Source organism: Diceros bicornis, chromosome 26 (genome assembly GCF_020826845.1).
Source record: "Diceros bicornis minor isolate mBicDic1 chromosome 26, mDicBic1.mat.cur, whole genome shotgun sequence".
Taxonomy (NCBI): Eukaryota; Metazoa; Chordata; class Mammalia; order Perissodactyla; family Rhinocerotidae; genus Diceros; species Diceros bicornis.
The window spans coordinates 21,334,725-21,464,971 of NC_080765.1; the positions used below are offsets into that span (position 1 = coordinate 21,334,725).

At 47.8% G+C, this 130,247-nt stretch overlaps 7 protein-coding genes and 1 pseudogene across 12 annotated transcripts; 6 read left to right on the plus strand and 2 right to left on the minus strand.

Annotated features, from left to right (window-relative positions):
* Positions 1-12,402: 12,402 nt before the first annotated feature.
* On the plus strand, positions 12,403-14,790 carry LOC131421974 (zinc finger protein 689-like). The gene is made up of 4 exons (XM_058568847.1): positions 12,403-12,598; positions 12,800-12,916; positions 13,632-13,769; positions 13,865-14,790. The coding sequence occupies exons 1-4, from the start codon at positions 12,403-12,405 to the stop codon at positions 14,689-14,691; spliced, it is 1,278 nt and encodes a 425-aa protein (XP_058424830.1). The 3' UTR covers positions 14,692-14,790.
* Positions 14,791-22,230: 7,440 nt separating this feature from the next.
* On the plus strand, positions 22,231-27,602 carry ZNF689 (zinc finger protein 689). Its single transcript, XM_058569621.1, has 3 exons — positions 22,231-22,863; positions 23,077-23,190; positions 24,698-27,602. Exons 1-3 carry the CDS (start codon positions 22,659-22,661, stop codon positions 25,879-25,881), a joined length of 1,503 nt encoding a protein of 500 aa, XP_058425604.1. The 5' UTR covers positions 22,231-22,658; the 3' UTR covers positions 25,882-27,602.
* A 4,241-nt stretch (positions 27,603-31,843) lies between these two features.
* On the minus strand, positions 31,844-31,975 carry LOC131423003 (U1 spliceosomal RNA; annotated as a pseudogene).
* An 8,094-nt stretch (positions 31,976-40,069) lies between these two features.
* ZNF785 (zinc finger protein 785) lies at positions 40,070-43,343 on the plus strand. Its single transcript, XM_058569626.1, is given in 4 exon segments — positions 40,070-40,370; positions 40,511-40,639; positions 41,464-41,924; positions 41,926-43,343. Coding segments are annotated over 4 exon segments (1,248 nt in total). The 5' UTR covers positions 40,070-40,165; the 3' UTR covers positions 42,379-43,343.
* Positions 43,344-47,644: 4,301 nt separating this feature from the next.
* Positions 47,645-53,557, plus strand: LOC131422405 (zinc finger protein 688-like). Of its 4 annotated transcripts, XM_058569624.1 has the most exons (4): positions 47,645-47,940; positions 48,038-48,274; positions 49,266-49,379; positions 50,158-53,557. In XM_058569624.1, exons 2-4 carry the CDS (start codon positions 48,118-48,120, stop codon positions 50,676-50,678), a joined length of 792 nt encoding a protein of 263 aa, XP_058425607.1. In that variant the 5' UTR covers positions 47,645-47,940; positions 48,038-48,117; the 3' UTR covers positions 50,679-53,557. The 4 variants fall into 4 exon arrangements, with proteins under 4 accessions (XP_058425607.1, XP_058425606.1, XP_058425605.1 ...); XM_058569623.1 differs by having other exon boundaries at positions 47,645-48,274; XM_058569622.1 differs by lacking the exon at positions 47,645-47,940 and having other exon boundaries at positions 48,195-48,952.
* A 6,638-nt stretch (positions 53,558-60,195) lies between these two features.
* On the plus strand, positions 60,196-63,592 carry LOC131422409 (zinc finger protein 764-like). Its single transcript, XM_058569628.1, has 3 exons — positions 60,196-60,726; positions 60,880-60,993; positions 61,829-63,592. The coding sequence occupies exons 1-3, from the start codon at positions 60,531-60,533 to the stop codon at positions 62,740-62,742; spliced, it is 1,224 nt and encodes a 407-aa protein (XP_058425611.1). The 5' UTR covers positions 60,196-60,530; the 3' UTR covers positions 62,743-63,592.
* A 5,530-nt stretch (positions 63,593-69,122) lies between these two features.
* ZNF768 (zinc finger protein 768) lies at positions 69,123-71,593 on the plus strand. Its single transcript, XM_058569627.1, has 2 exons — positions 69,123-69,373; positions 69,664-71,593. Exons 1-2 carry the CDS (start codon positions 69,286-69,288, stop codon positions 71,280-71,282), a joined length of 1,707 nt encoding a protein of 568 aa, XP_058425610.1. The 5' UTR covers positions 69,123-69,285; the 3' UTR covers positions 71,283-71,593.
* Positions 71,594-74,709: 3,116 nt separating this feature from the next.
* ITGAL (integrin subunit alpha L) lies at positions 74,710-113,953 on the minus strand. 3 transcript variants are annotated; one of them, XM_058569631.1, is made up of 31 exons: positions 113,760-113,953; positions 112,552-112,654; positions 111,586-111,680; positions 111,406-111,473; positions 109,677-109,794; positions 109,422-109,552; positions 108,837-108,982; positions 105,233-105,365; positions 104,920-105,070; positions 102,122-102,195; positions 101,909-102,041; positions 98,624-98,775; positions 98,147-98,284; positions 97,482-97,679; positions 97,208-97,338; positions 95,640-95,800; positions 95,383-95,534; positions 93,665-93,754; positions 90,753-90,806; positions 90,584-90,657; positions 90,088-90,229; positions 88,288-88,398; positions 87,781-87,860; positions 87,581-87,667; positions 86,005-86,080; positions 81,127-81,240; positions 80,805-80,861; positions 80,608-80,715; positions 80,122-80,217; positions 79,267-79,377; positions 74,710-77,638 (listed from the first exon to the last, which is right to left on the minus strand). In XM_058569631.1, exons 1-31 carry the CDS (start codon positions 113,812-113,814, stop codon positions 77,465-77,467), a joined length of 3,513 nt encoding a protein of 1,170 aa, XP_058425614.1. In that variant the 5' UTR covers positions 113,815-113,953; the 3' UTR covers positions 74,710-77,464. The 3 variants fall into 3 exon arrangements, 2 of the variants coding, with proteins under 2 accessions (XP_058425614.1, XP_058425613.1); XM_058569630.1 differs by having other exon boundaries at positions 90,753-90,809; XR_009224079.1 differs by lacking the exon at positions 74,710-77,638 and having other exon boundaries at positions 79,288-79,377; positions 80,009-80,217; positions 90,753-90,809.
* Between the last annotated feature and the right edge of the window lie 16,294 nt (positions 113,954-130,247).

The window sequence follows — 130,247 nt, forward strand, 5'->3', positions numbered from 1 at the left end:
CAGATGTTTGCAAAACTCTCCCTCAAATACTCTACACTAAAGCCAAACTGATTTAATTATTACTGTGGTATATATCCTATGCTTTCTCATCTTCTCCTAGGACATCATTATGTCTCCATTTGTCCAGATTCTATCATCCTTGAAGGCCCAGCTCAAATGGCAGCCTCTCCCTGAAGCCTTTTTCAGTCTCTCCTTCTCCTCTTCTAGGGCATTTCTCATTGTCTCTTCTGCCCTGCAGTTATCTGTGTTCCCTTCTAAAATGCTGCTCACTTCGAAAGATTGGATGGAGGACAAATTAGATGACAGATGGGGAAATTTTGTAAAACGTAGAGTGTACCAAATTTTTGGTGAAGTTACAAAGAACTTTCACACATTTTAAAACAGCTTTATTGAGATAGAGCTCACACGCCACCTATTTGAAGAGCACAATTCAAAGGCTTTTTATATATGTATTAACATCACTACAATCTAATTTTAGAACATTATCATCACCCCAAGTGAAACTTCATATCCATTAGCAGTCACTTCCCATTCCCCCCCTCTCCCTGGCCTTTCTTCTACAGATTTGTTTATTCTAGACATTTCATACAAATCTTCACATGTGTTTGACTTCCGCAAGGACTTTTCTTTGTAGGAGTTTTTCACAACGATCTTTGGGGATCAAACACCCCTATTTTACAGAAAAAAACTGACAATTGTTGAGGATTTTTTTTAAATCTTTTTTAATTTTATTTATTTATTTATTTATTTTTTCCCCAAAGCCCCAGTAGATAGTCGTATGTCATAGTTGCACATCCTTCTAGTTGCTGTATGTGGGACGCGGCCTCAGCATGGCCAGAGAAGCGGTGCGTCTGTGCGCGCCCGGGATCCGAACCCGGGCCGCCAGTAGCAGAGCGCGGGCACTTAACCGCTCAGCCACGGGCTGGCCCTGTTGAGGATATTTAAGCGCCAAACTCGCACACGGATTTCGGATTCCACTGCGACACAGTCTGGCCGCGATCTTGAGCTCGATCTCCTCACTAGCGCAGCGGAGCCAAGCCGCGGCTGGGAGGGGCACCCCTGGACGCCGAGTTCTCCGGGGAGCGCCTCCGGGTTCTACGCCGCACTCTGGCTGCTGCACCGCAGATGGGCAGCCACAGGCCCAGTCTCGGAACCCTGCAAGCCCCTGAACGCGTCTTCCGGCTGTGGCTTTTCCTCTCCGCACTCAGGTCACCCACCCCACGAGGACCACTAACCGCTGGGCGGCAGGTTACTCCCACGCGAGCGCATTCAAACATCCCCTCCCTTCGTGGCCCAATCACCGCGCACCTCTTTAGGCGTTAGACTGGAAACGTCCTATCAACCCGCGCGACCGTAGGGACCGGCAAGGAGCTGCCGTGGGTGGCGGTGCGGGGTGCACTGGTACAGGCAGCGAAGAGCCTGGAGCCCGAACCGTGCCTTGTTCTTAGTAAGGCTAAGTTGACCTAGCCAGGAAAGGACATCATACTGCTTTGGGAGAAAAAGAGGTGAAGCTGGTGTCGCTAGGTTTTCTAAGGGACTTTCTCAGGATCCGGATCCAAAATGAGAGGTGCTCCAGGGGCTCCGAGTGAGGAGGATCTGGGCGGGAAGGAGAGGTTCCAGACCGCTGCCCGAGGCGGATGTGGGTCTAATATAGAGTCGGGAGGGTCCTAGCTATTATCTTTTTTTTTTTAAGCTATCATATTTTTAAAATGAAAAAAAAAAAAAAAACCCCAAAACACCAAACTAAGACAGTGGTATATAGTAAATGCATTTAGCAAGGTGATGCTTTTAACACAAAAATACATTGCAATATAATTGTGCTATTTGCAAAATAATTATGAGAAAAATAATACATAAGGCCAAGGTAAGTTAAGATCCATTAATGGTCTTGAGGTCCAGACTACTTGTTTGAGAATAAAATCAAAAGTTTAAATTTGAGTTTCCTGAATGTGAGGCCTGGGGCCAAAGACCCTCTGTACGCCCTCCCCCCAATTCCTCCCCCCACCCCCATGCTTCTGAGGCGCTAAATCTCTGGGTCACAGAGACAGCATATTCAGTACCTGGCAGTGGTTAAGTGCTTGGGGTCTGACGTCACAGACTTGGATTCTTTTTTTTTTTTTTTTTTTTGTGAGGAAGATCAGCCCTCAGCTAACATCCATGCCAATCCTCCTCTTTTTGCTGGGGAAGGCTGGCCCTGGGCTAACATCCCTGCCCATCTTTCTCTACTTTATATGGGACGCCGCCACAGCATGGCATGACAAACGGTGCTTTGGTGCGCGCCAGGGATCCGAACCCAGGCTGCTAGCAGCGGAGCACGCACACAACCATTACGCCACTGGGCTCGCCCCAGACAGACTTGGATTCTGATCCTGACTCCATCCCCTACATGCGGTGTGGACTTGGGCAAACCACTTAATTTCTTTGAGCCTCAGTTTCCTTAACGTTAAAATGATTCTAATAACACCTAGTTGAGGACCCACAAGAGTTGTATCACCCCACCCCACCCCTTCCTCTGGAACTCCTGAACCACCTCTGATTCATTTCTTCTTCCCCAGGATCTGAGAGCACCTTTGTTTCTTGGATGGGACAAAAAGTTGAGGTCTGTGGTGTTTGGAAGCTGGGTATCCCAAAGAGAAGGCAGGTCAAGATGAGGGGACCAGTGTATGCCTAAAGTCAGACTTCTTGGAAGGCCTCAAGGGCTCATCACTCACAAAGATCTCCCTTTAAAGAACTATCTGGTACAATTTCAGTACCTTTTCTAGGTCAGTTCCATCTTCTCAGATTCCAAGGGGCACCAGGCTGCTTCTAGGTTTGGGGAGTATAACAATAGGTTTCTAAAAATAACCCTTGACTATCCTTTCTCCACACATCCTTTCTCCAGTGAATGATATGGAGAGAGAGGGTCATAATGTGGGGGTGAGGAGGAGAAGTAAATTTTGTTCAGCACATACTGAACTCAAATCTTGAACCTCATTGTTTCTAAAGAGGACCTTTACTTACATTATCTCATTTAATCTTCACAACATTCCTAAGAGGAAGAAATGATTACCCCTGCTTAACAGGTAAGGAAATTAAGGTGGAGAAGTTGAGTCCCATGCTAATGAGGGGCAGAGGATCAGAGTGCTTTGTAAGTGGGAATTCACAAGGAAACATGAACTCTTGGAAAGGAGCCCAAAGATGACTTAAGTGTTGGAGCTCCGGCTACATATCCTTTGGTTGGAGTGGGAGAGTTATGCAAGGTCAGTCGAGGTTCATGATCACTTCCAGGTTAAGACTGGGGTTAATGTACCACTTATTAAAAAGAGGTTAGGGGCCGGCCCCGTGGCCTAGTGGTTAAGTTCTCATGCTCCACTTCGGTGGCCCAGGTTCGTGGGTTCAGACCCTGGACGTGGACCTATACCACTCATCAGCCATGCTGTCGTGGCAACCTACATACAAAAATAGAGGAGGATTGGCATAGCTGTTAGCTCAGGGCAATCTTTCTCAAGCAAAAAGAGGAAGATTAGCAACAGATGTTAGCTCAGGGTGAATCTTCCTCAGCAAAAAAACAAACAAAAAAAAAAAGAGGTTAGAATCTAGTGGGTTTTTTTAGGTTTCCAGCTACACTTTTCTGAATACTCATGTGTTACTAATCTTGGGCCTTTAGAAATATGAAATGTAAAGCATGTTGAAGTAGTTTCTCTACAGGTTGAGGATCTCAGGATTCTGGTTTTTTCCTGAACTGGTCCTAGGGAGTCCCTAGAGGGTTCCTGATATTGGAAAGGAGTTGGGGTCAGGGGTAAGGTCTGCCTTCACAGGTGGGGATCAATACCCCTGACTGAGGTGTTCTATCAATCCCCATGGACAAGATGGGCTTTTGGTGAGGGGTTAATGTTTCCAGGGTTCTATAGGACTATGAGCCAGCTGTGAGGACTTGGCACCTCTCCTAACCAACTATCCAGGGGAGCTCTGACTCAAGTCTTTGAATTTTCCCACTACCCTCATTCTCACCCCTCCAAGAACAGTGAAAAGCCTCATGGACCAAAACTGGTTACAGCCCAAGTTCTGAGATTCTCTCTCTTTTCTAGCAGAAGACAAGGGGAAGTAGATGCAGAAGGAAGGGAGCGAAAGCCAGGAAACCTCGGGAGATAGAGATACCGGTGGCAGAGCAGGTGCCTCACCCTGATGCTGAGGACCATGGCCGGGTACTCATAATGCCCTGACACCTTTGAACCTGAAATCTCCATCCAAGTCTGTGTCAATCCCCATTGCAAACCCTGGAATTAGATATGTTGTCTTGACTGTAGCTGGGCCTTCTGCAAACTCTCTACCTTGGATTTGCACCCAAGGTGCATGGCCTTGCCTCTTCCCTGAGTGTGGCTGTTGCTTCTCCAGGGCCTAGGGGCTGATTAGCCACAGAAGCAGTACTCAGAAATGTCTCACTACTCGTGCCTGAAGTGCAGGGCCCTTTTCAGCTTTCACAAGGACATCATCTGAATGAGTGAGTGAGAAGTGGCCTCATACCTTCAAGCCTGAAGTGTTTTTCCGGCTACTACCTCTGATTAAGCATCAGTAGAACCACCCTCTGGTGGCAGAAAAAAATCCAGATACATGTTAAGAAGTAGCCAAAAGATCTGGGGTCTCAGTTCTTAGATCCAGATGCACTGAGAGTGTTAAGCATTACCCAGAACTCTTCCAGAAGTCTAGGTTAAGCATTACCCAGAACTCTTCCAGAAGTCTAGGTTAGTCAGCCTGGGAGAGTGAGCAGGGCACCAGGGCTATTGGAGTGGGAGATATCTGAATAGCCAAGGAATGGGACTCTGAAGAAGAAAGGGTGAAGACCATAACCTCCAAGAATAAAAATTATATACTTATGGTATTTCTCACAGTTTCAAGATAGTAGAACATGCTAAGAAACATCCCTCTTGTTGGCCAAGTTCCATCTCCCTCAGATAATAACTCCCTTGAATTAACTGCCTACCATATGCCCTATACTATATACAATTAACTCATTTAAACCTCAATGACATGTCTGTCACATAGATAGTATGATCCCAATTTTACAGATGAAGAGACCTACACTGGCAAGGTGAAGTAACTTGCTTACATTACACAGTTCCCAAGAGGTGGACGCAAGGCTCAAGAGAGGTTCTCTTGACTCCTAGGCCTGAGGTCTTTCCGGAATGTAGAAATTGCATGAATGTGCTCAGCTCCTAGAATGGGCTTCTCTCAGGACTGGAACCCAGTTCATTTTGCGGCCAGGATGCCCTCTCCGAGGTCTTGTGGGTCCGCGGAACAGAAGGAGCCGAGGTAGAATCGCGCAGAGGACACTGACCAATGCTGGTCACCACACTGTAACCTCCTCGGGAAGCCTGATCTGCGCGTGCGAAACCAGCCTTCTATTAGGCGTTACCTAGCAACAGCGTCCTAGAGTCTGGCCCAAGAGGCCAATCAGCGCGGACCTAGTTATTTCAGCGATGGGAGCAGTCCAATCACTGGGTGCTGTCAGAAACCCAGTCCTCAAGCCAATCTCCGCAAGCTTCGAGGAGGGATTAGGAATCTTAAGAGCAAGAACTGAGTATTCGGAGCTATTATTTGTTAAGATCAACTGGAGGGAACGAATGACAAGCTTCCGACTGCATCTGAATAATAGTTGTGAAGGCACGTCGCCGCCATATTCTCTTAGGGAATATTCCGGTATCATTGTCCACTCTGAGTACCAGAATGACCCACGACGCCGTGATTCCTCTGTTCCGGCCGCAGCTTGGCCCCACACGAAGCCAGATCCGGGACGGCTCAGACGCCGGGCCCAGCGGGGAAGTGTCTCCTCAGCCCAGAAAAGACAACGGCCCTCGGTTGGAGCATCCAGGACCTGGGGACTGGAAGAGTCCAAAGTGCCGCCCCCAGCCCCGCTCCCCATCCAGAGCCCAGAGCCTGGACCCGAGCTGAGGAGGCTGGGAGCCGTGAAGCTTCGCGGCCGTGGCCGTATATTTCTTCCCGTGGGTGTGATGAAGTCTGAGGCGCAGAAGGCCCTGTACGGACGGGATGCCAGAAACTTACGGCCACCTGGGGGCGCTCGGTGAGGCCCTTTAGAGCCTCCTCTCTCTGCCCATTTTTGCTCACTCATTTATTCACAATGTACCTAAACCGATTCTTGGGCGAGATCTGTAGACTCGGAGACTACCCAGAGAGCACAAAATGCCTAGAGGGGATGGGGAATCCAGGGGGTAAAGTGGCGGGTATTGGGCTGAGGCTTGGGGAGGGACAGTCCTAGAATGCCCCCCGGAAGCCTTGTTTTTCGTTTGTTTGGTGGTTTTTAAATTAGTACCCTGACCATCTTTCCATTTCTATGACTACAACATAGTTTTTTTTTTTAAAACAGCTTTGTTGATATATTATTCACATACCATATAATTCACCCATTTAAAGTGTACAATGCAATGGTGTTTAGTATATTCAAAGTTGTGAAACTATCACCTCAATCAATTTAGCACCATTTTCGTCACCCCAGAAAGAAACGCTTGGTCATCGCTTCCCCATTCGCCCCTCCTCCAGCCCCTGGCAGCTACTAATTTACTTTCTGTCTCTACGGATTTGCCTATTCTGGACATTTCATATAAATGGAATCATAAGATATGTGGTCTTTTGTATCTGGCTTCTTTCACTTGGCATAATGTTTTTCAGTTTCATCCATGTCATAGCATGAATCATTATTTTAAAAATCTTTTAAATAGATTTTATTTTTTGAAGTAGTTTAGGGTTCACAGAAAAATTGTGCTGAAAGTAAAGAGAGCTCCCATATCCTTCTGCCCCCACACATACACAGCCTCCCTCATTATCAACATTCCCCTCCAGAGTGGTACATTTGTTACAATCTATGAACTTACACTGAAACATCATGATCACCCAAAGTCTACGGTGTACATTAGGGTTCAATTTTAGTGTTGTACATTCAATGAGTTTTGACAAATATATACCAACACGTATCCACCATTATAGTACCATACACAATAGTTTCACTACCCTAAAAATCCTCTGTACTCCACCTATTTTTCCCTTCCCCAAACCCTTGACAACCACGAATTTTTTTACTGTCTCCGTGGTTTTGCCTTTTCCAGAATGCCATGTGGTTGGAATCCTACAGTATATAGCCTTTTCAGATTGGCTTCTTTCACATAGCAATATGCATGTAAGATTTCTACAAGGTTTTGCATGACTTAATAACTCATTTCTTTTTAGCACTAATATTTTACTCTATGGATGTGCCACAGGTTATTTATCCATTCACCTACTGAAGAACATCTTGGTTGTTTCCAAAGTTTGCCAATTATGAATAAAGCTGCTATAAACATCTGTGTGCAGGGCCGGCCCGGTGGCATAGCGGTTGAGTGCACGCGCTCCACTACTGGTGGCCCGGGTTCGGATCCAGGGCGCGCCCTGACGCACCTCTTGTCCGGCCGTGCTGAGGCAGCGTCCCACACACAGCAACTAGAAGGCTGTGCAACTATGACATACAACTATCTACTGGGGCTTTGGGGAGAAAAAGGGAAAAAAAGGAGGAGAATTGGCAATAGATGTTAGCTCAGGGCCGGTCTTCCTCAGCAAAAAGAGGAGGATTGGCATGGATGTTAGCTCAGGACTGATCTTCCTCACAAAAAGAAAAAAGAGAAAACATCTGTGTGCAGATTTTTGTGTAGACATAAGTTATCAACTCATTTGGGTAAATATCAAGGAGCAAGATTGTTGGATTATATGGTAAGCATATGTTTGGTTTTGTAAGAAACTGACAACCTATCTTCCAAAATGGCTGTACTAATGTGTTTTTTTAAAATGGATTCCTTAGGAGTTTGTATATCATGTCCTCTACAAATAGCAATAATTTTACATCTTCCTTTCCAATCTGGATGCCTTTTATTTCATTTTCTTGCCTAACTGTCCTGGCTAGAATAGTAGAATGTAATAGAATAGAATAGAGATGATGAGAATATTAGTGGTGAGTGGAATTGAATAGAATAGAATAGACATGGCAAGAGTGGACCTCCTTGTCTTGTTCCTGATCTTATGGGGAAAGTATTCAGCCTTTCATCCAGTTGAGGATGTTCCCTTCTATTCTTAATTGTTGAGTATTTTTATCATGAAGGGGTGTTGGACTTCGTCAAGTGCTTTTTCCATGTCTGTTAAGATGATCATGTGGGTTTTGTCTTTATTCTATTGATATATTATGTATCACATTAATTGATTTGCAGATGTTAAACCAACTTTGCATTCCTGAGATAAATCCTGTCTGATCATGGTGTATAAAATCTTTTTTTTTTAATTGATGTTTTAATGGTTTCTAACATTGTGAAATTTTGGGTTGTACATTTTTGTTTGTCCATCACCATATATATGACTCCCTTCACCCCTTGTGCCCACCCCCCACCCCCCACCCCCACTGCCCCTGGTAACCACAGTCCAGTTTTCTCTGTCCATGTGTTGGTTTATATTCCACATATGAGTGAGATCATACAGTGTTTGTCTTTCTCTTTCTGGCTTATTTCACTTAACATAATATGCTCCAGGCCCATCCATGTTGTTGCAAATGGGACGATTTTGTCTTTTTTTATGGCTGAGTAGTATTCCATTGTATATATATACCACATTTTCTTAATCCAGTCGTCAGTTGAGGGACACTTAGGTTGCTTCCACTTCTTGGCTATGGTGAATAATGCTGCAATGAACACAGGGGTGCATAAGCCTCTTTGGATTGTTGATTTCAGGTTCGTTGGATAGATTCCCAGTAGTGGGATGGCTGGATCATAGGGCATCTCTATTTTTAATTCTTTGAGGAATCTCCATACCGTTTTCCATAGAGGCTGCACCAATTTGCATTCCCACCAGCTGTGTATGAGGGTTCCTGTTTCTCCACATCCTCTCCAACATTTGTTGTTTTTTGTCTTGGTGATTATAGCCATTCTAATGGGCATGAGGTGGTATCTTAGTGTTGTCTTGATTTGCATTTCCCTGATGATTAGTGATGTTGAACATCTTTTCATGTGCCTATTGGCCATCTGTATATCTTCCTTGGAGAAGTGTCTGTTCATTTCCTCTGCCCATTTTTTGATCGGGTTGTTTGTTTTTTGGTTGTTCAGTTGTGTGAGTTCTTTATATATTATGGAGATCAACCCCTTGTCAGATGTATGTTTTGCAAATATTCTCTCCCAGCTGGTTGGTTGTCTGTTCATCTTGATTCTGGTTTCATTTATCTTATAAAAGCTCTTTAATCTGATAAAGTCCCACTTGTTTATTTTTTCTTTAGTTTCCCTAGTCTGGGTAGGCATGTCATCCGAAAAGATTCCTTTAAAACCAATGTCAAATAGTGTGTTGCCTATATTTTCTTCTATGAGTTTTATAGTTTCAGGTCTCACCTTCAGGTCTTTGATCCATTTTGAGTTAATTTTTGTGAATGGCGATAGCAGATGGTCCACTTCCATTCTTTTGCATGTGGCTGTCCAGTTTTCCCAACACCATTTATTGAAGAGACTTTCCTTTCTCCATTGCACGTTCTTAGCACCTTTGTCGAAAATTAGCTGTCCGTATATGTGTGGTTTTATTTCTGGGCTTTCAATTCTGTTCCATTGATCTGTGTGTCTGTTTTTGTACCAGTACCATGCTGTATTGATTACTATTGCTTTGTAGTATGTTTTGAAGTCAGGGATTGTGATGCCTCCTGCTTTTTCTTTTTTCTTAGGATTTCTTTAGCTATTCGGGGTCTTTTGTTGCCCCATATAAATTTTAGTATTCTTTTTTCTATTTCTGTGAAGAATGTCATTGGGATTCTGATTGGGATTGCATTGAATCTGTAGATTGCTTTAGGTAATATAGACATTTTAACTATGTTTATTCTTCCAATCCATGTGCATGGGATATCTTTCCATTTCTTTATTAAAATCTTTTTTATATGTTGCTGGATTTGGTCTGCTATTTGTTAAGTATTTATTTTTATTTTTATAAGTGGTAAAATACACACAACATAAAATTTACCACCTTAACCATGTTTAAATTTACAGTTCAGTAGCGTTAAGTATTCTCACATTGTTGTGCAACCAATCTCCAGAATTTTTGGATCTTGCAAAACTGAAGCTCTATACTCATTAAACAACTCCCCATTTTACCCTCTCCTCAGCCCATAGAAATCATCCAACCACCATTCTACTTTCTGTTTCTATGAATTTGACTACATCATATAAGTGGAATCATACAGTATTTGTCTTTTTGTCAGCTTATTTCACTTAGTATGATGTCCTCAAGTTTCATTCAAGTTGTAGCAGGTGTCAGAATTTCCTTCCTTTTTAAGGCTGGATATTACTCCATTGTATGTATATACCACATTTTGTTTATCCATTCATCCCTTGATGGACACTTGGGTTGCTTCTACCTCTTGACTATTTTTTTTAATATTTTATTTTATTATTATTTTTTGTGTGTGAGGCAGATCAGCCCTGAGCTAACATCCATGCCAATCCTCCTCCTTTTGCTGAGGAAGACCAGCTCTGAGCCAACATCTATTGCCAATCCTCCTCCCCTTTTTTTCCCCCAAAGCCCCAGTAGACAGTTGTATGTCATAGCTGCACATCCCTCCAGTTGCTGTATGTGGGACGCGGCCTCAGCATGGCGGGAGAAGTGGCGTGTCGGTGCGCGCCCAGGATCCGAACCCAGGCTGCCAGTAGCGGAGCGCGCGCACTTAACTGCTAAGCCACGGGCCGGCTTCCACGTATTGACTATTTTGAATAATGCTGCTATCAACAAGTGTGTACAAATATCTGTTCAAGACCCTGATTTGAATTCTTTTTGGGTATATACCCAAAATAGAATTGCTGGATCATGAAGTAATTGTATTTTTAATTTTTTGAGAAACTGCCATACTATTTTCCATAGCTGCACTAGTTTACATTCCCACCAACAGTGCACAAGAATTCCAGTTACTACCCATCCTCCCCAGCACTTGTTCTTTTCTTATAGTAGCCTTCCTAACGGCCGTGAGAGCAAGTTTTTGACAGCCTCATCTAATCATCCTTGTTGTAAACAACTGCTTTCAATGTAATTTCTCTAGCTCTTTCTCTATGTTTCAGCTAGTTGGGGGCTACTATTGTCTTTCATCTTCTTCTTAACTGATTCACAATGCTTATCATCTTCTGTGCTCAACTCAGAGATGAGAGACTGTCTCATAATTCCCTGGAGTGTGTCAGTGGTACTACTGTGGCTTTCTCATAGTGGATCCCATATAAATCCTCACAGGTAAATATGTTGGAAATAAGGCTGTCACCTGAGGTGAAATATGCACGAGGCTTGCTGCCCTGCCCTCAGAGGCTTGTAGAAGACACTACTAAGCTAGGAGTGAAGTCTCCACTGTATTATGATATCTCTACTGCCTGGGGGCTTCTGGCTCCACTCAGGGCTTTTCCAGCCCCTTAGGCACCCAGACCTTGAACATTTGTGTGTCTCCCTCACTAGGTTGTAAGCACCACTGAGAGCAGGTACCCTTAGAGCCGCCTCTTTCCCGTCCCTAGCGTTATGTTTGGAGACGTCATGTTCCGTCACATCAGACATGGACAGCTGCAGGCGCCCGAGGACTAAACCTCGGGTCAAGCTCAGTGGAGACCTGAGAATCAGGAAGGCTGTCGAGAGGAATGTAACTTCCGTTGCCTAGAGACTGTTGAGCTCCCTGCTCTATACCCAGCTCCTGGACATGTGCTCAACCCAACTGGAGCTCAATAAATGTTTGAACGTCGTTCAAGTCTGGGTACAAAGAGGCACGGAGCCCCAGAGCAAGGCGGACAGGGCTCTGACGAGAGTGGGGCCGAGCGCCGGGCTGCGGAGGAGGGCAGTGCTGGGGGTTCTTGGGCAGCAGGGCTGCGCCGCTGTCCCTTGACACGTGCCGCCCAGCACAGCGCCTCGCACCGAGCAGGTGTGCGCGCTCCGGGCTCGCTGTGGCTCTAGGAAGGAGCCTGGCCGCACGCTACAGCCGGCTTCCTTCAAACTGGAATGATCCGCCGAGACCCAATCACAAGAGGTGCGCTTTGCTTTCTGCCGCGGGCCACCCAATCCCCGTGCACGGGAGGGAGAAGGGCGTGAAGCTCAGTGGCGCCGTTATGCTTGAGGGTGAAGAGTTGATGGCCCGGGCGCCGCCGAGCGGTGGGTGAGCGTCTCCGGCGCCTCCACAGCACTCGAAGGCACTTTCCTGTGCTCTAACCCAGATCCATGCAGGACCGGTAAGAATAACATCGGAGCGTTTTCATGACCCCAAGAGAGGCTGGTCCCGGCGCACTTGGAGCCTCCTCAGCGGCGCCTGAGTCCAAGGACCGGGCGGGTTCGGTCCCGCTGCGTCTACGATCCCGGGCCCGCCGGCGCCCCGAGGCGAACCAGGGGAAAAGCGCCGGACTCATGGCGCCGCCTCCGGACCCTCTCCCCGCCGGCAGGCAAGGGGAGGCCTTGCCGGGGCGAAGGAGGCCGGGCGCCGTGAGCTTCGCGGACGTGGCCGTGTACTTCTCCCCGGAGGAGTGGGGGTGTCTGCGGCCCGCGCAGAGGGCCCTGTACCGGGACGTGATGCGGGAGACCTACGGCCATGTGGCCGTGTTCGGTGAGGCCCGGCGGTCTCCTTCAACCCCTTTTTGAGGATGGGGACCCGTAGGCTTCGGCCGGGACGCGCCTAAGAGTGTCTATTGTTGGGGAGGGTCTTCTCTCTTAGGGTTCAGGAGGCTGTATCCCACCCCTGCAGAGGAAGCACCTTCTCTAGGCTCCATCCTCTCACCCCGTCCGCTCTTGGCCTCTTCTCCCCTAGGATTCGCAGGCCCCAAACCCGCCCTCATCTCCTGGCTGGAGAGAAAGAAGGAGGCGTGGAGCCCGGAGGCCGAGAATCCCGAGGAGAGGGCGAGGAGGCGCCCAGGATCAGCGATAGGTGAGGACAGTGGAGCTGAGCTGGAAGTCAGCCTCTCTTAGGAGTGATCCGGGCCGGCCCTTTCTCCCAGCAGCCCTTCCCCACACACATCCTTGCCCACAGGCCCCTGTTGGTAAGAGTCCTCTGAACCTTCTCTTCCAAAGTAACTCCTTTATCAGACTTGGTGGCTTCCTTGGGTCAAGGATAGCTAGGCAGGAGGGAAGAGAAGTTGGGGATAGGATTTGTTAAGCCTTCCTTTTATGTGTGCCCAGAGGGTCTGCATGCCTCAGAAACGGGCCAGAAGTTCACTTAGTGAAGTTGAGTCTGTTGGCCCTGTTGAGTCACCACCTGTTGAGACAGGTGGTGACTGCTGTTTTTATATACACTGACCTGCTGTTGGTTCCAGTGCCTTGGGAAATCTCTGTCCCTACTGAAATGCCCACATTTAAGGGCTTTAACATGCCAGGTGATTGCTTATTTCTGACAAGCTGTACTATCCGTCACCTTCTGACAAAACTACAGTTTTCCAAGCCCTAGATGGGGAAAAAAACATTGCATCTGCGCATAGAATGGGGAACAGCTGCCTTCGATGCGACTGTGGGTTCTGAAACAAGGGACTACACCAGAAAAGCAGAGACTGCCACTCCCTTCACATACCTCTACCGTTCTGAGAGAAAGCATAGGTATGGTGATGCAAGCACCTGAGTCTTCAGTTTCAATTTTCTTGTCTCTTTAGAAAGCAAGAAAAAGAATGAACTGAACAACAAAATAGGGGCCAAGGAGCTGGAGAATGCCCCTGTGAGGAACGGGCCATCAGTGAAGGCCAGGCTGGTCCCTTGCTTCAGGGACTGTGGCCACCCACGCATTGCCTCAGGTGCCCACATACACAGGACCAGTGCACTCAGACTCCCAAGAGGCCCTACCCATGCCTGGACTGTAGCCATTCCTTCAGCTACCCCTCCCTCCTAGCTAGCCACCAGCGACTCCACTCTGGGGAGCGGCCCTTTCCCTGTGACCAGTGTGGACGTTGCTTCTGTCAAAGAGGCAATCTGGTCATCCATATGCGTACACACACAGGGGAGAAGCCCTTCTCTTGCCCAGACTGTGGAAGGCTCTTTGCCTACGCCTCGATGCTAGTCAGACATTGGCGAATCCACTCTGGAGATCGTCCATATGTCTGTGGGCCTTCTGGGGTTCAGTTCTCCCAGAGGGCTCACCTAGTCCAGCACCAGCTGCTCCATAGAGAGGACAAGCCCTATTCATGTCCAGATTGTGGCCGCTGCTTCCGCCAGACTGGGGCACTGGCCATCCACAGACACAGACATGATGGGGAGAAGCCATACCTGTGTACTGAGTGTGGGCACTACTTTACACACCCTTCCCTCTTGGCGATCCACCAGCGCACCCACACTAGGAAGAAGCCCCATATCTGTTCTGACTGTGGTCGGGGCTTTGCCTACCCCTCCCTCCTGACAAACCACCAGCGGGTCCACTCTGGTGAGTGCCCCTACCCTTGTGCCCACTGCAGTGCCCGCTTTGCTCAGCAAAATAACCTGCTCCAGCATCTACTCATTCACACAGGCGAAAAGCCCTATGAGTGCCCTGATTGTGGCTGCTGCTTCCGGCAAAGTGGCTCCCTGGCCATCCACAGGCGCACACATACAGGGGAGAAGCCCTACTCCTGCCCTGAGTGTGGGCACCGATTTACCTCTTCCTGTGTCCTCAACAGCCACAGGCGCATCCATTCTGCTGAGAGGCCCTTCCCTTGTCCCCAGTGTGGGAAAACCTTTAAGTGAAAGAGCGCCCTGGAAGCCCATCAATGGATCCATTGTACAGGCAGGACAAGTCGGAGGGATGACAGACCTCTGTCACAACCCCCGGCACAGGTTTCTGTGCCTGAGGCCCAAAAACCCTCAGTACACTTCCAGCATTTTCCAGATATGTTCCAGTAGTGTGAGTGTCTGAGTTAAGCAGTGTGAAGGAACTAATGTTTTAAGATTCTCCCTCATCGGTATGGGAAGGAGGTGCAGAGAGGGCAAGGGACAGGAGAGGGGAGAAAAAGGGACTCAATCGAAAAGGAGATGGCGGGGGCTGAGCCACATCTGGAGTCTATCAGAGACCTGGGAGCAGAGAATAGAGCTGAGAGGGAGGACACCCAGACTGAAGAATCTGCCAGAGAAACCATGAGACTGCTCCAGTCCTCTGCTGACCTTTCGGCTCCTGGTTTCCCCCTAACTCTAGATCTCAGGGGAACAAATCTCTGATCCAGTCACCCAGCTTGGACCAGGGGCCATAATGTAAGAGGTTTTGTAAGAGGATTATAGGTTTTGAACCAGTTTGTCTCATGTTCAATCTTGGCTCCTCCCTTGTACCATCAACATCTCTCTGACTATAAAATAAGTACAAAAATACTACCCCCAAGGTGGTTGTGAGGATTAAATAATATATACTTAGCCAAAACTGTCTAGTACAATACTTTTCAGTGTATATCCTCCAAGCTTTGCACACAGTTTTTTGAATATTGAGGACAGCCTTACCTAATCATCCCTGTGAAAACAACTGCTTTTAATGTCATTTTTCTAGCTCTTTTCCATGTTTGAGTTAGAAGCTATTATTGCCTTTTTAAATTTTCATAACTGATTCACAATGCTTATCTTTTTCGGTGCTCAACTCAGAGGTGAGAGACTGTCTCATAATTCCCTGGACTCTGTCAGTGCTACCACTGTGGCTTAGGCAGCCAGACCTTGTACATTTGTGTCTCTCCCTCACTAGGTTGTAAGCACCACTGAGAGCAGGTACCCTTAGAGCCGCCTCTTTCCGGTCCCTAGCGTTATGTTTGGAGACGCCATGATCCGTCACATCAGACATGGACAGCTGCAGGCGCCCGAGGACTAAACCTCGGGTCAAGCCCAGTGGAGACCTGAGAATCAGGAAGGCTGTCGAGAGGAATGTAACTTCCGTTGCCTAGAGACTGTTGAGCTCCCTGCTCTATACCCAGCTCCTGGACCTGTGCTCAACCCAGCTGGAGCTCAATAAATGTTCGAACGTCGTTCAAGTCTGGGTACAAAAAGGCAGAGAGCCCCAGAGCAAGGCGGACAGGGCTCTGACGAGAGTGGGGCCGAGCGCCGGGCTGCGGAGGAGGGCAGTGCTAGGGGCTCTTGGGCAGCAGGGCTGCGCCGCTGTCCCTTGACACGTGCCGCCCAGCACAGCGCCTCGCACCGAGCAGGTGTGCGCGCTCTGGGCTCGCTGTGGCTCTAGGAAGGAGCCTGGCCGCACGCTACAGCCGGCTTCCTTCAAACTGGAATGATCCGCCGAGACCCAATCAAAAGAGGTGCGCTTTGCTGTCTGCTGCGGGTCACCCAATCACCGTGCACGGGAGAGAGAAGGGCGTGAAGCTCAGTGGCGCCATTATGCTTGAGGGTGAAGAGTTGATGGACCTGGTGTTGCGCAGAGGACCCTGTACAGGAACATGATGCGACTCACCCATGGACACCTGGGCGCGATCAAAGACGTCCGGCCCACCCCTTCTCGCCCTTTTTGGGACGTGGGAACCATTCAGCTTCAGTTTGGAGGCGCCTGAGTGTGTCTATTGTTGGGGAGGGTCTTCTCTTGGAGGGTTCAGGAGGCTGTACCCCACCCCTGCAAAAGAAGCACCTTCTCTAGGCTCCATCCTCTCAACCGTCTGCTCTTGGCCTCTTCTCCCCTAGGATTTGCAGGCCCCAAACTCGCCCTCATCTCCTGGACGGAGAGAAAGATGGAGGCATGGAGCCCGGAGTTCGAAGATCCGGAGGAGAGGGCAAGGAGGTGCCGAGGATCTGGGATAGGTGAGGAGAGTGGAGCTGGGCTGAAAGAAAGCCTCTCTTGGGAGTGATCCGTGGCCTCACCCTTCTTTTTAAAGACCCCAGTTGTGGGGTGGGCCCAGTGGCGTAGTGGTTAACTCAGTGCGCTTGGCTTCACCAGCCTGGGTTTGCAGGTTTGGATCCCCGGTGTGGACCTACACCACTCATCAAGCCATGCTGTGGTGGCAACCCACATACAAAATAGAGGAAGACAGGCACAGATGTTAGCTTAAGGCCAATCTTCCTCACTAAAAAAAGACAAAAAAAAGAAAGACCCCAGTTGGTAAGAATCCTCTGAACCTTCTCTTCCAAAGTTCTCTTTCCCAGACCTGCAATCTTCCTTGAGTTCAAGGGTAGCTGTTCCTGCTGGTCCCAATTGCGGGTATTGGGTGAGGCAGCTGTGTTGGGGATTGAGGTCTTTCACTCTCTTTCTGCTGAGTACCTAGAGCATTGCTGTCCAATAGAGCTTTCTTCAATTAGGGGAATGTTCTATATCTGTGCTCTCCAACATAGAAGCCACTGGCCACATGCAATGTGGCTAGTGCGCCTGAGGAAGTGAATTTTTAATTTTAATTAACTTAAGCCTAGAGGATCTGCATGCTATACTTCTGATTGGCCTTGGAGAGGGGCCAGAAGTTCACTTAGTCAGGTTTGTTGGCTTCCCTTTGTCTCTCAGGGCATATCCTGCCATTTGAAGCTGATTAGAGCCCTCTGTATAAAGAATTTAATGACTTGCCACCTTCTAATTAGGATGGAAACAGGTGTTTTTGTGTACTCAAAAGGCACCGAGGTCTCCATTTTTTGCGAAATGTTTCCACCGAAATGCTCACATTTAAGGTCTTACCAGGGAGAGGTGTCAGCTTACCTCTGAAAAGAATTTGGCCCTTCCTTATGAGAATACTGTACAGTTTTGGAGGCCCTGAGTGAGGAAGAAGGGATGGTACTTTTTCTCAAAATGGGAAACTTGTGCCTGAGGCAGGTGGGGCATCTCTGGATGAGGGATTCACACTTGCACCTTTATACCTTGGATGATCAGGCCCCCAGTCTCAGATGCTGCTCCATCTCCATATATAACTGCCTGATTCCCAGAGAAAGATAGCTGCGGTGATCCAAAGCACCCTACAATCCTTGGTTCCAATTCTCTTGTCTCTGCAGAAAGCGAGAGTAAAGAACAGAACAGAAGGAAGAAATGGAGGTCCAGGAACTTAAAGCAGCCTGTGTGAGAGAGACGCTACCAAGAAAGGTGTGGCAAGACCCCCCTGGAGTAACTGAGGGTCCCAACTACAGAGGGTGTGGCCAGATATTGCCTCAAGGCTCCTCAGCCACAGGACAACAGTGCTCTCAGGCTCCAAAGAGGCCCTACCCATGTCTGGGCTGTTGTCTTCCTCCTGGCCCGCCACCAGCAGGTCTACTCTGCTCAGCAGCCCTTCCCTGTGACAGTATGGGCGCTGCTCTCTCAGTGTAAGGACCTGCTCCAGCATCAGCTCATCCATACAGGCGAGACACCCTTCCCCTGCGCCCAGTGTGGCTGCTGCTTTTGAAGAAGTAGTGCACTGGCCACTCAAGTAAGGGAGAAGCCCTCTGCACGTCTGGACTGTGGGCAGTGCTTTGCCTTCCCCTCACTGTTGGTCAGACACAGGCAGATCCACTCTGGTGACTGTTGCCATGTTTGTGGGTCATGTGGTGTCCACTTTTCCCAGAGGGCTCACCTGACCTAGCACCAGCTGCTCCACACAGGGCACACCTGTTCCGACTGCAGCCACCACTTCCACCCGAGGAGGCCCTGTATATCCACAAATGCAGACATACGTGCACAGCCTGTGGGTGCCACTTTGCACACTCCTCCCTCTTGGCCAACCGCTGGCTCATGCACTTGCATAAGCACTACTACCATTGCCTACAACGTGGCACTCGCTTTGCTCACCAGGAAAACTTGCTCCAGCATCAGCTCATCCACTCAGGAAACAAGCCTTACTGGTGCTGTGACTGTGGACGGTGCTTCTGCCAGAGGTTCCCTTGGCCATTCACAGATGCACACACACACAGGCGAGAAATCTTACCCCTGCCCAGAGTGTGCCATCTGCTTCTCCTCCTCCACCCTCCTGCTCAGCCACTGGCACATCCACTCTGATGGGATGCCCTTTCCCTGCATTGAGTGGGAAAAGCTTCAAGAGAAAGTATGCCCTGAAAGCCCACCAGTGGATCCATCAGGCAAACAGGGAGAGGCAGAGGTGTGGGAGACTGGGCAGTGCCTGTGCCAGGCTCCTGTCCTTGGGGATCAGGACCTCCCAGCTCACATCCACTATCTCTCAGATGAATTCCAGGAGTGTGGGTGACCTGGGTCTGATGCTGTGAAGTTGCTTATGATGGAAGATATCCCTTCTCATTAAGTGTTGGCCATGCAGAGCGAGCAAAAGCAGGAAAGACGGGAAGAAAGGGGGAGATGTACAAAGTGACAAGGTCTATAGGTGCAAGTTCCCCTTCAGGGAGCAGGATATAGAGGTAATCAGAAATGTGACCAGTGAGTTACCTCACTCAGAAAGGGACAGGTTGGAAGTGGACTAGGTGACTCTGTTAAGAAAAGGTAAGACTCCTTCATTACTCATTACCCTCTCCCAGGACTAACACTGCTTGCCCAGGTCTGGGTTTGGGTTTTTTTTTTTTTTTTTTTTTTGCTGAGGAAGATTGGCCCTGGGCTAACATCTGGGCCCATCTTCCTCTACTTTTTTTATATGTGGGATGCCTGCCACAGCATGGCTTGATAAGCAGTGCACAGGTCCGTGCCCAGGATCTGAACCTGCGAAACCGGGGCCACTGAAGTGGAGCGTGCAAACTTAATCATTATGCCACCAGGCCAGCCCCCCAAGTCTGGGTTTATGGTGCGATGACATCTTAGGCAAAGGTTATGTTCCAGTCAATCTATAAGGTGAACTCTGTGTGCTATAATCGAAGGCTGCACTTTCAGGCACTTCCTCACACTGAGCGTGAAACAAGAACAAATCTCAAGGCCTTTCACACAGTTGGGAGGTGCTAGTGCAATGCAGAGGACATTCCAGGTTCAAATCTCATCCCTGCCTTTACTAACAGGTTTTGGACAAGCTGCTCAACCTTATGATAACTGATATAAGGATAATCATCCTCATAAGGACTCTGGAAGGTGAGTTTCAACTGATCATCTATATCAACGTGCCCACAAGGTGGCACCTGGTACTTAGTTGGCCCTCAATATCATTTCCCTTTACCCCGAACAGGGTGCCTTTGGTCTTTATGTGACCTCTTGGTGTTTAGACCCCTTGAGTCTTCTCCACCCTTCTCTGCAGTGGGCAGTCTTCCTTCAGGAGGAGCCCCACTTGTCCCTGTGCCCAATATGGATCCAGGGATTTATACAGAAAGGAGCAAGGGGCTCTGCTCTCACAATAAGTTTTGAGTGCTTCTTTCTCCAAAGGGTTTCCCTATGGTTAAGAGCATCTGACTCTGCCTGATTCCTAGGTCCTGCCTTAGTGGCTCCCACCAAGATGATGGCAAGCCTGGCTAAACAGGGCCTTTACAGGCTATGGCCAAAGGGCTAGGTTGAGATTGCACCTTCAGTCCAGCCTGCCTTCCCACTTCCTGGATGTGGGAAGAGGGCTCAGCACCTTCTCACCTCAATATTTAATCATCTTCTTTCCGGTTCAATGTCAGCATCTTCTCCTTGTTCAGTTGATAGTACATCATTACCATTTAGGCAAAATGTCCACAGAGGAAGTCTGATTCCTTCCCAGACTCCTCTATTTAGTCACTTTCTTCCTCCCTAATGAAATGGTTTGCTATCCATTTACCTTTTTATTCCCTTAGCAGCCTAAGTTTACATTCTTATTTCTGCAAACTGAATTATGTGTAGGAAGAAAGAGTAGGCACAAAGCTATCAGTTCGTCTTGCAAACTACCAGAGTAATCTTCCTAAAACATTCTTGGAAGGTTGTTCAGTTCTCTAGACTTATTTAGAGCTCCCCAATGTACAGGATGAAGCCCTCCAATATCTGGTGCCAACCTACCCTTTCAGTCCTTCAGTTTTACCATAAGTGTATCTTGTACTACATCAGAAAGTATCATCATTCCCTTCACAGTCAGAACGTCCAGAATTCTTGGCTTTGTGCCAGAAACCTTTGCAGCCATAGAATTCAGCTGTTTATTCACCAAATGTATATTGAGCACCACTGCTCTCCCTAAATCCTACCACTTCACAGACCAAACTCATTTCCCACCTGATGCATTGATCCAGACAGTCATTAGGAGGAGGGACTGTCTTATTCATTTTGGCAATCTTGAAATTCCACCCGCTCCCCCAGGAGTTTGTTCAATAAACAGTCACTATCCTTAAGACTGAGTAGAACTCAATGAATGTTTACTGCAGTTTTTTTCTACCTTCTCTGTTCAAAAATCATCTTCCTCAGAATGTCTCATTGCCTATGTGATCTTGTGGCTTCCTGTCATATTGTTTTTCTTTATTCCCTACAGGCTTTGGGGTAGTGTTTTGCCCATGTAGGTGCTTTAAAATATTGATTAATGGGTTGGAGAGATGGATGTGTATGTTACCAGCTGAAGAAAGAGATGTAGCAAATGGTATATTCTCCTGCCCCCAGATCCCCTGGGAGATAACACTGAACTGGTGAAACTGCACCACAACACTTACACAGAAGTGGGGACCCATGGAGTGGGTGCTGACTGCTTCCATCAGCAATTTTCCTATGCCTTTCACATACATGCTTGTATGATTGTTATTATTAGTTGTTATGCCTCACTAGTCTGTAAATTCCATCCAGAGCATGGCCCATGACTTATCTCTGTAACCCTGCTTCTCCGTAACTGCCCAGCACTATGATTTGTACATTGAACAAATGTCATGTAAAAATGAAGTATGGAGGGAGATGCAGAAGATTGAACCTGAGACGACACCAGGAGCTCAGGTGAATTCTTGAGTTAGCAAGTAAATCAAGATGGTGCGAAGGAAGGGAGCTGAGTTCAGTGGTATGAATCAAGGCCCTGTCAGCCCCGGGTTTAAATCTTTGTTGCTTCTCCTTACTAGCAGTATCCCTCTGAGATTTGCCTCATCGATACAACCGGGATGGTAACCATCACCTCATACAATGATAGCAAAGAATAAATAAGATGAAATGCGTCACATGTTGGGCATGGCGGCTGCGCACCGGGAACGCTAACGTTAATTCCCTTCCCATAAGTTACCCACTATCCAAAGCGAAGGCTCCTCTGAGAAAGCCACGGAAAGGAACCAGGGTAATCTCAGCCCCGGGTTGGCCAGAGTGGCTCCGTCGCTCAAATCCTTCCCTCCCTCAGCCAGGCAGCGCCTGCCAGAGAACAGGGGCCCGTTACTAACCCCAGGCCAGGCCGCCGCTTCCCGCCTCAGAACTCACGGCAGTCACCCGACACCGAGGGGCCAGCTTCCTGCCCTTACGCTTCCGTTGGCTTCGTTCAAACAGGCCGCTTTCAACAGCACCCAATCGGAACGCTCGATCTTCGGCCGCCGCCCAATGAGCGCGTGTAATGGGGGGGCGGAAAGGGCGTGAAGCCCAATAGCAGCGCCATCACACTTGAGGGCAAAGAGGTTAGGAAGCCGGCATGGCGCTCCGGTCAATAAAATCGATAGCTGGAAGCTGCCTGTGTTCCAGGCACAGGCGGTGCAGCAGCAGCGCCGCCATTTTCCCCGAAGGCATCTTCCGGTGCCTTTCACCCAAGTTCGGACAGGAGTTTCCTGAATAACAGCGAAAGGTTTCCGTTAGCCCCGCAGGCGGCCGACTCCGCTTCCCTCCGGACCTCCCCAGGCACGCTCAGTCCCGGTCCGGCGGGGCTCCCAAATCCCGGGGTCCGCCAGTGCCCGGGGACCGAGGCCGGGACGAGGAGGGCCGTGGCGCTGGCTTGTCGGGCCCAATGGCTCCGCCTTCGGCCCTGCTCTCCGCGCGGGGACCAGGAGAAGCCGGACCCGGCAAGAGAAGGGGAAGGAGGCCGAGGGCGGTGAAGTTCGCGGACGTGGCTGTGTACTTCTCCCCGGAGGAGTGGGGGTGTCTGCGGCCCGCGCAGAGGGCTCTGTACCGGGACGTGATGCGGGAGACCTACGGCCACCTGGGCGCGCTCGGTGAGACCCGGCCCAATCCGCTTCTGCGGGGCCCTAAGGGATGAAGAAGCTTGGGGGCGGGGGAAGGGCCGAGAGTCTAGAGTGCTCAGGGTCCAGGCCTGCGGCCAGGTTGTGTCAGGGGAGGAGGACGGGGGCTTGGCAGGAGATGCCACGGGTTAGATATTACCCAGCGTCATCTATGAGCAGAGCCTCTGACTGGTTCTCCTTCCCCAGGGTGCGCCGGTCCCAAACCAGCCCTCATCTCCTGGCTGGAACGAAATACCGAGGATTGGGAACCAGCTGCTCTGGATCCGCAGGAGTGCCCAAGAGGGGTAACAGTCCAAAGAAGTGAGTGAAAAATGCCCATGGAGGGCCTGCAGCCTCTAATGACTCAGTCCAGAGTTTTGGAGGCCAGGGGGACCCATGCTGTAGTGCTCCATTTACTGTGTTCATTTTCCCAACTTCAGGGTCTTGTCTCTGATGGTGGCGGTCGGTCCACCACGCAAAGAATCACATGTCAGTTTGCAAACTAACTACCTGCAGTTCTCTATTGTGTGAATCCATCAGTGAGCTTTGAAAAGAAGCTACTCTCCTGCCTCCTTCCCAGGATTTCTGCCCCCATCCTCCTTTGAATTGCGCTCTGACTGAGATTCTATACTTCTCTGAGTCTTCTGTCTTTTGGTTAAAGGGATCTAATGGGGAACTGCTCCTTGGGGTGCAGGGGCCTCTTTCTGCCTTTCTGGCAGGATGACCCTGATAATTGCAGGAATCTGTGCACTCTTCTCGGGATCAAGCAAGGCTCTGATTAACTCACAGAGGCAAATGGAACTGGCTGGGCTGGAGTTTCTGTGCCAGATTCTCTCACACCAGGGCTGTCTTTCTAAGATTCAGATCTGACCATGATATTTCTTTGCTTAAAATCTTTCAGTTTTTGCCAAGGCAGGTCGTCAAATGGCTGTCAGTTATATTTAAGTGACTTGGAGAACTTGGTAAAAATACAGATTCCTGGACCCCATCCCAGAATTATTGATTTACTCTTATGGATGTTTAGGAACTTGTATTTTTTCAAAGAGTCCCAGTTGATTCGGATGTATGTTTAAGTTTGAGAACCATTGGATAAAATACAGTTCAAAGTCCTTATAGCAGTAGTTCTGAGTGTGGTCCTCAGACCAGCAGCAGCAGCATCACTCAGAACATGTTAGAAATGCAAATTCTTGGGGCCAGCCCAGTGGTGTAGTGGTTGAGTTCGGAGCACTCTGCTTCGCGGCATGGGTTCGTTGGTTTGGATCACAGGCGTGGACCTACGCCACTCGTCAGCCATGCTGTGGCAGCGACCCACATACAAAATAGAGGAAGATTGGCACATATGTTAGCTCAGGGCGAATCTTCCTCAACAACAACAAAACAAATGCAAATTCTTGGGCCCCAACCTAGACCTGCTGAATCTAAAATGGGGAGTAGGGCCCAGCAATCTATTTCATTAAGCCCTCCAAATGATTGTGATCACAACAAAATTTGAGAACCATTGGCTTAGAGGGCCTTATGATCTAGTCACTGCCAGCTCATACCTCATTTGTTTCCACTTCTGCCTTACATTTATCTCTTCAAAAACTTAATTTTTAAAGTCAGCTTAATCGCCTCTGACCTTTCCCTTCCCTGACATCTCCAAGCTGGGTTAGGGGTTCTTGTTAATACCCTCCATATTTCCCTAGCTGTATGTCACACTTGGCCGTCTGTGGCACTAACACCCCTTGAAGACGGCCTGAGTCTGTTTGTCTAGTAACCTGTAATACTGTAATAGGCAAGAGTAGGAACCCCGTATTTGTTAAATTAATTTCTCCCTGTGTCCCTATAGAAACCAGAACCAGAAAGAAGAATGGAGAGAAGGAAGTGTTTCCACCTAAGGAGGCACCCAGAAAGGGGAAGCGAGGGCGGCGGCCCAGCAAACCCCGGCTGATCCCCAGGCAGACATCTGGGGGCCCCATCTGCCCTGACTGCGGTTGTACCTTCCCTGATCACCCAGCCCTGGAGAGCCACAAGTGTGCCCAGAATCTGAAAAAGCCTTACCCTTGCCCAGACTGTGGGCGTCGCTTTTCCTACCCATCCCTGCTGGTCAGTCACCGGCGGGCACACTCTGGTGAGTGTCCCTATGTTTGTGACCAGTGCGGCAAACGTTTTTCCCAGCGCAAGAACCTCTCCCAGCACCAGGTTATCCACACAGGTGAGAAGCCCTACCATTGTCCTGACTGTGGCCGCTGCTTCCGTAGGAGCCGGTCCTTGGCCAATCATCGGACCACGCATACAGGCGAAAAACCCCACCAGTGCCCTAGCTGTGGGCGTCGCTTTGCCTACCCCTCCCTGCTAGCCATCCACCAGCGCACACACACAGGAGAGAAGCCCTACACCTGCCTAGAATGCAACCGCCGCTTCCGCCAGCGCACCGCCCTAGTCATCCATCAGCGCATCCACACTGGCGAGAAGCCCTACCCGTGTCCAGACTGTGAGCGGCGTTTCTCCTCATCCTCTCGCCTGGTCAGTCACCGGCGAGTACACTCGGGGGAGCGTCCCTATGCCTGCGAGCACTGTGAGGCCCGCTTCTCCCAGCGCAGTACACTGCTCCAGCACCAGCTCTTGCACACAGGCGAGAAGCCCTACCCCTGCCCAGACTGTGGACGTGCCTTCCGGCGGAGCGGCTCCCTAGCCATACATCGCAGCACGCACACCGAGGAGAAGCTGCACGCGTGTGATGACTGTGGCCGCCGCTTTGCCTACCCCTCGCTACTGGCCAGTCACCGGCGCGTTCACTCAGGCGAGCGGCCCTATGCCTGCGACCTGTGTTCGAAGCGCTTTGCCCAGTGGAGCCACCTGGCTCAGCATCAGCTCCTGCACACTGGGGAGAAGCCATTCCCCTGCCTCGAGTGTGGCCGTTGCTTCCGCCAGAGGTGGTCTCTGGCCGTCCACAAGTGTAGCCCCAGGGTCCAAAACTGTAGCACTAGATCTGCTGTAGGAGGGACTAGCCAGAAGGGCGATGCCCTGTAGAATGGGAAGGACTGTATAAGTGCATTTCATTTCATGGAGGGGCCCAGAGAAGGCAAGAAGAAGCCCCAGGCCATACAGGGCAGAGTCAGAACTAAAAGCCAGGTCTCGTGCTACACAGACCTGAACTTGAGTATATTCCACCACGCTGGCTGCCTTACTTACTATGTGTGTCTAGAACAGACAGTCCCATTAGGAGAGGCAACATCATTTGGTTAAAGTTTTCCAAGCTACCCTATCCTAAAAGAATTTCTGTGACTATCAGGGCTAAAAGATCCCCCCAGCTATTTTAGGGGCTGCTTTTCTAGTTTGTGCATATAGGGATTACCCATCCCCTTGCATGCAGTCAGAAAAATCCCATTTATAGGGGGGCAGGATCTTCCTCTACTCTGCTTTCCTCCATACTAGGTTTAAACAAACCTGGTTTAGCCCCATTTTACAACACTCCTGCCACGTGGTCTTCTACCATTGCTTTAAAACCTCCTTTGACAGGGAGCTCACTACCTCACAAGGCAGATTATTTCATTGTGGGATAGCTCTGATCTTTGGAAGGCTGTTAGGAACCACATTCTCCTTCCCTGTAAGCCTGGCCCAGAATATGTTTAATACTTATCTATGAGGCAGCTCTTCAGATAACTTAATCACAGCTACTTTGCCCCCACATTTTCAGGTTCAACAGCATTAATTTGGTCAATCATTACTTAAAGACAGGGTTTCAATTCCCACACATGATCTCTCCAAATAGGTGCTGGTTTTTCAATGTCCCTTTTAAGGGGTCATACAAAAATAAGCCGGCACCACAGTGTACACTATACACCTTCTTGGTCTGTACTGTTTTAACAGTTCTAGATTGGATTTGGGGGCAGCAGCACTGTACCAGGGGTTTATTGGGTTGCAAACACCTAAATACCTAAGTTTTTTTTTTAAAGCACATGCTGTGAAGCTAAGTCTTCTGCACCCTATGTTTGGGAAGTTGGTTCAAGTTGGGTGTGGGACATAAGCACAGTGAGCTTTGGGAGAAGACTGGTCTTAAGGAAAAGCAGGGGAGCTAGCTGCAAGAAGTAAGAATGGGACCAGCTTGCTGTACTTCACTTGGTGGATTTGGGTAAGTTCCAGGCAGCCAGTGGCTGGAAAATCCTGGAGAACTGGGTCTCACTCCTCCCTGATTCTCATCAGAATAAGAAGACATCAGCACAGAGCCTTCCGTGAGTCCTCAGTCAACAGTTTTTCATAAAACAAGTTGAGGCCATTCAAGGAGAGTAGAAAGTTAGGTAATTAAACACAAAGCAGGAAGAGTGTGCAGTCATCAAGTTGTGTTCATGTCTGCCTCCCTCACATAAGCTCCAGAGGGCAGTGGCAGCAATGTGTCTTAATCTTTGATACGCCTCCATGGCACCCACCCAAGTAGGTGCTAGTAAAACTTCACCGAATTAAATGAACACGGCCTACCACTTTGCCTTGGGTAGCTGCACCAAATTTGAATTTCCAGACATGACTTCTCATATTCCAGAGCTGGAGTGGATCATCCTCCTACCTGTCACTTCTTCCTTCAGCTCTCCTGATCGCAGCTCCAGGGTGGGAGAGTGACTGGAGAACACAGTGTTTGTCATGACCTCTGTTCTGGTATTTCAAGTTGTATTCTGTCTGTTTCTCCTTGGATGATGAGCTACCCCAAGGCAGGGGTCATACCAGATTGGGTCTCATTAAAATGTCTGATGAATGAATTATGTTCCTTGTGGAATTACTGTTTATAAAATGTAAATCTAGTTCCTTGACTGAGTAGAAATTTTTACAGTTCTGATGGAGACCTGCCCTACTCTAGCAGAGACCTCTTAGATGTCTGCCTAACCCTGTTGTAGAACTGGCTCTTTGCCCTACTTTTATCACCAAGCTGACCCAACTATTTCCTTACCTAGGAATTTTATAACTTTCTTAGGGCCTGAATTATAACTCAAAACTTGGGAGCCACTGGTGGCGAAGTTCCAGTATGTGGTCTATGGAGGGCAGAGATGAGAAACAGCTTCCTAGGTTCCCTAAGGCACTTCAGTCCCTGGGTCCATTGGATGACTAGCTGTGATCCTGTCCCTATATTCAATGGGCGATCCCAGTATCCTTCCAGTAAATTCCCCCTTCTGTTTTAGGTAGTTTAAATTGAGTTTCTGTTAATCGCAACCAAAAGAACTAATACATAGCCCCAGTATGGGTTAATCTCCATCTGCCTTCAGGCCTATATATGAGCTATGAAGAAAAAAAATGGCAATGCTGCTGAGAGTGGCCAGCCATGATACCTTTCCTGATCTCCGACCTCAGCTGAACCTTCAACATTACTTATGTCTTCCATATACCCCAAACCAGTAAATACCTTCTGCACTAAGAAAACACGAGGTGTCAAATAGGAACTCCAACATTCCACTCCAGATTTACCAGTGTGACCACTCATACTTACGTGCTTCCATCACACCTCAGGGGAAATCCCCCATATTGCAGTGCTCACCAATATAACTGTGCCTGGATTTCATCTACTTTTGCCCCCTCAGGGACTTTGCTTTATCTATTATTCTTTCTCTCCTCTTAAGTTTTGTAGTTTCAGTCTCTTTCTTGTCCACAACACAACACACCTCAGCTAAAATCTGTCTTTAAAAACAAAAAGGAACTTTTTCTCTGGCCTCTGTCCCTATCTCCTATTTTCAGCTAAATTTCTTGAAGCAGTAGCCTACATTCACTGTATCCACTCTGTTTATTCTCTGGCCTACTGCAACAGTACTATAGCCACTTTGTTGAGCATTTATGATGTGCCACGTACTGTGTTAAGCACTTTATATACATTCCAATCTAAGTTTTACAAGAACCCCATAAAGTAGGTGTTAGGAGATGCTCCTGCATGGCTCTCTCACATTGCTACATATCTTGCTAAGTATGCCAAAAATGCAAGGCCCCGCCCTCAACAAATTCTCAGATTTGAGCCACTTCCAGACTTAGAGCCCCACTGAACGAGGGGAGGCTGGGTCCCCTTGACGAAGGACCAGGTTACGTTGGCAAAACCATATGCAGTAGATCCTCCAAGCCTTTTCCAAATGTACCTGCAGCCATTTGCTGGGCACTGGAGAACCGGACGTTGGATCTAAACTGATTCTAATTCTTGGAAATAAAAAACATCACTGTAGTTCACCAGGCACAGTGGACTCGTGAAGATCAGTGTGTGCAGAAAAGGGTTAACTCAGCAGGCCTAAGTTGCTCAAACTGTGCACATCCCAAAGAAGGCTCATCTTCAGGACTGGCACTTGGCTCACTCTTGGGAAGTAAATTCTGAGCCCTTAGAATATTTTGTCTGATTAGAGTGTTTTTGTGTGCTGGAGGCCTTGAGCCACACTGTACCAATCTGACCAGATAAGTTTATGATTTATAGTGAATGCCTGTTTTTGCTCTGGGGGACTGAGGTCTGAGTAGCTGAGGTCAGTCATGTGGGCCCTCCATGTCTATGTGACTGACCCACAATAAAAACCCTGGACACCAAGGCTCAAGTGAGCTTTGGCTGGCAACAATCTGCACATCGTTACAAATCACTGCTGGGAGAATTAAACGCATCCCTGTGCAACTCCACTGAGAGAGCACCTGGAAGTTTGCACCTGGTTTCTCCTGGGCTTCCCCCCATGCACCTTTTCCCTTTCCTGATTGTAACCTGTATCCTTTTGCTGTAATAAACCATAACCTTGAGTATACCAAAAAAAGCAGGGCCTTGGCCACTCTTTATCCAAGCCATTTCTCAGGGTTGTGTTTGCAGCAAGCAAGCTTGAGGGAGAGGTAATGTCTCTATCTGGGACAAAGAGCAGCTTGCTTACCACTTACTATAAAACAGCAGGTTCCCCAAGTTCATTGTTCTTCCCCTATAATGCAACTCACTGTGTGCCTAGCATCCATTTGGGCTCCTCCATGTTGCCTCTGTGGGTCTTAGCAGGCAAAAGGAACCAATGCATACATGATGCTCAGGCTGCTTGTTGTGCCGTGAATAAGGTCTTTTGTCTCTGATACAGGAGTCTCTTGTCTTCTGCCAGCATTCATGAAACAGTAACAGACTAACTTGTTAATTTGCAAGTAGGGTAACCTCAAATTGCACACCTGACAGTAGGTATTATTTCCCTTTAATAGAGGAGGAAACTGAGGCTCAGTGATATTAAATAACTTGCCCAGGATCACACATCTGGTAAATCTAAGGGCCAGGATTCCAAGCCAGGTCTGACTCCAAAGCCAGCTGCTATACAATGTATTACTCCACTGAAACTGTCCTTTAAGATGACTGATGACTTAGTTAACAAATCACTACTTTAGTTTTATCATATTTACCTTAGTTTTCCTACTTAAATTCTCTTATAACTTAACTTTCATGCCCCATATTCTTCTAGTCTTCCTGGTGCCTCTTGCGGTTCCTTCAGGTGTGTACATGTGGGAATTCCTTCCCAGCATTTCTTGGGAAATGTATATGTTTTCCCAAATCCCAAGAACCATCAGTCAAGAAACTGGGAAAATGCAAAAAAGTATTATAATTCTCCTGTGGATTAAAGCTTAACAATCAACATAGAGAAGTTATTGGTTTGCAGGATATCATCAAAAGCAAGAGCAGGAAATGCTGACATGCAAGGTTGAAAGTTAATGTCAACATATCTGGAAAGGGACAGGAGCACCTAGAAGAAAAGATGTCACAACATAATCAAGTAGTCTTGCTTGTAGCTGTTGCCATGCTATAGGTTTGTGTTCCTGGTCCTGTCTGCTGCCAACCATTAGTCATTTTGCAAATAAAATAAATATTATACTCACAGGATACAAATCCTATGAGTGGTGTTCAAGAAATAACTTTGGAAGACAAATAAGTTGGTTTTTAAAATTACTATGGAGGTTTCAAACCTGATTTTTTTTGTGATAAAATATAAAATTTACCATTTTAACCATTTTTAAGTATATAATTCAGTGGCATTAAGTACATTCACGATGCTGCATAGCCATCACTACCAGTTCCAGAACTTTTTCATCATCCCAGATAGAAACTCTGTACCCAGGGCTGGCCCCACGGCTTAGCGGTTGAGTGCGTGCACTCCGCCACTGGCGGCCCAGGTTCGGATCCCGGGCGCGCACCGATGCACCGCTTCCCCGGCCATGCTGAGGCTGCGTCCCACATACAGCAACTAGAAAGACGTGCAACTATGACATACAACTTTCTACTGGGGCTTTGGGGAACGAAAAAAAAGGAGGAGGATTGGCAATAGATGTTAGTTCAGAGCCGGTCTTCCTCAGCAAAAAGAGGAGGGTTAGCACGGATGTCAGCTCAGGGCTGATCTCCCTCACCAAAAAAAAAAAAAAAAAAAAAAAGAAACTCTGTACCCATTAAACAATAAACAAATACATTAATATAGTATTTGCCATTTTGATAGTTATTACCAAATTGCTTTCCAAGGAGGTTGTATGAATTTACACTCCCATCAGCAATGTATGAGAATGCCTCTACATACAACTTTAATAACACAGGGTATCATTCATTCCTTCGTTCAACAAATATCTGGGATAACTACCACATGCGATGTAATGTTCTAGAAGATGGAGATGCAGCAGTGAACAATACAAAGTCCTTGCCCTCATAGAGACTAGAGGCTAAGGGAAAAGGCAGACAATATCAGGAAGTCAGTGCAGGATGAGGGGATGAAAGTGATCAGGGGGACTATTTTGGACAGGAGTGTCAGCAAACTTTGATCCTTGCTCATCTGATAGGTGAAAAGTACTATCACGTTATTTTATTTTAATTTTTAAATTTTTTTAGCAGGGCCCATCTACACACTTGCGTCACAAAATAGGAGAGCCAGGAAGAGGAGGGTGCAGACCCGATTTCCCAAGCAAGGGAGCTCTGGGCCTGGGTCTCTGCAGGCAGGAGTACAGTTAGGTACCATGGAAGCGATGTCTGTAGTGAACCGAAGGATATCAGGCGAGAGCGTGAACGCAGTCCCCCGCTAACAGAAATTCTGCAGTCAAGTTTCCCAGATGTGAAATGAAGAGCCTCGCCCTGGGAAAACCACCTTTGTGATCACAGTTTTCTCCCCTGCCAGGTAATTAATTTTAATTTGCATTCCTCTATTATGAGTGATTTTTCAAGTGTTTTAAGAGATCCCTAGGGCCGTCCTGTGGCTTAGCGGTTAAGTGCGCACGGTCCGGGTTCGGTTCCCGGGCGTGCACCGACGCACCGCTTCTCCGGCCATGCTGAGGTGCGTCCCACCTACAGCAACTAGAAGGATGTGCAACCATGACATACAACTATCTACTGGGGCTTTGGGGGGGAAAAAAAAAAAAGGAGAAGGATTGGCAATAGATGTTAGCTCAGAGCCGGTCTTCCTCAGCAAAAAGAGGAGGATTAGCATGGATGTTAGCTCAGGGCTGATCTTCCTCACAAAAAAAAAAAAAAAAGAGAGAGAGATCCCTATATTTGAAAGTCATACATTCTTTTAGAAGTTACTCTTAAATCTTTAACACATATATTTGACTTGTCTAATATTTCCCATTATATAATATTCCCTCTCTACTTTTTTTTTTTTTTTGCTGAGGAAGATTCATCCTGAGCTAACATCTGTGGCCAATCTTCCTCTATTTTGTATGTGGGTTGCTGCCACAGCATGGCTAATAAGTAGTGTAGGTCTGCACCCAGGATCCAAATCCACAAAACCAGGCTGCCCAAGAGGAGTGTGCCAAACTTAACCACTATGCCACCGGGCTGGCCCTCCATTTTTTATCTGAAATGAAAAATACTTTGAATTTTGGGCCTTGATTCTAACTGTTATAATTTATAAGGCATTTTATTTTAATATTATTAAAAATTGTTAGTTAGGCTATAATTGATTTTGGGGTACTGTGACTCAAAATATAATTTCCCATTTCAGTGTTCAGGTTGCACCTTGCTTACTCTATCATGTTTTGTACTTTGCAATATTCCTTTGGTCCTTAAAAACGAAAAAAAAGCATATTATGTAGGAAAACGATGTGAATAGCAAAATCTATATTAACTTATTTTTCTTTTTTCTAGCCAATACTAGATCCCTTTATTGTGTTTACCACCCACCCCCACCCCCACAAACACACACACACATCCTTTCACCCATTCCATACCACAAAGCAAAAAGATTCGTGGATGATACAGTGATACAGACATGATGAGTAGTGCTTCTGAGGAACTTGCCATATTTCTTACAACAGACATTGCTGGACTCTCTATTTGCCACCGCACATCTGCTTGAGTGGGCAGCTTGTGTACTTGTTCTTACAGGAAACAGCCATTTTTGGAACTTTACTTTTCTTGTTCTTTGGAAGCAATGATGGCTTCAGTTGGCAGCAGTGGAGCAAAAGAATCACTGAACTATCGGAAAATGGACATTTTGTCATTTGGTGGCTATGCCAACAGGAGATTGGGCAATAATGCTGAGTGGTATATCAAGCCTCTTCAGAGTGATCCTAGGTACTCCCCTTTCACTTTTATTGTAAGCATAGTATTTTCACAGGGATTTGCTAAAGGATTAAAAAGGTTTTTGTCTTTTGGCGGAAAAGAAATCCAACGTTGATCAAAATCTCCACACTCCAGAACAATATAAGAACCTTACAACATTTTCACTTAAGTCATTATACTCCCATTTAGGTCACAGCAGAGATGCTTCCCTGCAAGTGAAGTGTAGGACTAATTAAATAAGAGAAATTTATTAAATAAGAGAAAATAAAATGTCCTTCTAAAAAAAACCCTTACATTTATGATCAATTGATTTTTAACAAAGGTGCCAAGACAATTCAAAAAGAGAAATAGTCTTTTCAACAAATGGTGCTGGGACAACTGGATATCCACATACAAAAGAATGAAGTTGGATTCCTACCTTCAACCATATACAAAAATTAACTCAAAATGAACCACAGACCTAAATGTAAGAGCTAAAATTATAAAACTCTTAGAAGAAAACACAGACTAAATCTGTGTGATCTTGGATTAGGCAATGGTTTCTTAGCTAGGACACCAAAAGCACAAATGACAAAAGACAAAAATAGATAAATTAAAATTTTTTGCTTCAAAAGGCATCTTGAAGAGAGTGAAAAACAATCTACAGAATGGGAGAAAATATTTGTAAATCATATATCTGAAAAGGGATTTGTATCCAGAATATAATTAAAAACTCTTGTATGATACCAAAGCCAGACAAAGACCCTACAAGAAAAGAAAATTACAGACCAATATCCCTTAGGAATACTGATACAAAAATCCTCAACATAATACTAGCAAACCAAAGCAACATATTAAAAGAGTTACAGGAGCCAGCCCTGTGGCGCAAGCGGTTAAGTGTGCGTGCTCCACTGCGGCGGCCCGGGGTTCGCCGGTTCGGATCCCGGGCGTGCACGGACGCACCGCTGGGCAGGCCATGCTGTGGCGGCATCCCATATAAAGTGGAGGAAGATGGGCATGGATATTAGCCCAGGGCCAGTCTTCCTCAGCGGAAAAAGAGGAGGATTGGCAGATGATAGCACAGGGCTGATCTCCTCACAAAAAAAAAAAAAGGGTTACATACTATGATCAAGTGGGATTTATTCCTAGAATGCAAGAATGCTTCAACAGATGAAAATCAATCAATGTAATTATGCCACATTAATAGAATGAAGGAAAAAAGTATGATCATCTCAACTGATGTAGAAAAAAAATCTGACAAAATTCAATATCCGTTCATGATAAAAAACACTCAATAAATTAGAAATAGAAGGAAACTTCCTCAACATGATAAAGGCCATATATGAAAAACCCATAGTTAGTATCATACTCAATGGTGAAAGACTAAAAGCTATGGGCAGGCCCCGTGGCTTAGTGGTTAAGGGCGTGCGCTCCGCTGCTGGTGGCCCGGGTTCGGATCCTGGGTGCGCACCGACGCACCGCTTCTCCGGCCATGCTGAGGCCGCGTCCCACATACAGCAACTAGAAGGATGTGCAACTATGACATACAACTATCTACTGGGGCTTTGGGGGATAAATAAATAAATAAATAAAATTATTAAAAAAAAAAAAGCCTAAAAGCTTACCCCTCAGAATCAGGAAAAAGACAAAGATGCCCACTTTGCCACTTCTATTCAATATTATATTGAAGTTCCAGCCAGAACAATCAGGCAAGAAGAAGAAATAAAAGGCATCCAAGTTGGAAAGGGAGAAGTAAAATTATCTCTATTCACAGATGACATAATCTTATATCTAAAAACCCTAAAGATTCCACACAGAAAACTATTAGAGCTAATAAATGAATTCAGTGAAGTTGCAAGATACAAAATCAACACACAAAAATCAGGTGCATTTCTATATACTAGCAATGAACAATCCAGAAAGGTAATTAAGAAAACAATTCCATTTACAATAGCATTAAAAAGAATAAAATACTTAGGAATAAATTTAACTACGGAGGCGAAAGACTTGTACATTGAAAACTACAGAATAATGCTCAAAGAAATTTAAAAAGACCTAAGTGAATGGAAAGACATCTTGTGTTCATGGATTGGAAGACTTAATATTAGTACTAACCAAAGAAATCTACAGATTCAGTGTCATCAAATCAAAATCCCAATGGTGATGAGGTTTTGAAACTAGAGAGGGGTGGTAGTTGCACAACATTGTGAATGAACTAAATTCCACTTAACAGTACACTTTAAGATGGTTAATCATGCTTTGTCTAGGCAATATCCAGCTTGCTTCTTTTTCTCTTTTCCCCTGAACTTTTTACTTTGAAAGTTTTCCAACATACAGTTTGGAAGAATTTTACAGTGAACACTCATATCCTTACCACCTAACTCTACCATTAACATTTTACTATACTTGCTTTATTACATAACTATCTGTCTCTCTACTGTCCATTTTATATTTTGATGCATTTCAAAGAAATTGTCAATATCAGTACACTTCACCCCTAAACATTTCAGCATGCACATCATTAACTAAAGATCAATATTTGTTTTACATATTTTTTGAGTTAAACTTACATAAAATGTACACACTTTAAGTGTATATTTGCTGAGTGCTGACAAATGCATACATCTGTGTAACCCAAACCCCATCAAGATATAGAACAGTACCATCATCCTAGAAAGTTCCCTCATGACATATCCTAGTTAATCCCATCCTCACCCCACCAGAGACAACTACTGTTCTAATTTTGTCCCCACCGTAGATTCATTTTCCCTGTCATACAGTGTGTATTCTTTTATCTAAGGCTTCTTTCATTCAGCATAATGTCTTTGAGAACTGCTTCTCTTTTAGATCTTCAATTCTAGAATTCAGAGCCAGGAGAGTGTTCCCACACCCAGTATAGTACTTGACAAAACTCAGAAACAGTTACTCAAAGTTCCCTGTATTAGTTTCCCATTGCTACTGTAAGAAATTACCCAAACTAGGTGGTTTAAAACAACACAAATTTGCTTTTACAGTTCTGTAAGTCAGAAGTCTGAAAATAGTTCTTAGAGGACTAAAATCAAGGTGCTGGCAGGGTTGCGTTCTCCAGAGTCTCTAGGGGAGAATCAGTTCCTTGCCTTTTCCAGCCTTAGAGGCTGCCTGTGTTCCCTGGTTTGTGGTCCCTTTCCAGCAATGCATCACTGCCACCTGTTTTTGTTGTCACACCTTCTCTGACTTTGATCCTCCTGCCTCCCTTTTATAAGGCCCATTGTGAATACATGAGACCCACTGATAATCCAGGATAGTCTTCCCATCTCAAAATCCTTAGCTTAATCACATCTGCCAAGTCCTGTTTGCCAGTGTAACACATTCAGGTTTCAGGGATTAGGACATGGACATCATTGGAGTCCATTATTCTGTCTACCATGTCATCTGAATAAATAAAAGACCTTAATACCATGCTTCTCAAAACTGTGTAGCTTGAAGATAAAAAATCAATATAGTATATCTTCTGGATATATAAATTCTTCTTGTGGGTTTGGGAGAAAATTTTAATAATTTAAATTGATAAATGGCTTAAAACACTAGCCTTTCCTTTGAATCAACAATTCTGGTTCTAGCATTTCATTCTACAGACATGCTCATATCACGTGCCCAAAGAAGTAGTTCTATATATATATTTTTTTTTGTGAGGAAGATCAGCCCTGAGCTAACATCCATGCCAATCCTCCTCTTTTTGCTGAGGAAGACTGGCCCTGGGCTAACATCTGTGCCCATCTTCCTCCACTTTACATGGGATGCCGCCATAGCATGGCCTGACAAGCGGCGCGTTCGTGCGCGCCCAAGTCCGAACCTGGGCCGCCAGCAGCGGAGCACGCGCACTTAACCACTAGGCCACAGGGCCGGCCCCCCAAAGAAATATTTCTAAGGATATGATTACAGCAGTTTACTGTAGTAAGACTGGGAACAAACTAATTGCCCATCAACAGAGAATAGGCTAAATAAATTGTTTCATCCATACAACGGAACACTATGCTGCCATTAAAAAAAGATTTATATGTGCTGAAATTGAGCAATCTACAAGATATATTGAGGAAAAAAAGCAAGGTGAACAGCACGTTTAGTATGCTACTTGTGAAAAGAAATAAAACAAAAGATATATGCTTTTATATATCTAAACTATCTCAGGAAGCACACAGGAAACTGGTAACAGAGGTTGCCTCTAGGGAGGGAAGGGGACTAGAGGAGGGAGACTTTTTTTAATTGAAGCATAATACCATTCAGGTAAGTTCGCATATCATATGTGTACAGCTCAGTTAATTTTCACAAACTGAACACGTTTGAGTAACCAGCACCTAGATCAAGAAACAGAATATTATCAACACCCTAGAAGCAATTAGGGTAACCCACTATCCTGATTCTTAATAGCCTGGACTAGTTTTGCCTGTTTTTATACTTATATAAATGGAATCACATATACTATTTTGTATAGTCTACATCATTTTGCTTGACATTTGTCTACAAGATTCATCCATATTATACATGTGTGTAGATCATTCATTCTCATTTCTGAATAGTCTTCTATTTAATGAGTATCCCACAATTATTTATTCATTCTACTGTTGTGGATAGTTTCCAGTTTTTGGTTATTGCAACTAGTGTGGCTGTGAACACTTGAGTACATATCTTTCAGTAAACGTATGTACGCATTTCTGTAGGGTATACATCTAGGAGTGAAACTGCTGGGTCATAAGGTATGTATATATTTAGCTTTAGTAGCTACCGCCAGTTTTCCAAAGTGGTTGTACTAACACTCTCCCAGTAGTATAAGAGTCCAACACTTGTGAAACTTACTTTTGACTATATATTATTTTGAATTAGGCAATATTATGAAATGGAATGCAAATTCACATGAGTCTTAAAGCTATACTATGTTTCACTGTGGGGATGGACAGCTTTTTTTTACATCTCTAGAACTTTCCTTCTCCACTCTTACGAATACTTGGTTGGAAAAGTTTGAAATCTTTCATCTTAAGAGATGATCTGATTCATTTCCCAGTTTTTGTGTGTGTGTGTGAGGAAGATCAGCCCTGAGCTACCATCCGATGCCAATACTCCTCTTTTTTTTTTTTTTTTTTTTGCTGAGGGAGATTGGCCCTGGGCTAACATCCGTGCCCATCTTCTGTGGGAAGCCGCCACAGCATGGCTTGACAAGCAGTGCATCAGTGAGCACCCGGGAGCGGATCCTGGGCCACCGCAGAAGCAGAGTGCAGGCACTTAACCACTGTGCCACCAGGCCGGCCCCTCAGGTCCCAGTTGTATTACCCATTTATGAGCTTTAATTTTGTCGACTGAAATAAAGAATCTTGATAAAGTTAGAAGAAGGAGTTTATTCGATAGTCAAGAGTGAGGAACGAGAGCCCGTGAATCAGTCCAACAGAGTATTCTGAAGGAAGTGCTCCGAGGTCTAAAGATCTGAGTGCAGTTCATATATTTTTTCAAGGCAGTGTACATGCAGAAAGGGGCTTGCACATCAAACAATCATATACATCAAAGGGGTATCTGTTTTTCCATGACAGGGTACATCTGGTTTTTCTCTAGATAATACATTAAAGATAAAATAAACAAGAACTTCTTGGTTCTAAATCCTGGAATGTTGATGTTATCTATATGTGAAGGGAGGCAAGTACCAGGGTCGCTAATCATTCCCTCAACCTCAAAAATGCAGCTAGGGGATGTGAGAGCCAGGTACCCTTGATCTCTTCTTGTTGCAGATCTTTTCCAGCTGGGGTCTTCGGTGCTGAGGTGAAGGGTTGTAAACTCATTCTAACACAGGCTTAAGATGACTTGTAAAGTCATTCTGACACATTCTTACCATGACCTGCAAGGCTGCTTCACGGTAGAGCACAGATTTTGCACTGACTCTAAGCCTATGCAGCTTGCTTGCTAGTTTCACCCGTCAGACCAGGGAGGGGGGTCCCCATTATTGTTCAGAATTTGAACACAGGTTTTCTGATTGAAACAGGGTACTGAAGGTAATATAATTAAAATAACACTACAAACTCATATTTATTAAGTACTTACTTTGTGCAGAGAGCTACACCGAGCACTTAGCTGAACCTGGGAGCCAGAAGATGACTTTGAATCCCAGCTCTGCCACCCAAGGACAGTCACCTGGCCTTTCTGTCCCTCAGCTTCTACGTGATCTCGGGGCATGGGCCAAATCAAATACCAGGTGGGAACCGCTTCTCGCAGCCGACCCGGGCTGGCCCTGCCCTGAGTACCCAGAGCACAGTTCTGGGACAGGCCGCCCCCAACCACTTCGCCTCCGCCCCAGTCTTCGCCCTTCGGCTTTTACTCACCTCCACGCCCTGGACATCCGGACCTGCCTGTAAGAGGTCTCATGTAAGTAGCAGTAAGTAAGGGAGTAGCTTCAAGCAGTCAGAACCTCTGTCTTAGGTTGCTGTCCCGGAAAAGCCAAATCAAGGAAGACCCTGGCGCCCCTCAGCGCGGACCACCTCCAGACCTGTTGCTGCTTCCCCTCAAACCTTTCAAACAGGCCGCTCCGTCAAGACCAATCACAGCCTTCCTTCTTCCCTGTCCGCCTGGCGCTGCCCAATCAACGCACGTCATCTATCGGTGCGTGACGCTACGGGGTCCAACCGCCCTTCTGCTTCCCCTTTGGTAAGTAAGGGCAGAGAGGAAAAGCAAGGGATGTTGAGGCCGGGGAGGCGCCATCTTGGTTAAGGGCAGGACTATGGTCCTTTAAGGACTTTCTCTGAGGAAAGGCAGGAGAGCTATAGCGTTTCCATATTTCCCGGAAGCCTCTCTTTGCGAAGCACTGGGGGCTTGCCCATGGCGCCCCCGCTGGCACCGCTCCCGGCGGATGTACCCGGGGCGGCCGGGCCGGGGCGGACGAGGGAAAGCGGCCCAGGGGCCGTAAGCTTCGCGGACGTGTCTGTGTACTTCTCCCCGGAGGAGTGGGGGTGTCTGCGACCCACGCAGAGGGCCCTGTACCCGGACGTGATGCGGGAGACCTACGGCCCCCTGGGCGCGCTCGGTGAGGCCCAGCGGTCCGGCCAGGACCCCCAGTAATCTGGGAAGGGGGATTATGTCCCCAGACGAGTGGGCTGGAAGTGTGGGGCATTGAGGAAGTAGCCTCACCGGTTCTCAGCCGAGCCCAATGTTCGCCCTTCGCAGGATTTTCAGGCCCCAAACCGGCTTTTATATCTTGAGTGGAAGGAGAGGTGGAGGCGTGGGTCCCGGAGGCCCAGGATCCAGAGGGTGAGAGCCCAGCAGCTGTCAGCAGAGACGAGGGAAAGGTCGCAGGTACTTCACTTCAAACCCCAGTAGGTGATCTTTGAGAACCCCTTCCCCCTCCCCCACTCGGATCCTCAGCACACACTGCCCCCTCCAAAGGCCCATCAGGTCTCACTGCACCTCATCTCCAGTAAAGTTCCTATCTCACGGCAAAATGGCTCAATAGAACAGCTAAACTGGGAGTATAGCACCACTTAATCATACTGGAAAACTCCAGTTTAGTGCAAAATATAGCTTGAGCTTCCAAGGCAGCTAAGGGAAACAGGAAACACTTGTAATTTGGTTTTTGCTGTGTGATACAATGAAGACAAATGTTCCTTTTGGATATTAATTATGTGGATCACAGTATAATGAATAATGCCATTCGTCAGAGATTTCAAAATAAAGAAAACATGTTTTTCCTGTAGCCATGATGTCATAATGTTTGTTCCCAGAAGGTCTTCCCATGGAACCTAGAGTGCAGTCCAAGTATAGACTTTTTGGTGCTGGCCTTGAATGGCACCATGGGAGGTCATTTAATGTTTGCAAAGGGATCATAAACAGGTTCAGGTTGGTAAGATTCATGAAGGCTGGGACCATGACTGCCCTCAATGCCTGGCACAGAGAAGGAGTTCAATAATATTGACGCCTCCACTTATCTCCAGTTTTCAGGGCTTTCCTCTGTTAACCCCCAGACAATAGAATTTGCTTTTACTCCAGGCTAGCTTTCAGAGCTTGATGAGGCCCCAATCTTTGAGCCTCACTCCCAGGGGGCTATATGCTCAGCCATTCATGCTCCCTCCCAGGGCAGGCCATGGTCTAAGTTTCAAGTTTTATCTTTTCCCCTGTCTCAGGATCCAGCGATGGGAGTGAGGAGAAAGAAGGGCTGAAGAAGAGTCCACAGCAAAAAGAGATGGAACGTGAGGGAGTATCCCTCAAGGAATGGTTGCCATCTAGCATGCCATGTGACCCCAGTCACAAAGCTGCCTGCCCAGAGCTCTACTGGAACTGGAGGCAAAGCCCCATCAAGCCTTGGCTCAAGGACACTCCCACCCGCAGACCACCCTACTCTTGCCCAGACTGTGGCCACATCTTCAGCTACCCCTCCCTCCCGGCCAACCATAAGCGGGTCCACTCCGGGGAGCGGCCCTTTCCCTGCAACCAGTGTCAGGCCCGTTTCTCCCAGCGCAAGTACCTGCTCCAGCATCAGTTCATCCACACAGGTGAAAAGCCCTACACTTGCCCTGATTGTGGGCGACGCTTCCGCCAGAGGGCTTCCCTGGCCATCCACAGGGGGACTCACACTGGGGAGAAGCCCTAACCCATGCCCAGATTGCAAGAGTCGCTTCACTTACCCCTACCTGCTAGCCATCCACCAGCGCAAGCACACAGGGGAGAAGCCCTACAGCTGTCCCAGCTGCAGCCTCCGTTTTGCCTACGCCTCCCTGCTGGCTATCCACAGGCGCGCACACACAGGCAAGAAGCCCTATCCCTGCCCTGACTGCGGCCTTCGCTTTACCTACTCTTCTCTCCTCCTCAGTCACCGGCGCATCCATTCTGACAGCCGGCCCTTCCCCTGCCCGGAGTGTGGGAAAGGCTTCAAGCGCAAGTATGCCTTGGAAGCCCATCAGTGGATCCATCGCTCTGGCCAGAGACTGAGGTGGCAGCAGCCTGCAGTAGGGCTTTCAGATCCAATCCCTGTTTTGGCAGGCCACGATCCCCCAGTTCATTTCCGGTACTTTCCAGATATATTTCAAGAGTGTGGGTGATAGAGCTCACATGAGATGATTAGAGTTTTCTCTGGAAAGGAAGAGGCAAAGTTTATGCGTTTGGGGGATAAGGAAAAGAAGTGGGCATTTAAGGAAAACAAAGCTCTGCGTTAGGAAATGAGCAGAGGTGACAGGGCACAGAGAAGGTGTGTTGGAAGAAGGACGCAGGAATCTGAAAGGCCGCCTGAGGGCTGAACCCATTTTCTGAGGCTCCCACTTCCAAGTCTCACTGGGGGTTACTTCACTGCAAACCATTCACTTAACTGGCTTTTTGTTCTGGATTGTTCTCTCCCTTAGAGCATTCTGTTCTCTGGGCTGTATCTCTCCTTTACCTCAGAGATGGGGTCCCCTAGATGCAAAAGCCTATTAAAGGAGCCTGTATCCACTCTGGGGATCCCCTGGAATAGAGGGCATACCTTGGACCTGTCCCCACTGGGGGAAGCTCATCCAAGGATTCTGTCTTTTAGCCAGTGTAGGTGAAACATCTGGCAAGGAGACACATGCGGTGTCAAGCCACTGTGGGCACTGTTTAGTCTTGAAGACCTAGAGGTGGCCAGAGAAAGGACAATGGCTTCAGGTGGGGAACTGTCCTGCCCCACGCTCACTCTGCGTGTACGGCACACAAGTATCAAACTTCATAAGCTTAAAGTTATTTTTCAAACTTTTATGAATTAGTGATTGCAATGTTTTTTCTCCAGATATTTACATGTTCCCTGGATTTTACATCTTTTGAATAAAGATATATTCTTGGGCCACAGCAGCTGGAAATACAGTGCTGGGGACTTGTTTATTTTTAAAGAAAGAGTAAATTACTGTGATGAGAGTTGAAATCAAGGCATAGTATCTCCAGTCTAATTTTTACTGTAGGGCCGGCCCCGTGGCTTAGCGGTTAAGTGCACGCGCTCTGCTGCTGGCGGCCTGGGGTCGGATTCCGGGCGCGCACCCACACACCGCTTGTCCGGCCATGCTGAGGCTGCGTCCCACGTACAGCAACTAGAAGGATGTGAAACTATGATGTACAACTGTCTACTGGGGCTTTGGGGGAAAATAAATAAATAAAAATTATAATTCTTACTGTAATGCTTATATGTGTCAACAGTGAAAAGAGATCTTTCTGACCTGTTTAGATCTTCTAGCCCTACTTTGGAACAGGAAACTGTTGAAGAAATAAGCAAGGAGGTAGGTGGGACTAAGCATGTCTGCATGCCAGGAGTGGTGCTGGGTGACTCAAATATCTCTTTGAACACAAGACTGCTTCTCCGAACCCCTGGGTTCCAAAGATGATTATTAATCGGAACTGGGTGTTATTTTTGCTTTACCACATAGTCTCTCCTGAATTGGTAGACCTGGGTTCCAGGTTCAGCTCAGTCCCCACTAACTGTGTGGCCTTAAGCACACTATTCAGCATTTCTGAGCCTTAGTTGTCTAACTTGTAAGATGGGGCTAATGTCAACTTCAGAGTCGACTGAGATAAAATGTGAAGGCACCTAGCATGTCTTTATAATTTAAGGAACAAATAGCAGAGCTTCCCTCCAACATTTTATTATAAAATTTTTCAGTCATTCAAGAGTTGAAAGAATTTTATGGTAAACACTCATATGCCCATCACTTAGATTCTACAATTAACCTAGATTCTGTAATTTTGCTATATTTGTTTTATCACATGTCAATCCATCTATCTGTCCCTCTATCCAGCATTTATCCACCTTATTTTCTTTAATGTATTTCATAGTAAGTTGCAGACATCACTAGACTTCACCCCTAAACACTTCAACATAGGCTGAGCTTTATGCAAGAAACTTGAGCTCTTCTTCAAGTTCAGATGCTCTCCCTTAAAGTTTCTCTCTCCCTTAAAGACTCTGTTGTTGACAAGTAAAATTTATGAATTGTAATTATCTCCTGTATGTTTTATAACTTCTCATAATTATCTACATTCTTGAACAAACATTTACAATTTGGTGGGCAATAAAAAAAATTGAAAGCAAGAGCATCTTTGTATTTTTATAATGATTGGCAGGAAAAACAACTTGACATCAGCCACTTATGATGGAATAGTTTTAGTCTTGAAAGTTTGTTTCAATCTGATTAAAGTCTTCTCCATCCAGAGTGCGAAGAGAAGCGATTTACAACATAGTACCTGAATAAACAAAAGTATTTTTTGGTCCAGGTGAAATGCTTTGTAGTTTCTCTTTAGGTAAAGTTGATTCCCTGTTTAAAAAGAGACTTGTTTATGAGGATATATTTTTCCTTACTCCATTTCTACATTATTCACCACAATGAATGCAGTGAGGCACCTCTAGAACTCAAAGTTAATGTTATAAAATAAGCATATACTTATTCAGGCGAAATCAGTAGGTCACATTAAAAGCCAGAAAGTATTCCAGGTGAAAAACAGCAAGGATAGGGCCAGAAAATATAGACTAAAAAAGCACTAGCTTGATCAGCAATGAGAACATTTCTGAACAAAAAGAAGAGACTCAGTGTGTGCTAGGGCAGGCAGGAGAGCCAAGCAAGGAGTGGTTCCAAGACAGACGGTGGGCTGCTGCCAACAGAGACCTGGTAGGTCTTGCTTGTTATCTCCAGTGACCAAGCTTATTTGGCAAACAGTGTCTGCCATTCTGCCTAATTGCAGGAATATTCCAAAGGTGGGGATGAAGACATCTAGTACTTACAGTCCAATGCCACAAGCCATCAATATGACCCATCTCGACTAAAAAATAGGAAGACACTGAATCTAGGACACAACCCAGGAGAGCAGGAAGGGAAAACCCTGGGTGAGAGCTGAGGCCCCATCCAATTCGGAGAGAGAGGACTGAGGGCTCAAGGAGGGAGGTTTCCCAGGAAAAAAATGGGGATTTGAGATTTGATGCCATCCTTGGTACTCTGGAACAACTTAAAGTAAAAGCAGAAAGGGCAGATAACGCAAGGAGAAAAGAAAGACAATTAGAAAATTCAAGAAAAGCAAACAGTGACAATGGCATTCAATATATAAATGTATCAAGTCAACATATACACCTTAAATTTACACAACATTATATGTCAAATATATTTCCCTCTTCTTTTTTTTGCCTCTTCCCCAAAGCCCCAGTACATAGCTGTATGTTCTAGTTGTAGGTCCTTCTAGTTCTTTCATGTAAGCCGCTGCCATAGCATGGCTACTGACAGACAAGTGGTGTGGTTGCATGCCCAGAAACCAAACCTGGGCTGCCAACACGGAGCACACCGAACTTTAACCACTGGGCCATCAGGGCTGGCTCCAAATATATTTCAATTAAAAAAAGCAAATGGTTGACAAGAAAGGAAACGTAATTATATCATGTGTAGGAAATATTATTTACAATAATTTATTGCATTAAGTATGTGGGGAAAAAAGGTAAGGGAAATGGGGCTAGAAACTAAGCAAGTATCATAGCAGGATGCACATGTATAATGTCTAAAATGAGTATATCAAGAAACAGCAATAAAAGCATATGTTTTTAATGAAAGCTCCAGAAGAAATAGCTAAGAATTAAAAGTGTATTTACTCAGTTTGGGAAGATGAAAACGTTCTGGAGATGGATGGTGGTGACTGGTGCACAACAATGTGAATGTAAATTAATACCCCTGAAGTGTACACTTAAAAATGCTTAACCTGGTAACTTCTATGTTACATATATTTTACCACAATTTTTAAAACAAGGAATGACCTTCTGATATATGCTACAACATGGATGAAACTTGAAAACATTAAGTGAAATAAGCCAGACACAAAAGGACAAATATTGTATTATTCCACTTTTATGAGGCATCTAGAATAGGCAAATTCATAAACACATAAAGTAGATCAAAAGTTAACAGGGGCTGGAGGAGAAGGGAATGGGGAGTGACTGCTTAATGGGTTCCATGTTTCCGTTTGCAGTGATGAAAAAGGTTTTGGAAATAGATAGGTTTTGGAAATAGGTTGCACAACATTGTGAATGTAATTAATGCCACTGAATTGTACACTTAAAAATGGTTAAAATGGCAAATTTTATATCATATATAGTTTACCACAATTTTAAAAAGTTAGCAATATACCAAAACCATTGAATTGTACACTTTATTTATTTATTTTTTGTGTGTGTGAGGAAGATCAGCCCTGAGCTAACATCCATGCTAATCCTCCTCTTTTTGCTGAGGAAGACTGACTCTGAGCTAACATCTATTGCCAATCCTCCTCCTTTTTTTTTCCCCCAAAGCCCCAGTAGATAGTTGTACGTCATAGTTGCACATCCTTCTAGTTGCTGTATGTGGGACGCAACCTCAGCATGACCGGAGAAGCAGTGCGTCGGTGCGCGCCCGGGATCCGAACCCGGGCCGCCAGTAGCGGAGCACGCGCACTTAACCGCTAAGCCACAGGGCCAGCTGGAATTGTACACTTTAAATGGGTGAATTGTATAGTAAGTGAATTATATGTTAAAGCTCTTAAACAAAAAAAACTTGTACACGAAGGTGCATAGCAGCACTAGACAAAAGGTGGAAACAACCCATATGTCCATCAACTGCTGAATGGATAAATAAAATGAGGTATATCCATACAATTGAATATTATTCAGCCATCAAAAGGAATGAGGTACTGATAAAAGCTACAACATGGATGAACCTTGAAATCACATTATGCTAATAACAGAAGCCAGACACGAAAGGCCACATATTGTATGATTCCATTGATATGAAATACCCAGAAAAAGCAAATCCATAAAGACAGAAAGCAGATTAGTGATTGCCATGGGCTGGGGGGAAGGGAGAATGGGAAGTGGCTGCTCAGTGGGTAGGAGGTGATGAAAGTAATGACACCCTTTAGGGGTGATGAAAGTAATAATGTTGGTTGCACATTGTAAATATACTAAATGCCACTGAATTATACAGTTTAAAATGGTAATTTATGTGTATTTTACCACAATATAACATTGCCTATTGGCTGCAAAGGGTGCACAAGGAGACATTCAGGGGTGACATTAATGTCTTATATCTTGTTTCGGGTGATGATTAACACCGTTTTATGCATTTGTTAAAACGACAAATTTTACACTGAAGATCTGTGCATTTTACTGTATGTACAACATAATTCAAATGAATAAAGAGTTCAAAGTAGTCTCTAGGGAACAGGAGGAAAGGGTACAGCAGACTGCCTTTTTCATTAGAAACTTTTTCTATGACTTTTTTTCTTGGTGAGGAAGGTCAGCCCTGAGCTAACATCCATGCCAATCCTCCTCTTTTTTTGCTGAGGAAGACTGGCCTTGGGCTAACAGCCGTGCCCATCTTCCTCCACTTTACATGGGACGCCGCCACAGCATGGCGTGACAAGCGGTGCATACGGGCGCGATCCCAGGCCGCCAGCAGCAGAGGGCCCGCACTTAACCCCTACACCCCGGGGCGGCCCTGTATTACTTTTTAAAGCCCATGTACATTAATGAATTTGGAAAAAAATTAAAATGTAATTTAAAATTTCCCCAACCAATTCCAGCCTTACCAAACTCGTTCCTTCACCTGCAGCTCCGGTCCAGAGACTGAGCCAGCCGAGCCACAGGCGCAAGGAGTCAGGTGGGCTCTCCAGCAGTGGTTCGGGCTGGAAACGTGTACCTGGTTCCTACCTCGACAGTCCCCAGGATTTGGCCAGGGTGTGTGCGTCTTCCCGCAGGGGCTGAGGACCGGATTCCAGATCCTGTTGTCGGGAGGCGAGAAAGGAGACCATCGGGGAGAGAATCCCAGGCTCCAGAGATGCCGAGGTCCTCGATCGGCTCCAGAGCCAGCCGACCGAGGAGTCAGGGCTCGGACGCTTTCCAACGCCCCGCTTCCTGCTCTCGCGGCCAACCATCGGCAGCTGCGCAGGGCTGGCTGAGAGGTGCTAGAAGCTGCGGGCCGGTCCATCTTGAAGGCAAGAAAGCTTCTCTCGATCTCCCCTCCGGTCCCTCTCCTCCCTCCCCCAACAAAAATATCCCCCACATGCGGCAGCCATTGTATTTAAGGGCAAGTGGACCATGAGGCCAGAGAGGCCAGACAGGCGCCATGTTTGATATGATCAAGGGATGGCGCCCTTAAGAGTAGCCAGTGACCACTGAAGCCAGGATGTCGCCATATTTTCTGAAGGCACCTTCCGGGTCCCTTAACCCGGATGTCTATGTCCAAGCTGCCATGAGGCGAATAAACACCGAGGGGGTTTATTTGTCCCCATCAGAATCCCCGAATTCCTAACAGCTGGTCTCCGCTACTTCGGTTCCTCGGCTGCGTTCGGACGCCAAGGCTGGGCGGGGCCCCGGCCTCGGGAGCCCTTCCTGTGGACGACGAAAGCTGAGGCCGGGAGCGGGGAGGCGGTGGCACCGGGGACAAGGCGGCCGCTGCTCGGGGCCGGGAAGCCCCATGGCGCCGCCCCCAGCCCCACTTCTGGCGCTGAGGCCGGGGGAGACCCGGACTGGTTGTAAGAAGCCCGTGGCCGTGAGCTTCGCGGACGTGGCTGTGTACTTCTCCTCGGACGAGTGGGGGTGTCTGCGGCCCGCGCAGAGGGCCCTGTACCGGGACGTGATGCGGGAGACCTACGGCCACCTGGGCGCGCTCGGTGAGGCCCCGGGTCAGCACCCCCCTCCTCCTTCACTGGGGTTCACAGGGGTTATGATAGAGAAGGACCGAGAGGATTGTGAGCCCTAGTCCCGCACTAGTCCACCAACAGCACCAGCCATCCCCCATTCCCAGAGCTTCAGGTACCCCCTCGGGAGAACTTCCATCCCGCATCCACTTCCTCCAGGCAGGAGCATTGCAGACCCTGTCCAGGTTCAGCATAAGTTCTGAGGAGGTGCCCTCACCCTGGCAGGGGCTGCCGTCTTCCCAGGGCAGCCTCTGAGGCCAGCACTGTAATCCCTGTTCTCTCCCAGGATTCCCAGGCCCCAAACCAGCCCTCATCTCTTGGATGGAACAGGAGAGTGAGGCTTGGAGCCCCGCCGCCCAGGATCCTGAGGAGAGGGAAAGCCTGGGAGAAGCTCTGAGAGGTGAGGGATAGTCCCAAGTCTCCCCCAACCTGGCGCTCCAGGGCTTCGTGTCTAGCAATGATTTCTTTCAGATCCGCATGTCCAGCATCCCTAAAGGAATCCAACCGATGTTGGACTAGAGGAGGAAAGAAGGCAGACCTGCTACCAAGTTTTCAGAACTTAGGACAGTAGTTATATTGAGACCAAAGTAGGAGAATTAGGAGCCCAAGTCTAAGACTCAGGTTTCCAGGTCCCTCTCATAGAAAACACCACTCATTCTCCCTTTTCTGAGGAAATAAAACCCTCTAAGAATGGAAGTGGCTTCAGGTCTGCCTTTCACATTCCTCAAGCAATGCAGAGAGAATATGCCCAGTAATTGACAACTTGTCTCTTTTCCCCTTGCCATCCCTCAGCAGAGTGATTTTGAGCAAAAACATTTCCTCATCTGTAAAAGTCTTACAGAAAAAAAAATCAAGAAACCTACAAAAAAATCAAGAAACCACAATAATAATACCTACTGCTTATTGAGCATTTACTAAGTGCTTGACATGCTTCTACTCATTTAATCCTCCCAGCAACCCTGTGAAGTAAAGAAACCATCGATTCCCATTTGACACATGAGGAATCAAGGCCCAGATAAGTCATTCTTAAGAGATTTGACCCTTGTTTATCTTCCTTCGAAAGCTGTGTGTTAATCAGGGCATTACTTTTCTGGCACTTCCCTAAGTAACAGCACCCTATAACCTGAGACAGTCTAAGCAAATGTGTTGTAAAATGTAACTTAATTCCTGTTTCCCAGGAGAGGCCCCAAACAAGAAGGAAGAGGAACCCAAGGAAGGGCCAGGAGCCAAGGGACCCAGAAAGACTTCTGGGAAGGAGTGGCCTAAAGAGCTGATTCAGCACAACCCTGACCCAACCATCAGCAAGGCCTTGGCAAGAGCACAACCACCCATGAAAGCTGCCTGGGACCAGAGCACAGGTGTGCAGCCCCCGGTCCCAGTGCCCAGCGTGGATGCTCCCACCAGCCAGCGGCGCCACGTGTGTGCAGACTGTGGCCGCCGCTTCACCTACCCCTCGCTGCTGGTCAGCCACCGGCACATGCACTCTGGTGAGCGGCCCTTCCCCTGCCCTGAGTGTGGCATGCGTTTCAAGAGGAAATTCGCAGTGGAAGCACACCAGTGGATCCACCGCTCCTGCTCTGGAGGGCGGCGGGGCAGGAGGCCTGGGATCCGGGCTGTGCCTCGGGCCCCAGTCCGGGGTGACCGGGACCCGCCTGTGCTGTTCCGGCACTACCCAGACATCTTTGAGGAATGCAGGTGAGCAGCTCCTGCAGGCTGGGGTTGAGCCTGACCTCGGCGCTAAGGACTGACTGGGTCAGGGATCTGGGAACCAAAATTCATCCTTTGGGCTTCCCTCAAGGATCCCTCAAGTATCCAAACTTGTAAAAAGAAAAGTGCCTGTAAAGATTCAAATAGATTAAACTTGACACCCCTCTCCCCAGTCTTTCTAGAAAAATGAAGAGAGTAAGATGCTGGACTTCTCTCAAGTGTTATCTCAGTAGCAGGTGCAACCAACATCTTTCCATTGTGTCAAAAAAAAAAAAATCCCCTTGTTGCTTATCTACATCAGAGGTAACTGCAGAGGGGGACTAAGACTTGGAGAGGGGGCCCCAGATGGAGGAGGGCATGGACAAGCCCCAGCTAACTGACGCCAGCAGGAAGCCCAGGAAGTGAAGTGGGTGGAAAGAGTGGAAAGCACCTGGCACAGATCTAGTCTCTGCAGCTTGCCCCAAGGCACAGCTGGTATGTCACACACCCGCCCTGAGCTCAGCTCCCTCATCTGTAAAATAAGGATCAATTATATCTACCTCAAAGGGTTACGGTGAAGACTGAAATTTTAACATCATATGTATGACATAGTAAATGTGCAATAAAGATTTGTTGAGTGAATTACTGTCAACATTTTATGCTTCAGAAAGTGTAAAGAAGCCTGCTAAGGAGGCAGGGCATGGATATCAGTAGCCGTGTTTTGCAGATGAGTAAACTGAGGCTCAGAGAGATTAAGTGATTTTCCCAAAGTTTCACTGCTATAAGGCAACAATGCTGGAAACTGACACAGAGCCCAGATATTTCTACCACATCCTCTGAACAGTCATATCTGGGCAGAACGTGGGTCAGAGGCTCACAGGTGACATGAGGTGAGAACAGAGTTCTGGGCAGGGAGCTAGCCGGACAGCAAACAAGGGCCACTGCAGGAAAAGGTTTTTTGGTCCTTAGTTCTCAGCCAGAGAGTGGCCTCCCCCTTGGGGCTAGGGGTGGCTTCTCAGGATGCAGGACCCAGCCCTGCCTGTCTAGGGGACACTCAGCAGGAAACTGAGAGCTCCACCAAGGCCAGTGAACTTTCACTTAGAAAGTGCAGTCAACATGCAATGATCATTTATTGAATGCCTTCTGTTGGAGAGACTGCAGGTGATAAGGGAATTCTGGGATGAGGAAGGTTGACCCCATTCATTCATTCACCAAACACCAAGTCCTCTGTGGGTTTTCGTGCTAGGCTCCAGGGACATGCTGATTCAGGTGCCACATTCCATGTGGGAAGAGAGTGACTGGGGCTTTAATGGAGGAAGTCCAGAGGCACCACCTAACCCATCCTGGTTTGTGATATGCCGGGAAGTGCAGCTTGGAGAAGGAGATGGTTGTGTTCCCCATAGCATTACATAGGAATTGGTGTGTGGTGAGATGTTCAGGCAGAAGGAGCAGCAAGGGAGCCTTGTTTCATAGAAAGGATAAGAGATGGACACAGTGTGGAGTAGAGGTTCTGAGCATGGGCATTGGAGTCAGACTGGGTTCAGATCCTGACTGACTTGCTTTATCGTAGTGCAATCTGGGGCAAGTCACTTCTTGCCCCAAGTCACCTCTCTGTGCCTTAGTTTCTTCATCTATAAACCCCAGATAATAATAGCACCTGTCTCATAAGATTGATGTAAGGATTAAATAAGATAATACAGAACGGGGCCTTGCACATTAGCATTTAATAAGCATTGGTTATTGTTATTCTAATACAATACAAAATAGTAGTTGAACAGGACCAACAGGAGACCTGGGCAGGTCTTCTGAATCAAGGAAGGTTTCCTGGAGGAGGTGGTTCAAACTGGCCTTGAAAGATGAGAAAGACTTCAATCAGGATGGGCATGTAGAGGGAATGGTCAGCAGTTCCCCTTGACTGAAACGTAAAGAACTAAGTAAAGAATAATGGAAGGTGGAGGCAGTCTTGGGAGGGCCACAGATCCCAATAGATGAGCTTGTAGGCAATGAGGAGCCATAGAAAGTTCTTGAGCAGGAGCAGGGCTGTTTGACAGGTGCTGTCAGAAGATGTCTGTAAAGCAGTGTGAGGCGTGACCTGTGGGAGAAGACTGGACACCAGACATCTGTTGAGCATCTGCTTCCAGATGGGAGTGATCAGGAGCTAGACTAAGCTAAAAAGCAAGACTTTTTCTCCAAGTTGCTCTTGTTTGCTGACCTTAGAATTGGGAAGAAAGATATTCATAAGAGGCTTCTGCCATAGAATCTGCATGGCTCAGTGACTGACAATATAAGCTGCGAACAAGTAAGTCCCAGAGGTTTCAAGTATGGAGAGCTGGAGCAAGGGGGCCTGAGTGCTGGGCAAGGGGCACTCAGTAGTGGGAGGGTGTGAAGGCCAAGGGGTGACCAGTACTGGAGAGGGGAGAGTCAAAGAGAAGGTGGAGCTGGAGAGAGGAGGTGCCACCAGGGAGCGGGGAGCAGAACCAGGCCCAGTACCTCAAGCACCGAGCTGCCCAGGTCAGCATAGAGTGAGTGCTGTCTGCTCGCTCTCTCTCATTTTTTCATTTAACAAACATCTACTAAGCATTGACTGTGTACCAGGTACTATTCTACGTGCCAGGTTATAGCAGGGAAAACAGACATAAGAGTCGTCTTGGAGCTTACATTCGAGTAGGGTGGGGACAAGCCATAAGCCAGTACATAAATAAGATGAAGTGGTGTAATTGCAAATAATAAGCACTACTAAGGAACTAAAACAGACAACGTGCTGAAAGTACCTGTTGCGAATGGATTCTTAGACCAGGCCTTGGTGAGGAGGAGACATTTGGGCTGAGATCTAAATGATGAGGAGCCAAACGGGTCAGGTTGCAGGACGTAGGAGTGGGAGAGGGCAGGGTTTCAGAGGCTGGGGGCAGGGAGGTAAGGGCTGGGAGGGGGAGGTGGTTTCCAGAGGGAACAGCAAGTGCCATGCTCTGAGGTAGGCATGAATTTGGGTAAGGTGCAGAAAGGACACTGGTGGCTGGACTGAGGAACTGAGTGGAGAAGATTTACAGATGAGCTTGGAGCGGGGGAAGGGGGTAGGTCCTAGAGCTCTTGTTTGCCCCCTTGTGATGATGTGAAGTTTGGATTTGATTCTAAATACACTGGGAAGCCACTTGGTTGTTTTGTTTTTGTTTTGTGGTAAAATATACATAAAATTTACCATTTTAAATATTTTTAAGTGTACAGTTTAGTGGCATTAAATACATTCACATTATTGTGCAACCATCACCACCATTCCTCTCCAGAACTTTTTTGTCTTCTCCAACTGAAACTCTGTACCCATTAAAATAGCATCCTGTTCCCCCTTCCCTCAGCCCCTGGCAACAACCATTCTACTTTCTGTCTCTATGAATTTGACTACTCAAATAAACCACTGGGGGGTTTTAAGCAAAGTGTCAAGGTGATCTGATTTGCATTTTAAAAACCCACCCTGGCTGCTCTGAGAATGGACTGCAGTGGGGCAAGTAGAGTGGAGATGGAAAGTAGAAGGACTGGAGGTGAACCTTGGAAAGTGAACGGACAGAGCCTGTCCATGGGCTGGATGTGGAGCCGAGAGCATCAGAGGAGCCTGGAACGATGATAAGGTTTTTGGCTGAGGGAGGAGGAGGATGGAGGAGCCAGTTCATGGGGTGGCCCTGGGGGTGACGACAGGGTGGACTGCAGCATGTTAGGGCTGGAAGGGAGCTCTTGGAGCTGTCTGGTTCAATGTGTTAAGCAGGGTTTGGAAGCAGAGGGTGGAATAGGTGTCACTGTTGAGGGGACTCTGCAAGGGGCGTGGGGAAGAATGCTTGTTCTTTCCACTGAGCATCTCATGGAAATATTGTTCCATAGACTATGCTCTGAGAAAGGCTGCCGCCCAGAAAGGGCAAGGGCCTTACATGAGATCACACAGTTGAGTTAGTGGCAGAGGTAAGCCTGGAACCCAAACCTCTCGAGTTTTCAGTTGATGCTCTTGCTCTTTTCCCTCCACCAGGCTGCAGTGCCAGATGGATGGCAAAGGCAAAAGGCTAGGAGCCCAGAGACCAGCTAAGAGACCCCAGGGCTAAATCAACAAGGGCCTGAGCGAGAGGAGCAGACCAGTGAGAGCTGCCACAGGATACCTTTTGTGAAGCCTGTCACTCTTCCTCCAGGGCAATTTCGAATACCACCCAAACACCCGAATGACATATTTTTTTCCCCGAGGACATGACTCTTAAACATAACCTTCTTATTTACTTTTCAATACTTATCATAGCCTGTCATTTTAATTTTATCTCTTTATATTTATATGACAGTATGGAATTGTATATGACCAGAAGCAGCTCTTCTGACCTCCTAGGTCCCTGCTCTGGCACTACCCCACATGACAACTGCATCTTCGTAACCTGGCCTAAAATCCCACCTCTTTCTGGTTGCTGAGATTGTGCCTTCAACGATTTGAGGCATTAGTGTGTTACAGTTCTGGAGTCAGACTGCCTGGGTTTGAATCCTGGCTTCAACACTTACTAGCTGTGTGGCCTGGGGCAAGGTCATCCCTCTGTGCCTCTGCTTCCACACTATCTGAAGTGTTGTGAAGATTAAATGAGTTAACAAGCCAAAGCACTTGGTACAGAGTCTGGCATATAGTAAGTGATCAATCAAGGTAAGCTAGTATTATTAATGTCTTAATTATATCACAGAACCAAAGGCAGCTCTTGCAATAGTCGGCCTCTGTTCTGTTTTTTTTTTTTCTGGTGAGGAAGATCAGCCCTGAGCTAACATCCATGCTAATCCTCCTCTTTTTGCTGAGGAAGACCGGTTCTGAGCTAACATCTATTGCCAATCCTCCTCCTTTTTTTCCCTTTTTCTCCCCAAAGCCCCACTAGATAGTTGTATGTCATAGTTGCACATCCTTCTAGTTGCTGTATGTGGGACGCGGCCTCAGCATGGCTGGACAAGCGGTGCGTCAGCGTGCGCCCAGGATCCAAACCCCGGCCTCCAGTAGCCTTTGGAGCGCACGCACTTAACCGCTAAGCCACGGGCCCTGCCCCTGTTCTGTTAGGAGAGCTTGGAATTGGGAAATACATTAAGTGGTGCATTAAAATGAGTCCTGTCTTATCTAATTTTTATACAATCATAATAAATTGAGAATCCAGTTCGTTTTCACAGGTCAGCGGGAGTCAGTAAATTTGAAGTCTTCGTGTTGCTTTTCTGGAAATGGCCTGGAGGAGGCAGCGCGCGACGGTGGGAAAGGCTCGCATTTAGGACTTGAAGACCAGAAGAGTCACTAATGGGCTGTATGACCTTGGGTAACAACTGGGCTCGTTTCCTCTTCTGTAAAATGACTGAACTCTAAGGCATTAAGAGGCATTCGGCCCAGTGTCCTCAGTAGAAGAGCTAGTAAATGTGTGGAAAAACCACTGATAGGTAAATAGACAGACAATCTCTGGAGGGATATTCAAGAAACTGTTAATAGAGGAATAGGGTGAAAGGAGACTTAACTGAACATTATTCTGTACCTGGTAAATGAAAAAAATTTTTGAGAAATGAACTAGTTTGCCACAAAAAAAATATTTAAGCCCAGGTCACTGGGTGGGCCTTCTAGAGGGGATGTGAAGGCTCTTTCCCCTCCCCTGGACCCCTCGCCGCCGCCCGCGCTCACGCACCCTAGCCTCACCTTTCACCCGCCAGACTGAGCTCGGACGCCGAAGCGGCTGTGGCCATCTTAACTGTGGGCAAGAGGCGTCGCCAAGGCAGTTTGCGGAACAGCAAGAGAAGACAACTCGAGGGGTGACTAAACCAGGTCATCAACACAGAGCGACATTCAGGCTGTTAAATGCGTTTCTTTAAAATGGAAGGAAGCTAGAGTGCCACCATCTTTTCTGAGGGCCACATTTATTTTTTCAGGCCTGGGACCGCCGAGTTCGCGCAACCAGCTGTTTCCCGTGTCCTAGAGCGGCCCCACTCGAAGTTACTTCCGGTCCTCCAGGCCCCGAGGGACCCAACTCTCTGGAGGCCGAATCCCCAGCATCTCTCCTACGAGCGGGCGTGGCGGGGAGTGACTCTGCCGCTAGCCTTTCTCCCTGCTCCTTGCGCAGATGTGCCCGCGAAGGTTGGGCCGGACGGAGGAGAGAAAAAGCTGAGGGTCGTGAGGTTCACGGATGTGGCTGTGTACTTCTCCGCGGAGGAGCGGGGGTGTCTGGGGCCCGCGCAGAGGGTCCTGTAGCGGGATGTGATTCGAGAGACCTATGGCCACCTGGGGGCGCGCTCGGTGAAGTCCAGCCGTCCTGTGTCTCTGAAAATGGAAAGGGGCAGGTGGGATTGACAGGACCGGGTGCGTGACTCGCCCCCACTCCGGCCCCAGGATGACTCGGTTTACCCTGATCCCCTCCAGATCAGCCCAACTGAAATTCATAACTCAGCTTCCCCGGCCAGACTCCTCTAGTGGCTCCCCAGGACTTCCTACCAAAAGTTCAAGTCCGAGACCACAACAGAAAGGCCCATGGCACATGAACCTCGTCCTCCAATTCAAAGGAGATCTCTTCCTACAGGCGAGCGATCCCATTTAGCTCTAGCTAAATAGAATCTTTGTTTTTTGGACAGGCCTCTAGCTTAATGAGCCTTTGCTCCTCCTTTTCTGCTCTGTATACACTACAGTTCCAATCTAACATGCTTCAGTGCCCTTCTCAAATGCCACCTCCGAGAAATTCCTCCTGGAGCTCTTCTGCCCCATGCTGGAAGTCTTCTCAGAACTGCTGCTCTGTGTCTCTCTCTATAGCCCTGAGCACAATCTAACCAAAGGTCTCCATACCTGTGCCAGCAGAGCTCATATCTGGTATCTCTCTCCCTTAATGTAAATTTAATGCTTAGTGTAAGGAACCTTATCTCTGTTCACCAATGTTTCCAGCACCTAGAACATCTAGAACAATGCCTGGCACACAAGAGGTGCCCAATACGTTTTCATTAAATGAAGGCATAGGTAATCTTAAGAAACGTTTCTTGAGTGATTACGGTTCTTCTCCAGGATTCCCAGACCCCAAACCAGCCCTCATCTCCTGGGTGGAGCAGGCGACCCAGGTCTGGGGTACAGATGCTCAGGATCCCCAGGAGAGAGGAAGCAGGAGAGAAAGACAGAAAAGTGAGAAATGGGGGCAATGTCCCAGTTGCAGCTAGAAGGGAAAATGTTTTATTGAGCAAAAAACACCATCTACATGTTCCTTACTGCTGGTATTACTAATTTTTGCTGACCTGAATTTATGACACCCACTGGAGACTGGAATCTTGACCTTCTCTTTCTTACTTAAATGACTCTGAGACATTCAGTGGTCCCATGATCAGGTCACACTGTATAAATCACCCAAATTCTAGGTCAGTGGCAGTGTGTGAATTAAAGTTTAGGATGGAGGCAGTTCACCTTTCTGTCTGCAGGTCTCTGGACCCTATAACAGCTGCTCCTCTGGTTGAGGGTATCTCCTCTGGTTGGTCCTGAGGTGGGTGGGAATGTCCCTGACTTGCGAACCCCTCAATCGGCCAAGATAGTCTGGCAGGGGAGGCTTCCAGGGGGTAGGCACCTATCTGAATGCTTCTGCCATTGTGAAGGTTCACTCTGTCACCTCAACATGAGTAGACCTTGGAGAGGTAACAGGGCAAAAGGTAAGTTTTGAATCTGCCATGTTTCCCAACAGCCACTGAGAAAAATGATATATTTGGAAGGGAGCAGCAGAAGGAGTCTACGAGGGAGTTGTCATGAGCCCCTGGGCTCAGAGACTCTGACCTGGTCTCTGAGCCTGTGGCCAAGGCTCCCTGTAGCCAGGCCTTTCCCAAACCCCCAATCTATGTCTGGCCTCAACACATGGCACTCACACAGCACCCTCATCCCTGCCGAGTGCAGACACGCTTTACCATTACCTTTAACTTAGCTCAGTGGGCTCTGGAGAGGGACCCTTTGCCTGCTGCTACAGCAGCACCTGCCTCCACCACAGCAAGTACCTCTCATGCTACCTGCTGACTCACACAGACAAGCCATCCTACTCCTGTCCCCACTGTGGGAGGTGCTTCAGCCAGAGGCCCACCAGGGGGCCATGTGCCTCAGGGGCCAACCCAGGGGTGTGAACTCTGCCCCAGGTTATTCCCCAGGAGGGTCCAGACCCCTTGTGAATTTCCAGCACTACCCAGAGCTCCCACACCTGTGCATGACAGGCACCACCATGAGGGCTGGGCATTGACAAGTGCCAAAATGCCATCACTTGTTTTTTTTTTGTGAGGAAGATCAGCCCTGAGCTAACATCTGTGGCCAATCCTCCTCCTTTTGCTGAGGAAGACTGGCCCTGAGCTAACATCCGTGCCCATCTTCCTCTACTTTTTATATGGGATGCCGCCACAACATGGCTTGACAAGTGGTGTGTCTGTGCGCATCTGGGATCCGAACCCGGGGCCGCCGCCACGGAGCGCGCGCACTTAACCACTATGCCGGCCAAAATGCCATCACTTTTAATGGAAATTTTGTTCTCTCTTGAGTCCTTCAGGGGTCTGTGAGACTGGGAGAGCTAGCGCTGGCGTCCAGTCCCTGGGCAACTCTGCATCCTTACTCTTTCCTGACGTTTTGTCTTCTCCTTCCCTGCTTCTGCTGTGATCAACTCTTTACTTGCCCAGCTTCCCTGGCTGTGGGGAGAAGCATCTACCAGATACAAGTTGTCAGGCAGAAGCCTCAGGAAAGCCTTTGGAAGGAGGCAAACAGAAACGCTCCAGACTAGACTCAGACTAGTGCATTTCCATGAAGTGTGTGAAATGCTGTGACTGATTTAGCTGGCTAAAGGAAAAATGTCAAGTCTTCTTAGGGCAGGGTATTTATGAAGGCTTGTAGGGGCACAGAGTAGGGAATCCATAAATGTGTGAGAAAGGGGAGGATGGGAGGTAGAAACGATGGGGAGAGTTGGTGCCATTTGCTGAGATAAAGCCCCCGGAGGGGCAGGTTGGGGGAAGAAAGGGATGAGTTCAGTTTGAGCCCTGCAGGGAGGGAGGTGCCTGTGCGACATCCACGCAGGGGCAAGGCTGCAGGTGTCTGTGTGATCAGGAGCTCCCGAGCCAGGCTTGAGCTGCGGGATACATAGATGTTTGGGAGGCATCCTGCAGGGCATGTGGGGCGAGGGTAAGCTTGCAGAAAGAGGGTCCTTCTGACCTTTCTCAGACCTTACCCTACTCTCTCCCAGCTGCCCCCCGATATCCTGAAATAAATTCCCAGAATTTCGGTCTTGAACAAGCTTCCAATAGAGAAGTTTCTCTTTTACCCACTACTTTTTATTCTCAACATTGGGAAAGGCTGCTGTCACCCACTGATGGGCCGAAACCCAATTATAAACGGTCCGACGACGAAAAATAACGTCCGAATTCACACAGGCAGAGCGGGCCGGGTCGGGGCTGGCACTGCGGTGGCCGGGGCTGACCTCCCGCCGCGCTCGGTCCTTCCTGCAGACCTGGGCGGGGCTGAGGCTGCGCGTCCGGGCCAGCGGGTGCGGGGAGCGGCGCGGGAAGTGCGGCCGCTCCCGCCGGGCAGTCGGGCCGCTGGCCTGCAGGGGTGGGGGGCGCCGGGCGCCTCTCCCGCGCGGCCATTTTGGCTGCGGGTTCGAAGACAAAGCAACCTGGAGACACCGGGCGGCGTCATCCGGGCACGGTTGCGCAGGAGCAAAGTGCCTGAGGCCGCGCTGTCGCCATTTCTGAGGAAGGCCCGTTCAGTTCTGGTTCTGGGTACCTTCAGCCGCCACCTCTCCGTTTGTAGCCACCCTCGTGGGCCCGCGAGGGGCCGGTGCCCGCTCTCCCGGCGTCCTCGGGCACGGAGGGCGGCGCTGGCCTGTCGCCGGGGCTGGCACTGCCCATGGCGCCGCCTCTGGCCCCGCTGCCCGCGCGGGAGCCAACCGGGGCCGAGCGCGAGGGGAGAAAGCCCGTGGCCGTGAGCTTCGCGGACGTGGCCGTGTACTTCTCCCCGGAGGAATGGGGGTGTCTGCGGCCCGCGCAGAGGGCGCTGTACCGGGACGTGATGCGGGAGACCTACGGCCACCTGGGCGCGCTCGGTGAGAGCCCTACCTGCTCGCCGGGGCCCACCTCCCCGGCCACCCAGCCCAGCCACTGGTTCTGCACGTGGAATGGGAGGCCCTAGGTCCGGGAAGTCGGGAACGCGTGAGGCGACCCCCCGGCAGCGTAGGGTTTGCGTTCTTCTCCCCCAGGCTTCCGAGGCACCAAGCCAGCCCTCATCTCCTGGGTGGAGGAAGAGGCCGAACTGTGGGGTCCGGATGCCCGGGATCCCGAGGTGGAAGAGTGTCTGATAGAAGCAGACACAGGTGAAGTATTGGGTACTCTGTCTCGTGGGGACTTCCTCTGGGCCTGACCCATCCTGCTACCCTCTGCCAACTCTTTACCTGCTTCTCAGTTTCTTCCCTGAATTGCTTTCTCAGCCAACGCTATTTTGCCTGGTCCCTGCGTAGCTTCTGGATTCAGCCTAGAAAGGGGCTTGTGAGTATGACCCAGGCCCTGCTGGAGTGTAGAACCCTGGCATACCTGCCTTTCCACTCCCTGCCCCTGTGAATCTGAGCCCCTCACGTCTAGGTGGTCTTTAAGCTGTCTTGAGCTCCACATCACCCCTCCTGCTGTTTTCCTACACTCCAGCTACTCTGCCACCTCCTGTGTTTTAGTTTACTTTCTCTTTGTTATTTTTTTGTAGCAGCCTCTTTTCTCTTGGCTTCCATTGTTTTCTTTCTCCAGTTCATCGTGTCATCCTGTTGCACAGTGCCCTGCTCCTCTGAACTTGTCAATGCCAGCCACGTTAGTGCCTCTCTTTGTGCCGTTCCTGTTGCCTGGAGCATCTCGAAGCCTCCACTCATCCTCCATGATCCAGCTAAAATGTCATCTTCCTCTCCATTTCCCCAACCCTGAAATAGAATGTGCTGTTGTTCTCTTCCTTCCTTTTCTCTGGCTCTGAAGCTTTTCTTTCTGTCCTTTGCAGCTGAGGAAAAGGTGTCACTCCTAGCTTCCCTGCCTGTACCAAGCTGAGTCCCAGAGGCAGCTATGGGTCCAGAAGGTGGCTGTATCTAAGAGGTTTCTCTGTCACCATATGGGGTGTGGGATTCATGGACCAGGATAAGGCAGGGTCTGAGCTCTCCCCTTATCTCCCAGCAGATCCCAGAAACAAGGAAGAGAAAGGACAAAGAGAAGGGACTGAGGCACTGGAGAAGATCCTTTCTGTGGACGCTTGGCCTCCTGGGCTGAAGGGTCTCAAACCCCCTTCTGCTGAGTTCCCCAGTGGTTTAGAGCAGCCATCCAGGGCGCCTCGCCGGGGTCGCCCCCCACTCTGTGCCCATCCCCCTGTCCCAAGGGCAGACCAGCGTCATGGCTGCTACATGTGTGGGAAGAGTTTTGCCTGGCGCTCCACCCTAGTGGAGCATCTGTATACCCACACAGGGGAGAAGCCCTTCTGTTGCCCTGACTGTGGCAAGGGCTTCAGCCAGGCCTCTTCTCTGAGCAAGCACCGGGCCATCCACCGTGGGGAGCGGCCCCATTGCTGCCCAGACTGTGGCCGGGCCTTCACTCAGCGCTCTGCCCTCACCACCCACCTCCGAGTACACACAGGCGAGAAGCCCTACCGCTGTGCTGACTGCGGCCGCTGCTTCAGCCAGAGCTCTGCCCTCTACCAGCACCAGCGGGTCCACAGTGGCGAGACCCCCTTCCCCTGCCTGGATTGTGGCCGTGCCTTTGCCCATGCCTCAGACCTTCGGCGCCATGTGCGTACCCATACAGGCGAGAAGCCTTACCCATGCCCAGACTGTGGACGCTGCTTCCGACAGAGCTCCGAAATGGCAGCCCACCGGCGTACCCACAGTGGCGAACGCCCCTACCCCTGTCCTCAGTGTGGCAGGTGCTTCGGCCAGAAGTCAGCCATGGCCAAGCACCAGTGGGTCCATAGGCCTGGTGCCAGGGGGCGCAGGGGCCGGGCGGCCAGTGGGTTGCCTGTGCCCCTGGCCCCTGGCCGAGGGGACCTGGACCCACCTGTGGGCTTCCAGCACTACCCAGAGATATTCCAGGAGTGTGGGTGATGGCCTTAAAGATGACAAGGCAAAGGGTGAAGATCTAGACATTGCCTGAGGCCCAAGCTGGGCTCAGGGGCCTGCACCTCTATGGCGGCTCCAGGGAGGTCACAGAATTTCTGGCAAGAGCTGGACCTGAGAGATGAGGACCATGTTATCTTAGGCCTTCACCAGCTTGATCTGTTGACACCTTGCTTCCTACTATCCCAGAACCTAGAAGCCCCGTTTACTGAGTTAGGGCTGAGGTAAGAACCCCCGTTAGACCTCCACTGTGGGGAAGAAGAGGCTGTTTCTCAGCTTGGATGTGTTAAGAGGATTATGGTAGAGGAGAACATTGTTTTACCCATTGTCTGTACTGCAGAAGTTAAAAACTGATGGCCATGCACTGAATCTGGCCTGCAGCAGCCTTAATTTTTTCAGCCCAGTTAGCGTTAAAAAATGTTACAAATTATTGGTTAAGATTTAAAAGTTGGGATATTTGACACAAAAATCCAGGTTCCTGGTCTCTTGAAAAATTCAAAGATTTGGCAGCTCAACTTGAGCTCACACAAAACTACAGTTGGCGGTAGCTGAGGAGCAGCTGCCCCCTGTGGAGCCCGTGCTTTCTTGCGCAGCATGCCCACCAGTCGGCTCCTGACCGGTGTCAGCTGGCACTCTTCATGGCTTGTCCATGTGTCTGGCAAAGCAGGCCCTCTCCATCTGGCATTTTCCACTCATTTGCATGACCTATTGTGCTCCTCTAGTCAGTTGAGTTTGCATACTGGTCTACAACATTCAAGTTTTCCTGAATCAGGGATTCAGGTAGACAGCATATATGTGAAAGGGTGGCAGGAGAGAAGTAAAAGCAGGTTTTATTTTAGATATTTGCTTGTATTGCATTTTATGGTTTACGAAGTACTGTCTTGTCCGTCCACTCATTTCATCCTCATAACTGCCTGAGGAAGGAAGCATCTTGCTTGGGGAGGACAACCCAGTCAGGAAGAGGCAGTCAAGACTGAAATCTTTTAGCCCAAACCAACTGGTATTTCTGCCATAGCACAGCACTACTCTCAGCTGACTGGCTGTTCCTGTTTTTGAAGGGGAAGGCCCTGAGAGCACCCTCCACTCCTCTTCAGGCCTCCCTGGAAAGAGCCCTATGGCTCCAGCCTTACCCACCCTAGACCCAGCCAGGAGGGCCTCGTCACATTTTTGAACTGGAAGAGATCTTAGCTTTTCCATCCTTTTGTAGTTGGGGAACTGTAGACTGGGGAAGGCCAAGCAACCTGTCCAAGGTCACACACACGGTGAGATTCCAGGGTTCTTGGTTTACTGCTGTCTTGACCACACCACTTCTGAGTTCCTTGCCAGTGTCTCAGCCAGGGTTCTGGAGGCATGTGCCCACTCCCTATGATGGCACCAAGGTACTGACCTGGACTAGGGACAGAGCAGCGCAGTGTGAGTGAAGCCCAGGTACAAGATGAGTGACAAAGCAACCACCTAGCAGACCAAGGCAAGGGAGAAACCAGCCTGAAATGAGAGTTCCAGGGCAAACAAAAGCAAAGCTTGCATCTTCACTCTCTTTAGGTACCTAGCATCATGAACAAATGGGGACCAGGCCAGGAACAGGTGGGGTTAGCAGCCAGAGGGAACTGCACTTACCTATATTCCCAAGCTCTGCACAGAATCTCTCCCCTATCACCTTGTGACTCCATTATCCATCTACCACTAATTCTTTTGTGGTCAGAGCCCAGCCTTGTCTAGGTGATGGAAGTACCAGCCATGGGCAGACCCTTTCCTGCCTCTGGTCAAGATGACCCTTCACCTCAAGGAGTAGTAGCAGGGCCTTATGTCCTCTGCTGGCCTGTGCCCACTTGCCTTCTTCACCCAACTCAGCCCCGTGTCTGGCCTACCTTAGAAAGAAACCAGATTTGTCAACCTGGAGAAACTTCTAAAAGAAGAGACACTGTTCAGGTAATGAACTGACTTGATTCCAACCTAATCTTCAAATCTGGCCCTAAACTTGACTGGGAGGATTGGCTCATGTGCCACCTTGTCACAAGGACATGGGATGAGAAGAGGTACCTTGGCAGTCAGAGCTACCTTTGTACAAGTTTTTAATTCCCTAGAGAAGTCAGTGCACAGCCCTTACCCTCCCCTAACCCTCAGGGCTGCCTGGGGAAAGCCCAGCTTGCAACACCGGTTCTCAGCACAGCCTCAAAGCCAGATCTGGACCCTGCCCTCAGCTTGCCAATGAAAGGTGCCGTAATTACTGCTTTCTCTGAGCGCTTTGAAGTTTGCAAGGCTTGCTTAGGGCCCCAAAACCAGACCCAACTCCTGCTTCCTGCCCTCGTGACCCAACTTTCCACCATTTAATCAATTTTTTTTTCCTTTTTTCTCCTCAAAGCCCCAGTACCTAGTTGTCTATCCTAGTTGTATGTCCTTCTAGTTCTTGTATGTGGGACACCACCTCAGCCTGGCTTGGTGAGTGGTGCATAGGTTCACGCCCAGGATCCAGATGGGTGAACCCTGGGTCGCCCAAGCAGAGCGCGCGAACTTAACCACTACGCCACTGGGCCGGCCCCCATTTAATCAATTTTTGAGTGTCATGAAATGCTTAAGTCTCAGCCTCACTCCATTCTTAGCTCCTCATTTCTTTCTTTTTTTTTTTTTAATTTTTTTTATTTATTTTTTTCCCCCAAAGCCCCAGTAGATAGTTGTATGTCATAGTTGCACATTCTTCTAGTTGCTGTATGTGGGACGCGGCCTCAGCATGGCCAGAGAAGCAGTGCGTTGGTGCGCGCCCGGGATCCGAACCCGGGCCGCCAGCATCGGAGCACACGCACTCAACCGCTAAGCCACGGGGCCGGCCCTAGCTCCTCATTTCTCGGTACTGATACTTCCACCAAAGGTAGGGCTCCCTTTTGTCTCTGCTACTACAGGTCTTTGAGGCTCAGACCTTGAAACGGTTTAAGCCAGGAAGAGTTCCTAGGGCTTCCTTGGTGCGTCAGGAGAAATGCTTGTCTGCACCAGACAGAATGAGCCCCATCCACGTGGTCAGAGTGCGAGGTCAAGGCCATTACCACACGGCCCATCCCTAGCTTATCCAAGCCATATAAAATAAGGGTAAGTATTGATTTGAACATCAAAGATCCCTAAATTTTTTTGGAATGTTTGTTGATGTGTATCTTTCTAGGACCAGGATGTGCAAAGATGTTTATGATCCAAAGAAGCTAAAACTTGCTCTAGGCCAGTATTTTTCAAAGGCTTTTCTGCCACAGAATCACATGCAGTATCTCTTTAAAATGTAGTTAGCTCCCTGGGCACTGTCTCTGGCCTGTTGAATTAGAATCTCCAGGGATGGAATCTTATGCCTGCTAAAGTTGGAGAGAACCACTGCTCTGAACAAAACATTACTTTCTAGCTGCTCTTAGCTTTGCAAGAGCAGGGGTGGGTCTCAGGGCCTGTTCCAAATGTGTCAGACCAGGGCATGGCCTAGCCATACGCAGAGTCCCATTTCCTTTGTTCTTCCCAAAGGGGCCTGTACCATGGCTGATCTCTTCCTGGATACCTCAAATCTTCTTGAATATACTGGGGCATCTCTTGTAGCATCTGATAGAAGGCCTCTTAGAGGGCTTGTCCTTTGCAGGCAGGGAGGGAGCAGTTCACACAGGAGCCCCGGTCACACTGAGAACCTTTATGAAGGCTATCTCAAGTGTGGGCCTGCAGTGTGGGCCAAGTTAGCTGGACCATAAGCCTTGGCTGCGTGCTGAACAAGTCTGTCCCAGTGCTGCTGCACACCAGGGGATGATGCTGTGGACAAAGTGGCCGCCCAACTCAGGACACACACAGGGCTCCTCCTCTCCAGGACACAGTGGTCCAATGAGGTCAGTGGACTCCTGCCTTGGAGTAGTTGGTGCTGGGTCAAGTTGGAACCCTCATCAGAGGCTTCCCTGTGCTTAGAGCCTCTCACTGCGGGCAGGTGGCAGGCGGAGGCTGGCTGCCTTTTGAAGGCCCATTGCATATACAGGACTGGTGCTGGAGGACGCTGTCTGGAAGCCGGCCATTCTTACTCTAAGCACTAGTGAGGCTGAATTTCCATGCAGAAATGCTGGTGCCAAAGCAGTTTGAAGCCCTGGCCCAACTTCTGCTACACCTGAGGCTTTTGGCCTATGCTATGCTGAGTGCAGGCAGTGGACTATGTCAGAGCTGTGGCTGGAGGCCTCGCCACACACTTTGCAGGAGATGGCTGCTCTCCTGTGTGAATTTTCTGTTGGGTAAGCAGGTCAGAGGTCAGAGAAAAGTCTCATGAAGGAGACTACTGTCTCTCCCTTGTGTGAGTGCTGGGGATGACCAGGGGGTGCCCCAGGTCCAGCTCTACCCATAATCAGTGCACTTGTAGGGTGTTCTGTCTGTGTGGGCCCTCTAGTGCTGGACTATGTGAGCCATTCTTAGCAAAGGTTTTAGGACAGACAGACATTGGGATGGGAGAGAGGCATGCAGCTGGAAGCTGTTCCTCTGGAGGGCGGAAAGGTCCCCTACTTAATTCGTAGGAAGATATCTGTCTGTGATTCTATTTGTAAGCTCCATTGAGATTGCTTATCTCCAGGTTTTTACCACTTGGAATTCTCCAAATTCCTGTTCTCATCTCTTTTCTGGAGAATGGAAGATAGCATCTTTCCTCCTAACCAGTTTCTTCCCTTCATTTGTCTGGGAAGGCAACAAAACACAATCCATGGCTCTTGCATCATGCACACAGGAGACTCTGGCTCATGAATTGTCAAGAACTCTGCCAAACTAGTTTTAGCAGCAAGGTTAGAAAAGGGACAAGAATTGGATCCTATTAACTTGTCTCTCCAGGGCCACTTTCTCCTTGATTCAAAGCTGCACCTAGGGCAGTGTTTTTCAGGTTCCCTTCCTCTACAAGCATCTATCCAAGTCAGAAAGGACTGGAGACTTCTTAGCTACCTTAAAGGCCACATGATTCGCTGCCTGTCCACTTCCCTGCCTGAACTCTATCACTTTCACCTGGAAGGAATTCCCATAGCATCCCTGCCTCCCTGTGAGAAAATCCAGGTATCAGGGACTAAGGCTACTAGGGATTGAGTTAAACTCAGGCTTTGGGTTTAGGGGAAGGAGGAGGGGAGAGGCAGGGTAATAATAGAAAAGAAAGCAGCCTCCTCTCGGCAGGAGGGTCCCCAGACTGGCCCCTTCAGCACCTGGAACCTGTAGGAAGAAAAGTGCTGGGAAAGGGAGTGTGGAGGGGAACGGGAGAGGAAGGGTGTCTGTCCTCAGATGCCCTGCCTTCATTCTTCAGAAAGATAAAACACAGTGAAGAGTAAATGGGGGCGGGAAAAGTTCTGAAAGCACAGGCCCCGCAGGAGGGGAGACGCCAGGTACTACCCTCCCACTCCTGCCGCAGGCACTTCTTGCTGGAGGAGGAGGCGGAACCGGCCTGAGCACCCTCCAACCAATCAGAAAGGTGCCTCGCGTTCCCTGGCGACAGTTAACGCCCAGCAGTTGGTGTTGTGGGAGGAGGTGGGACGGTGAGAGCACGAGCTCCACCGGCCAATCGCTGAGCTCCTTGGGTGGTAGGGGCGGTGCCTCTAGAAACCTGAGGCGCGGCTGTTTCCTTGGCAACGATCCTAGCCCTCTTGGAGGGGGGGAAGGGTGGAGATTAAAAGGAGCAGAGAGAGGAGGGGGCCAGGAGGAGTGCGGTGGGTGCGCCGGTGTTGGGGAGTGGAGTTCTAGGACGAGGGGGTCCCAGATTCAGGAGCTTCGATGAGCCCAAGGTGGGGGTCTGCCCAGGTCCCTGAGGCGCGGCCGGAGCTGACCCCGAGGCTGGGGAGGGGAGGGGAGCTAGACACCGCCCCCGCTGGCGGCGGGAAGTGTCGCTCCTTCTCCCTGACCTTGGTCTCGCTTGTCGCCTCGCCCTTGGCCACAGGCACTGAGGGACGTAAGGCCCTGGAGATGGACAGATAGGCCCCTAGACGGACGGAAACCTAGGACATAGGCACACAAACTGCCCCAGCCTCTCCCGCTGGCTCCAGGGCGCCCCATAACCCCCCACCTCAACTCCGGGGCCATCCAGCCCAGGGTTAATGCCAACGAGTTTCCACCTCCAGCCGCTCCTAGAGAGGCCGCGGCGCTAGCCAGCGGGGGAAACTGGCCGCGGACGGACACTTCCTGTGCGAGGGGAGGGGGTCGAACAGCCGCAGCCCAGCCGGGGGGCTGGGGGACCGGACGGCGGGGTCTCCGGCGGGGACCGGTATCCGGGGGCGGCAGGGCCAGTCGTAAAGCCCCTCATCTCCGAGGCCACGACGCGTGGGGGCCTGTGAGGCCCCAGGACAAACCGAGATCTTGTGGGTGGGGGCGGGGCCGCGGGTAGGGGAGGGGCCCAGCGGGCCGGAGAGGCCCAGGGTCAAGACGTCCGGCCTCGGGGGCCGGGGCTGGACAGCCAGGTTCCCTGGGCGGCACTGAGCGGGCGGGCGGCGAGGGCCCGGGTCTCAGGGCTCTCAGGCCGGGTCGCAGGATCGTCCGCCATCGCCGCCGCCGCCGCACTGGGAGCCGGCGGGGATGGAACGGGAGGCGTCGCCGTGGGGCCTCGAGCCCCGGGATGTGCAAAGTCCTGACGAAATGGGGAGCCCCGAAGGGTCCCTCAAAGGTGAGGGAGGGAGCGCCCTCCGAGGATCGCGCCTGGGAGCGGGAGAGGGGTTTGTGGTCTGTGGGAGGGGAAGAGAGCCGGGGGCTTGGACACCTGGGACTTCGAGGAGGCGGGGGCGGGGGTTTGCTGAAGGGGAGGTGGCAATTTCAGCCTGGCAATTTCAGCACCTGCCCAAGGGCCAGCGACCCTGCTTGAGGAGGAGGGAGAGGTTTGTGGCAACTAATGGTGGGACCCAGGGACCTTCCAGACCCTACACAATCTGGGTTTTCTGTAACTCTTTGATCCTGCAGGCAACATGAGTGAGAATGAGGAAGAGGAAATTTCTCAGCAAGAAGGCACTGGGGCCTATGAGGTCGAAGAGATACCTTTTGGGCTTGAACCCCAGAGCCCTGGGTTTGAGCCACAAAGCCCAGAGTTTGAATCCCAAAGCCCCAGGTTTGAGCCTGAAAGCCCAGGTTTTGAGTCCCGAAGCCCTGGGTTTGTGCCCCCAAGCCCTGAATTTGCACCCAGAAGCCCTGAATCAGATTCTCAGAGCCCTGAGTTTGGACCCCAGAGCCCTAGGTATGAGCCCCAAAGCCCTGGATTTGAACCCCAGAGTCCTGGATATGAACCCCAGAGCCCTGGATATGAACCCAAGAGCCCTGGGTGTGAACCCCGGAGCTCTGGGTATGAATCTCAAAGCTCTAGGTATGAATCCCAGAGCCCGGGGTATGAACGCCAGAACCCTGGATTTGAACCCCAGAATCCTGAGTTCAAAACCCAAAGCCCTGAATTTGAAGCTCAAAGTTCCAAATTCCAGGAAGGTGCAGAGATGATTCTGAATCCGGAGGAAAAGAATCCCTTGAGCATCCCCTTGGGAGTCCACCCCTTGGACTCTTTCACCCAGGGGTTTGGGGAGCAGCCCACAGGGGGCCTGCCCCTAGGGCCACCTTTTGAGATGCCCACAGGGGCCCTGCTGGCTACCCCCCAGTTTGAGATGCTCCAAAATCCCCTGGGCCTGACAGGGACCCTTCGGGGTCCAGGCCGACGGGGTGGCCGGGCCAGGGGTGGGCAGGGCCCTCGACCTAATATCTGCGGCATCTGCGGGAAGAGCTTTGGGCGGGGCTCCACCCTGATCCAGCACCAGCGCATCCATACGGGTGAGAAGCCCTATAAATGTGAGGTCTGTAGCAAGGCCTTCTCCCAGAGCTCTGACCTCATCAAACACCAGCGCACCCACACCGGCGAGCGGCCCTACAAGTGTCCCCGTTGTGGCAAGGCCTTCGCTGACAGCTCTTACCTGCTTCGCCACCAGCGCACCCACTCTGGTCAGAAGCCCTACAAGTGCCCACACTGTGGCAAGGCCTTCGGTGACAGCTCCTACCTCCTGCGGCACCAGCGCACCCACAGCCACGAGCGGCCCTACAGCTGCCCCGAGTGCGGCAAGTGCTACAGCCAAAACTCATCCCTGCGTAGTCACCAGAGGGTGCACACCGGGCAGAGGCCCTTCAGCTGTGGCATTTGTGGCAAGAGCTTCTCCCAGCGCTCGGCACTTATCCCCCATGCCCGCAGCCATGCCCGTGAGAAGCCTTTCAAGTGCCCTGAGTGCGGCAAGCGCTTTGGCCAGAGCTCTGTGCTGGCCATCCATGCCCGCACGCACCTGCCGGGCCGCACCTACAGCTGCCCCGACTGCGGCAAGACCTTCAACCGCTCCTCGACGCTGATTCAGCACCAGCGCTCCCACACCGGCGAGCGGCCCTACAGGTGCGCCGTGTGCGGCAAGGGCTTCTGCCGCTCTTCAACGCTGCTGCAGCATCACCGCGTCCACAGCGGGGAGCGGCCCTACAAGTGCGATGACTGTGGAAAGGCCTTCTCACAGAGCTCCGACCTCATCCGCCACCAGCGGACCCACGCAGCCGGCCGGCGCTGACCTGGGGCCCTCTCAGGGCTGGGGAGCTGGTGGGCAGAAGAGAAGGGGCTGGGGAGCTGGAGAAATCTTTACAGAGAGTAATGAAAAAAGCTGGAGGAGAAAGGAGTTGAGGATTCTAGGAGGAGAGGGGGCCAGGGTGGAGGAAGTTACATGCCCTAGAGACTTAGGGGAAATGGGCTATGAAGAGGGGTTGGAGGGAGGCCAAACAGGCAGCAGGAGGCTCTGGGAGAGATCCAGAAAGAGGTCAGCAGAGAGCAGGCCTCAGCAGCAGCATGCCCCTTGGTGGCTGCCTGGCTTGGCAAAGTGCTAGGTGGGGGTGGGAGGAGGGAGGGGGAGGGTTACTTAATTAGAGTGGGGTAGCTTAGATTGGTAGCTACTGAGACCCTCGTTGAGTCAGGAAGGGGTGAGGGTAGATGGGATGGGGAGTGGGGCCCTGGGGTGGGGCCTGGGCCTCTGAGAGCAAACCCCAGCCTGCCTTGTCTTCCTCAGGCTTGGAACCCCTGAATTTGAGTTCAATAAAAACCTTCATGTGGTAAAAGAGACTTGTCCTTAAAATGTGTGCATGGATAGTGCCCTGGGCAGTGGGAGGCACTAGGTCATAACTACAAACTGCCAGTGAAGCCATAAGGCCTTGTCTGGGAAGTGCTTTTATATTCAGTGTTAACTGGAATCTTATGACCTGAGGCTCAGGAGACATGACTTGCTGACATCTGCCCAAGTTCAGGTCCCATGCTTTGAATGCTGCACGAACACACAGGGAGCCCAGTGTGGGAGGTGTGAGAAAGCCCTTAACTTCGTGGAGATCCCTCTTCCTAAACACCGAGAGTCTGTCCTTGGGCTGGAAAACGGACGCTATTCCCATACTCAGGCATAGAGCCTGCTTTCCGTCTCTCCCTGGCTCCCAGCACCCAGCAGCACCATCCCTCTTCCCCTCCCCAGCTGGAACCTCTAGCCACCACTTTGTGCAGACCCTGACTGACCAGAACCACAGGGATTATCTGCAGTTCCAACCATAGGGGGTACCTATAGGACCCTGTATGAGGATTGGACGACTCCAGCCTTTAAGACTCTCCCACCAGGCTGGGCCTGATTTGCCACAACTCTGCCTCCTTTTTAGGACTCCTGTACCTATTAATGTAACCACCCTGCTACCACTCCACCTTTATCCTACTTTCCTTTCCCATCTGAGCCTCAGCCCTCCTAACACTTGGCTCCTCAGGAAAGGATGGGGAGTTGGTGCCATCAGTGAGTCGGGGGGATTCTGGGGTGTGACCTGTTGTGCTTAGCTGAGGAGGACAGGCCATGTCTCGGAGAATCACCCATCTGCTGAGCACGTCTTGAGATGAACACCTACTAAGGGCCTGAAAGTGTCCTGTGAAGGTTGCTTCATTCTATTTCACAGATAAGGAAAATGGAGCTCACAGAGCTAAGTGACCTGCTCAAAGTCACTCCGTGGCTAAGAGGCAAATGAGACATTCAGACCACGTCTGCCAGCCTCCACCTGCCCCCAGCAGCTTGGCCACACAGGCAGGTGGGGAGTCATCACTCTATAAGGTCTCTTGGGCCTCAGAATCCTGACATCACCCCCAGCCCCATGCCCATCCTCAGGGCCTTGTAGCTTGTGACATCACCCCCAGCCCCATGCCCATCCTCAGGGCCTTGTAGCTTGTCAAGAGCAATTAGCTTTTCTAAGCACATTTCACTCCAGCCTCTCATGATGGGCAAGCTCTGGAAGGGCCTTAGAGATCATGTAGTTCAATACGGTTTGATTGCAGTGGTTTTCAAAGTTTTAATTATTTTTGGAGTAAAACATTATTTTTCAAGAGAAATCTCACAGTGTTTTAAAGACCTTTGTAAACTTTATGCTCATTTTTATACAGACACCCTACCACATATAATTTCAAATATTAAAGTACTCCAACTCCCACATTAATATAGTTCATATATGTAACTATATACGTTGAATAGAACTGCATTTGACCACCTGACGTGAGATTACACTTGTAGACATTTACTTCAATATTTATTTCAATTATACAATTTAATTTATATATATATATATTTGTGTGTGTGTGTGTGTGTGTGTGTGAGGAAGATCAGCCCTGAGCCACATCCATGCTAATCCTCCTCTTTTTTTTTTCTCCCCAAAGCCCCAGCAGATAGCTGCATGCCACAACTGCACATCCCTCCAGTTGCTGTATGTGGGACGTGGCCTCAGCATGGCCGGAGAAGTGGTGCGTCGGCGCGCGCCTGGGACCCGAACCCGGGCCGCCAGTAGCGGAGCGCGTGCACTTAACCGCTAAGCCACGGGGCCAGCCCTAAGTTTTATATTTTGAAGTTGATTTCTTTTTCAGCTCCCAAATGTATTCGCAGGCCCTTGGAAGCTGGGAGGGCCTGGGCACAGTGCCTGTGGTGCTTCATTGATAAAGTAGCCTGTATGCACAGACCTTAGTATATAATTTAGTATATAATCAGCCCCACCACCCCTCTCTTCCATGGCAGTTCCTGAGGTACCTTCAGATCCTAGGTGGAACAGACCAGACCCAGAAAGAGCACATGTCTTCCCCAGCATCGTGGTGGAAGAGCTAGGACTCCAATACCAGGTCTTTTAACTTGGAGTCCAGCATGCTGCTTTTAGCACACCATCCTGCGCAACTAAACCACCATCTCTATCCACCACCATTATCAAGCACATAAGTACTGGGAACAGTGCTCAACAGTTTACAAGTGTTATCTCATTTAATGCTCATAACAGCTCTGAGGGATATACAGTTATTATTCCCACTTTACAGATGAAGAAGCAAGTCCCAGAGAGGGTAACTGCCCCACGTCACACAGCTAGGAAGCAGCAGAGCCTGGACTGAAACCTAGGACCGACTGGGTTTTGACTATTTTCCTAACAATACTAAGATGTTATTTAGTCTTTCACTCTTTTTCTCCCACAAGTACAGTGTTTTTTAGAGGCTGCATGACATGTGATGACATATGTCATCAGTCTGACGGCTCACCTGGAATGTGGGCTTGGGTGTTCTTGTTTTAAAATTTTCCCCATTTTGGGGCCAGCCCAGTGGCATAGCAGTTCAGTTCGCATGCTCCCCTTTGGCGGCCCGGGTTTGTGGGTTTGGATCCCAGGTGTGGACCAACACATCGCTTGTCAGGCCACGCTGTGGCGGCGTCCCATATAAAGCAGAGGAAGATGGGCACAGATGTTAGCCGAGGGTCAGTCTTTCTCAGCAAAAAGAGGAGGATTGGCAACGGATGTTAGCTCAGGGCTGATCTTCCTCACACACACACAAAATAAATAAAATAAAAATTTCCCCATTTTAATATCTAATTGGATAAACACCAATAATATAACCCATATAAACAAAAGCTCTTTGGGGACCCTCAATTTTTAAGAGTGTAAAGGGATCTAGAGACCAAAACATTTGAGGGCCACGGAATCAAACCTTTATTGAACACTTCCTCTGTGCCAGCCCCAGTGAGGGGTCAGTGTTGGTAACACGTGAGTGAGGCTTGAGTCCTGCCTTCCAGAACCTCCTACTCTTGAGATAGGAGCCCACACAATCAGCACCACAGTTATGTGCCCCGATGAGGTATAAACAAGGTGGTGATGGAACGGTCATTTTGTCTAGGAACGGACAAGATGAGGAAAGCTTTGAAAAGATTTTAATGGATAGAAAAGAGGTGGACCTGCTGGCAAGGGGAAAAGCATGTACAAAGGGAGAGAGACAGAGAAAGTGTATGTATGTGAGGACAGGTGCTGTTAAGTGAGTTGGGATATAAATTCCTGGGCATGATGATGGCAGGTCTGTTCCTGAAATGAACCTCCCAGATTTTCTGTGCTTTCTTGCTTCCTGCTTTGATGAAAATATTCACTTTTTCTTTTCTTTTTTAGTGTCACAGAATATCACCTCCTCAGAGAGACTTCCCTGACCACCTATCTAAAAGGGCCCTCTCCATCACCCTGTAACCTGTTATCCCTCTTTAGTATCTTCATGGCCGTTATCACTACCTCGAACCACATTTCTCCTCTTTTACTCTGTTTTCTCATGGGAGTGAAACTTTCTGAGGGCAAGGACTTATTTGTCTGTTCATCACCCTGCCCTCCGAGCCCAGAACAGGGCCTGACACAAAGCACTCAAGAAATGAATAGAACTTGACTTATGTTTCACGCGACCCACAGATAATTTCATGTACTTTTAATAGTTCTGTGATATTCCTTAGAGTTAAAACATTTTTTCCCCTCTCTGGGAAATGAGGCCTCTCTTCTTCTTTCCTGATGTCTCACTTATCCAGAAGGGGCTTGATGAGGCTGGAGAGGCCGGCAGGCTTTGAAAGACTGTTCTGGGCCTTGTATGCCAGGCTTGGGAATGTTCACTTACTCCCTTATGGGCAGAAGGGAGCCATCAAAGGTCACTGCTTGGGGGACCAAATGTTGTTTCTCACCACCTAGCGCCGGACCGGGAGCTGGCTTAGACTTACACAATATTCCCCTGGGGTCCTACTGACCACAAGAGGGCAGCACTGACTAGCCCCCTCTGTCCCTTCTATGGGGAGGGGGGGCTGAGAGTGAGGCCCCTCCAATCATTGCTTTAAAAAAGGGGGTCAGGGAGCGTCTATTCTCACATCTTAATGAATTGTCGATGCCTCCCTAACCTTTTCTCACTTTCTGTGTCTCTCTCCCAGCTTCTCTTTTGAATTAACTCACAATGTCAGGTGCAGGTCAGTCTCTAAGGGTCATCATGGCAAAAAAAAAAAAAAAAAAAAGAAAAGAAAAAGAAAGAAAGAAAAGAAAAGAAAAAGAAGAGCTGACTGTTTTGGTCCCACTTAGTGAAAGGGTTGAGAAGGAAACACTGATTTAATTGAGCCAGGCTGGAATGTTACACCAAGCATAAAAACATCACAAAATTGGACAAAATTTCACACTTATTGGATAAATATATGTAGGCACTGTGCTTGGTACTGGGGAGCCGGGTGAACAGATTATGGTCCCCACCCTTGAGCTCACAGTCTCACAGTGGGGGCCACAGTGGGGTGTGATGGAGTCCTGGTGGGGCTGTGGCAGGAGGGGCCAGGCATCTGAGGAAGACTGAGCCTTGAAGGATGGGGATGCCACGGCCCATCCAAACTTTTTTCTCTATCTTCCCGCAGGCTCCCTCCCTAATTCAATGAAATTGTTCAAGCACCTACTATGTGTCTGGCTCTGTGGTATCACTAGGATCCCAAGGTGAAGAAGACAGGTATGGTCCCTACCCTCATGGAGTTCACTGTTTAATTTGAGAGACAGATATTAAGTAAATCATTTGACGATTAACAAATATGATCCGTGCGATGAGGGCCAAGTGCAGGCTAGTGTAAGCGTGTATAATACAGGAGCCCAACTGAGTCAGGGTCGGGGGCTGCCCTGAGGAAGTGATGCATGAGCTGAGATCTGAAGGCTGAGTGAGAGTAAGCCAGGAAAAGGAGGCAGGAGGAATGTTCCAGGCAGAGAGAGCAGTCCGGGTGAAGGCAGTGAGACAGGAAGGAGCCTGGCAAGCGAGAAAGGCTGATGTAACTGAAGCTTAGAAAGGGAGGTGGAATGTCTCTAGAGGAGGCTGGGAAGGCAACAGGGGCCCAATCTTGCATCGACATATTAAGGATATTTTGCAGATTTGGGAAGGCACGTTAAGGAATTTGGTCTTTAGCCAAAGGGTAAGGGGTATGCAGCAGCAGTGTAGTGACACAGACTTGTTCTCTGGCAGCAGAATGGGAAGCTGACTGGACTCCTGGCAGGAGTGAGTGCAGGGCAAGGTTCTGGAAGTCTGAAGCCTCTGTGGACATCTAAGGGCAGGTGGGTGTGAGGGCTGGGAGTGTCACTAGGTCCTGAGATTATGGTTTCTCCAAATTTGGATCAGACGTTCTCTTCCAGCGGAAGAAACTAAGAGGGGCTGATGGAAGCCAGGACCATCTGACATTACAAGCCCTCACCTCTGTAGCCTTCCTGGCCCATCCGTCAGTGGATCCTCACCACGAGCCTGCAAAAGGAGGCGGGCAGGAATGAGCTCCATATCCAAGATAGGAAAACAGGCCTAGGGAGGGGCAGTGACTTGCCCGAAGACACACAGTGAAATGCAGGTAGAGGCAGACTGGCACCAGGCATCCCAAGTCCAGTCCTGGACCCTCTGCATCAGGCCTGGGCCTCAGTCTTTGCCACCTCCATCCTGGGCCTCCTCGTCACGGAGGGGATCCAGGCAGCCAGGATCCACAGCCTCTTCCCCAGACGCTGGCTGCTCAGAGTTTTCTGCAGGGATTCCATTTGAGGCATCTACGTCAGCCTCCATCTTCTCCTTCAGGTTCCGTTTGAAGAAGCCAACCTATAGGAAGATAAAAATTGAGTGAGCAAAAAGTCCACGGAGCACGTTGGACCAGTTGGCCCCGGCAAAACGTGAAAGCACCCTTTATGTTAATAAGTCGTATTGTGCACAGACTCATGGTGTCTGCTCCGGGGACGGGGTGAGGGTTCTTGGCAACATGTTAAAAAGCTGTACATTTCATAGTTCATTCTTTAGGCTCATCACAATGTCATGTACCAATATCTTAGGTGGGTGATGTGACAACATCTAGTAATAACAGTAAGAGCCCGCACTTATCTGGTGCCTAGTCTGTGCCATGCACTCTCTGTTGAAAGCTCAAAACATATATATATTCTTTGGCTCAGCAATTCCAGCTCTAGGAATCAATTCTAAGGACTATTTGGACAAGTGTGCAAAGATGTGGGTAACAAGAGCCTTTTTGTTCACATTGTTTGAAAGAGATGTACGTAAATGACAAACAATCTAAACGCTCATCAATAGGGAACTTGTTGAGTAAGAGGTGGGGCATCCATGGGCTGGCCCAGTGGCGTAGTGGTTAAGTTCGCCAGTTCCGCTTTGGTGGCCCAGGGTTTGCGAGTTCGATCCTGGGCACAGACCTACGCGCCGCTCATCAAGCCATGCTGTCCCATATACAAAAATAGAGGAAGATGGGCACAGATGTTAGCTCAGGGCTAATCTTCCTCAGCAAAAAGAGGAAGATTGGCAATGGATGTTAGCTCAGGGGCAATCTTCCTCACCAAAAAAAAAAAAAAAAAAAAAAAGAGGTGGGGCATCCAGACAGCAGAAAAACACCCGGGTTACAAAGCAAGAGGTAGATCTGATTGTGCTTAGATGGAAAGACATCAAGATATCCAGGGAAATATCCAGGGAAAATACAAGTGGTATCTATGGTATTACTCCATTGACTTTTTCTACATATATACACATACACTGACTGTTCTCTCTTTCTCTCTCTCATGCTCGCACATACACACATATTTTAACAATAAAATTAGAACCTGAAAGAACAGAAACAAAATGGCTGATAATGACAACCCTCTAGGGGTGCAATAGGAAGAAACTTTGATTTTGTATATTCTCCTTTCTGGAATATTTGAGTTTTTCCCATGGAACATCTACCCTCCAGCACTCTTCCTCTGGCTAACTTCTACTCATCCTTCAAATCCTAACTCAAAAACCACCTCTCTTGGGAGGCCTTCCCAGACTCCCCAGCCTGTTAGGCTCCTGTGTTATAGGCTCCAGAGCACACAGGCCCCCTAGTGGAGCCCTCGTCATGTGTGTTCCTGTCTGTCTACCCCATTGGACTGTGTGTTCCACGAAGGCAGGGACCATGTTTGTGGTACGCGCCTCTGTAGCCCAGTGCCTGGCCCTCCCCACGTGGGAGAGTCCTTTTTCCTGGGTACCTAGTCCTGGCTCTGCCATTGCTTGGTGGAAGGATGGGGGAGAAGTCTCACTTGCTCTTTGGGCCTCAGCAGCCTCATCTGTAGAAGGAGGGAGTAAGCCGAGGCCCCACCTAGCTTTAACACTCCTTGGTATTGATCTTGGTATTCTCCTCCCTGACTCCTGCCCATTCCCCTTTCTGCAGCCTGGATATCTCAGCAATGCCCTTTATTCCCAAAAGCTCCCACCTTGTAGAGCACCCAGAAAATCAGCAACAGCAGCAACAGTCCCCCGATGCTGCTCAGCAGGTAGAGATAGAGCATTTCCTTCTCATATACAACATCAACCTTCATGATGACCTGGGGGAAGAGCAGAGGAGGGAAGCGCAGGGAAGAAGCCTTTCCCATCCCTAACATTTACTTATGAATTTGACCTCCATCTCTAGGTCTTAGCATTTCCAGTTTGGACTGTATCATGACACTGGGCTTGGGCCCAGACCCTCTCTCTCCAGTATACCTTCCACTGCAGCCAACCAGAGCCAACTGGCAAACAAGCACCATGGCCTACCTTAAACCCTTAAATGGCTTCCCCTCAGCAGAAGGATAAAATGCCAGAATCTCAGCTCAGCAGGCAAAGCCTTCTAGAACCTGGCTTCTGCTTACCTTAAAAAGGTAAAAAGCTAAAAGCTGCCACTTCCCTTCTCCTGCTCTAGGCTTCCTGCTCTTAAACCTGCCCTGCCCACTCTCTCAACTCTGAGCCCTGTTCTCACTGCTCTCTCTACTTAGAGCGCCTTCCCTCACGCTCTGCCAGTGGGACGGGTACCCCTTTGCTGAGCTGCCATCAAATTGATCTTTACCTGACACATCTCAGACAGCTGACCTTGTGGTCTGCTTGCCCACCAGTGGTGGCGGGGAGCTCACGGCTTCCAGGAAGCCTCTGCCCAGGCTGATGGCTCTGGCTATGGGGCGGTTCTTACTGTGCTATGCTCACCCTTCTGCGGGGCTCTCCCACTTCCAGCTCTAGCTCTTCCAGCTCCCCCTTGGGGTTCCTCATATCCTCTGCTGATCTCTGTTCCTGGGTCTACTGAGGAGGTAGAGAGATACCTGGGCCAGAGAGGCATTGCTGCCATAGAGGTGGAAATGCTTGCTGCTGTTGAAGGAGATGGAGAGAGAGCTGCAGAGGCTGAACATGGAGGAGGCCTGTGGGAGGGTGGGGGAAAGCATCAGGGCCAGCAAGAACAAGGACCAAGAACCCACTCACTTCTGCCCCCACCTCAACTCAACGGGGAGCAGTGGAGAATGGGTTCTAGTGGGCTTCTACTCAGTTCTCTACTGTAGCATCTAATGTGCCACTCCACATTGTTGGAAGGAAATTTTTCATATAAAGAACATAGAAGAACTGTCTGTAGGCCCATGAAAACAGCCATGCAAATTTCAAACAAATCATGGTTCTCTTTCATCTGCAACTGTGGGGATACTTCATCGAGATAGAACCAAAAAAATGCAGGAGGACTACATGGTGAGGAAGCCTACCCCCCACCCCTCGAGGCCCCCCACAACCACTTCATGTCTGCTGTCAGCAGGCGCTACCTCGATCTCCCCCACCAGCTCCACAGTCCCGATCACTTGGACGAGGATCTCTTGCTTGAAGACAACTGGGCAGTGGAACTCGGCTCCAGGCAAACAAGGCTGAGGGGACTAGAGAAAGCAGGGGGTCAGAGAGGCCTATCTTCCCACCTGCACTCTGCCCAGCCCCCACTCCAATTTCTTAGCTCACATGCCCATACCTCAGCCACACTGGGTGGCCTCTCCAGATCCTTACGATGGCAGTTGACAGGAGGCTCCTAGGAATGAAGAGGTGGGGTCTTTGGTTAGTCCAGAACTGAGAGAGGACACCGGCCCCTTAAGCCTAGAACCTGATATTCCTCCCTACTCCCCAGATAAGACCTTGGCATCCCCCCAGTTCTTCCCAGCTGGCCCTTGGCAGATTCAGACATCACTGAGTCCAACAGAATTCATCCATCCTCATTCCCTTCCCACACACCAGTACCCTTTATGAGCTCACCCCCACAGACCCAGGTGTCCTTTCCTCCTCCAGGCAGCACTCACCATCTGCACACTCCAGTTGTACCTGATGGGCCCCTCACTGTGAACTCGTGGTACCCCAATCACGGCCTCCAGGGTGGGCAGGTTGCGGTCATGGACAGAATGCTGAATCCTCACCTAGTACGGAGGACAAGGGGCTGCAGAGCCCGGAATGCCAGCCACCCCAACTGCATCCCAGATACAAACTTCACTGGCTGAGGCCCGAGAGCCCACTCTTTGTTAGGCAGTGGGCAATGATCAACCACACCTGGCCCCTGTCCTCAAAGCCTTACAGTGTGGGTTATGTGCATTTCTCTGCTTTCTCCACATGGCAAACCCTCACACATCCTGCAAGGTACTGCTCAGATATCACCTCTGAAGGTCTGGCTGACTCCCCAAGGATAGAGCAGCTTCCCCATCATGTGTTCCCACAGCACGCAACCTCCCCAGCAGGATGGCAAAGAATCTGCTGTGTGTCTGTATCTCCACTAGACTGCGAGAGCTTTATGAGCACGGGAGCGATGGTTTACTTCATCTGCAACTCCCCACTGCTTGACACGGAACCTAGCACACAACAGGCCTCAAGGAAAGTAGTTTTTTGAATGAGTGAAAGAATGAATGACATTTAACAAGGATAGATGCAAAAATTATATGCACAATGCAGGTTGGGAAAGACCCAATCTTGGCAAGTGCATTGAATTAATTTAAGAAACATTTCCTAAGTACCTTTTTATACAAAAGAGCTTTCTGTGCTAGGGCTGGAAGACCCAGGAATGTATAAGAAAGTGACACAGGAGTAGCACCAGTGAAAGTCTCAGGGAGGTCAAGCAGGGAGATAAATATCCAATTTGAGGGGTTCTCTTGTTCAACGAATACTTGTGGACACTTTTAAAATATCAGTTAAATTAAACTGAAAAGGCCTCATGTCAGAGGCAGCATTCAATTTGACTGTGAAAGACAGACAGGAGTTTAACAGATGAAGATGGGGGAAGGCATCCAGAAAGAGAAAATGAGGGAGTTAGGACAGCAGGTGAGTGTGATGTGGCCGGAGGGTAGGGTTCCTAGAAGGAGAGATAGGAGATACCTGTGGAAAAGAGACTTGGGATGAGACTGTGGAGCCTGAAGGCCCGAGGGCAAGAAGTCAGGGGACCACTGACTAGGCAATGGGGAGTTGTGGGGCAGCTGAGGAGCTGGCTCCAGGGGGGTTCATCTACTGCAGGCATTGAATGGGAAGAAGTTGGGGAAGGCAGGTCAAGGCCCACGCTGGGGGCCTGGGCCAATAGTCCAGTTGCAAGAAGATGCGGAACTGAGTCTGAGCAGTAGCGGGGACAAAAGAAAGAAGAGGGTGCAGACAGCAGAATGTGAGGAGGCAGTGGGACCAGGCACAGAGGAAGGAGAAATTCACCCAGACTGGGAAGTTTTGCTTGAGGAAAAGGTACTTTTAAAGAAGGATTCTAAGCAAGTCAGAGGAATGCTGGCTTAGGGGAAGATGATAAATTTGGTTTAGAACATGTTGAGACCAAAGCTTCAAGAGGAGCAAGTGTACTCCTATTTATATGTCCAAGAGAAATAAAACATACGTCCCCACAAAAACTGGTACAGGAACGTTCAAGCAGAATTATCCATAATAGCCAAAAAGTGGAAACAACCCAAATGTCCACTGATTGATGAATGGATAAATCAAATGTGGCCTATCTTACAATGGAATATTATTTGGCAATAAAAATGAATGAAATACTGGTACATGCTACAACATGGATGAACCTTGAAAATACTGTGAAAGAAGCTAAGTCAAAGAAGCCAGTCACAAAAGACCACATATTGTATGATTCCTATGTAAAGGCCAGAACAGGCAAATCTCTAGAGAGAGACAAAAGTAGTAGTTGCCAGGAGCTGGGGAAGGGAGGAAGTGGGGAGTGACGGCAAATGGGTACAAGGTTTCTTTTTGGAGTAACCAAAATGTTCTAAAATTAGATTCTGGTGATGGTTGCACAACTTTGTGAATATCCTAAAAACCATTGAAATTGTACACTTTAAGCGGGTAAATTGTATGGTGTGAGGTATATCTCAATACAGCTGTTAAAGGACAAAAAGAAGATGCTAGGAAGACATGCCAATGGAGATGAGCGACAAGCTGCAGGGGCAGGTGCATTGGAGGAGCAGGAGGGACACAGTCTGGAGTTGTCAGCTGGAAGGGCTGCACTGACACTGTGGGAAGTGAGACACACCTAGTGGAAACTAACAGGATCAGAGCAAGCAGCGGCGCAAGCCCCGAACCGTGAACCTGCTGTGAGGGGATGGTATTGGTGACAAAGCAGAAGACAGAGGGTTAGAACACGTAGCTAATAACTATCACCACCTACTGAACACTTCCTGGGCTGGGTCTCATCTGATCCTCACTGAACGCATGATCTCATTCAGCTCTTTCAATATTCCGATGTGGAGGGCAGGACTATCATCCCCATTTTACAGACGAGAGAACTGAGGCTCAGGGAGACAAGCTAATTTGTCTGAAGCTATCAAGTAGCAGAGCTGGCATTTTAACCTAGGCTGTGACTCCAGAGACTGGAATCACTATGCTCTATTGCCTTCCTTGAATCATAGTGATGATAATAATGCTAAAAACAGCCAAAATTGACTGATGGCCTATGTGTCAAGTGCTACGCTAAGGACTTAACATGCATTTTCGCATTTGCTCCTCATAACAATCCCATAAGGTAGGTGCTACTGTCATCCCCATTTTACAGATTGAAAAACTGGGGCTCAGAGAGGTTAAGTAACCTGCCTAAGGCCACACGGCTTTAAATGGCAGGGCTTCAAAAAGCCTAAGCTCCTAACCAGCCAGGGGAGCAGACCATGAGGAAGGAGATCCTGTGGCCCAGCTGTCCAGCTCTCACTGGGTTTCCACGCCTGTCTAGCTTACAATAAATCTCAATGATTAGAGCTGATTTCCCTGTGGGAAAAAGGGCCTGACTAACAGGGCAGCTTTAGGAAAGAGGGAATGGATGACCAATGTCTCATGCCCTGTTGGGTTTAGTTAAAATGGAAACCATTAGGGCCTTTAGCAGGAGTGGCTGCTTGGAGGAGTGGAGTGGGGAGCCAAACGCACAGCTCGTGAAGCCGGAGGGTGGTGAGATGGATGGAGGCACACAGCCCTGACGACTATCCTGAGAGGGGAGGGGAGGAGGGGGAGGGAGCTCAAGGGCTTAGAGCTGGTTCCAGGCTGAGGGAGGCAAGGATGTAAGGAGGCTTCCAAAGGAGCTGGGGAATCTCAGGGCCACAGTACAACATCCACCTCATCCCTACAACAACCTCCACTTCCCAAGACACCACGCCCGGCACTCCACAGGGAGTAAGTAAGCCATTTAAACCTCATGACCCGGGCCGGCCCCGTGGCTCAGTGGTTAAGAGCACGCGCTCTGCTACCGGTGGTCCGGGTTCGGATCCCGGGTGCGCACCGACGCACCGCTTCTCCGGCCATGCTGAGGCCGCGTCCCACATACAGCAACTAGAAGGATGTACAACTATGACATACAACTATCTACTGGGGCTTTGGGGAAAAAAAGGAGGAGGATTGGCAATAGATGTTAGCTCAGAGCCGGTCTTCCTCAGCAAAAAGAGGAGGATTAGCATAGATGTTGGCTCAGGGCTGATCTTCCTCACAAAAAAAATAAATAAAAACCAAACCTCATGACCCCCTGTGAAGTTCTTATTCCAAACCCTCATGTCACTGAGGCATGGACAGGTAAGTCCCTGGCCCAAGGACACACCAGCACAAGTGGCAGAGTTGCAGTTTGGATCCATGCCTGCATGACTCCTTCCTACTGTTCTGTTGTAAAAGGCCTGGCCTGGCCAACCTCCCTGGGAACCTGGAGCCATTCCAGTGAACAGCACTAGAAGCCAACTCAACTGGCCATTCACAACACTCTATTTCAATGCAAACGGGCATCTGACCTTCCCAAAGGCCCCTCTCCATCATCACAGCATCAAGGGGAGGTGGCTCCAGCCTCTGTTCTGAAGCGGCCCTTCAGAACTAAGCTTGGGGTCCCTTTACTGCCGGGCTCCTTTCCCAGTCCGCCTCGACTCCAGTGCAGCCTTGGGTGACACAGTTCCTCTTTGGGGCCTCAGTTTCCTCCACAGTACAATGACAATACTCTTGACTTGGTCAATGCCTACTCCGCTCTCAGAGGTTGCCTCCCAAAAAGGCTTAGACTCCTCAAGCTTCAGACTCAGGGGGCAGCCTCCCTCTTCTGAGCTCCTGTAATGAAGATTGCCATTACAGCACGGAGCATACAGCATGAAAAATGACAGATTCATTTAGAGGTTTAAACACACGGATTTTGGTATTCAAATAAGTGTTTGAATTTGACCTTTCCTCCCATTAGCTGGGTAACCTGGGCAAGTTACTCGACCTGTCTGTGCCACAGATTTCTCATCTGTAAAATGGGAGCGACAATGCCTATTACAGGGCTCTCATGGGCTGATGTGAGAATTACAGGGGCTGAGCATACAAAGCCCCAGGCACAGGACCTGGGTTTGCTGAGTGGTCAGGAACCCTGTTCTATTTACTGCTGCCCCAGCACCTAGCAAAGTACCTAAACTAGAACGGTGGCTCATTAAATGTTGGAATGAAAAACGAGGTTCTCTCAGAGCCTTCTGGCTCTCAAGTTCTATGAGTCTATAAATAATTTATCCAGTGGTGGAAAGGAGCTGGTGCGTATGTGCTGCTGGAAGCATTTCCGTGGAGGCTATAAGGCTATACGGAAAGAATCATGAACTAGGTGGAGGGCTGGACTCATTGAGGATGGGACTGTGTCTGGTTCGTCTCCGCATCCTCAGTCCCCGGGATGGGGCTGAATGAATGTGTGACCTATAAGGACCTTTTCACATTGGGGTTCATACCTGGTAGATGTGCTTGACGTGCTGGATCTTGGGACCCTTGGTGGTGAAACTGATATAGAGTGTGGAGTCTTCTTGGCTGTGGAGAGAGAGAAGAGCAGAGGTGGAAGGTGGAGAAGACAGCAACCCACTCTCCGGGGGGGCAGGGAGTCTGGGCCAGGGGCAGCCTCTGAGTTGCCAGCCACTGTGCTAGGGACTGCACAGCCAGGATCTCATTTCATCCTTACAACGCCTTGCTGTTTCCCTTTGGAAACTAAGGCTCGTGGAAGGCATCAGCCTCTTGCCCAAGTCCCACAGGGGAGTGGAAGGCCAGGACTGGAACCAGGCAGTATGCCTTTGGAGCCGAGCCCTCCCACTACACACCACCCCACTAGTTTCCACTGTACTCTGGGCCCCACTGCTCATCTCTTAGATGACTGCACAGCCTCTGGCTCCCTCTTCCACCCCATCCTTCCACTGACCTTCCTCACGTTACTACTCAGGAACTCAGCCGCTCACCTACTCAGAATCCAGCAATGGCTCCTTGCTGCCCACAAGAGTCAGGTCCAAAGGCCCCCATGTCTGGACCTGCCCACTTCCCAGTCTGCCTGCGTGCTGCTCCCCCACACATACCCGCCCTCTCCTGAGCTTGCCCACTCCCTGCTCCCCGGATCTGCGCCACTGTTTGCTGCCTCCATGTCTTTGCCTATGCTATTCTCTCTGATGAGAATGTCCTCCCTCCTTCCCGGCCCTTACCCGAACCTCCTCATCCTCCAGACCCTAATTCAAGCCTCAACTTCTCCATGACCCCTTCCATCTCTCCTCTGACCTGCACCATCTTTCCTGGCTGTAATTTCATATCACACTTCAGACAGTATCATTCTGTTTGGCACTTGTGTTCAAAAGCACTAGAGATGGGCTCCGACACTGTCCCCGTCTTTCTCTCACTGAGCCAACTTGAAAAAGCCACTCCACTTTTCTGGCTTAATCTCCTTTTCTGTAAATGAGAAGATCCAACTAGTGATCCCTGTGGGTCCTTCTTGCCACACCATTCTGAGACTCACTGACACTGTGTGCATGAGTTTGGGCTCTCATAGAGACCATAAGCTCTCTGTGGGCAAAGGCCATTGTGCAAACTTTTCTCCTACCTCTTCTAGCACCGCTAGCCCCCAGGAGGGAGGAATTCTAGCACAGTTAAAAACAGTAAAGAGCTTGGCTGGCGTTTTGGAATCAGACTTGAGTTCAGATCCCGGCGTCAGTACTTCCTAGCAGTACGACTTTGGGCAAGTTATCTCCCTTCTCTGAGCCTCAGTTTGTTCATTAGTAAAATGGACAGAGGCACAGCCTCCTCCTGAGGTGTCGAAAGCTCCAGGGAAAGCCATCAGCTGTACAGTGCAGCTGGCAGAGTCTGACATAAGGTCAGCCATCAATGTACTTTTTCTTCTATCAGTAAATGCTGCTGGAATCAGTTCTAATTACCCCTGGGGGGGCTCTAGGAAAGGGAGAGGGCTTTGAGGGAGAGCCTTGGGAGGCAAGGTTGGGCCCCTGGGTGGGGAGGCTGAAATAGGAGGAGAGGGTTGGATGGCTGCTCAGGACTTACTCCTCAGTCAAGATGTTGATGGGGTACAGGACTGGGACGCTGGTGGTTGCCGAGTTGTCCATCAGGAGGCCTGAGTCCTCATTTTCACTGCATTTGGGCAAGGTAGAGGGCAGTGTTAGGAGAAAGGTTTGGCCAGGACTGCGTGGCAGGTTGAGGCCGGGGCAGGGATGCTGGCAGGGGTCTTGCTGGGGTCTGCTCACCAGCTCACATCGGCGTGCAGCTCGACAAAGTCCCCCCAGGAGCTGTTCAGCAGCGTATGAAACATCACCTGGATAACAACCTGGCAGGAAAGGAGAGGAGAATGAAGAAGGAAAGGGCCTGGGCCTCAGGGGGCAGCCTGAGCACCTCACAGCCCCCACGCCCAATAGCCATTATAACCGGGACCACTTATTGAGCGCTTACTACATCTCAAACACCGGGCTAGGGGTTTTCTCCCCATGGCACAGATGAGGATACTGAGGTTCCAAATGGTTAAGTCATGGGTATAAGCTCCCCAAATAAATAACTCAACCCCAGGTTTGTCTGATTCCAAAGTCCAGGCTCAGACATGACACGAAATAGCTCTGCATACATTCCCTTTGGGATAGGGGGCGGGGTAGGTGCTTCTTGGCCAGTCTCTTGCACCCTTCCCCAGAGCCAGGAGCTCCCCCTACTCCTAAGTTCACAGTCCTTGGGCTGCTTGGTTCCCAGGGGGTCAAAACACTCACCAAACTGCCTGTTCTAAAGATGGGAGAGCTCACATTGCAAGAGAGGGTCCTGGTCAGAAGGTTGGGTTCCTCGGGCAGCTCCTCGCAGCTCACAGGTATCTGGCTGTGAGGCTGGGAGTGAGGAGAAAGAACGAGCTTTTTAGTGGGCAAGGTTCCCCAGAGGCCACCAACCCTCAGGGCCTACCTCCTGCATGGCTATGTCCCTGCCAGGGCCCATTCTCGGAGAGGGGGGGGCCAAAGAACCAGGGGTGCAGAGAGAGGGTTAGTGCAAAGATGTTCGTCATAACGTTATTTACAATAGTGAAAAACTGGAAATAATCAAACAGTTCAAAGGGCTAGAAATGGTTCAGTAAATTGCGGTACAATCACAGGAGAGAACGTGGAGAGATCGTTAAAATGCTGCTACATTTTCACAGTCAGCAACCACTTTGAAAATGAGCTTGATCCTGGGCTGAGCAGTATGAAACCATTCATCTTCATCACAGTCTGTGAGGGTCTGATTTCAGCCTCAGATTGGGAAGGGAGTTAGAGAAGGAAAAAGAGGCTCAGGGAAGTTAAGTGAGTTTCCCAAGGGCTCACAGCTGGGTAACAGCAGGGATCTGGTGGGAACTTGAACACACGTCTGTTTCACTGCAGATCTCAAGTTCTTAATCACTCTACTAGACGCCCCTTAAGGAAGCCTTTAATGTTTCTATATAAGATTAAGTCAAGTGCCCGTCAACAGAAGAATGGATAAACACAATATGGTAGATCCATACAATGGAATACTATTCAGCCTTAAAAAGGAAAGAAATTCATATATGCTGTCACATGGATGAACCTCAAAAACCTGTGCTAAGGGAATAAGACAGACACAAAAGGACAAATATTGTGTGACTCCGCTTATATGAAAAATCAAAAATAGGCAAATTCATAGTGATGGAAAGTAGATTAGCGGTTACGAAGGGCAGAGGGTGGGGAATGGGAGTTATTGCTTAATGGGTAGAGAGCTTCTGTTTGAGATGATGAAAAAGTACTGCAAATAGATAGTCGTGATGGTTGTACAATATTGTGAATGTACTTAATGCCACTGAATTGTATGCTTAAAAATGATAAACTGGTAAATTTTATATTATGTATATTTTACCACAATAAAAAATTTTAAAAAAAAACATGGAGGAAAAACAACCATATGGAGAGCAAAATGCCACTTGGTTAAAACAAATATAGAATAAATAAACATACAATGTAATTTATACATATGCATATAGATAAACAGAAGGATAAACACCAAAATATTAAAAGTTGTAACTGCTGAGTTGCAGTAGTAGAGCTGATTATCTTCTTTAAACTTCTCTGTAATTTCCAAGTTTCTGTGGTGATCATGTATTACTCTCGTAATAATAATTTAAAAAATAAGAGTTGTATTTAAAACAACCTAGGCCATCCCTCAAAAACACTTTGGTCACCTCTAGGAGAGAGGTAGCTTGATCTCACTGAACCTGTGCACATCTTGGTCACCAGGTCCACAAGCCTGTGTCACACCCTCCATTTCATGTGACTCTCTCACTAACCCTCTGAGTGTCCCCAACCTCACTTTTTGGTTGCGGAATCTGAGGCCCAAAGAGGGTGAACTTTGCTTCTCAAGTCAGAGAGCTCGACGGTGGCCATCAGGGCTGAAAACCCAGATGACCCTAAGTCCTCTGCATGCCAGCTGCTGCCCACATCTTCAGGCTGTCCTGGCTGCCTGAGGCCCCTAGAGGCCAGCAGAAGCTGCAGGGACAAGCGTGGCATGCGGGCAGGCCCTGCCTTCTCGCTCACCTTGAGCATCTCCACTTTGCGGAAGGACAGTCCCCCGGAGTATTTCAGGCCAAGCCGGACCCAGTAAGCGTCTTCTCCTGAGTTATTCAGTGTCAGCTCCACAGAGAGGCTGGCAGAGGGGGTCAGACGCAGGACTCTGGATCTAGGGGAAGATCAGAGAAAAGTTATGGGGGCCATAGTAAAGGAAGCAGGATGGGAGGTGGGGAATTTCAGAACTGAGGGATCTGGGAGGCCAGAAAAAGTAAGTACATAAAACATAAGCTCCTATGCATGGGGTTTAAGTTTTGTGATCTCATCTAATCCTGACAGGAGTGCCCCAAGGGACTTGCATTTCTCAGAGAAGGAAACTAAGGCCCAGATGACACATCTAGTGAGTGCAGATGGGGGTCTTCTGTCTCCACCTCCAGTGTTCTTTCTAGCACACAGGAGCTGTCTCAGGAAAATACCAAGTGGAATAGGAGGGCCTGGGGGTTGGGGGGCTGGAAGCCTTACAGACCTTTCATGGGAGAAGGACACCTTCAGGTTTGCTTCACATTTCTTGTCCTCTCCGCAGTTCTTCTCAAAAGGGATCTGAAAGACCAAGAAGAAAGCACTAGAAGGCTCAGGCGCCCAGACCTAGGAGGGCCTGACCCTGGTCTCTCTGTCTGCCCCTCTTCACCTCTTACCTCCCTGGTCTCCGAGTGTGCTGAGGGTCTCAGGATGGGCTGTATGTCCTGGTCCTGCTGAGCACAGATGAGTGAGAGGGCCGGGAGACAGGAAAGGTTAGTTGAGGCAGCAGAACTCGTGGAAGAGAGCTGGAGGGGTTCAGGGCTTGGGGCTCAGCAGGCTGGCTATGGTCTGCACTCCCAGGAGCCAATGCCTTCCCTGGGCAGGCCCCACCCTCCTGACTCAGCCCAAGGCCATCTGTGCAGCCCTCCTCCAATGGCAGCTCCTCAAGGGAGGCTGAGGCTCTGGGTGTCTATTTCCTCTCCTAGACAGGAGGTCTGGGCCTTGACAAAGCAGCTCCCACAGTTCCTCCTAGCCTGTCTCCTCCCCTGGCAGAGACACCTCGCTGCACAGCCTCTGGACACACCTGCCTGTGACTTGCTTTTACTGTGCTTCTCCTCTGTGAACCCTATCTCCCTCCTAGAACAGCGCTCCATCTCTTATCAGATCAAGGCCAGTTTTTCAACATTTCCAGAGCTTCTGCTCTGGGCCAGGCCCCATGCTGGGTACTGGGTATACACCAGAGAACAAAACAGACACACCACCTGCCCTCCCAATCTGAGGAAATCGTCAAGCGTTATGATGGGACAAGTAGAGGATATACTTAAAGCATGTAGAAGGGAATCCTATCTCACACTTGAGGATCAGGGAAGCTTCCTGAAGGAACGGCATCTCAACTGAAATCTAAAGGATAAGTGGGAGGGAGCCAGGTGAGGAGAATGGAGGGGGAGAAAGAAAGAACAGTCTATACAAAGGCCGAAGCCAAGCGAGATTGTGTCTGTGCAAGGAGCAGGAAGATGCTCAGACTGGCTGGAGTGCTGTGTGTCACAAGGGGCAGGAGAGAGAAGCAGGGTCCAGGTTCCCTTGGGCCTTGCAAGCCATGTTAGGGAGTTGGGACTTTATCTTGAGGGCAATGGGGTCGTAGAAGTATTTTATGGGTTATCAGCTATATGTTCTAGAAAGCCTCCAGCCTCCTCTGCTTCTAGGCCACCTGCCAAGCAGCCTCCAGACTCTTCCTTCCTGGCGGCCTCTGCTGACTGCTGGCCACCCACCCTCAACATTCATACACAGATTCCCACCACCCACTGGACCACAGCCAGTCCCCAGATGGGCATCTATGGCCTCTGTCTTGCTCAGTTGTCCTTCTGCCGAAGCCACACCCCCCTCCCCATTTCCCTTGAATGTACACCATACATTCCCTCAGGCTCCTTCCCCGGCCTCTCCTCTCTCCATCTACCCAAAGTCTACTCATTCTGCAAGATCCAGAGCCAGTGACACTTCCCCCAGGAAGGCTTTTTTGATGCCTGTGACCTCAGGTCTCTTTTTTACCCTGAGTTCCTGCATCACACAGTTTGGCATTTAATTCGTGCCAATGGCAGAGACTGCTGGTTGTCCCCATACTGTATCTCCTTCCTCACCTTCTGCCTTTAAAATAAAGCCTCCACTTTTTATCTGGTCACATGGCCAAGTGGACAGACTATATGTCTCTGGCTCTCTTGTAGTCAGGTGTGACCATGTGACTAAGTTCCAACCAATGAGATGTAAGTGAGCGTCATGTGGCTTATCGGGAAATGTTCTTAAAGGGAAAGGGTGTGTTCTTCTTCCACCCTCTCCCTCGCTTTGTGCTCTCATCACACCAAACCCCTCTCATCACACCAAACCCCTGGCAGCTTTACGCCTGTGCTCACACTACACCTTCTGTCTGAACGCCCACCTGCTCTTCTCCACATGGGGACTTTCAGGGTCACCTCTTGTGGGAAGGCTTTCCTTATCTTCCAAATATGTGGCAGAAGATTGTTGCCTCCCGGTATCTGACTTTACCGTAGCCTTATCACAGCACGTTGTAACTGTCTATTGACTTCCAGTAGCAGCCTCTGAGCCCCTCACAGGGAGGGACCATGTTTTATTTACCTTAGTGGAGCCTGTGCCCAGAATAGGGCTTAGCACATGCAGGTGCTCAATCAGCTTTCCTTAAGTGCATGATGAGCATCTGGTGGGCAGGGGCTTTAATTTTCCATAAGCACACCATCCCATCGTTATCTTCAAATCTCAGGAGAGTGAGCATGCGTGGGGGGGAGCGCACTCATTGCATGCTGCTAAAAGCCACAAGAAAGAATGCACTTAGCAGTCACCGTGCTCCAGCTCTGGGAGAGGCCTCACAGTGTCGGGACTCATTTTATAGGTGGGGTCATAGTCCTAGAGAGAGAATCTGGTCATGCTCGTGCCAGGAAAATAAATCCACATCTTCAGGCTTCCAGGCCCAGGTCCTTTCCACCAGACCCTGCTGCCTTCCGAAGAAGTCAAACTACCAGCTGAATGTCAAGGATTGCAGAAAAGGAAATCAGGCTTGTGGTACTGGGTGAGGAGTGCGTGGTCTGGTAGACTACGGTAGACATTGTTTTCCTCTTTTACATCATAACAGCACCCCAATCTGGCTTTGAGGGAACACACCTGGGCAAGAGCGCTAATCAGAGTGCCCTGTCCTTCCACAAATAAGGGACGGTCCGAGGCCTTCTGAAGTCCTCTCCCCAGAATTTGCATCTTGAGCAGAACCAAGAGCCTGATGAGGTCTGAAGCTGATGCACGGCAGGGGCCTGGAGCAGATTCACTGAACGGGCTGTGCCCTGAGGAATCCATCCTTTCCTTCCTATCAAAAGCCCCCCGAGCCTCCACCCTCAGTCCCCTTCTTCCCAACCTTGCTTTTCCAAATTTCTCTTAAATACAAACTCCCATAAATTCCTTTCCTGCTTAAGTAAGCCATATTTGCTTTCTATTGCTTAAAACCAGAGACTCCTATATAATACAATCTTGCTAAACTGAATTTCTACTCTCCCCTCCTTCCTATTAATTCCCTCAGCCGATCTCTTCTTACCTCCCTTTGGTCCCTCAGTGTCCCTTCTTCCTCCCAGAGAGAGAAATTTACGGAGACGTTGATGGGAGAGATGAGGTCTTGAATGCATACCTGAGGGTGATAAGAATACAATCTATGTTGTGAGTTTAACCTTTACCACACTTCCAGTTAAAGGCACGCTTTGTCCATACTTTACAAATGATAAAATTCCAGTAGTTAGTTGTCTTCTGTACCAGTAGTGGAAATATGTTTACTACATATCAGGTGTTTATCAATATGCCCAGGGTTACTTCTCAGCACAAGTGTCTGTCTGCAGCCCCAATTCCATGGCAGACATTGCTAATCAACCACAGCACTTCTTCCCATTGAGTCCTAACAGAAGCCCCTGAATCTCTGTCACACTGCTCTACGCAGCCATTATCAAAGTTTGCACAAGAAAAGAATATTCTAGAATAACTATGGATGAGTCCTAGTCTTTTGTGACATTACCAGTGCCTGACTCTGGCACTTTGTAGACACTCAAATCATATTCACCTAAAGTTTCTACCAACCCGAAGAGGTAGGCATTATTATCTCCACATTAAAGATAAGGAAAACAAGGTCTAAAAAGGTGATGGGATTTTCCTGAGGACTAGAACTAGGAAGTGAACCCAAATCTGTCCAACTCCCAAGTCTAAAGTCTTTCCATCATGTCACAGTGCCTCTTCTCTGAAAATGTTTATAATTTCCAAATCTTGTAATGGCGGGGGGGGGGGGTGGGAAGAGACAGAAGGGCACTGAGTTGAGGTATGAATTAAATAACTGTGAGTTGATAATTGTTGAAACTGGGTGATGGGTATTTGGGGGTTCATTAAAGCATTTTTCCTACTTTTGTGTATTTGAAATTTCCCACAATAAAAAATATAAAAAAAACTTGAAAATCTTATACACTAATCCTATATTCAGTCTTCTATGAAATATTTAAGAGACCAGAATAATTTAGTAATATCAATCTTATTTTACACAAGACTGTTATAAGCAAACTGAATTTGGGTATTTTAGCATTGTTTAAACTATTATTTAAAAAAAAAAAAAACCTCTGGGGCAGGCCCAGTGGCGTAGTGGTTAAGTTCACATGCTTTGCTTTGGTGGCCCTGGTTCGCGGGTTTGGATCCGGGCACGGACCTACATACTGCTTATCAAGCCATGCTGTGGCAGCGTCCCATATATAAAGTAGAGGAAGATGGGGGCGGATGTTGGCCCAGGGCCAATCTTCCTCAGCAAAAAGAGGAGGATTGGCAATGGATGTTAGCTCAGGGCTAATCTTCCTCACCACACAAACAAACAAACAAACAAAAAACCTCTTTCTGGGATGGATGTTAATAATAAATGACCATGTGTGCCTGGCAAATAATGATATACCACTGTGACTGAATATTCCATAGCCATTAAAAATAATTATGAAAGCTGGGTGGCAGCATTAATATATGATGTCTGAAAAGAGTAGGAAAAAAATAAGTACTTTACAATGGTAATCATGTTAAAAACACTTAATGTAGATAGATTAGGGACTAGAAGAAAATATGCTAAAGGTATTATTACTACTATTGTACAGTAGAGGAAATGGTGTATGGAGAAATCAAAGTGACTTGTGACCCAGCTGGACAATGCCATTGTTGAGCTTTGCACCCGATGTTGCCTCTCACTGCAGTCAGCTCCTCACCCTTCATTTCCCAGAGAAGTCTCACTGGCTCCCTTACCGGGAAGTGGAACCAAAACCCAGTGCAGGACATGACGTCCGTGACAGCTGTGTTCCCGCTGAGTTCATGTCTCCCTCCGGGAAACAACCCCCGGCTTCTGGGCCGATGGCCATCCAGCTGCAGAGTGTAAGTGAGGTTGGCAACCAGGGGCCCTGGGCAGAGTAGAAAGGCAGGAGTTGAATGGTGGCGGATCCTGGTACCATAAGCCTGAATTTGGGGCGAGCAGCTGCTCTGGGGAGCAGGAGAACAGTACTGACCTTTGAATTGGGAGGTGAGAGACTTGACCTGGAAACAGACTGTGATGTTAACTCCTTCCTTCTTCTTGTCACTGGTTGAATAGGAGCACTCCACTTCATGCACTGGGATCTCGGCCGGGGTGAAGGACATCTGAGTGATGATATCCACCACAGGCCGTGCGCTGTAGGGCAGAAAATAACCAACTCTCTCCCTCGGCCTCAACTGCAATCCCCAAACAGACATGGGGCTCCATCTATCAGAGGCCAGAGGACTCTCCTTCCCTAAAGTAGACCTCAACGTCACTATCGCCTTGCAATGATGATAACAATGATAATGAGGGGCTGGCCAGGTGGCACAAGCGGTTAAGTGCGCGCGCTCCGCTGTGGCGGCCCGGGGTTCACTGGTTCGGATCCCGGGAGTGCACCGACGTACCGCTTGGCAAGCCATGCTGTGGCGGCGTCCCATATAAAATGGAGGAAGATGGGCATGGATGTTAGCCCAGGGCCAGTCTTCCTCATCAAAAAGAGGAGGATTGGCAGATGTTAGCTCAGGGCTGATCTTCCTCACACACACACACAAAAAAAACAATGATAATGAATTAGGGTGGGCTCCCCATGCATTCTAGCAGCCTTCTGACCCATTTTCCACACAGAAGAGTGAGCTTTTAAAAAGAGAAGTCACATCGAGCTCCTTCCATGCTTATAACCCTTCACTGATGCCACACAATATTCAGAATAAAATCCAAATGTTTTGCTATCCATGCCTACCTCTCCAGTCTTATCTCCTACCACACTCTCCCTTGGCTGAACATGTTCCAGCCACGTCAAACCTTGGCCTGCCTTGTGGCCTTGGCACATCCTGGGCTTTCTACATAGAAAGCTCTAACCCTAGATTTCTGCAAGCCTGGCTCTTTCACACCTTTCAAGTCCCAGCTCAAATATCACCTCCTCAGAGAGGCCTTTCTTGGCCTCCCAATCTATAGTGGGTTTCCCCTGCTACTCTCTCTCACAGTACCCTGCTCATTCCCCTCATAGCTCTTTTCACAACTTGTAATTACCTATTTAGTTGTTTAATTTTTTATTACATGTTTCCCCACACATCCACTCTATACCCAATGCCTGGTTCACTGTTGAAGACATAGCAGGTGCTCAATAAATATCTATTCACTCCATGATGTCACATGACACTTCCAAGTAAGGCAGCAAATGTCACCACCATTTCAAAGATGAGGAAACTGAGGTCCTGGGAAGCTAAGTGACTGGGGTAAGATCACCCAAGAAGTAAATGAGAGAGCTTCCATTTGAATCCAGGTCACCAGGTTCTAAAGCCATCACATGAGGTTGCTTCTCTAGGAGGTTTTAGTGTCAGACAGGCCTGGGTTCAAATCCCAGTCTGTCCCTGAATAGCAGCTGTTTCACCTAGACTAAGACATAAAGCCTGTATGAAGAGACCCTATCTCACAGGGTTGGGGGAAAACCAAAGGAGGTAATGCCTATAAGCGTCATTAGCACAATGCCTAGTACAAAGTAACTGTTCAAAAGATGGGAGCTGAAATTATTATTAGGTGGGATCAGGAGTCCCGTCTTACCTCAGCACGATCACCTGACCCTCAGCCCCCACAGCCACATCTGCCAGGCCATCCTCTCCAAGGTCCTTCACCCCGTGGATGGAGCGTCCAAACCATCGAATTCCTGAGGACACCCGGGTCCCTTCTATCCGCTGAGACCAAGAGAGAAATTCACACTAAGCTAGGGAGAGGACAGGCTGAAGGGTGGGAAGAGTCAGGCTGGGGAGTGGGGTCTGGGTTTGGAGGCTTCCAGGTGCCTGGGAATGGGTTTTGATTGGTAGGCAGGATACCTCACCTGACTTGGCCGGGGGCTCAGCCCACCATGCCGCCCATTGAAGATGTACACAGCCCCCTGCTCCTCCAGAGGGGCTCCCACAGCCACGTCCATCAGCTCATCCCCGTTGATGTCTGTCAGGGCAGTGATGGCTGCTCCAAATCGCCCAAGGGGGTAGCCAGGATCCCCCTGCAGTTCTGAGACCACTTCAAACTCCAGCTGGGAAGGAGCAAGGCGACAGGTGCCACCTCAATCACTCAGCAAGCTTTCAGAGTGTGAGGCACTGTGTACGTGAAGAACACTAAAGAAATGTCGCATGTGGTCCCTCACAGAATTGGAATGGGGCCTCAGACTAACCTGAATTCAAGTCCCAGCTCCACCTCTTGCCATCTGTGGGACCTTGTGGTTTTGGAAAGTCACCCAGCCTTGCTGAGCCGCAGTGTTCCCATTTGTAAGATAAAGCTCACAGTATCTCAGAAGGTGACTGGGAGGATCAAATGAGGTCCCATATATGTAAAGTTTTGCACACCGTCTACCCCCAGTGATTATTAGCCATTGTTTGACTGTTGTTCTAAAGGTATGATTGATACACGATCAGAAGAGAAAGCCTTTCACAATAATTAGGACCTGAGTAGGCCTGGGAATCTGTTTCTCCCACCCCCTCAGTTCAGTGTCCTGGTCCACACCTGTTTTCTCTGGTAGACAAACACTCGGCCTCCTCTCTGCTCCCCATAAAACAGAGGAGCTCCAATCAGCAGCAGCTCTGTCTCCCCATCTTGGTCCATATCAACGCCACACAGCTCTCCACCAAAATAAGAGCCAATCTGCAGGGAGAGGAAGACGTTTGAGGAAGAGCCCATGAGCAGGATACCCCACTCTCCCTCAGCTGCACCACATCCCTCCTACTCCAGTCTCTCAAATAAAGGCTCAAGTCCTGGATTCCACTTACAGCCTGTATGAATTAAGACAAGTTGGCCTCTTTGAGGTTCAGTTTCTTAAACTGGCAAGTAGAGATGACAAAGCTTACCTCAGAGGGTTTTGTGAGGAACAAATGTGACAGCGCCTGGCACAGGGCCACAGCACAGTAAGTGGGTGAGTGTTTAGGAGACAGCAGGGAGCATCTACCAGTCCCTGATCTGCAGACGCCCTGGGGCCCTGCTCACCTGGACCCCCTCTATTTTCTGGATTTGGCTCCAGTGTCCTCTGCCTTCCAGCTCTCGGAACAGCAGAACCTGCCCCACATGCTGGTATCGGGGGGCTCCAGCTGCCAGCAGTGATGGGAACCCTTGGGAGGACAGCCAGGTCACTGTGTAACCTGAGGAGAGAGAGAGAGAGCAAGGGGCTGGGAGTCAGAAACACAGTGGCTGCTGGAAGAAGGTAAAACCCAGGGGCAAAGGGGGCAGAGACCTGGGAAACTGGGTTAGCAGCAAAGATGCACTGAAAGAGCCAGAAGACCTTCTCCTAAGAAAAGCAGCCACATGCTCTCAGTGGTACAAATCTTGCCAGCTTGGTCCAAGGCTGCATTTCTCAAACTGTGGACAACATACATGCCCGGGAAAAAGCAGCCCTGTACCACAAAGTAAATGTGTTGCATCCTCCCGAGTCTCAGTTCACCTGAGGCTGGTAAGGGAGACTACGTGTTTTTTATTTTATTTTATTTTTTAATCTTTATTTATTTATTTATTTATTTATTTCCTCCAAAGCCCCAGTAGATAGTTGTATGTCATAGCTGCACATCCTTCCAGTTGCTGTATGTGGGACGCGGCCTCAGCATGGCCAGAGAAGCAGTGTGTCTGTGTGCGCCCGGGATCCGAACCCGGGCCGCCAGCAGTGGAGCGCGCGCACTTAACCGCTAAACCACGGGGCCGGCCCCCTATGCGTTTTTTAAATAATAAAATAAAATGGGATACATTAGTAAGAAGATGCAAAGTTTGCATAAATATTAAAAATACAGCATAAGACTTGAAAAAATGTCCTGCTTAAAGATACCACTTCAGGTTATCTTCATCCTTCACAGCTCCTGTGGCGAGGGTCTCTCCCCTCTGTTACTGCACTGAGGAAATGGAGGAAACGCTGCAAGAAAGGAGGCCAGGGACCGGGCTACAGCCAGGAGCCACCCAACAGGAATGCTGATTCAAAAGATGACTAACTGACCCCATTTGATCTTCTCTGCTCAGAGCAGTTGCAAGTGAGTGAGAAAAACCGAGATGTCCGAGACTCGACAGCATGTGAGAGGAAGGGTGAAGAGGCTCCTATTCGCTCTTGTATATTCCTGAAGCCCCAGGGTGAACCTGCCCTTTGAAATCAGAGAGACAAGGTTTTAATCCTAGTGCTACTACTTCCTAGCTGTGCAATCTTGAGAAAATTACTTCATGCCTCTGATCCTCAGTTTTCTCATCTAAAAAAATGGGGATAGTACCAAGCTTAGAGAGTGGTTTTGAGGATTAAATAAAACCATGGACATAAAGAATATAGGGGTGTGTATGTGTGTGTGTGTGTGTGTGTGTGTGTGTGTGTGTGTGTGTGTAGTGGGGTGTGAGCCTAACTAGAGATTAAACTTTGGGGTTATTTCTTCTTCTTTAGTGAGCAGCATTGTCAGCTATTTTGTAGCACGCTGAAGAACAGAAAATCCCCTTGAAGCAGAGGTGTAGGCACCACGGTGCATGTGTAGTGATCACTAGCACAAACGTTGGGCTCTACCTACTAGTTCTGTGACCCTAGGAGAGTTATTTCAACTCTCCTGGGCTCAGTTTCTTCATCTGTAAAATTGAGATGATAAAAATAGCTACTTACAGGGTTGTTGTGAGGATAAGATGAGATAAAATATGTCAATACATGTCAGGCACTTAGAACAGTGTCTGGTACATAATACTTTCTTAGTCAAGAACGTCAAAAAAAAGAAAAAGAAAAATAACAGAGGGCAGCCTCCCTCAGAAGGGTAGACGCAAGATGAATAGGACCAATTTTCCCGAGGAAAGGATTTAATAAGATCTTTGTGTTCTGAGAGTTTGATAAAGGAGTGGCCCATCCCCATACAGGGGTCATGGAAGAGGCAGGGTGGAGGGTGCTGGTTCTAGATCTTTGAGAAGGCAGAACCTGGAAGCAGTCCTATCCCAGGGCTCTAGGAGCCAGTTTGTGCCTTGAGGCAGGCTGACTCCACGACTGGGAACTAACAGAGCTTAAACCTTGGAGCACAAGGGTGAGGCCTCTCAGCAGCCCGCAACTGCCATCACCTTGGATGGACAAGCACCCAGAGACCTGCGCAGGACAGGACCACAACAGTGACACCGTGAAGCAGAGAGAAGCAACAGCAACCAGATTGACCAGACTCATTTCCTCTGCTTGGCACCTGAAGAACTCTTGAGACTGAATCAACCCTGGAGCTTCTGGACAATTCAAGAGAGGGAAGCCTCAAGGAGGAGCTGCTGGTCCGCCTACTAATGAGGCAGGTTGTTTTAAAATGTATCCAGGATTTAATGGATAGGTATGACTGTGTGATGACACAGAGAGGTCACTGCATTGAAAGAAGTTTATTACTCACAGTTCCCCATAGCAGGAGGCAAAGCAGGCCATGCAGGGCCACCCGGGGGAAGCACCAGCGTCAGTGAGGAGGCAGAAGGAGAGAAGGGAGAGTATGGCCCAGAGCCCTTATTGTGGCTTTGGTGGGAAGGAATGAGTGAGGCAGGGTCGGTAAGCTTCAGCAAGCTCAGGATTGGACAGTTGGCATAACGTTGGCAGGCTCTGGGCTTCAGGGGTGGTCTTAGTTGTCTAGTACTGGCCCAGCGGTCATTTAGGTCAGAGGGTGTATTGGCTTGGTGTGTGGAAGTTAGTTAAAGTTGGTGGTTGGATATGGGCTCTGGATTGGCTGGTTAGCATATGGAAGACCTGCCCACGGGCAAGTTGTTGACTCCCTGTCAGAATTAGCTAGCCCCAGGGAGGTGAGTCTCTCCCGGATTAGCAAAGCCTATTGATGTCAAAGCATCATAAAATACAGAAAATAAAAACACGATTCATACACAGGTGAGGGGCTGTTAAGGGAAAAATTAAGAATGTTATAACTGTATTTAAACTCTGAGTTTGTTCATGCCGGTTGCTAAATTGCTTTCGTTATTATTATTTATTTTTTTTGTGAGGAAGACCAGCCCTGAGCTAACATCCAATGCAAATCTTCCTCTTTTTTTTTGCTGAGGAAGACTGGCCCTGGGCTAACATCCATGCCGATCTTCCTCTACTTTATATGGGACGCCGCCACAGCATGGCTTAACAAGCAGTGAGTCGGTGCACACCCGGGATCCGAACCAGCGGACCCCCCACCGCCCTAGCAGAGCGTGCGCACTTAACCGCTTGCGCCACCAGGCCAGCCCTTCCATTATTATTTTGAAAGTCGGTCTGAGTGACTCTCTGACCCCTAAAACTGAAAGAACTCAGCAGAAAAGAGAAGTACACACCCAAATAGCCTGCTCTCACTTCTGGTGTCAGTGGTTCATTCCCAACAAACGTATCATCCTCTAGGTCTTCCTTCAGGTCTAGAAAGCCTCCAGCCCAGTCCTTGGCTCCAACTGCACCCACGATGCCATGGTCCTGCCCAGAGAAGGAGACAAGCGGGGTCAGCTGCATTCCCACAACATCCCTCGGCCCATTGCTTCAGGCCCACCACTCACTTTGTTGAGGTCAGCACTGATCCCACTGGAGGACAGCTCCATGTTGAAGGAAGTCAGGTCCTGTCTGCTTGTGCCTGAGGGACAAGAGAGAGGAGAATGGGCCAAGACCCGAGGAGCAGTCAAAACAGCGATGCTCATGAAAGGACTGAGAACGAGCATGGCATTTACCTTTGGGCAAGGTAGAAATAGCATGAACTTTAGAGTCAGACCGGGAAGTGACTTATGCTCTGACTCTCATGTAAAACTCCTCAAGTGTCAGATGTGGACATCCAGTTACTCTAGCTTAGCGTGTCTAAGACGCAGCTCTTGATTTCTGTCCCTACTCAGGCTTCCTCTCTTCAATAAATGGCATCCCCATCCACCTAGTAAATCATGCTAAAAACCCAGGAATCAACCTTGATGCTTCCCTCTCCCCCTGTGCCACCTCCAACACATCACCAAATCATGATGGTTCTCCCTTCAAAACACATCTGCCCCTTCTTTGAACAGTCTATGTTCCACACACACGAGCATGGTCCAAGCCCTCCTCATCTCTTGCCTGACTAATGCAGGAGCTTACTAATTTGGTCTCTTTGACTTTATTCTTCCTCTTTCCACGCCTTTTTTCCACAGAGCAAGCTGGAATAATCTTTTTAAAAAATGTACATCAGACTGCATCTTTCCCTTTCTTAAAAACCCTTCATTACTTCCCATTGCTCTTTGGACTAAAATCCAAAGTCCTTATGAGGAGCAGGAAGGCCCCTGCCTCCCTCTCCCACCTTCTCTCTCCCCTCCTCACCACGCTCCTATCACTGCCAAGCCCTTCCCACCTCCGGCCTTCACACTTGCTCTTCTCTGTGACTACAATGCTCTTTGCACATTCCTCATGTGGCTGTGTGAGTCTCATCTTTCATGTCTCAGCTCAAAAGTCATCTCAGAGTGAATTTACCTCAACTAAAAAAAAGGCATCTTCCTTGAAAAGCCTATCTAAACTGGCTTGCTCCAGTTAAATCTGTCCCATCACTTTATTCATTTTCCTTATAGCGCTTATCACAATCTTTAATTATCCTGTTTGTTTACTTGTTTGCTGTTTTTCTTTATCCAACCTGAATATGAGCTCTACATTGACAATATCCCTGAGTGTCCTATTCACAGGGCCTGGTACATGGTTGTTTGAAGCATGAATTAATTAAATAAAAATAATACCACCAGCTTTGCAAGGATGCTGAGAGGAATGAATACAACGATATAAAGTGCCCGCTACCTGTAGGCTTTCAAGAAACATAGCACTTATTATGAAGATTTGTTCGTTCACTGGATAAATACTTAGAGTAACTAAATATTTGGTGCCAGGGATACAATGGTGAAAAAGCAGACACAATGCTTGCCATGATAGACCTCAGAGTTTAGGGAGAGATGGACATTGGATAGACAATTATAACACAATGTATGTCACAGGGGCTGTGACAGTGAACACACAGCGTTCCAGCAGCACACAGAAGAACCCAGACTCGGGATCAGCGCAACCTTATTGGAGGAAGCAACATCTAAACTACGATCTGAAGGATGAGTGATGGCAGGGCAGGACAGAGGATAAGAGCTAGGGATAATAAGAGCTACGATTTACAGGGAGCCCACAAGGTACAAGCACTCCACTAAGCAGTTGTTACGGCTTGAATTGTGTTCCTTAAAAAAGATATGTTGAAGTCCTAACTCCTAGCACTTCAGAATGTGACCTCATTTGGAAACAGGGTCTTTACAGAGGTAACCAAGTTAAAATGAGGTCCTTAGGATGGGCCCTGATCCAATATGATTGGTGTCCTTATAAAAAAGGAAATTTGGACACAGGGAAACAGACGCACAGAGAGAAGAGGACATGAAGACACACGGGGAGAAGAGGGATGGGTGATGGGAGCGATGCAGCTACAAGTGAAGGAACGCCAAGGATTGCCAGCAAACTCCAGAAAGTAGAAGAGGCAAGGAAGGATTCTCTCCTAGAACCGTCAGAAGGAGTGTGGCCCTGCCAAACCCTTGATTTCTGACTTCTGGCCTCCAGAACTCAAGACAAGAAATTTCTGTTGCTTTAAGCCACTCAGTTTTTGGTACTTTGATACAGCAGCCCTAGGAAACTAATACAGCAGTTAAACCTTACAACTCTGTGAGACTGGTATTATTACCCCCTTTTAACAGAGAACAATGAGCCTCGGAGACGGGAAGTGAGCAGGTCTGCCTGGTCCCACTATACACACCACACTGCTTCTTCAACTGAACTGAACGCCAAGGCTGTGCCCTCGCAAAGGGGCCTTCCCAGAGGGAACCATGTACCTTTCAGCAGGCTAGGCTTCCTAGAGAAATACCCTCCCATAGCCAGTCCTCCATCTGGCGACTACAATCAAAACCTTTTCTTACTCTGGGCCAAGAAGAGGGCCTGTGGGTTCCATTTGCCCATCTTAAGTAATTCGAGGCCTTAGATAAGTGAAAAGGAGGGAGCTGAGTGAGAGGAGGAAGGAATTATAGGAGGAATTACAGTCATTCCTGGGCTCAGCTGACACCAGCAAGATATAGGTCAGTTCTAGACTCCACAAGGGATCAAGCTGAGCTTCAAGAGGAAGATGAATTTCAGAGGGAAATAGAGGCTGCTCCTAAATCATTGTCTCCTAAATTCCTACCTGAGGTCCGTTTTCAGGAGAGCTCTTTGCACAGTGCCAGACACTGAGTAAGTGCTCGTTATTATTATTCAGTGTGTCTCTAATCTCATGTTCCAGACGAGTTTCTGTACACAAGCTCCCGAGCTCTCTCTCCCAGGGGCTGCCACTCACCCTCAATGACATAGATCTTCCTTTGCAGCTCAGTGAATAGGTCTTTCAGCTTCTCAAATGTGTTTAGAATCTTTACAAAGTCCTGCGTGGGTTTTGAGGCAAATTTGTGAAGTGCCTCCTTACTTTCCTTGGTCTGGAAGTACTTTCCAATCTGTGAGGGAGTGAAGAGAGAAGAGCTGGCATCCCCAGAATCGCAGACCAATTTTCTATTATTTTCACAAGACCCTGGCCCCAAGGAGAAAAAGAAGTGGGGCTCAGGGATAGGAGAGGGAAGATGAGACATAGGAAGAAGCCAGGGGCCCGAGGCCCATACCCCAATGATGTAGCGAATGATGTCTTCAGCCGCGCCAATGTTGCCACTGTCAGTGGCTTCTCCGTCAGTGATGATGATAAGCACTTTGGTGGCATCTGGCCGGGCCCCCTGGTCTTGCTGGAACACCTTTGTCCTGTGTCCAGGAAGGAGGAAATGTGAAAGACTCCTCCTAAATCATCTGAGGTCTCCTCCACTCCCTCACCCTGCTCATTTAGTCACCACCCTGCTGATTATGCAAAAGCCCTTCTCACATTCCCCAGGCAGGTATTCCCAGCCTTCAAAGTTCTCTTCTGAACCTCCTACCTCGCCCTTGCTGCCACATCTCTCCTTCTAGGCCAGTGGTCTTCAACCAAATTCTGGGCAGCCGGGACGTTGTCCCAGCATCCACGGGCAGTGAAGGGAAGGTTTTGAGAGGGGAGACTCTGGGCTTCCCACCCTTCATTTCAACCACACCACAACTACCCTTTAATGAGGTAGATATGCTGGTGATCTAGATAAGATTTCAATGGAAAAAATGGGTTCCGCAGCCAAAGAAAACCGGAAAGTCACTCTGCCAGAGCAAGCTCATATATTCCCTCCTCTGCCCCCTCTACTACCCTACCCCGCAAGGCTGCCTGTACATCTCCACTACAACAAGTGTCCTAGGGAATTGAAGTGATTTGTTTCTGTCAGTTTTTCCCCTAAACCACGAGTTCCTCAAGGAAAGGACCATGTTTGGTTTGCTGCTGTATCTCTGGTTCCTGACACCGAGTACGTGCTCAGTGCATATGAAATAAAAGAAAGAAGAGAGGACTGAATACTGGACAGGCCAAATTCCCGCCCTGTCCACAGCCGCCTTTTGAAGCGAGATAGGTTGCCTACAGCTTTTGCTGGGACAGTAGCTCTGTTTGAACCATCTGATCCTTCCCTTTCCACCCCACAGCTAACTAGAGATGGACAATTAATCCAAGAGCAGCCAACCCACAACCCCAGACTATGACATGATCTGCCTCGGGAGCAGAAACTGAAAGTCACATGGAGAGGCCACAGTGGGAGGTAGAGGAGAGATACAGAGAGGAGGGCAGGAAAGCTGGAAGCTGCCAAAGACAGAGGAGCTCTGATGGGCAGCGCCAAAAATGCCTGCTGTCAAGGCCTCAAGTTCTATATTGGATGCAATATGTTTCTCTAACCTCCATCCATGCGGACATGGCCTATCATGGGTCCTGTTCATGGATTTCCACTCTGCTTTAAACCACTGTCATCTCTCATCTGGATTTTTCAGTAGCCTCCCAACTGGCCTCCCTGCTTCTACCTTTGCCCCCTCCATAGTCTAATATCAACCCAGCAGGCAGAGGAATCCTTTTAAAAACAAAATCAGATTATCACTCCTCCGCTCAAAACCTCCAATGACTTCTCATCTTATTCAGAGGAAAAGCCAAAGTCTTCACTATGGCCTCCAAGTCCCTAACTCATGCGAACTCCCAAGATCTCTCTGACCTCATCTCCTCCTACGTTCCCCTCTCATGCACTTCTCTCCAGCCATACTGAAGTCTTGGCTCTTCTTCAAACATCCCAAGCATGTTCTCCTCCCAGGGCCTTTGCTATCCCCTCTGCCTGGAATGGTCTTCCCCCAGGTATCCACATGGCTCACTTCCTCACCTCCAACAAGTCTTTGCTCAAATGTAGCCTTCCTTGATCTTCCTATTGAATACTGCTTTATTTTTCTTCATTAAACTTACATCTTCTACTATATTATCTAATTTACTTATTTATCCTGTTTATTGCATTTCTCTCCCCTACTAGAATATAAAGCTTCAAGAGGGCAGAGGTTTTTCTTTGTTGCATTCACTACTAAGATCCCAGCACCTAGAACACGGCAAACGACCTGCAGGCCAAATCCAGCTCACAGATTGTTTTTGTATGGTCCACGAGCTAAGAATGGTCTTCATATTTTTGAAAGGGTTATAAAACCAAACAAAGAATATGCAACCAACACTGTAAGTGGTCAAAAAATCCTAAAATATTTACTATCTGGCCCTTTACAGAAAAAATTTGCCAACTCCTGACCTGGAACACTGCCTGGCGCACAGCCAGGTGGTCAAGAAGTATTCATAAAATACATTTCCAAGACTGCTTCTTTTCGCTCCCCCAGTTGACATCTTTTGGGGTGTCCTCCCATGCCGTGTTGACTCCTTTCTCTAAGAACTGCCCCCCTCCCCACAGAGGTGGGACTGTAGAATCCATGTTTGTGCCACGTGACTCTATGCCATAAAGTCAGGCCATAGCTGAGTGGACCCGTGGACACCTAACCCAGATTCAGCCAATCAGATTTTCTCTCCTGGAAGCTGGAATTTAGGTTGTTCATCTGAACTGAGGAACTGAGGCTGCCATCTTTTCAGTGGACGTGGCTTGACCATGTACCCACTAAAGCTGTCTGCAGAGAGAAAAGAATGAAATGGACATGATAGGTCAAGTGAGCCCCAGAAGAAAAGAGCTGGAAACACACATGCAGAGTCTTGAGAAGATGCATCACATGCCTGCTTAACTTATGCAAATTCAACTATACATGTTTGGCAAAAAAATCAGAATGAGAAAAACTGGTGTAATGGTACAGGAGATTGATTTGAGTGTATGCCCAGTGGGAATATGAGATGGAAGATATAATTCTCATATTCCCCAAATTGGTCTCAGTTTCCATGGCCACTCTAATATTTAAAGATAAGTATTTTTAAAATACATAATATGGCCCTTCAACATAATCAAACTATGTCCATCTAGGCCTCAATTTAAACACAGCAATCTGATTCAACACTGGGGAAAAAAATTTCTGTAGCAGATTTAGGAAATCAGGATATGCTTGTTTCCAACATGGGACTTGAATATATTGAATTTTATGAACAATTCAAGGAATTCTTCCAAAACAATTTTGACTTTTTGAGATTTTTATTTATACATTGACTTCAAAAGCTGATCCCCATTTAAGATGTGACTTTACCATGGCTGCCATGGTTCACAATCACTTTTTTTTTTTTGTGAGGAAGATCAGCCCTGAGCTAACACCCGTGCTAATCCTCGTCTTTTTGCTGAGGAAGACCGGCTCTGAGCTAACATCTATTGCCAATCCTCCTCCTTTTTTTTTTCTCTTCCCAAAGCCCCAGTAGATAGTTGTATGTCATAGTTGCACATCCTTCTAGTTGCTGTATGTGGGACGCGGCCTCAGCATGCCCGGAGAAGCGGTGCCTCGGTGCACGCCTGGGATTCGAACCCGGGCTGCCAGTAGTGGAGCACGTGCACTTAACCGCTAAGCCCCCAGGCCAGCCCCACAATCACTTTTCAGGTCGTGGTTCTAGTCTCTCATGAGGCCTGGCAAGACTCCTTGTCCCGAAGGTTCATGAGCTATCCCTGCACCCTCCCAAAAATTTGCCTTTTGGATTTAGTTAGTATAAAGTAGATTTCTGTTACTTACAGTCAAAAGAACCTGGACTAAAATTGTTGCACTTGAATTCTTACAATAACCTGTCCCTTGCTGAACCCACCTGTTGAGTTCCTACACATTGCAACTTGAAGAAGCTAGTGCACACAGAACAACTGATGGATAGGCTCTCTCCTGCAAAAGGGAACTCACGCGACATAGTTGATGGCAGTAAACGTGTTGGTCAACTGGCTCATGTGGGTTACTTTGGCCAGCAGAACATTAGGGTCCTTCAGCTTAACATAATCCAAGAAATTAAATTCTGTTCGGCAGGTCGTGGAAAACTGAACAGCAGCGAACTAGAAAAAGGAGGAAGAAATGAAATGTTGTTACATCTCCCTTCCCACTTGTCCGCTCCGACCTCTACTTCTTATGCAGGACATGGGCAACCCAACTCCATATCCCTCCCTCAAATCATTCTTTTGAAAATGAGGCAATATAGAAACAAACACAGAAATAATGGGCTTCCCACAGACCCATGTGATCCAAAAAAGCTGAGGGAGCCAGTCTACAGAGAGAGAGAAAGAGAAGAGGGAAGTAAAAGCACAAAAAGAAACAGAAATGAGAACTAGAGCAAATCCAAGAAACTTTCTACTCCCTGCTTCTCCCTTCCAGAGGTCCAATTATAGCCATGCCCTTAGGTTCTAGAGACACCTCATACTAAATTTTTCTATGTCTTAAGCTAGTTCAGGTTGGCATCTATTGCCTACAACCAGGAATCCTAACTAATATATTTACCTGGTAGGAAGAGTTGCTAAGTTTCTTCATCACATCCTTCATGAAGTCCAGAATTTTCTGAAATTCATCTTGCTGCAAGCTCCTTGAACCATCAAATAGAAATACTAGGTCTACGTTGCCCTTTATACATTCTGCAGAGGCCAGACACAAAGAGACTTGGTAAAGTGTCTCCAGTGGTTGGCCTGCTCATGCTGGTTCCCATGTATGGGCAGCCACTTGGAGGCATTTTTACCCACTGGATCCTCAGTTCCTTACCCTGATAACCAGGGCGGCCTTGTAGCACAGGACCCCTCAGATCCTGGCTGAAGAGGTAACACAGGCCACTTAGATACATATTCTGGTCACACGTCCGAGACAGCCCAGGGTCACAGGCCTGAAGGAAGCAAAGGTAAAAGGGTTGGGGCTTCCTCTTGCTGTGTGTCCTTTGGGCATCATCAGCCAAGAACAAGAACAAGAACCTTCAGAGTCATCATCCCCCAACTTCACTCCCTACAGCCAACCGATTACCAAGGCAGAGTAATTCTGCCTCCACGTCTCTTATATGGATCTCTCCATCCTTACTACCAATGTTAGTCTATAGTCCTATAGACTAAAGGATGAAGTCTAAACTCCTTAGTTTGGCATTCATATTGTTCACAGTTGGGCCCTATCCTACATTTCCAAGCCCACTCCCTTCCATTCCCGATCACACAACCTATGTTTAAGCCATATCAAACGACTCACTATTGCCAGAATATACAATACTGTTTCTTTCATTTATGACTATCTTTCCTGCCAGACTGCAATTTCTAGAAAGTCAGGGCTCATGTCATGGTCATCTTTGTATCTCACTCTCCCATCAGAACCTAGGACAATGCCTGGCGTGTAATAGTAGCTAAGTAAACATGCTCCAATTAAATACGGGATCAATATTTCACTCAGTTAGCCTTCTATTTCTCACCTAGCTGTGTCACAAGGAGGCTGCTGGGATGAACTGCAAAAAGCAGTGGACTTGGTATCAAATGGAAATTTGATTCAAATCCTGGCTCTACCTCTTTAAAACCATATGACCTTGACCAAGTCTCTTAACCCCTTTGGTCCTGTTTCTTCATGTGTAAAATATTTATACTGATCCCTATCTCACCTGAGTGTCTTGAGGGTTAAAAGAGACCCTCAGGTTAAATCAGTGTTTCCCAAACTTTAGGCATTTGTGTACCACTTCACAATTTCTGCCATATAGGTATATCATCCATTTACTTAACATTTTGTTTACCTTTTTTTTTAAACTTTAGCCTCATCCTAAGCAATGTGATCCAAGAAATCATGAATTTGATGTGCTTGTTGTATATTTCTTCTTTTTTTTTAAACTATTTTATTTTATTTATTTATTTTTATTTATTTTTTTTTGAGGAAGATCAGCCCTGAGCTAACATCCATGCTAATCCTCCTCTTTTTGCTGAGGAAGACCGGCTCTGAGCTAACACCTATTGCCAATCCTCCTCCTTTTTTTTTCCCCAAAGCCCCAGTAGGTAGTTGTATGTCATAGTTGCACATCCTTCTAGTTGCTGTATGTGGGACGCGGCCTCAGCATGGCTGGAGAAGCGGTGCGTTGGTGCGCGCCTGGGATCCGAATCTGGGCTGCCAGTAGCGGAGCGCACGCACTTAACCGCTAAGCCACGGGGCCGGCCCTGTATATTTCTTCTAATAAGCCATTAAATAAACATATAACTATTAAAACACTAAAAGTTTGTGTACCACCAAAAGTCATCTGGCTTATCAATGGTCATAGATATTTCATATTTGGAAAAAAAACTGAGGTAAGTAAGGTCTTGAAAAAAGTTGGCTCATAGTTGGTCCTCAATAAACACTGATTAAATCTGAATCTCTCTGATGCCTTTAACCCTCTATAGAATCTTTAATACATTTTTTTCTTCCTTCTTTTCAATCTCTCTTTCCTAGAATCGAGCTTCACAGGATCTGATATTACATTATACAAAATTCTTACCAAAAGTCTTCCACTTGTGGGGTCTGTCGCCAAGGTCATTCCCAAGTACTTGGAGGTATAGTTGGAACCTGTAGGCACCAGAAGATTGGTCTGGAGGACCTTAGGCAATCCAAGTATGGTGGGGCCAGCCTCAATTTCCCTGAGAAACCATTCCTCCCAGCTCCTTCACCAGTTACTCACCACTCAGGCTGACGAGCAGGCAGTGTCCAGTGCCTGGCTGGCACTGATAGAGGTTTCCAGTGCTGGTCCCCTCACCCGGAGCTCCCACGACAACCCTGATGAGAAATCTCAAATATGAGATGAAGTTGCCCAGGTCTTTACCCACCCGCTCCTACCTATTAAGGGGAATCAGAACCTCCTGCCAGGTATCTCAAAGCAATACAGCCACTCCTCTTCCGGGCAACTCCTCAGTCCCCATCTCTTCCCTATCAAATCCCAGACAAATAATCCATCTGATATGCCAGAATTCTAGAAAGTTAAGGATGTTTTCCATTTATGGTCTAGAAAAACTGAGGCCGAGAATGATCTGCTAGAATGTCACATTATGAATTCATTCCATCAGTTATCAATTCAAAAAGCATTTATGGCATACCTACTACCTGCTAGGCTGGGGTGTGTACTAGGGATGCGGGGGGGAAATGAGAGAAACAAAATCCCTGCCTTCAAGGAGCTCACTGTCTAGTTGGGGAGAGAGTGGGAAATCTAGAAAGTGGTGTAAAGCGTTTTACAGGCTGTGATATGTTTTCCCTTCTTTTTTTTTTTTTTTTGTGAGGAAGATCAGCCCTGAGCTAACATCCATGCTAATCCTCCTCTTTTTGCTGAGGAAGACCGGCTCTGAGCTAACACCTATTGCCAATCCTCCTCCTTTTTTTTTCCCCAAAGCCCCAGTAGGTAGTTGTATGTCATAGTTGCACATGTTTTCCCCTCTATTAGGGACTTATGTGGCACTGTAATGATGGATCGTCCTTGTCCTACTATCTGCTGGCCTTGCTCCTGTTTCCGGGAAATCCCACCATGTACTCCTCGAGAATGGATGGATAGTCCTCACGACCCGCCTGTTTCACAGTCTAGCGAAACCCGGGGCTGGCATCTGGGCGCCTCATCCCCGGCTCTGCAGGACACGGAGGGCCTGGGGCGGCAGCTCACCCGTTTCCAACCTGCAGGACACGGTACCCAAAATGCCTCCCGGCGTCTGGGAAGGAGAAGTTTTGCACGTGCCTCACGTCCAGGTTGTAGCTGGAGGCCGGGGCTGAGGGAGAGAGGGGCACCTCAGCCACTTCCGCCCGGGGACCCTGCGCGCCCCAGAGCTGTGGGCCCTGATTGGCCGCCGCCCACGTGCCCCAAGCAGCAGACCCACAAGAAACCCGCTCCCTCCTTCCCACGCCGCCCACGCCCCGAGGCAGAGCTGGAACGTGCCCCCTTGGACTTCCCCTCAGAGCCTTGACTCTGGGAAATCTGGAAGCAGCGCCTCCCCGTGCGACCCAGAGCTCTGACAGCGCCAGGACCTGGGAAGGACACAACAACTTCCCTTTTGGCTTCCTAGCAAAGAAGGAAGGGTGAGAAGGCGGAGGCCCGTGAGACAGGAGCAGAGGGAAGGGGCCCCCTGATGCGATGGTGATGCCCCAAGGCAAGGTGCATCTCCCCACACACCCACTTCTCCCTCGGGCCTGGGGCCCAGGCTCGCTGAGAACTCAAATAATTAGCCTCAGGCTTCCTCCCACAGACTTAGGGTTTCAGGATCCCCTGATCCCTCCAAAGCTGCTTCCTCACTCATCTAATACTCCCTCACTCCCCAACCCACCGTGGACCAGTCTCTTCGTTAGCCATTAGATCTCGGTTTCCCCCATCCCATCCCCCACCTCAGGCAGCCTAGGCATCATCTGCAAACCCCAAACTGTCTTTTCTGGGCCTTCTTTCCTTCCAGGCATCAGGCTTATTTCACAGCATCCTAGGATGTCAGAGATGCTGGCCGGCCATTTGTTCAGATGAAGAGAGACTGACGCCCAGAAAGGGGAAAGGACTTTCCTAAGATGGCACAGAGAGTTAGTACCACAGGTAGGACCAGCCTCCAGCCCACCTCAAGGTACCCATTAACTATCTGCCTTTTTTAAAGGCCCACTCCCCATCTCTAACTGTTGCCTCCTGTGTCTCCCTTTTCTGTCTTTTCCTCCATACCTTGCCCATACTTTGGATTCCAACGTTCTTTTTCCTCTTCTCCGGGATTCCTGGGCCCCACATTACCCATGTCCAATCCCACCCTTAGAGCAGCTCCTCCTTTACTCCAGTTCCATAAAGCCCTGCAGTAGCCCTGGTCACAGGCACATGTCCCTTCCCTCCCCTCCTCCCTTGCCTACCAAAGAGAAAAGGCCCAGACAGCAGCAGCCTCATTATGATGATGCAGGTGTTCATCTTTCAAGCGGCTGGAGGGACCCAGCCCCGGCTCAGCCTCAGAGGGCCCTCGAGATTTGCTGGCAACCTAGACAGGGTGAAAGAGAGAAATGATAATGCTCCAGGGCCTCTTGCAGTGGAACTTTCTCACAGAGGCGCCAGGCTGATGACACTGGGTGGGTGGGAGAGGGGGGTTGTGCCTGTAAGTGTTGTGAAACCGCACGGTTCAGAGAGGAAGTGTAAGCAGGTTAGAGACATTTCCTGCTCCTGCTTGCATTTTCATATCATCTAGAAGCAGACAGCACAGTAGTTGACCCTTCTGCCCAAGAGCTGCTGCGTCTTAGTCTTTCACCAACATAGGAACTTAGGGTTCTTTACAGCTCAGTGGAGGACAGGTCAATAAACTGTAGTACAACCATAGTGGAATGCTATGTAGCCACAAAGAAGCATGAGGAAGAAAGAAAATAAGATGGGGGGGGGAAATGAGATAGCTTTCTCTTGACATTGAAAGATGCCCATGATACACTGTTGAAAAGATGTTCCACATCATTAGTCATTAGAGAAATGCAAATCAAAACCAAAATAAGATACCACTTCACGAGATACCACAAGGTTGGCTAAAAAAGAAAGGAAATAATAAAAAAGAAGGAAAATAATAAGTGGTGGTGAGAATGTGGAGAATTGGAACCCTTGTTCATTGCCACTGGGGAGGTAAAATGGTGCAGCTGCTGTGGAAAATAGTTTTTGATAGTTTCTCATAAAAGTTAAACATAGAGTTACCATATAACCTAGCAGTTCCTAGGTATAGACCCAACAGAAGGGAAACATGTGTTCATACAAAAACTTATACATGAATGCTCATAGCAGCATTATTCATATTAGCCAAAAACTGGAAACAATGCAAATGTCCGTCAACTGATGAATGGATAAAGAAAATGTGGTATATCCATACAATGGAATATTATTCAGCCATAAAAAGAATGAAGTACTGGTATATGCTACAACGTGGACAAACCTTGAAAACATTTGCTAAGTTAAAGAAGCCAGGCACAAAAGGGCCCGGATCGGGGAGTGGGGAGTGGGGAGTGACTGCTAATGGATATAGTGTTTCTTTTTGGGATGATGATATGTTCTGGAATTAGATATTGGTGATGTTTGCACAATTCTGTGAATATATTAAAAAACCATTGATGAGTTTTATAGTATGTGAATTATATCTCAAAAAATAAAAAACAAAAAATAGAAGTTGAAATTGTGTGTGTGTGTGTGTGTGTGTGTGTGAAAAATCTGAAGGGACACACAATCAAACTCCAAACAGAATAAGGTTTATACATTTCTGTGTTGTCTGATTTTTTTTTTTTACAATGAGGATGTATAACTTGGGTAACATTTTAAAAATAAAAATATTAGGGCCGGCCCCATGGCTTAGTGGTTAAGTGCGCGTGCTCCGCTGCTGTTAGCCGGGGTTCAGATCCTGGGCGCACACCGACGCACTGCTTCTCTGAGGCCGCGTCCCACATACAGCAACTAGAAGGATGTGTAACTATGACATACAACTATCTACTGGAGCTTTGGGGAAAAAAAGGAGGAGGATTGGCAATAGACGTTAGCTCAGAGCCGGTCTTCCTCAGCAAAAAGAGGAGGATTAGAATGGGTGTTAGCTCAGGGCTGATCATCCTCACAAAAAAATAAAAAATAAAAAAAAAGTAAAAATATTGAAAACACAACAGAATAGAGGAAGTTTTTTTTTGTTTCTGGGAAAGTGGGAAGGGCACTGAGATTCTCCCTGTGTTGTGAGGAAATCTTGCACAACCTGCAAGGCCACTTTCAGTGCCACTGCCACGGGGAAGGCTTCTGCAGGCAGATTATCTATAATCTACCACTACACAGTTACAACGTGACAAGTTGGCTCACGGTAATCAGATAATGGCAGATAGTCTTTTTCAAATTCAGTTCAAATCAGATAAGTCAGACTGATTTCTTTGCTTCTCTCTACAGCAGTTCCAATTTACATCTAACCAAATTCTCTTGTTTTGTTCTAAAATTTCAAAAAGAATATACATCTTAAAATTCAAACATTAAAAAAGTGTGTAAAGTAAAAGAATAAAGACATCCTTTTAACATCCACCTCCCACTCCTAAATCTCAAGAATAACCATTGTTAACAATTTGGAGTCATACTTTCTTCATACAAAAAATTGTTAGTTCTAGTAGTTAACCATACAGGTTTGACCTGTTTGGGAAAACCGTAATTATCTCACCATAGAACGTCTAAGCCGGAATTAATAGTCAAATCAGCCATCTCAAGCGTGAAGGTGTTTTGTGCTGATCTCAGCCCATCAATAACTAATGTTGTGATTAGACTAGCCCTTGTGGTTCCTATTATGATTGCAAGATGCCCTCTGGCAATAACCATCAGGAAACTTTGAAAAAATAATTGTTGATTACTTACAAGACCTGGCAATTACATAGCACACCTGGGGCCACACAGCGAGTTCATGGGGAGAGACAGAGAGAGAGAGAGAGAGAACACGCACACAGGTCTGGGGTTGTACTTTTATTGGAGTTAAGGGTGAGGACCTAAGGTTTCGTAGGCTCACTCTTTATTGGTGAGTTTAAAACGTAAGATTGGGAATTTGAGCAGGAAGAAAAAAAAAATAGTCCAAACGGTCAGTTATTGAAATCAACCAAGATCTCTAAAACAAAGGATCCTCAGTGGGGGGAGAAGGCCCGGTCTTTTATCTAGTCATGTGACTGGCAGTGTATTTATTTGAGATAGCCCTCTTTGAAGTCGATGCCTTGGCAATCACAGCTTAAGTCAGGCACTTGCATTACAAAAAAGGAAAAAAAAAAAAAACTGTCAGAGCTTACACTATGATCCACCCAGTAATGCTGAGACATGGGTCAATGGTGAGGACATTAACTGCCTGAGTAGCTGATACGCTAAAAGTCAGGGGTAGGACATATTTTAACCCAGAAAGTACACATCTAAATAGGATTATAGCAGCAAAATCCTATAATAATTATACAAGCAATACTGTAGTCTGAAATCCAGTCTATAACCATTCTCCCGAACTTGAAAGAGTCCCAAAATGAAACTAAGTCAGTCATCTCAGGGGCCCTAGGAATCTCTTCAAAGATTTGGGTAATACTGTGAAATATTTCAACACCTTAAGCCATCTAATCTAAGTAGGTTTGAGCCTGTCCTGAGTTGGTAGATTGCTCCATATCTCATTGACTTAGTCCCTTAGTCCTGATAATAGGTCAGTTCAGTTAAAGGGTTGTGTTTCATTTCAGAAGCTGGTGATGCAGGTGGGTTCCCCAAGTTAGGCCTGTATTATACCAGCTCAACACAAGGCTGACATAAGGGAAGCCATATTGTAGAAAAGAAACCATATTATAACTTTGAATGACCTCTGACTAACTAACCCAGCTGGATAGGCACCCTCCAGGAGATCTACCTGCTCTGTAGATTTTATGAACCCTGCTTGTGCATGTACCCCCCGGTGGCGATAAGATGATAACTTTGTTCTTTGGCATTTTTTAGGAACGTGATGACCCCAGACGGAGAGTCTATCTGGTGTGGCGACTCAGTCTATAACACCAGAGGGTCAACATTCCTAACCCTATCTCTTATAATCCCCTGGCCTGTATAACTGCCTCAAGATTCTGTGTCCCCCTTAAAATGGTTCTTTAGGATGCTAGTCCCCCAATCTTCCGATTTTCTAGCTTATTGCTTAATAAATGCCCTTTCTGTGCCACGGTCTTGCCTCTTGATGATTGGCTTTTGTCTTGCAGTGAGCACATCATGCCCTTGGTGTGGTAACATATGTGGTGCAAGTACTTGCATCAAGTATCTAATAAGAGGCATTCAATGGAAACAAAAGAAAAACAATAGTTAATAATTGGAGCAGACTATAATCCCAGTTTCTGAGTTTTGAAGGCAGCCAGTCAAGATTTCTAGATGTCAGGCTCAAGGCATCTTCAGAGGGAGTGAGGGCAGACACTGGCAACCTGATAGAGTCTCCTGGTTTGTAGTTTGAATGTCTCTGGTGATCTCTCTGAGTGGCCCACACAGCAACAGGCATGAAGATTGTCCATTTACGAGCTGTTGTAATTTCTCTGAAGTTTCTATCAAGTTGTTCCACTATAGCTTGCATGGTTTTGGGAAAGGGCAGTTTTAGTTCTCAATGAGTCCAAGTCAGAGGATGGGAGAAAAACTGGAAATGTTAGTTTGAAGAGTTGTAGCCAGATATTGGAGGAAACCAGAAGAATTCAGTATCCAGTCCAGTTTACAGATAGAAAACAAAACCTCAAGGACAACTAACAACACAAGAATTTGATATCCACAAGGGTGTATTACTGAAATATATTTTTTTTCTCTCTACAATCATCCCCATTTCTATCAGAGAAAATCAAAATAAGACTAATTTGTAAAATAAGTCTAGTCTCATTAAACTTGGCCTTGTTATTCACATAAGAGCAGCAAGAATAGTGATTGACCATACAGGTTCTTTTAAGTCTGTTTTGCTGAAACTTTTCATAAGGAGTCTCAGATTGAACTTTTAAAGGCCTCTGGAGGCTAAGAAGCGAAGCCAAAAACTTGCCATCAGACTTTGCCTGCAATATCTATAGATGTGGGTGAATTCCTCTCTTCTCGAGGTCCCCAAAATATCCTGAAGCTCCTGGGCACACCAGGAAGTGACCTTCCTTACTCACCTGGTAAGGTGGCTGGAAATCCTGTATGCAAGGTACCAGGCCAATTTTTCCAAGGAGCTTTATAGGCTCCATAAAGTCGACCATAAAGTGTCTGGTCATATCTGAGTTTATGTACATCTCTCTCCAACATGACATTCCAGTCAAAGCCCTGGTAATAAAATCAATGTTTCCAATTGTGTCTTGTTACACGGAGAACAGATTCTTATTGAACTTATGCAAATAACCATATTGCCATGAAAATAATAATACTCACTGAGAGTTTTTTAATTCTGGAGGGATCAGGTAGGGAGAAAAAGTAATTGTTTCATCCTTGTTCAAAAAGATATACTTACCAAATTGCTGTAAGTCATAGACAGCTTAAGAGAAGAGGTTTCCTTGAATCTGGGGGAAAAAAAAACTGACAAAGATTAAAGAACCAACAATGTTTCAAACAAAAGTCATTAAAAATTATAATCATCCTCATCAGTTCATTCAGCCCCATGTCATTAATACATGTTGATCTTGATCTTTTGTTGCAAGTTTTATGAAGCCATCAGTTTCTCCATTAGGGTTCTGTAAATTCTTACCCAGTTCAGTGGTATGGTCTGAAATTTATCAGAGAGCTGTCTTCTGGAGTACTTGTCAGAGTCCTTTCCCTGAATTTCTCTGAAGATGAAACACTTGTGCAGGAACACTTTTGCAAAAGTATCAGAGTAAAACAATAACTGTCTACCAATGATAAAAGGCTTAAAAATGGCATGGTTAAAGATTTGGTTAGAGTTCATTATAATGCAATTGACAAGAAAATTTTATTATTTCTGTGACACATTTCAAGATAATAATAGAATTATTACTGATAACATTACATATCAGATTTTTAGGAATTTCGTATAATTTCTGTAACATTTATATTAATAACATATATCCATACAAGAATACCCATAAAGAAGATGTAGCATTATTTCTTATTTGACAATGCTTCCCATGTAACTTAACATATCAAATAAACCTAATTAGTTTAATGTCTTTCTTTTTACAAGGAGGGAAAACAAATCTTTTGCAATTTTCCAGGTCTCTCTGAAAAATCCCAAAGTTATTTCCAGGTCAAAAAAACTTCATTTAGAATTTGATTTGGGGAAGTTTGTCAAAAATATCAAAAAGTTTTGGACACTTGACTAAAAAGGGTCACAGATCATTATGAAACAATACTTAATTATCCATTTAACCAAAGTGACAATAAAAGATTTCAAAGGCAAATACAGAAAGTTACATGCTTCTGAACAAAACTTAGCTCTTTCAATATCAAGAAGACTTGGTTTACTTAAGTAATCAAAGACCTGATGATAAAGATAACATGAAGCACAGTAAGTTATTTGGTAAGACACAAAATCTTTGTTTTCCAGGTACATTACCCAAAAGGAAAAAAAGGTTCATAATCTCTTATTAAGAGCAGACCAACAGTCCAAGAAAACTCTGTCCTTCCAACAGAGAGAAACCCAAATTCTAATTTTACGCTAGTACATTTTTGATATTAAAATTCATTCATTAATTATTATTTTTTTACTTTATTAGATCCATTCTACTCTTAGCCAGCTTGACCACACATAAAATTCTTTTCCCAAGATTCTTTTTCCACAAACCTTCCATAACTCTCTTTTTTACATTCAGACTTTTTGTCCTATATTTTTTCTTCTTTCCATACTAAAACAACTAGCCTCATTTTAGGACAAAATCATTTTCCTTTCCTTTAAAAAAAATGCATTTCCATACCTCACATGTTTCTTACCCCATAACACATCCAAATTTCCTTGCCTACAAGAGACATTTCCCTTATTATTTCCAGTAGTTTTAACCACATATATTAACCAGAAATTTCAACCCTCAGAAACCTTAATTTACAGTGAAATCTAAGAAGTAGGCAATTGTGAACTGTCTGCCACACAAGCATTCTTTAGATTGGCAAATTTATGAATACATTTCATAATTTCTAGAGACATATGCTTCCTCACAGTACAATTTTTCAATGTGGCAATGTGACATGCTTACTAATAGATCCAAATATCTTTAGTTCTTCTGTAATAAGAGGTCAAAAGTAGGCAAACAGACTTGTTTAGCAATTAATGTTTCAGTATTTTATCTTACTTGGAAATGGTCTAGACATTCAATTAATTTCCATCATTTAATTTAACTTTGCAAAATTCTTTTTTTGTGTGTGTGTGAGGAAGATTAGCCCTGAGCTAACATCCAATGCCAATCCTCCTCTTTTTGCTGAGGAAGATTGGCCCTGGGCTAACATCCATGCCCGTCTTTCTCTGCTTTATACGGGACACCGCCATAGCATGGCTCCACAAGCTGTGCATCAGTCCGTGCCTGGAATCCGAACCTGTGAACCCCAAACCTGTGAATTGAACAGAAAAAAAAAGAAAGAGAAAGAAAGTTAAGGAATTTAGGGTCATTAGAGATACCGCCAATTTGACGCATTTTGGCAGCTGTGAATAACAATTCAGAGCCCATTCCAAGCAAACAAACAAACAAACCCTGCAATAGCCAATTAGTTCCCCTCTCTTCTTCCTGCTACATAAAATCTTTAAGTAAGGTTTGAATTTCAGTTAAGGTATAATTTCTGATCCTAGTTCTATTTCTTGATTTTCTCCTCTTGCCTTAATCTTATGTGTTGTTACTGGAAAATTTTGGATGATGTCACTATGAGCCTTCCTCATAGGTGGCCGTTTTTCTTTCCAGGATGTCCCAAGAGACTTCTCCAGGATCGGGGTTCGCTTCCACTAGCATGATATGTGCAGGGTCTTTGGGGAGAGCCATTAGGCGTCTGGAGTGTCTTGGCATGTTGGTATGCCATGGCACTGAGTAACACCCAGGAAGATTCCATGGGGTTTTGCATTTATCAAGGAGCTGATGAGCCTCCTCAGGTTTTTAGGAGGCACTGGCACCAGAGGTTCAGGACATTTATATTTGTCCATTAAGTTTTTAGCAATATCACACCAGGTATTAGACCCATAATATCCCATCAGGTCAGGGGATGAAGAGCGACAGTAGTTAGTGAAGTGGTGACAAGGAAACTGCAGGTCCTGTTGTATTTTCCCTCTGGTGGTGCCACTAGTTTCCGGTTGCAAGGCTATTTCACTCTTCCGGGTTAGGACACGTAGTCTGGGCACAATTCACTGACTCAGTAGTCACAGATGGAGGTCTCCCATCCTCCTCACCTAAGGGAAACTTTTCCTTATGCCTTTAGCCTAGAGCCTCTCCTTGGAAGACAACAACAGCCTTGTGATCCAATCCACTCTCCTTGGCTATCTTTGGCCTTGAGGCATGGAAGACCCTTCTGCACATTAATAGTTAATTAAGGCCTTTATAATTAGTGATCTAATTCTCTCTTAGAACACATGGCCTTGACCTTGCTGCTCTGGAGAGATTCTTGGATTATTACGGCAGGCATGAACTTTTGGTTGGATACCACAGACAACACACAATAGAGGCAGTATGCAAAAGCACATAGCAGTGCAATAGGCCCCCAACAAGCAGTGCTCCTTTCCCAGATGGTGCTACCCATCTGAGTTAGGTGGTTAGTAAGCAAGTTGCAAGTAAAGGGCATTTCCCTAGGTTAACTGCAAGGGCAATCACACAATACTGCTGACGTTTTGTGTGGGTCTCAGACTATCAATAACCAATGTTGTGGTTGGACCAGCCCTTGTGGTTCTTATTGTGATTACAAGACGCCCTTTGGCAATAACCATCAGGAAACTTTGAAAAAATAAAGGTTTATTACTTACAAGACCTGGCAATTACACAGCGTAACTGGGGCCACACAGCGAGTTCATGGGGAGAGACAGAGAGAGAAAGCATGCACACGAGCCTGGGGTTCTGCTTTTATTGGGGTGGAGGGTGGGGACCTAGGGTTTCACAGGCTCACTCTTTATTGGTGAATTTAAAACATAAGATTGGGAATTTAAAGAGCAGGAAAGAAAAACAAAGTAGTCCAAATGGTTAGTTATTGAAATCAACCAAGATCTCTAAAACAAAGAAGCTTCAGTAAGGGGAGGCAGCCTGGTTTTTTTATCTAGTCATGTGGCTGTCAATGCGTTTATTTGAGATAGCTCTCTTTGAAGTGGATGCCTTTTTTGAAGTGGATACCAAGGCAATCAAAGCTTAAGTCAGATACTTGCATCACAAAAATGAAGAAGTCAGGGCTTACAGTACAGAAGGTTTTCTTTTAGGCCAGTTTCAAATTTTAGATGCTTGGATTAGGGTTTAAATTTATAGAAACTTCAAGTGTATTAGCAGCAACGACTAGAACACCTGGGATAAAAGGCATTCAGGAAACAATCTCAAAGTCTCCACTGTTTGGATTATAGTTTATGTGTATGTTTCAGCAGGCAAATTACTTACTCATTTACATTTTTATCATTTTCTGGCTTTCAGTTTAAAAAAACAAAAGAATAATATATATTTTTTCTCTTCTGTTTGAGGACTATAAGGCTGAGGAAGCCAAAAGTATAAGTAAGCCCCAAGGATTCCAGGAAGTCAGGGGCCCAACGCAGGAGAGAGCAGGTGATTCCCCTGAAGAGTTGTGAGGCAAAGATGTCAGGCTGGGACCACATGGGGAAGTCCAGAGGCAGGATGCACCTTACACACACACACACACACACACACACACTCATTCACATACACTTCTTCCTTAGTCACAGGCACCCGCTGCCTTCATCATGTCTCAGACTGTCAGTTCTCTGAGGGCCCAAGTCCTCTGAACTGTCTCTCAATTCTATTCCTTTTGTTCAAACTTTCATCAGTTCTCACTGGAATGATTTACTGCCACTACAGCTATTCCTTCCCTCGGTCTCCTTCCTCTAGAGAAGGTTCTACTTCCCAGGTACTACCATGTTAATCTTGAGAAACCTGAGCATGTCTCTCTTACACTTTAAAACCTCAGAAGATTCTCCTTTTGCATATACAAGATCAAGTCTGAGCTCCGTGACACGGTTTTCAAAGGCCTCGTTGCCTCTCTGTACCTAGTGCTCTAACTTACCAAATGTCTCATCAGTATTCATATAGACTAAGCATCTAGAGAGGAGTTTATGAAACTTGAAGCGTTGGCCATACTGGCCCCCCCTTCTGAGGAAAGCAGCTTCAGTAGGTGCTTTCTGCACGATGTCGTCTTGGCTGCATCAAATGAACAGTATGAAACTGACCCTGCTGGTGTGGTGACGGCCAACTGGACCCAAGAGCAATGCCCAGGGCAAAGGCGGCCACGGACAGACTGAACCCAACAGATGCAGTTCTCTTCAAGATGGTTTGGTTGCTTCACTTATTATGAATTGTTCCATACAAGATAGTGAAAATGGACTCTAACATATCATCTTACAGAGGAGTGACAGATGAGATCCTAGCCTGGGAAGTTCTAGGTACACAGAATCTGCACATCTAAGACAGAGCCAGGAGCCTGGGTGCCTCAAGTCCTCTGTGTCCTCTGAAAGGTAAAATGATTTTTATTATGTCTTATTTTTCTACACATTCATCAGAAAACGATGAGAGAGAATTTTCTCTTGCTCCACTCAAGAGAGCGAACAGGACTTTGTGGCCAGTCATTTCACATCTTCATCTCTGCTCATTCCCTGATCTGAGCTGCTGTCACCTTGTGCCTGGATTATTATTTTTTTTTTTTGCATCAGATCATTTTATATTTTTTCATAAATATATCAATACAAATAATATTGTAATCCTCCATGTTCCTGATGGGGTTCAGGGCAGGCGGCGCCAAGATGTGCCACTCTGGTATGTGGGTTATTTCCAGCTGAAGAGAATAAAGGCTCAGAAGACTCTGAAAGAAACTCTGACCTCCCCCTGACTAACTGCCTAAAAGGACTTAAGATAGAAGGCTAGGGCCGGCCCCGTGGCTTAGTGATTAAGTGCGCGTGCTCTGCTGCTGGCGGACTGGGTTTGGATCTAGGGCACGCACCAAGGCACCGCTTCTCCGGCCATGCTGAGGCTGTGTCCCACATACAGCAACTGGAAGGATGTGCAACTATGACATACAACTATCTATTGGGGCTTTGGGGGGGAAAAATAAATAAATAAAATTATTAAAAAAAAAAAAAAAGAAAGCTGTCCTCAGGACAGGCCATCACCACAGATAACTCTGGGTATTGATAGACTGGGAGGGTCCTTGCTAAGCCCATTCTTATTAAAGTTCTGTTTACCAAACATTTACATTTATAAGGGAAATCTCCATTTGTAAAGGTATCTCCCTCTCTGTACTGGGAAGAAGGGGGGATGACCTCATCTCTAAAAACTTAATGTGGAAGGTGAGGCCTTAAATCTGCATAATAACTTTACTCTTGTTTAACGTGCTTTTCAGGTAATCTCCCATAACTGACTCCCCCGACTCCCAACATCCTCCTTTGTCTTTAGCTGAAGATAGTATTTAAGATAAGAACCTCTGCCATTTTGTCCAGTTACCCAGTCTTTCCTGGGTCTCTTCCATGTATACATGTTATAAAGCTTTGTTTGAATTTCTCCTGCTGTTCGGTCTTATGTCAATTTAATTTGTAGCCCAGTCAGAAAGGACCCAGAGTGAGTAGAGGATGGTCTTCCTCCCCTACATTAGCCTCTCTAGTCTCATGCCCCAGAAGCAATAATTATAATTAAGTTTGAGGCTAATCACGCTTTTATATTTTAGTATGAAAAAACATCACAAGATAAATATCTATATATAATTTTTATTATTTTAATCGACATAAAACAACTTCAAAACTGTATTAAATGTTCTGTACTTTGCTTTGTTAACTCAATATTACGTCTGTGAGACCAATCAAAGTTGATATATGTAGTTCTGGTTTATTCATTTTGACAGCTGTATAATATTCCATTGTTCAGATATGCTAACATGTATTCTTCCATTTCTCTTCTGATGGATATTGAGTTGCAAAGATTCAATAAAAATCCTTGTATATGTCTTTTTGTATATTCTTTATAACACTTCCTTATGGTATACCCATAAGTATAAATTTTAAGTCATATACATTTTCAAAAATAATACATAATAATAAATTGTTCTCCAGAGTAGTTGTGGCAATTCTACCAGTTCTCCTTTTCTTTATTTGTCAATTTCCTGCTATTTTTTCTTGATATTGCATTGTCCAGTTTTGTCTATTAAGATTTCTTTATATATGTGAATCAACTTAATTTTGCTTCTCTTACACACCTCCTACAATGATGTTGTAATGGACGATAAAGTAGAAGATTTAGATCACTGGTTTATTATGAAAGGATATAACTCAGGAACAGCCAGATGGAAGAGACGCAGAGGGCAAGGTATGGGGCAAGAGCTGGGAGCTTCCACGCCCTCTCCAAGGGCACCACTATTCCACACTCTCTGCATGTTCACCAGCCCAGAAGCTCCTTCTGCCTGGATTTTGTGGCAGTCCCCTAACTGGTCTTCCTGCTTCCCACCTTGGCCCTGCTACAGTCTATTCTCCACACAGCAGCCAGAGGGATCCTTTAAAAATATGTCAGATCACTTCACTTTCCTGCTCAAAACTCTCCAGTGGCTCCCCATTTCACTCAAAATACAAGCCAAAGTTCTCACTGTGGCCCACAAAGCCTTAACCTATCAGGTATTCATTGTCTCTTTGAACTCCTCTCCTCTAGCTCACTCCTTTCCACCCACAGTGCTATCCTGGCTCTTTGATGATTCCGGCACACCTCTGCCTCAGGGCCTTGGCACATATTCTCTTGCTTGGCTTTCCCAAGAAAGCCTCATGGCTCATTCCCTCATCTCCTTTATATCTTTGCTCCTTAGCACTTATAGACTTCTGCTTATCCTATCTAATTTACTGATTCATCTAATTTATTGTTCATCTTCCTTACTAGAATGTAAACTCCACCAGGCAGTATTATTATTTGTTGCTATTATTCACTGTATCCCCAGTACCTAAAATAGGGCCCAGAGCATAGTAGGTATATATTTAGTCAGTAAATATTTACTGATGAGTGAATGCTTGGGGCTGCCCTGGCCCCTGAGGATAGTTAGGAGGCTTTTGCTTTCCAAGGTCTAGGCTCTTAGAAGCAAAAATCTGCATGTCCAAAAGGGAGAGTTTGAAGGAGTTGAAAGAGGAGGGCTCAATTCCCAGAGCCAAGAATTTATTTAATAAATATATAAAATTAAATAATAACCTGATGGCTCCTTCCAGAACTTGAACTGGAGACCACAGAGAGGATTGGCCAGTTATAAGTGAGGAGAGAATGGTGCAGACACGCAGAGAAATAGATATCATGAGAGATAAGTCATGAGATCCATGAACGAAGAACAGTGATATCATGGAAGGCTGCCTCCATTCCTATGGCCTCTCCAGGCCCAGTCCACAAATGCTCTCACACTGAACCCTTTCTCTCTGTGGCTCTTAAATGAATAAAATGTTGAATAAGCAAGGGTGTGGCAGCAGGGAGCCTCTGGCATGCTTGGGGACAAATCAGCCTCTGGCTGATGAGGATGGCAGCAGGAAAAGCAGACTGGGACCTCCCTCCCGCCTACACCAGTCCATCATGCCTGACTGCCTACAAACCCAGGACAAATCAGGGCAAAGTTCTCTCTTCAGATTCACACGAAAGATTTCCTGGCACAAATGCTGCTGGTTATATCAGCTGCTGTCTCCTGGCCCAGGCTCCCCACCCACCACTTCCTCTTGGGCGCAGTGACACAGGCTGCGTTGGTCAGGATGGTTCTGACAGAAATATCTGGGTCACCACAGTGTTCCTTCCCCTTCTGCCCACCTGCCAGGAGGCTAGAAGGCGAAACTCCCCAGAGAAAGAGGCTGGGCTTCAGGAGACAGGCGGTCAGTGAGGCCCAAAGGGGCCCACAGTGGGTGAGGCTTGGAGGCCACCACCCTATTCCAAGGCCCTTATGATCTCACCACTAGGAGGGCAAGGGCATTCGAAAGTTCTAGAAACTCTACTTGGATTTTTGAGGGAGGGCTGAGCTGAGCGCACCACAGGTAGGAATTTTCTAAAGATGGCACCCCTTGGGTATTCACACGCAGTCCATGGGTCCCCGTTGTCACTGTGTGACCTTACTCCAGGGGCTCCATTTCCAGCCTCTAGGGGTGTGGTTGATTTTTGTGGCCCAAAGAGCATATACAGTTCAGGGACAGAGACCTTGGAACCAGTTCCGGGCAGTCCTGCCTTGCTATGTTGTACCAATGAATCTCTTCACCACTCTCGGCCTTGGTTCCTTCCTCTGTACGTAGGTCAGACTTCTACAGGACTCACCAGTCTGTGAATTCAAATAGGATCATATTAGTCTTAATCCTCCCATGTTGTTGCCTTATTACCCCCACCTGCTAGTATAAGATCTCCAGCTTCCTGCAAATTCCCTGTGCTATTTCAGAAAGTCTCCAGAAGCATTTCACTTGTGCTCCACTCCCTGGTATGTGAGCTGCTCCAGGCTTCACACCTTGGCTGTCGTTCTCTAGACAAGACATTAGACACAACAATTCTTGGCTATTGGCCCCAAACTCTTGAAATGCCAAAGCTGAGGGGAGGTTGTGATAGAGCTGGAGAGACTCTCTCTCTCTGCTTTGACTTACATCATGGTAGAGGTGTCCCCAAGCTCTACTGCTTGGGCTGCAGTGTGTACAGTCTGGTGAAGCAGCTCTTTCAGGTTTCACTTATGCTCCTTCTCAGCCTCTCTTTCTCTCTCTCTCTTGAACCCTGATTTATGTTCAAGGGTCTGAGCCAGACATATGCTTGAATAATAGCCACTAGGTACAGAAAGGATCACTACTCCCCTCTGACGACTAAGATTTCATCCCTGGGCCAAGTTCATTCTGCTATGAGTCTTCTCCACTCTCAGGAATCTCCTCTGCTCCCTCTTGAAAAGGTCTTCCCTCTTGAAAGAGTCACCTCATTAGCTCTCCAGACATGTCCAGTCATTCTTGAATTTCCAAAGGGGCCAGACCCCAAGTTTGGCCTGCTACATATCCAATGGGGATATCGGTAACCCCCGTCTGTTTTATTTGTTACATCAAGGAAAGCGAACTCCCTGCCATCACTCTACCTTGATGGGAAAAAGGAAAATATTTCTCATCTTCTGACCAGGTAGCTTGAGTTCTTTTAGAAAACAAATCAAACAGAACCTGGAGGACTTGTTATTGGAAGATGTGTTTGCACTGTATAAAGAGGTGAAGTGTTTGGGGGAAGCAGGAGCTATCTCTAATATCTAAATGATGAGGAAGGCCTCCTTCCTGGTCTCACCATGTATCACACCCTTCGCAACCCCTTCTGCCACTCCTCCTCCAGCTAAACATTCCTGAAGCTCCTTCAAGAGCTATGCATGACTCCCTTCAAAGCCTAGGATGACTCCCTATTAATTCAGAGGGTCTTGGCCAAATGTCGTATGGTGGCAAGTGATAGGAGCCCATCTGAGCTGGCTAAAACCAAGAGATAAATTTGTTCAAAGGATATCACAAAGCCCTTAGGGGAATTCAAATACAATCGGGTCTCCCAGGTGGCTGGAAAGGACACCACATCTCCCCCATTCCTCTCTCTCTCTGCAGGCCACCTTTCTCTACCTCCTCAACAAAGGTTGAAAGTGGTTGCCCTGCAGTAGCAAATCATCCCAACTTTACATAGACTTAATTGAAAAGATCACAGAGGCTAAGATCTTGAAATTTCCACACTCTTAGGAGGGAGAATCTGATTGGCCCAGCTGGAGGGAAATGTCCACCCTACAGTAATCACCTACGACCAAGGGAACAGGGTCACATCTAAACACAAACCAGGGCTGGCCCCGTGGCTTAGCGGTTGAGTGAGCACGCTCTGCTGCTGGTGGCCCAGGTTCGGATCCCGGGCGCGCACCAACACACCGCTTCTCCGGCCATGCTGAGGCCGTGTCCCACATACAGCAACTAGAAGGATGTGCAGCTATGACATACAACTATCTACTGGGGCTTTGGGGGAAAAAATAAATAAATAAAACTTTAAAAAAAATAAAAATAAAAATAAACACAAACCAGCATCTGGTCACCTCACCCTCCAGCCCTGGGTGGGGAAGCAGTTCTCAAGTGGAGGTTGTAGGGCTAGGCAGACACACCAAAAGCTCTTTGTTACCGGGGGTAAAGCTCAGTCTTACTCCATAACTTTCTTCAGCCTCATATCCTACTTTTCTTCCCCATTCTCTCATCAGCCTATCCTCTTTGCCTGGAATGTGCATTCCCCATCACCACTTATCAAAATCTTCCCAGTCCTCTAAGGCATCAGGACAACATCTTCAATGCCACCCTCTATGATACCTTCGACTACTACACTGTAGTAACAAAATTTCAAATTTTAAAGGACTCCCAAATGTCACCTAATTCAACTCTCCCCCACCTCATACAAGTCCCTTGTATACTACCTCCTGCTAAATCTTCAACCAGGCCCTGCTTACACACCTCCAGAGATGGGATGCTCGTGACTTCTCTACGAGGTCAACTGCCAGCGCGTCTCCAGCAGCTCTGCCTGTAGGAAAACGCTTTCTTATATTACATGCCAATTTGCCTTCTTGTGGCTTCCATGCTGTAGACTTGATTCTGCCCTATGGAAATGCCCAGGACAAGTCTGTTCTCTTTCTCATCTGAAAGCCCCTTCAGAAATTTGGACAGGGCTCATGTCACCCCTTACTCTTCCCTCTTCCGGGCTGAACAGCTTCAGTTATATCAATACTCCCTACAAGACAAAGCCGCAAGTCCTCCAACAACCCCAGAAGGA

Coding starts and splice junctions, on each gene's coding strand:
- LOC131421974 (XM_058568847.1), top strand. CDS start 12,403: ATGGCGCCGCCTCCGGACCCTCTCCCCGCCGGCAGGCAAGGGGAGGCC. Junction 12,917..13,631: donor GCGCCCAGGATCAGCGATAG/GTGAGGACAGTG, acceptor TTGTCTCTTTAG/AAAGCAAGAAAAAGAATGAA. Junction 13,770..13,864: donor CCACCCACGCATTGCCTCAG/GTGCCCACATAC, acceptor CCTCCCTCCTAG/CTAGCCACCAGCGACTCCAC.
- ZNF689 (XM_058569621.1), top strand. CDS start 22,659: ATGGCTCCGCCTTCGGCCCTGCTCTCCGCGCGGGGACCAGGAGAAGCC. Junction 22,864..23,076: donor CGGCCACCTGGGCGCGCTCG/GTGAGACCCGGC, acceptor CTCCTTCCCCAG/GGTGCGCCGGTCCCAAACCA. Junction 23,191..24,697: donor AGGGGTAACAGTCCAAAGAA/GTGAGTGAAAAA, acceptor GTGTCCCTATAG/AAACCAGAACCAGAAAGAAG.
- LOC131422405 (XM_058569622.1), top strand. CDS start 48,757: ATGGCGCCGCCCCCAGCCCCACTTCTGGCGCTGAGGCCGGGGGAGACC. Junction 48,953..49,265: donor CGGCCACCTGGGCGCGCTCG/GTGAGGCCCCGG, acceptor GTTCTCTCCCAG/GATTCCCAGGCCCCAAACCA. Junction 49,380..50,157: donor CCTGGGAGAAGCTCTGAGAG/GTGAGGGATAGT, acceptor CCTGTTTCCCAG/GAGAGGCCCCAAACAAGAAG.
- LOC131422409 (XM_058569628.1), top strand. CDS start 60,531: ATGGCGCCGCCTCTGGCCCCGCTGCCCGCGCGGGAGCCAACCGGGGCC. Junction 60,727..60,879: donor CGGCCACCTGGGCGCGCTCG/GTGAGAGCCCTA, acceptor CTTCTCCCCCAG/GCTTCCGAGGCACCAAGCCA. Junction 60,994..61,828: donor TCTGATAGAAGCAGACACAG/GTGAAGTATTGG, acceptor ATCTCCCAGCAG/ATCCCAGAAACAAGGAAGAG.
- ZNF768 (XM_058569627.1), top strand. CDS start 69,286: ATGGAACGGGAGGCGTCGCCGTGGGGCCTCGAGCCCCGGGATGTGCAA. Junction 69,374..69,663: donor CCCCGAAGGGTCCCTCAAAG/GTGAGGGAGGGA, acceptor TTGATCCTGCAG/GCAACATGAGTGAGAATGAG.
- ITGAL (XM_058569630.1), bottom strand. CDS start 113,814: ATGAACACCTGCATCATCATAATGAGGCTGCTGCTGTCTGGGCCTTTT. Junction 109,553..109,676: donor AGGCCGCCCTGGTTATCAGG/GTAAGGAACTGA, acceptor TGGCCTCTGCAG/AATGTATAAAGGGCAACGTA. Junction 79,378..80,121: donor GCAATGCCTCTCTGGCCCAG/GTATCTCTCTAC, acceptor CTCTTCCCCCAG/GTCATCATGAAGGTTGATGT.